At 41.2% G+C, this 144179-nt stretch overlaps 2 protein-coding genes across 10 annotated transcripts; one reads left to right on the top strand and one right to left on the bottom strand.

The window, feature by feature from the left end:
- Positions 1 to 45489: 45489 nt before the first annotated feature.
- Positions 45490 to 107943, bottom strand: MOSPD2 (motile sperm domain containing 2). Of its 4 annotated transcripts, none has more exons than XM_073355640.1 (15): positions 107851 to 107931; positions 107482 to 107545; positions 90740 to 90895; positions 89554 to 89640; positions 87389 to 87543; positions 81956 to 82016; positions 79410 to 79448; positions 77114 to 77238; positions 73862 to 74032; positions 61269 to 61381; positions 59657 to 59753; positions 58409 to 58505; positions 51499 to 51628; positions 48470 to 48572; positions 45490 to 47867 (listed from the first exon to the last, which is right to left on the bottom strand). In XM_073355640.1, exons 1-15 carry the CDS (start codon positions 107857 to 107859, stop codon positions 47721 to 47723), a joined length of 1554 nt encoding a protein of 517 aa, XP_073211741.1. In that variant the 5' UTR covers positions 107860 to 107931; the 3' UTR covers positions 45490 to 47720. The 4 variants fall into 4 exon arrangements, with proteins under 4 accessions (XP_073211741.1, XP_073211750.1, XP_073211752.1 ...); XM_073355649.1 differs by having other exon boundaries at positions 107482 to 107542; positions 107851 to 107918; XM_073355651.1 differs by lacking the exon at positions 107851 to 107931 and adding an exon at positions 107263 to 107288 and having other exon boundaries at positions 107482 to 107524.
- Positions 107944 to 108110: 167 nt separating this feature from the next.
- On the top strand, positions 108111 to 136133 carry FANCB (FA complementation group B). Of its 6 annotated transcripts, none has more exons than XM_073355578.1 (9): positions 108111 to 108197; positions 115306 to 116336; positions 117531 to 117683; positions 118227 to 118319; positions 124909 to 125037; positions 125697 to 125863; positions 128761 to 129212; positions 131667 to 131904; positions 135567 to 136133. In XM_073355578.1, the coding sequence occupies exons 2-9, from the start codon at positions 115413 to 115415 to the stop codon at positions 135979 to 135981; spliced, it is 2571 nt and encodes an 856-aa protein (XP_073211679.1). In that variant the 5' UTR covers positions 108111 to 108197; positions 115306 to 115412; the 3' UTR covers positions 135982 to 136133. The 6 variants fall into 6 exon arrangements, with proteins under 6 accessions (XP_073211679.1, XP_073211728.1, XP_073211689.1 ...); XM_073355627.1 differs by lacking the exon at positions 108111 to 108197 and adding an exon at positions 108224 to 108563; XM_073355588.1 differs by lacking the exon at positions 108111 to 108197 and adding an exon at positions 108570 to 109091.
- Positions 136134 to 144179: the final 8046 nt, after the last annotated feature.

Here is a 144179-nt window from a genome sequence, read left to right as displayed (position 1 = left end):
CCTTTTTTCTGGAGGTTTCTGAGATTTCCTGTAGACAGGAGACAACTGGCAGACTTTAGAAATGAGAACACTGGTTACCCCACCAGCTTAGTGAATGCTGAACAAAGTCATCTCAGAGTAATCTCATGGAATGTCTGAGCTCCGGAACAAAACTAAGTAAAGCCGCTAAAATCCCTCGATCTCACCACTTGTAAAAAAGGGTTGGAAAACCTCTAACGGCCTTAGAAGAATCTTTGAATGGGGATTTCTACAAGCAGAATAATTAGCTGTTCTGGCTGAAAAGGGCATTGTTGAGAAGCTTACCAAAGAAAAAGAAAACATCCTCCTGGTCACATTAAGGAACTCCCACAAAAACAGATAAGCCACATACTGAGAATATGAACCAAACAAACAGTGCATCGTACATCTGCAGCTATGTACCACTACAGTTATTTCTTAACATCCCACACATAAAATAATGTCGATAAGAGGAAATGGATCAAATCCTTTTCCTAATGGTTCAGTCTGTCTACGATTTAAAAGAACTACACTGAAGCTAAATCTAGCATTTGTGTTCTCACCTGAAAAGGGAACACAGATGCCGGTGTTAGATAAATCTCCTCTGGGTAAGAGCTTGTGAATGTAAGAAGATTTGGGGTGTTTCCATACTGTATCTAAGGCACATATAGTCAGCTAACTGTTGATTTGACTTCCTCATTAGACTGCCTTTTTGGCAGAATGATTTTAAAACATGGAAGAACTGTAGAGAAATTTCAGGTTTCAGAGTAGCAGCCGTGTTAGTCGCAAAAAGAAAAGGAGGACTTATGGCACCTTAGAGACTAACCAATTTATTTGCATCCGATGAAGTGAGCTGTAGCTCACGAAAGCTTATGCTCAAATAAATTGGTTAGTCTCTAAAGTGCCACAAGTCCTCCTGTTCTTTTTGTAGAGAAATTGAAGAAGTAAGAATTGAGAACTATTTTCTCTCTCTCTCTCTCTCTCTCTTCAGTACAGTTTTCCATGGAAGGTGCTGGGATTCTAGAATGTCACTTATTCTCTTTCCACTGGTGAATGTGGAAAGGATGGGTTATAACTGATCATTGAAGAATGGAACAAGGACATGTCAGAGCTATTATCCTCTTTGGGACTACTATTGTGCCTCAGTTTCCCTCTGACTGGCTGGGGAGATTTTGGTCTATTTGGTGCTTTAATCCTCTGGATTAAAGCACTAAAGTCCTTCCCTTTTGGGGAAAAATAGAGGTCCAAATGAAAAACAGAAATCCAAATGAAACAGCTTTTTAGCTACCAATGGCCAATTCACCAGGCTGACAATTCTTTTCTCCTTGGCTCAGGGATTTCCATACTACCTCCATAAATGGCATCATAGGGGAGCCCCAACCCTACAACCCTAAATCGGGGCAGCAGTATGCCCAAAATTGCCATGTTCTTCTGTTTTCCAGGGCCACTTTGCACTTTGGGTATCGCTATGTCAGAATTCTCCTCAGCCACTTCATACATACTTCTTCCAAGCCCTTGCCCTTTTCCCTCTCTGCAGGGGAACCACCTCCAGAATCCTTACATGGTCAGCTGCTGTCCAACCTGAACCACACTACTCCTAGCCTTCTCCAGGATTCTCTAAAGCCCCTCTCCAAACTCCCTTTGGTGTCCTCTTCCCTGAGCCACTATAAAGACAGGTTTCAGAGAAGCAGCCATGTTAGTCTGTATTCGCAAAAAGAAAAGGAGTACTAGTGGCACCTTAGAGACTAACCAATTTATCTGAGCATAAGCTTTCGTGAGCTACAGCTCACTTTATTGGTTGCATTCAGTGGAAAATACAGTGGGGAGATTTATATACACAGAGAACATGAAACAATGGGTGTTACCATACACACTGTAACGAGAGTGATCACTTAATGTGAGCTATTACCAGCAGGAGAGCGGGGGGGGGACCTTTTGGAGTGATAATCAAGGTGGGCCATTTCCAGCAGTTGACAAGAACATCTGAGGAACACTGGGGGTGGGGGGAGGAATAAACATGGGGAAATAGTTTTACTTTGTGTAATGACCCATCCACTCCCAGTCTCTATTCAAGCCTAAGTTAATTGTATCCAGTTTGCAAATTAATTCCAATTCAGCAGTCTCTCATTGGAGTGTGTTTTTGACGTTTTTTTGTTGAAGAATTGCAACTTTTAGGTCTGTAATTGAGTGACCAGAGAGATTGAAGTGTTCTCCAACTGGTTTTTGAATGTTACAATTCTTGACATCTGATTTGTGTCCCTTTATTCTTTTACGAAGAGACTGTCCAGTTTGACCAAAGACAATCTTCAGTCCATTCAACTCCCCCCCGCATTTCTTTCTCTCAGCTGAGTCATAGGACACCTTAAATAATCTTGCTGTCACATGACCTTGTACCTCCTACTCTCCTCATTAGAAGAAAACCCAGGCAAGGGTCATAGATGTTATTTGAACCACTTAGAGGCCTAGTTCTTCCTATGACACTTGCACAGTACATTAGTTCAGCTATTCTCAGGGGACAGTAATTAAACATTCTTCACTGATTTTACAGACAATATTTGCTAGAATCTTTATTAATAATGTCTCATGGGAGCCAAGGACAGACAGGAATTCTTGGGTGGCAAAATTCCTTCAAAACATTCAGGGCCAAATACTCTACCAGTGTAAGAGCATTGATTTAGTGGAGTTACATCAGGAGAGAATTTGCCCCAGTATGTGCATGTGAAATTTCAAGCTGAAGTTGTGGCTCCCTCCTATTGTCTTTGGAAGTCCCATGTTTCCAGTACTTTGGAAGAAAACGCTGCAGAAACATGTCAGCAGCAGAGTTCACAGTTGGGTCAACAACTTTACTATGTCCAGCACACTGAAGGTCAGGGAAACAAAGAGCAAAGACATGGGTGGTAAAAGAAGCAGGCAGAAAAGGTTAGAGTGGTAAAAATAGGTAAAGTGAGTTGGGCATGAACCTTGTTATGCTCCAAGAATGGATAGTTAAAATAAGCCTGCATAGGTGCTGGAAGTAGGGGTGCTGAGGGTACTGCTGCACCCCCTGGCTTGAGGTGGGTTCCATTATATACAGGGTTTACAGTTTGGTTCAATGGCTCTCAGCACCCCCACTATACTATAAATTTGTTTACCACCCCTGAAGCCATGGAGCTGCTCCACTGTAACAGGGAGCAAAACTGCAGAATAGTAGTAAAATTCCACTGGAATCAGAGGTAGAAAAAGTATCCAAGAGGCTGTTTCGAGCATTGAGGTAGTTTGCTAGATTAAGCAAAATATGTAAACAAAAAAAAAGCAGGTTTCTGCACTTCTTGTATTAAGAAACTAAAGTTTTAAGATCACTAGAAAAGAATCGGGAGCGGGAATTTTTGAAAATAGTTCTAATGTCTGTTGCAATTTGCCAAGGTTTATGGAAAGACAATGCTGAGCTATTTTAGCATGCTAAAGTATTACCTGGGGAGGTTTGCTCACAAATGCTGAGACAGTGTAGTCAGAACATTCCAGAAGTTCAAATTTCAACCACAACTGCCATTTAACTGCGTTGCGCATCCTATGGTCAATCTTTTATGGTATGAATTAATAACAAATTGCATAATTCAATACACACATAATATCATTGCTCTTTTTGATCCAAGCTGCTAGTCAAAGTTCAGGGCCCTCAGGAGGTTTCAGCTGGTAGTAGAAATTGATGGAGTCTGGTATTTACTTTGATGCATTTTTGTTTATTTACACGGGATGTAAAAAGTTCTCCTCCAAATGCAGAAGGAGCCAAGAACAAAAGGAGCAGTTTCTTAGCTTAAAGCCCCAAGCCTCTTTAGCCAAGAGACCAAATAGTGCTCTCTCTAGCGTTTTCCAGGGTCACAATATGTTCACAGGCTACTGCTTGTCTTATTTGCTTTTTTCTTCTGCCTCTCTCTGTTCTTGCCTTTTTCAGTCTTTTCTGCCTTCTCACCCACCCACCCACACAGCTATCCAAAACAGTATTCAGCAAAAAGCTCCTAGGTGAGTTCACACACTCCTTTTTGTCTTAGGTGGAGACTTATGTTTACAGTTACGTTAGTTGAACAGTGAGTTCATACTTATCAGTCTCAATGGGGTTTTAACGCAGTCCATAACAAAGTTTCACCTAGCTCTTAACAACATAACACAATAATATAATAATATATACTAATAATAACAGGAACTGAATATATTAGGTATCTGTAACAAGACTTAATTAATGGAATAGAAGAAAAGGAAGACTATTTACCCTGTAATAACTGGAGTTCCATGAGATGTGTGGGCCCTATGGGTACTCACTGTGGCTACACGTGTGCTCCCAACTGAGGCTATAAGGGCTGGTGTGGACCAACCACCTCTCCCATTCCTGGTCTACTGCAAATAGAAGAGGATCTGTGAACCTGGAGAACTTCAGTTAGTATAAGGTAAGTAACCTTCCTTTCTTCTTCAAGTGCTGGTCCCTATGGGAATTCTCTGTGGGTGACTCCCAAGCAGTGTCTATTGAGGGTAAGGGTGCGAGGAAGTTCTTTGCACCATTATTCACAGTATCACTGAACCAAAGGAAGAATCCTGAGCCAAAGTTTGAACCAGGGCATAATGCCCAGTAAACCTATGACCGGAGCGCCAGGTTGCTGCTCTACAGATCTCCAAGAGTGGAATTCCTTGCAGCAAAGCTACCGAAGCAGCTTGTGTTCTGGTTGAATGAGCCCTGACAGAGGAGGATGCAGCCGGAAATCAATCTGGAGAGTCTTTGGGAAGAAATTGCTTCCCCTTTCATCCTCTCAATGGTGGAGACAAATAACCTCAGAGAGATGCCAAAAGAGCTTCGTCCTGTTCAAGTTGAAGCTTAAAGCTCTGCGTATGCTCAGGGAGTGGAGTTTCTTGTCCTCACTAGTGTTGTGAGGTTTTGGGTAGAATACAGGTAGCTGGACCATTTGGTTCAAGTGAATATCAGAAGAAACCATGCGGATAAACTTGGGGTGTAACCTCAGGGAGACTTTGTCTCTGTAAAAGATCATATAAGGTGGGTGCACCATGAGGGCCCTGAGCTCACCCACTCTCCTGGCTGAGGTAATAGCAGTGAGGAAGGCTATGTTCACTGAGAAGGCCATGGGCTCAAAAGGTGGGAGATAAATGATGCTGCTGACATCACAGAGAGAATGTCTTCAATTTGTCTGCATAGCACCTCCTTGTAGAAGGCTTCCTGCTATCGAGAAGAGTGGATTGGACCTCCTCCAACCTGGAATTGGGGTCTGCATTCCTGTGGTAGTTTTTTAGAGAACGCTGACAGCTTGTTGTAATTAAGTAAGTCAGATATTGGCCTGAATGCCTGGTAGTTCGCAATACGGAATCGTAGACTGGCTGATGAAAAATACTTTCTGCAAAAGAAATCAAGTCTCTTGGTGTCCTTGTCTGAGGGAGTGGACCTAGGATGGTGCAGCCTGATTTGCTTTGTGACCACATGGATAACAAGGGATTTCAGGTTAGGGTGGGATGACAAATTTTCTGCCTCTTTGGAGGGCACAAAGTATTTCTCCTTAGCCCGCTTTCAGGACCAGGCACAGATGGTTGTTGTGTGCCAAATAGCTTGGTAGGTTCCAGTATGGCCTCAGGGATAGGGAGTGGCACTTTGGAAGGAGTGTAGAGTGGAGAATGTCCAGCAGTTTATGGGTGGGATCCTGAACCTCTTCCAATTTGTTAACTCCTGCATTGCCAGTGCAGGGTTGATATACCCCATCACAGGGCAGCTGAGATTCCTGTCTTGGAGGTGATCTGAGCTGAAGCAGTGTCCAAGGTCCTTGTAATCAGGGGCTTGAAACTATGGATTCCAAGGGCCCCAGCATGGCCAGAAGTTGGGATCATAAGGGTGAGGAGGCAGGCCTCATGGGGGTACCAGACATCCCTAGCCCAATAGTACAGGTCATGGAGATGCAGAAGCCTCCAGAAGGCTCTGAAAGCCTTGTCTAGGCTGAAGTCTTGTGCCTGGACTATTGGGGGAACCATCAGTACCACCTCTCGTATGTCTGAGAAATAGGAGCTCTCCAATTATATAGGCAGAGCCGACAGTGCAGTCTGTCATAAGGCAACATGGCTGGAGGCATACACTGGCAAAAAGTGCCCCCGTACTGTTGGAACATCCACTGCACAGCTACTACATGGGACCAGTGAATGGCACGTTGATGGAGTAGTGATATCTCTCAATAGAACTGGGTCTGACAGGCTCAGCAACAATCGCAAGGCCCTTGATAAGGGTGTACTGAGGCCCAGCAGGAACAAAGCTTGCAGAAGTCTCATGTATTGGCTGGGCCGCCAGTGTGAGCTCGGGCACAGCAGTCTTGGTGCCGTGCAATACTGTGCAGAAGGTGAATGCTCCTTCTTATCCTTGCACAGTGCAAGAGTTGGTCCATCCTGCCTCCTTCATAGATGGTTTAAGAGCACTGAAAACTTCCGTGCTGTTGGTGCCAGCCCATGAGCCCTGGACAGAAACAATTGCTCTCATGTGGGCATGGAGTCTCACCAATGGGAGAAGCGAGGCAATCCCCTTTTTAGCAGGCTTATTTGGTGATTTTTGTCTCTCTCTTTTTATGAGGGTGTTTCTCCTTACCTTCCTCATGTCTCCATTTAGAGGAGTCCTTGGGTTTTCTGGAGGATTCCAAGCTGGAAAGCGGCAGCACTGGTGAGATACTACCCAAAGTTTCAGATCAACAAGATAGAGGGGTTGGGTCCTGGGTCAGACAGAGGTCTCATAAAGAGCTCTAGGAGATGCTTACTGAGTCTGAAGTCCCAAGACTGCGTAGTGGAGGGCAGGGGAGAAAAGAGTGGCAGATGTCACACTTTGAGGGAATGTGTAATTCCTCAAGGCAATACAGGCAACTCTCATGTGGGTCACTCACTGGGAAGATTCAAGGGCAGGCCAGCCAGGACTTGAAGCTTGGAATCCTGGGCATACTAAATGCTCTGAAGATGAGGGAGCAAAAGAAATTGTGGGGGAAGCCCCTGATCTCCAAGCCATCTAATACTTAACTAAGCAAACTATCTAATATAAAACAGTGTAAAATTTTTGACAGAGCTGATGCTGGAAAGGAACACTAGAAGGCTATGAATACAGAAGGGTTCCATCCCAGACTGTGAACAGTAGAAAGGAACTGGAGAAGTGGTCATTTCTTGCCACCCCTTATACCTTCAGTTTGGATCATGAGACAACAGCAAGCATACAAGAAACAATTTTTTTATTTGCTTATACATGGCATGAATAAATACAGATTTACAGATCCTCGCGTGCAAATTTATTGTCTTATATGATGGGGATAAATTATGCATGTAAATTGTGCATCCAAGTCATGAAATGGGCTACAAATGCAATCAAAAATAAGGTATTCAAAAGTTTAACAAATGGAGTTGGGCCCCAAAGACACTTCTCGCCTGGGTGCCATTTGGTCTAGGGCCAGCCCTGCCTAACCAGAGTTGCGTTCAGAGGAAAAGGAGTAGCTCTCAGTCCCCGGAACACTTCACTGCAGCTGCTCCTTCTTTGACTGTAGTCCTGATACAAAGACGTTACAGTAAGAAAACTGCAGGGAGCTGGTGATTTGCTTTCTCCCCTTCTCACCATACTTCCGTGCAGGCTTGATGCTCTTACGAGATTCTTTGAAAAGACTGAAGACATAAAGGACCTGATCTTAAGCCCTCTTAAGTCAATGAAAAGACTGCCATTGGCTTCAGTGGGTTTAGGAACCGGCCCATAATGTTCAGGGAGTGGGGTGGAGTGAAGCTTCTTCATGTTTGAAAGAAAAAAGGAGGCAGTTAGCTGTAAAAGATTACATTTTCATTTCATTGGCACTTCACATTGCACAGCACCTCTCAGAGAGAGAGAGAGAGAAAGAGAGAGAGAGCGAGCCAACCATGAGCCTGAATTCTCAGTGACAGAGGGATTATAGAACAGCACTGTTTAATAAGCAGGCAAAGCCTCTTTAATTCCTTCTGTAAAGGGACTTTTAATACCTTTCTCATGGTACATCTTGATAACAAGAATACATGAGGGCTTCAGTAGAGACAGAATGTACAGAGCATCTTCTGTTTTCCAAAGTTGCTGCTGAAAGATTGCATCAGAAATCATTAAAGCTCAGGCTCCTGAGTTTGATGAAGTAGGGTAGCATCCTGAGAAATAATTTACTTGCGTAAACTTTTGTTATCAGGAACATGGAGAAGTTCAAAGACTGCATAGACTTTGTTCAAAATGTTACCAGTGTTCAGTTACTCTAAATCAGAATGCCCAGATTGCTTGGGAATTAGGTGCTTACATTCCATGGACAATATTTGCAAAACTGGCTCCGGGGTTTGGGTGCCCAATTTGAGACATCTTAGCCCTGATTTTCAGAAGTGCTGAGCACCTTTTGCTATAATAGAAAGGAAGGCTGGTTCAATGGTTAAGGCTCTGGCCTGAGATCAGGGTTCAAATCTGTTCTACCAGCCTTCCTGTGTGACCTGGGACAAGTCAATTAGTCTCTGTGTGCTTCCTCTTGTAAAAGAGATAATAGCACTTCCCTAGCTCACAGGACAGTTGTGAGGATAAACACATCAGAAACCATGAGGTGCTCAGTTATGATGGGAAAAGGTTCCATACAGACCGTCTTAGACAGATAAAATCAAAGTCAATGGACACTGCAGGTTCTCAGCCCCTCTGAAAATCACAGCCAAAGTATCTAAAGGCTGGCACTAAAAAACAAAACAAAAACAAAACAAAACCACACAAAACCCCCCCAACCAAACAAACATACAAATAACAATCACTAAGATCAGTGGGCCCTTTTTCAAGCTAGGGTGTCAACAGCTTAAAACTGTTACACCCAGGGCTTGTCAACATTAAAAATACTTGCACCAGTGTAAACTTGCACTACTGTTGATTCAGGGTATGTCTGCACTGCAATCGGAGGTGTGACTGCAACTCTTGTAGGCATCCCATACAGCTAGCACAGCTAAAGATAGCAGTGAAGGCACGGTGCAGGTTTCAGCACAGACTGCCCAAGCCCCCCATGACCCCTAAGTATGTACTTACATTACTAGTCTAAACCATGGTCCATGCTGCTGCATCTTCACTGATATTTTTAGCTAGCTAGCTTAAAGTTTGGGCAGGTATGCCCACCGAAGCTGCAATCACACCTCTGACTGCAGGGTTGACATACCCTTCGTTATGTTGGTTCAAGCAGCTCATGTAGACAGGCTACATTGGACACTGGGACAAATTTTGTTTTTGTAGACAAAGGCCCATTCAGTCACTCTGCTAAAAGAGAAAGCACCTGAGATGGCATCTGGTGCCTTAGGAAGGACCAGACTGGACTTACGAGATGTTAAAGTAACTGTGCACTATATACTTCTGGGGAAAAGAAACACTGTTGAAGCTTTTATGGAGAAGCAGAGTCCTGTTTTGAGTGAATGAAGCACTCCACAATGAATTTCCACTACATGCATCTGAAGAAGGGGGTATTCACCCACGAAAGCGTATGCTCCAATACGTGTGTTAGTCTATAAGGTGCCACAGGACTCTTTGCCACTTTCACAGTGAATTGGAAATTGGTGTTCAGTTTTAATTTTGAATTCTGATAAAATTCTGAATGAGTCCACCCAATGTTTCAGTTCAAAACTAGGAATTGCCATTGTGTATACACTTTACCCAGCACTTGGATTTCTTAATAGGATGTATCATACTTTGGGAGCTTTGGGGGGCATGCTTTTTGCCAGACAGGGAAATAAAATTTGCATTGAAAAATGATATCCTGGAAAAAAAGCTAAAAAGCACAACGTTATAAATGTTACTGAAATCCAAACAAACTTTTGCTTTATTCAGATTTCCCATGTCACTGGTCACTAATTAGATACTGTGGCTAAGTAATGTAGGGTAAAAAAGTCCTAAGTAACACAGGCCCCAAAGTCACACCCTACTTTGAATGGATCTAAAGGGCTTGCTTTTTTACTCTAATTACTTAGCCAGTTTTGAACGTTTTACTCTTCCCATCACACACTGCACAGTCCCACGCTGGCAAGGATTAGAGAATCTCTTAATTTCACTAAGAATGCCTTAACCACAATGAAGAAGTTTTAAAACACAGACCAGTCATTGAAATATCTGGGAAACCAAAAGAATGACTGGAAATTAAAAATAATTAATATATACATTTGGAAGATAATGAGAATGGTTCTGATCTGTATTGCTTTAAGAGTGTGGTGTTATACTTGGATCTGGTCTCACAGTATCCATAAATCACAGTATTGGGCAAATTCTGGTGTGAAGGGGGCAACTGGAATTTGTGTGCCAGTTCTATTGCTTGTGAACATATTCAGTCTGCAGAACCAGTCAGTAACGCCAAGTGAAAAGATGACAATCTGTAGATTAGTCACAATGCATCCATTGTTAAATCCGATTTGAATTTAGAAAGTGGTAATATGGGTCACCTGGGTATTTTCTGGTGCCAGATTCTTGGGCAGGGACCATGCCTCTACAGTAGCTAGCACAAATGAGCTTTGATCCTGACTGGGGCCCCTAGGTGCTACCAGAATACTAATTAAAAATAATAACAGCAGCAACACAGCTTGCTAAGTGACTCACTGACTTCTCACCTAAATACTCAACTCTGAGCCTGTTATTCAGCATAGGGAAGTAGCTCAGGCCACAGCACTAATGGGTTGAATAAGCATATGCCGTACGATTTCACATAAATGTATTCAGTTACATCATCAGACCACGAGCCAAAGCTTCTTGAATGCAGTGAAATCAAATAAAATGTTATGTAAAATGCACAGTTTCCCCCATTTTATGGTCACGTCTCCATACAGTACACCGTGAATCATCTCAACCAATGTGACAATATGGAGATGCCCTAGTGTTTCTGATGTATAATTGTGCAGGTTTTCCAAACAATGCAATTCCCTGCACTCTCACTGGATGGACTGTAATTTGTTTTTAGACTCAGAGACTCCCTTCCAATTCAGATGTTTGACATGAGGTAAAACTAAAATATAGTGCAGTTATTTTGGGGAGAAAAGCTGACCTAAAGGTAAAACAGTGGGAAGGAATGGGAGGAAGTGGACTTGCCATTGATGGGACAAGCAAAATAGTCTATCTTTAAAAAAAGGTTCTCTTCCAGTAGTTTGGAGCCCATTCAGGTTGCTGGATTTTTGTTTGTTTTGTTTCATCGTAGTTGTTTCATTTTTGATTTTTAGGGGTTTCCCTCATTTACAAGTTGAATACATAATTAAAGCCACTTTCCGTGCAATAACAACCTGAGGGTGCTTCTTGCTAACTCAGTAAAAATCATCTGCACTGCTGTTAAAAACTTGGATCTCAGAGTTTATTCATTAGCAGACAGTGCGCTCAGGTTATCACAGCGATACATGTTTACATGGTACCCTTCATACAGAGTAGAACCTCAGGTCCAATCATAGAATCTCAGGGTTGGAAGGGACCTCAGGAGGTCATCTAGTCCAACCCCCTGCTCAAAGAAGGGCCAATCCCCAATCCCCAACTAATCCTGCTGCAGTTCTGACTGAGACCAAATTCAATGGGAGTTTTGCCTGGGTGAGGGCTACAGCACCAGACTCAAAGTGATTTGTACTTAATCACTTTGAAAACTATAGCAAACAGGAAGGATTTAAGGCAGAAAGTCCCTGGGGATAGATTTATATCAACCTTTCACTCAGAAGTCTGCAAGCACCCAGCAACACACCAGAAATGGATAGGGCTGGTGGGGGAGGGGTGTTCATCGACCATCCAAAGGGCTGATTCAGTACATACCTAGTGTTACCTCCCTGGAGAGGCTTTTTGGGGGCTGCCCAAAAAAGTTTTAAGCAAAACTTAAAACTGCCACTCCTCAGAAGCAAGCTCCCCATAAGGGTTGCTGTTAATAATGCAAGGAGGTGCAAACTGCATTTGCAGACACCAGTAAGAGAGAGTCTTGTCTATGGAAAAAAACTACCAGATATATATGTACATACCGGATATTAATATCATTGCCTCTTTGTCAAGCAGTAACAGATGTTCGGGGCCTCGCACATCAGCTTCCCATAGTAGGAAAAATCTGTGTCATGGAGTCTGGGTATGTTTTTAGTATAACTTTGTTTATTTACACATATACACGAGTCCTGGAACAGAGGTGGACAAACAGCATATAGGCAATAGCCTCTGCTGGAAATTGTTTTTTGCTTTAATCTCTCTAGCTAGAGGGAGTTTCTGAGTCAGAAATGCTTACTGGGAATCCAGTATTAGTATTTTGGCAGCAATCTCCCTTGGTACTTGCCACAGCTCCACAGTAGATACTGCATGTCAAAACTAACAATGCAAGCATGTCTTAAAGACTGAACAGGGCTCAGACTAACAAAAAGAACTTGTTTGGCAATTTATAACAGCGTCACCTGTTGACTCCTGCCATAACAGTATTAACTATACAAGAAAACGTGTGTGTGTGTGTGTGTGTGTGTGTGTGTGTATTAATCCATGTATTTGTGGAGGATAACATTAACAGGGAAAGACAAAGAGGGCTGAGACTGAAAATCAGGATAATCAAGAGCAGGGACAGGAGGTGCAGTCTTAAAGTGACATGAACTTGGAGAGTCCAGAAAAATGGACGGATAAAATAAAAAGCTCTTTAATGAAATTCAGCTCACAGCTTGCCTGTGTTCTTCAGTCTTTTGAAATGAGACCAACGAACAATAGAGGCTTTTGTATCCTGCCAAGTGGAACAACAGTTAAGGGGCAAATGGAGAGATGCTGCAGATGTGCCATCAATGGCCAAGTGGTACAGACACTGGTACTAAGCATAGTGCTTACTATAAGGAGCAGTCCTATTGAAATAATTGTTTACAGGACTGGGTCTAGCATGTCTACAAACATCCACCCACACTCCTCAATTGAGGGTTTTTCTGCTATGTGGCAATCACTTCTTGCTCGCCTCAGAACAATGAATTGTTTCAGTGAGGATTTGTCAGCAGTTCACATACAATGCCAGTGTTAAATAATCGTGTTCTTAATAGATCAGAAATTAATTTAGGATATGTACACATAAAAAAGCATAGCATTGCCTTTGGTAAAAGTCCACCATCCAACGAAGGAGAATTTTTACAGTACTTTGATATCAATCCCCATCAACTACAGCAAGTTATTTTACTAAAAATTCAGATAACTTTATTAATTCTCCACATTTTTATTTACGCTGGATAAATAAATTTCTGCTGTACTGGAGTTCAAGTTCATATCATTCCATACTTTATAATACTGTGCAAAGATACAGTGGCATGACCAACAGCAGTACAATTGAAGCGGATGATTTGTTTTCATTCAATTGAAAGGTGTATATGTGGTGGGTCGGGGAAGGTTTCTGAAGCAAAGTATCTTGCCTAGTCTGTATTTTCTTAAACTGTTCCTCTTAGGTGTTTTAAATTTCTGTGCCTTCTACCATCTTCTAAAATAAGATTCTAGTCTCATACATTTCTCTTACAAAGACAAATTTCCCCTTTTTCTAAATATATTCCAAGGCCACCAGGTGCGTTGCCTGCACAGTGCTGGTCTTCATGGATGTTTAAGATCCAGTACCTGGACCTATACTTGTGTGTGTTTGTCTTGTGGGGGAAGAGGGTGACAGTAACACTTGGGCACTTATTTCAAGAAGGGCTGAAAACATCTCTCAGGAAAGAAGAATTGTCTTATAGTTGAGGGTAAGTTTTGGTTTGAAAACCAACTATGGATAAATAGCACCTTCTTACCCAAAGGATCCACTCCTTGGAGCAGATTCTGTGCTGTGCTTCTTGAAAGGGGCAGCATGGAGGGTCCAGGCCAGGAGAATAGAGGTGGGGGGCTCTTTGTCATGTCTGCATCTCATAGACTCCGTGCTGCTATCTGTGTAAGGTATTTGTAGGGCCCCTCTGCTGTAGAATCGGAGCAGCTCTCTCTCTTTAATGTACCTCACCGCTGCGAGGTAGCAGTGCTATAATCCCCATTTTACAGATGGGGAACTCAGGCTCAGGAAGGTGCCTGTGTCTCACAATCATCCAATCTCTTGTGGATTTAAATACCTTGGTCTAATTTTGGTTGTTGGGTTTAGTGTGCAGGTTCTAGGTGGTGTTGGCAGCCTGTGATATACAGGAGTCAGACTAGCCTTAAACTCTATGACTCCATGGCTTGCCCAAGCTCACACAGGACATCTGTGGTGGAACAATGACATATCCACAGGTCTCCCAAGTCTTAGGCTAGTGGCCTAACCATGGGACCACCTTCTCTCCCTCCTGCAGGGCCAAGTTCCTGAACCCGGTACAGCTCCCAGCATTAGTAAGAGTAGTCCTGGGGCAAACCCACTGCAGACCACAGTATCTGTAAGATTATCCGAAGTAAAGCACTGTACAAGAGCAGAGCATTATTGTGTTAACTATAAAAAACCACAGCCTAAATCCTTTCTCTGTGGAAAATTGCCTTTACACCAGATTTACCATTTTCTTGAAATCAAGAATATTTTGGCTTGATCGTCTATTACCACAGCAGAACTTTTCCAACACAATTTGCTCTATCAGTTTTTCATACAGTAGCTTCCAAAGCTTGCTACATGGTTTAAGAGAAATTTGAAATGGAAGCCCCTATCATAGATGATGGCCTAGTTCATCACCAGACCAGAGTAGGTGTATTTTACTCTGTGGAAATCACTGGATATTTCGTGCCATGACTGGAATGCCTTTTGAAACAATAAATTATGGGACAAATTCCATGATAGAGGAATATTAGAACCACAAGCTCAAACCAGATAGTTAATATGTTACTAAATGAAAATTACTATGCCTCTGTCTTGAAAGCGAAACGACATATTTCAGAATGTATGACTATTAGCAACTAAAATGGCTTCACATGTAGCGGAAGATAATTCTTATCAACAGCCTGCTCTCATTCACCATAATGTCTCATCAAATGAAAAAGGTGCTTTTTATTTATGAGATCATGTTGCATTTCACATGACATCACTGCTTCTTTAAGGGAAAATAAAAAGTTCACATAGTGGGTTGGGGGACAGGCCAGGGACCTTCCCCTGTGGTGGGACCCACAGTCCAAGTCAACTCCTCCTGTATCCAATAAAGAGTTGGGGGGGAAGGGAGGAACCCGGGCCCCCCCTCTACTCCGGGTTCCAGCCCAGGGCCCTGTGGATCACAGCTGTCTATAGTGTTTTGTGTAACACCTGTGTGACAGCTACAACTCCCTAGGCTACTTCTCCATGGCCCCTTCCCAACACCTTCTGTATCCTCACCACAGGACCTTCCTCCTGATGCCAGATAGCATTTGTACTCCTCAGTCCTCCAGCAGCACACCCTCTCACTCTCAGCTACTTGCACGCACCTCACTAACTGGAGTGAGAGCCTTTTTAAAACCAGGTGTCCTAATTAGCCTTAATTAATTCTAGCAGCTTCCCAATTGGCTCCAGGTATCCTAATTAGCCTGCCTGCCTTAATTAGTTCTAGAAAGTTCCTGAGTGTTCTGAAATAGTCCCTGTTATTTTACCCAGGGAAGAGGGACCTGCTTAACCTGGAACTAATGTATCTACCTTCGATCACTCTTTTGTAGCCATCTGGCCCGACCCTGTCACATACCACATTATTATGGAGCAGCAGCATCCGCTTCATTGTTAGGGTTGACATTAGCTTACCATTGTAAGCCTGATTTTAATCCTGTCTTATTTTCCCCGAAAAAAGATTGATCCCCCTGGAATTTTGTATGTCACATATCATCCATGCCTTGAGATTTGGTGAAGGCCAGAAAAAGATACGGTGCCTTGAAGCACCTTTTGAGTATGTGGTGGTGTTAATTAATATATGAGGGGTCCTTTTTAAAGATATACAGAACATCATTTAAAATATAAATAACATATCTTTACAGGTATAGCTGACGTGCTGTTGAATCTAGGCTTTGCTACAATATCTTCTGGCCTGCTGCAGAGGTGGGGAGAAGGGAATGGACAGAGGGGTAGAATACTGGAATAAAGTGCACAGGGGCAGGCGTCTAAGTAGGAGCAAGGAGACAGGGAAATAGGAGGGCCTGGAGAAGGGGAAAGAAAAGGACTAGTACTTACTGCTATGAGTAGCTCCACTGAACTTATAGTAATAGTTCCTACCTGACTGAGTAAGCACTAGACCCATTCATAAGTGTGTGCAGAGCCAGGGCCTATGTTTGTAAAGCATCAAGTAAATATACAGTGATATAGAAATGATTTTTAAATCCTGATTAATACACTGTGGGAGGAGGGAAGGGAGCACGCGAGTGGATGTGCCACACCCACATGTCGAGTTGGAAAAACGAAAAACTATTGTTAAAATAAAAGGTTGGGAGAATCACTCTTCCCCTGCCCCTCCCATCCAGTTCAAACACAGCTGTGTTCACCACCCTCCCACTTATTAAAGTGTTTTGTCATATCAGTCCCCTGCTCCCAACTTATAAGGAAAAGTTACAGTGGCCCAGGGAGTGCAAGAGGTAAAGGGCCCTGCTCTTCTGTAATATCAGCCATTAGATTACAACATTGCCTCCTGCCACAGTGTCATGATAGCTCTGAGATGTTGCATCGTAGCACTGGTCTACTAGCATGTTACTGGGTGATGAAGCAATGTGAGCATGTGATGATAATGCTGTGACAGTGCACCCCATATTCTTCACTGCGATAGTATGAGGTTATGATTATGACATAGTTATGATGCATTTTATGTAAGATAAGTCTTGTGAGGGGTCATTGGAAAAGTTATGATATGCTGAATATTATTATCCTATTTGTATGCATGTATCATTTTTTTATCTGAAGTTATAAATACTGACTATGTATCTGTATTTCAAATGTAGTTACACCTGGGTAACGCCCACTAGACAAGATGCTTTCTGTCTAGATAGCTGGGTGGGGAAGAGCCTATTCAAGGCAATGAACCATTAGAAAAAAAACAATAGGCCTTAGGAGAAGCTTATCTCCCACCTGGCGAGCCTTCCTGAGAATGCTACAGCCGGCCTCCGAGTAATGGCTGCTCTGACTCTACAAAGACATGTGATTTGACCGCATGTCTCTGGACTCCATCTTGGGATGTCAGTGATTTTCCACAGACCATCTGGGAACCAAGCTTTGAAACAAAGAGTTTCAAAGCTTGGTTCCCATATGCAAAAGCTATATAAGCTGTGGAGTGACATAATCTTGGGTTCTTCACTCCCCACACTACTCCTGGAAACACCTGAAAACAAATACCGAACTGGGGGAAGTGCTGGACCCAGACTAAAGGGATTTTTAGCCTGTGAATGAAACACCTGGGGATTCCAAGCTGTAAAGCAAGTGCAGTTTGCCCCTTAAGAATCTTCAGCTTGCTTGTATTATCTCTTAGGGCAGTGGTGGGCAACCTGCTGCCCATCAGGGTAATCCACTGGTGGGCCGCAAAACAGTTTGTTTACACTGACCTTTTACAATGACTGTTCGCAGGCACGGCCACCCGCAACTCCCAGTCACAAATGCAATGTGTCACAATGACGGAATGTTATCCTATCCTGAGGCAATCTAGCTGCAGTCTAGAGCACAGTAAACCGATGTGAATTCTCTCTTCCTTTTCCCTGTCTGAGACCCTGTCAACTTTTCCCTAAGCTTCTGGCTTATAGCTACTTTATATTGAATCTCTGCTTGTCTACATTATACCCTCTTGTAATATTCTCACCTTATGAAACTGCTTCCATTTATTGCTCAAAATGTATAGGGTAAAGTGTATTTTCTATGGCAAACCAAAGTTGGTAAAATATATTATCAAGGATACTGTTCAAACTGCTACTTCAGCTGATTCCTTAAAGCTTTCTCAAAATCACAAGGCCTCTAATTAAATGGTTTTATTCACCCCTTGTGGAGTATATGTAATTTCCATTAGCCTTAATTGGAATCATGCTTGTGCTTCAAAGGGCAAATAACCCATAGTTCACAAGGTGAGCACTTTCTTTGCAAGGTTAGCGCATAATTGTGTCTTCTAAAATCTTCCTGAAAACTGAATAGTTTTCCCCTGAGTTCCTGGAAACTGTATAGCAACCATGTATCCAGAGTGAGCTGGTGCTGCAAAGTACCTGAATATTGCAAAATAACTCATGTAGAAAGTTCTGTAAAAGTCTTTGGTGAGTAAAATATGTCATATAACATTAAAGGGTTTGTTTAATTGTGTATAATTACTTTCAGATTATCTCCAGTAGGCATTATATTGGGCAAATGTCTTTCTCCACAGGCTCTGGGAAGAGTGATATTTGAAAGTCTTTCCATCCGTTTGCATCCAAAAATGAGCTCATTTCAAGCTCTCAGTTATCATGTGAGACCTGAGCCCTGTCATGCTACATTTCAGAATTTTTTCAGCACCACAGCAGTGATTCATTTGACTAGAGGCAAATGATAAAAAGTTACTATATTATATGCATTCCATCAAGCTGGCCCATGTGCTATTTTGTTTCCTTTTGACTCATTTAAATATGGGGTCTGAGGAGGGGACATGCTTCTGAAAATTACTGCTGCCATCTGTCACTTCCTCATGAACAAGAAGAAAGTGTATGGCTAAACCACACAGCTGTCCAACCTTCTCCCAGCTTCATTCTGAACCCTAAGTTTATTATTTTGTTTTCATGTACAAGTAAATCTACCTGGCCCAGATGATTAATAGACTGAGAGCTGTTTGGCACACCATGAGCTTGCATACAAAATTCTCTTCACTTGTTTCTTTTAAAGAAAAATGCAGCAGTTTTAAATCCAGTGGTTAGGGGGCTAGCCTTTGACTCAGGAAACCCAAGTTCAATTCCTGTTCTGCCACAGACTTGTGTGACCTTGCACAAGTCACTTAGGGTTTGTCTAGACAGCAAAGCAATGTGCACTATGGGAATGTGATTTCTAAAGCACACCAGTGTCTTGCCCACTAACTGGCCCGTGTAGACCCAGCTGTCACACCCTAAACGTTCCCTGGAGTGCTTTAATATAGGACAGTTTGCAGTACTACATTAATGTGCCCTAGGGAACTGCTAGTGTGCGCTAGCAGGGTCTACACGGGCCACTTAGTCCGCAAATATTGGTGCACCATAGAAATCACACACCCATAGTGCGTCTTGCCATGCCGTTTAGACAGCCCTCTGTCTCTCTGGCACAGACCCTCCAAAATATGCAGGCTCCTAACTTCCACTGATTGATTTCAACGAAAGTTAGGACCTAAATACCTTTGAGGATCTGTACCTCAGCTCCCCCTCATACTTCCCTACCTCACTGAGTGTTGTGATGGTTAATAGATCAAAAGATTGTGAGGCACTCAGATTCTGTGGTGATAGCGACCATATAAGTACCACAGATAGAGAGAGGAGTTTAGATAGAGCTGTGTGGGGATTCTGGCTGCCACCCCAGACTAAACAACTGGGACATCTGAGGTGATCCTGAGCCCATAAAATTGGCTGGCTGTCAGTGTGTACTGAACACCCTTATAGATTTCCCAGGACAGCTACCTCAAAAAAGGGAGGATCCTGGGAAAACCTGGACAGGAGACAACCTTAGATTGGAAACCTGCATGAATGTCTGCCAGTCCCACATTGGCTCTGGCTAGTACTGTCATTTTCATGTACAGTAAAGATAATTCTTAAAGACACTTGTATACTGGCTCCTTGTTAAAATAAAGCTGATGCAAGTGCATTATTTAGATTTGATTTAGTGCTTCACATTCAGAAGAGACTGCACAAACATGAACAAGTCCCATAACATCTATATATCTCTTGCATCCTCACATTGACTCTTCAAAATGAAACTGAGTTTATTCACTAATTTTCAGTCCCTCGGCTTCTCTTCCACCAGAAGTCCTCCCTTCGTGAACAAAATGAGATGTGCCCCCATTCACAAGCCTTTCTATTCCTTCCCCAAATCCCTTCAGAGAATGGCAGATGCACCCCTCCAAAATGGAGTTTCATGTTCTGGACTCACCTCACAGGACCACCAGCACTGCTTCCAATATGCAGACCCACTTTCTGCTCTGTGCTGGTTCTTTCAAGTTAATAGCTGTGGCTGTGCACCACCTCCCCATTACTGGTTCCTATCTCGAGATGTCAGGAACCTGTGGCAGGCGGAAGTAGGTCATGTAAGGAACATAAGGTAAGAGGAGCAGGGGGAGACACAGCCAGATAAGAGTCACTCAGACCATGAATCCACACCCAGTTCTACCTTTGAATGGTCATGACCTCCCATTCTGGAGCAATCACCTGGGGAATAAGCTAGTTTCTTAAGTGTTACTTTGTGTTGTCTTGGTTTTAGATTGAAAAGTTGCAGTCTGCCGTAAGTACACATGTCCTTGATTTCCCTTGAAGCAACTTATTCAGCCTCCAGTCTCTTTTTCTTTTCCTTCCAAAGTCTCCTCTCAGTAAGCCTCTCAGCAAATAATTCATGTGCCTTTTTGATTACAAGAAGAAAAGGAGTACTTGTGGCACCTTAGAGACTAACCAATTTATTTGAGCATAAGCTTTCGTGAGCTACAGCTCACTTCATCGGATGCATACCGTGGAAACTGCAGCAGACTTTATATATACATAGAGAATATGAAACAATACCTCCTCCCACCCCACTGTCCTGCTGGTAATAGCTTATCTAAAGTGATCATCAGGTGGGCCATTTCCAGCACAAATCCAGGTTTTCTCACCCTCCACCCCCCCACACAAATTCACTCTCCTGCTGGTGATAGCCCATCCAAAGTGACAACTCTTTACACAATGTGCATGACAATCAATGTGCACAGACACACCCCTGGAACCCCGACCTGGGATATTCTATCTACTACCCAAGATCCATAAACCTGGAAATCCTGGGCGCCCCATCATCTCAGGCATTGGCACCCTGACAGCAGGATTGTCTGGCTATGTAGACTCCCTCCTCAGGCCCTACGCTACCAGCACTCCCAGCTACCTTCGAGACACCACTGACTTCCTGAGGAAACTTCAATCCATTGGTGATCTTCCTGATAACACCATCCTGGCCACTATGGATGTAGAAGCCCTCTACACCAACATTCCACACAAAGATGGACTACAAGCCGTCAAGAACACTATCCCCGATAATGTCACGGCTAACCTGGTGGCTGAACTTTGTGACTTTGTCCTTACCCATAACTATTTCACATTTGGGGACAATGTATACCTTCAGATCAGCGGCACTGCTATGGGTACCCGCATGGCCCCACAGTATGCCAACATTTTTATGGCTGATTTAGAACAACGCTTCCTCAGCTCTCGTCCCCTAAAGCCCCTACTCTACTTGCGCTATATTGATGACATCTTCATCATCTGGACCCATGGAAAAGAAGCCGTTGAGGAATTCCACCATGATTTCAACAATTTCCATCCCACCACCAACCTCAGCCTGGTCCAGTCCACACAAGAGATCCACTTCCTGGACACTACAGTGCTAATAAACAATGGTCACATAAACACCACCCTATACCGGAAACCTACTGACCGCTATTCCTACCTGCATGCCTCCAGCTTTCACCCTGACCACACCACACGATCCATCATCTACAGCCAAGCTCTGCGATACAACCGCATTTGCTCCAAACCCTCAGACAGAGACAAACACCTACAAGATCTCTGTCAAGCTTTCTTACAACTACAATACCCACCTGCAGAAGCAAAGAAACAGATTGATAGAGCCAGAAGAGTTCCCAGAAGTTACCTACTACAGGACAGGCCTAACAAAGAAAATAACAGAACGCCACTAGCCGTCACCTTCAGCCCCCAACTAAAACCTCTCCAACGCATTATTAAGGATCTACAACCTATCCTAAAGGATGACCCAGCACTCTCACAAATCTTGGGAGACAGGCCAGTCCTTGCCTACAGACAGCCCCGCAACCTGAAGCAAATACTCACCAACAACCACATACCACACAACAGAACCACTAACCCAGGAACTTATCCTTGCAACAAAGCCCGTTGCCAACTGTGCCCACATATCTATTCAGGGGACACCATCACAGGGCCTAATAACATCAGCCACACTATCAGAGGCTCGTTCACCTGCACATCCACCAATGCGATATATGCCATCATGTGCCAGCAATGCCCCTCTGCCATGTACATTGGTCAAACTGGACAGTCTCTACGTAAAAGAATAAATGGACACAAAACAGATTTCAAGAATTATAACATTCATAAACCAGTCGGAGAACACTTCAATCTCTCTGGTCACGCAATCACAGACATGAAGGTCGCTATCTTAAAACAAAAAAACTTCAAATCCAGACTCCAGCGAGAAACTGCTGAATTGGAATTCATTTGCAAATTGGATACTATTAATTTAGGCTTAAATAGAGACTGGGAGTGGCTAAGTCATTATGCAAGGTAGCCTGTGTCCTCTTGTTTTTTCCTACCCCCCGCCAGATGTTCTGGTTTAACTTGGATTTAAACTTGGAGAGTGGTCAGTTTGGATGAGCTATTACCAGCAGGAGAGTAAATTTGTGTGTGTATGGGGGTGGGGGGGATGTGAGAAAACCTGGATTTGTGCAGGAAATAGCCCAACTTGATTGTCATGCACATTGTGTAAAGAGTTGTCACTTTGGATGGGCTATCACCAGCAGGAGAGTGAATTTGTGTGGGGGGTGGAGGGTGAGAAAACCTGGATTTGTGCTGGAAATGGCCCACCTGATGATCACTTTAGATAAGCTATTACCAGCAGGACAGTGGGGTGGGAGGAGGTATTGTTTCATATTCTCTATGTATATATAAAGTCTGCTGCAGTTTCCACGGTATGCATCCGATGAAGTGAGCTGTAGCTCACGAAAGCTTATGCTCAAATAAATTGGTTAGTCTCTAAGGTGCCACAAGTACTCCTTTTCTTTTTGCGAATACAGACTAACACGGCTGTTACTCTGAAACCTTTGATTGCAAGGTAATAATATACACACACGGCCTCTCTTTATAGAGTGCTTTGTGTCTTCTACCCCTTGCACAATGTGTGTAAGCCTCCATACCAATTTGCATTCAAATCGCTCTTATTTAACACATTATTAGTTGCCTTGTCCAACTCCACTGGTTCTTGGACCTCGATTCCTGCAGTCTCAGCATTTCTCAAGCTAAAAGTCACTCTCTTTAGGCCTTTGACCTCCTTTTCTCTCCACTGGAATTTTTAGTTTTCTCTCTGTCCTGGCCACACCACATGTTTCTAGGCTGGCTTCTAAGGCCTGAAAATCTTGGAAATGATAGCTTTATACATCACTATGGATAGTGGAGAGTGGTGCTCAGAATAGTGTGTCGCCCATCCCAATTTACTCAGTCTGGCTCTAGCAAAATGTACACTGTGCCCCCTACAGAACTGAGTTAACATCCTCGGAAGACCAGAAAAGGAAACATCCAACTCTCAGGCTGGATACCAGAGGACTCTAGATTTGTATTTAATGGAAATCCACAACACAGAGGTGCAATTTATAGCTTGCTCTAAAGGTATCCAGGCTTAGCCCCAGCTTTATGCTGAGTAGGAACAAATACCAAAGATGAAGGACCTGACATTGAGGCCATTCTTCTCCCAGTTCCTGTGAGCCTCACACCTTCAGGCAGACAGCTAATGTGTTCCTGGCCAACACAAAGTAGCAGGGTATGGAGGAGAGGTTGTTTTTAGATAACCAGGACTTACACCCTTCAGGCCTTCACCTTCATAGATAGTAACCAACATCTTGAACTGACAGCCCTAAGCAGAATGTAGCACATGAGAGCAATATGCTTTCCCTGAGCAGTTCTACTCAGAGAATGAGCATCTGCAGTCTGCACTTTAAGTTTCCCAAGAGCTACTGAAGGTTAGTCCCAAGTAGAGCATGCTACTGAGTTTAATTCAGTTAAGAAAGTATGATACTCTTTGACCCCCTTTCATGTGTACACTAAGGTATCACAATCTCTCTCCTCTTTAGTAAACTTCAGGAAACACTTCTATGTTCAGAACCTATGAATTGCATTTGGAAAGGCTTTATGGGTGTATAGAGTTCAGAAAACAAGGATTTCAACCCAAATGATAAAAGCCAGTTGTGTTTCATGACTAAATCACAAACAGGAGCTAATGCTATTGAGTACAGATGCCTGGAAAATCAAATATTGAACAATGAATCCTGTGAGAAAGAGAGAAAACAGGATGATTTCACATAACTGCAAAAAAAAAATGTGGAAGTCCCCTTACATGTCACAATATGCTGTCTCACACCCTGCAGTCCATCCTTTTCTCATTCCCTCCTTCCAGCCTTCTTGTTCCATTCAGCACTGTACCCTTAGAACAGACTCTCAATCAGTGCAGAGACATTTTTGACCACCTTAGGGCTGGCTGAAAAATGAAAATGTGTGTGTGAATATTTGACAAAGAAATGCCCCAAATCATCAGATAAATTATTCAAAATGAACAATTTAACCAGTCACTTGGGTGTGTTGGGGGGTGGTGGTGGGGGAATAAAAAAGGCCATTTTCTAACGTATCTCCATTTTGCATGAAGACTTTTACTTCTGAGGATCTGAAACTGTGTTACATCCTTTACATTGTTTGGGCTTGGGGTAAAATTTTCAGAAGCCACCCAAGTGACTTAAATCCCTTTTTCAAAAATGACTTAGACACTTAGAAGCCTAAGTTTCACTGAAAGCCAATGGGACTTAGGCTTCTAAGTGTCTAAGTCATTTTTGAAAATGGGACTTTGAATGGGGGGGGGGCAAGACATCAGTCATTCCCCATCCACCTGAACCTAAGTCATTTGGGTGCTTTTGAAAACGTTACCCATGGACTACACACATTCACAAGGAAGTAAGAGGGAATAAGACACTACACCCTTGCATGCCTGTGCAATCTACCCCAACCTTGTGTCTAAGCATGCAGGAGTAAATGGGCGTTATGTGTCTTTTTTCTCCTGGAGCAGGTGGGTAGGAATACCTGGTGTCTTGGTTTCATCCACCCAATACACTAGCTGAACTGCCATGGGAGCGTTGTAATTTGCTGCTGGTATAGGCTAGAAGTACTCGAAGTGGGTCAGCACTCTGATCACTGTAACCTCAATTAGTTCCCCCAGTGGTGGCTGATGGCACAATTAGCTAATCAAAAGGAGAGGTTGGGGGATCATAGAATCATAGAATATCAGGGTTGGAAGGGACCCCAGAAGGTCATCTAGTCCAACCCCCTGCTCAAAGCAGGACCAATTCCCAGTTAAATCATCCCAGCCAGGGCTTTGTCAAGCCTGACCTTAAAAACCTCTAAGGAAGGAGATTCTACCACCTCCCTAGGTAACGCATTCCAGTGTTTCACCACCCTCTTAGTGAAAAAGTTTTTCCTAATATCCAATCTAAACCTCCCCCACTGCAACTTGAGACCATTACTCCTCGTTCTGTCATCTGCTACCATTGAGAACAGTCTAGAGCCATCCTCTTTGGAACCCCCTTTCAGGTAGTTGAAAGCAGCTATCAAATCCCCCCTCATTCTTCTCTTCTGCAGGCTAAACAATCCCAGCTCCCTCAGCCTCTCCTCATAACTCATGTGTTCCAGTCCCCTAATCATTTTTGTTGCCCTTCGCTGGACTCTCTCCAATTTATCCACATCCTTCTTGAAGTGTGGGGCCCAAAACTGGACACAGTACTCCAGATGAGGCCTCACCAATGTCGAATAGAGGGGAACGATCACGTCCCTCGATCTGCTCGCTATGCCCCTACTTATACATCCCAAAATGCCATTGGCCTTCTTGGCAACAAGGGCACACTGCTGACTCATATCCAGCTTCTCGTCCACTGTCACCCCTAGGTCCTTTTCTGCAGAACTGCTGCCTAGCCATTCGGTCCCTAGTCTGTAGCTGTGCATTGGGTTCTTCTGTCCTAAGTGCAGGACCCTGCACTTATCCTTATTGAACCTCATCAGATTCCTTTTGGCCCAATCTTCCAATTGGTCTAGGTCCTTCTGTATCCTATCCCTCCCCTCCAGCGTATCTACCACTCCTCCCAGTTTAGTATCATCCGCAAATTTGCTGAGAGTGCAATCCACACCATCCTCCAGATCATTTATGAAGATATTGAATAAAACCGGCCCCAGGACCGACCCCTGGGGCACTCCACTTGATACCGGCTGCCAACTAGACATGGAGCCATTGATCACTACCCGTTGAGCCCGACAATTTAGCCAGCTTTCTACCCACCTTATGGTGCATTCATCCAGCCCATACTTCCTTAACTTGCTGACAAGAATACTATGGGAGACCGTGTCAAAAGCTTTGCTAAAGTCAAGAAACAATACATCCACTGCTTTCCCTTCATCCACAGAACCAGTAATCTCATCATAAAAGGCGATTAGATTAGTCAGGCATGACCTTCCCTTGGTGAATCCATGCTGGCTGTTCCTGATCACTTTCCTCTCATGCAAGTGCTTCAGGATTGATTCTTTGAGGACCTGCTCCATGATTTTTCCAGGGACTGAGGTGAGGCTGACTGGCCTGTAGTTCCCAGGATCTTCCTTCTTCCCTTTTTTAAAGATTGGCACTACATTAGCCTTTTTCCAGTCATCCGGGACTTCCCCGGTTCGCCACGAGTTTTCAAAGATAATGGCCAGTGGCTCTGCAATCACAGCCGCCAATTCCTTCAGCACTCTTGGATGCAACTCGTCCGGCCCCATGGACTTGTGCACGTCCAGCTTTTCTAAATAGTCCCTAACCGCCTCTATCTCCACAGAGGGCTGGCCATCTCTTCCGCATTTTGTGATGCCCAGCGCAGCAGTCTGGGAGCTGACCTTGTTAGTGAAAACAGAGGCAAAAAAAGCATTGAGTACATTAGCTTTTTCCACATCCTCTGTCACTAGGTTGCCTCCCTCATTCAGTAAGGGGCCCACACATTCCTTGGCTTTCTTCTTGTTGCCAACATACCTGAAGAAACCCTTCTTGTTACTCTTGACATCTCTGGCTAGCTGCAGCTCCAGGTGCGATTTGGCCCTCCTGATAACATTCCTACATGCCCGAGCAATATTTTTATACTCTTCCCTGGTCATATGTCCAACCTTCCACTTCTTGTAAGCTTCTTTTTTATGTTTAAGATCCGCTAGGATTTCACCATTAAGCCAAGTTGGTCGCCTGCCATATTTACTATTCTTTCGACTCATCGGGATGGTTTGTCCCTGTAACCTCAACAGGGATTCCTTGAAATACAGCCAGCTCTCCTGGACTCCTTTCCCCTTCAAGTTAGTCCCCCAGGGGATCCTGGCCATCCGTTCCCTGAGGGAGTCGAAGTCTGCTTTCCTGAAGTCCAGGGTCCGTATCCTGCTGCTTACCTTTGTTCCCTGCGTCAGGATCCTGAACTCAACCAACTCATGGTCACTGCCTCCCAGATTCCCATCCACTTTTGCTTCCCCCACTAATTCTACCCGGTTTGTGAGCAGCAGGTCAAGAAAAGCACCCCCCCTAGTTGGCTCCTCTAGCACTTGCGCCAGGAAATTGTCCCCTACGCTTTCCAAAAACTTCCTGGATTGTCTATGCACCGCTGTATTGCTCTCCCAGCAGATATCAGGAAAATTAAAATCACCCATGAGAATCAGGGCATGCGATCTAGTAGCTTCCGTGAGCTGCCGGAAGAAAGCCTCATCCACCTCATCCCCCTGGTCCGGTGGTCTATAGCAGACTCCCACCACTACATCACTCTTGTTGCACACACTTCTAAACTTAATCCAGAGACACTCAGGTTTTTCTGCAGTTTCGTACCGGAGCTCTGAGCAGTCATACTGCTCCCTTACATACAGTGCTACTCCCCCACCTTTTCTGCCCTGCCTGTCCTTCCTGAACAGTTTATAACCATCCATGACAGTACTCCAGTCATATGAGTTATCCCACCAAGTCTCTGTTATTCCGATCACGTCATAGTTCCTTGACATCACCAGGACCTCCAGTTCTCCCTGCTTGTTTCCAAGGCTTTGTGCATTTGTATATAAGCACTTGAGATAACCTGTTGATCGCCCCTCATTGCCAGTATGAGGCAGGAGCCCTCCCCTCACAGACATTCCTGCCTGTGCTTCCTCCCGGTATCCCGCTTTCCCACTTACCTCAGGGCTTTGGTCTCCTTCCCCCGGTGAACCTAGTTTAAAGCCCTCCTCACTAGGTTAGCCAGCCTGCTGGCAAAGATGCTCTTCCCTCTCTTCGTAAGATGGAGCCCGTCTCTACCCAGCACTCCTCCTTCATGGAACACCATCCCATGGTCAAAGAAACCAAAGCCTTCTCTCCGACACCATCTGCGTAGCCATTCGTTGACTTCCACGATTCGACGCTCCCTACCTAGGCCTTTTCCTTCCACGGGGAGGATGGACGAGAACACCACTTGCGCCTCCAACTCCTTTATTCTTCTTCCTAGAGCCACATAGTCCGCAGTGATCCGCTCAAGGTCATTCTTGGCAGTATCATTGGTGCCCACGTGGAGAAGCAGGAAGGGGTAGCGATCCGAGGGCTTGATGAGTCTCGGCAGTCTCTCCGTCACATCACGAATCTTAGCCCCTGGCAAGCAGCAGACTTCTCGGTTTTCCCGGTCAGGGCGGCAGATAGATGACTCAGTCCCCCGGAGGAGAGAGTCCCCGACCACCACCACCCGCCTTCTCCTCTTGGGGGTGGTGGTCGTGGAACCCCCAACCTCAGGACAGCGCATCTCATGCCTTCCAACCAGCAGAGTCTCCTTCTGCTTTCTCGCCCCAGACATATCATCTGGTCCACTCTCCGCAACAATACCTGTGGAGAGAACATGAAAGCGGTTAGTTACCTGTGTCTGTGTTACTGGAACCCGGACATTCCGCTTACCTCTTCTGGAGGTCACATGTTGCCAAGCTTCTTCACTAGCCTCTTGGCTCCTCTGTGCAACCTGCTCTATATCTGTAGAGCTTTGTGCCCCTAGAAGCCTATCCTGAGTTTCGTCCAGGAAATCCTCAGTTTCCCGTATGCAACGCAGGGTTGTTATCTGTTGCTCCAGACCTTCAATCTTCTCTTCCAATATGGAGACCAGCTTGCACTTTGTACAGACAAAGTCGCTTCTGTCCTGTGGAAGAAAGACAAACATGGCACATCCAGTGCAGGTCACAACAGCTGAACCCCCCCCTTCCATATCACCTTCCTACTATGAGCTTCCTCAGAGCAGTTTGCAAGACGTAAGCCTCACTGGGTTCCCTCCAGGCGAACTCCCAGGCAAACTCCTGCTGTGTGCTGCTCTGCTGTCCCCGCTGCTCAGCTGGTTCTCCGCCGCTCAGCTGGTTCGCGAAGCTCTGGCTATTTTTAAACAGCCAGGCTTCCCTGTCGCAAACAAACAGACACCCTACTGCCCGCCCCCTGCAGGCTAGCAGCCAATCAGACACTCACTCAGGCTCTCACACTGCCCCCCCAGCAAACACACGCTCGGATGTAAGGAACTAATTAACCCTCAGTTGGCTAACCTGATAAAAGCCAGGAAGGAAGTGTTATGGAGGGGAGGGGAAGGGAAAGGAAGCTGAGATGGAAAGAGCTCCAGAGAGAGAGAGATCTCATTTCCTCTTGGGCCTTAGTAAAGAGGGCTGGAAGATATATGCATTTAAAACCGTGATGTTACATTGTACTGGTGTTGGTGGAAGGGTTTATAATAAAATACAGATTGCGCATTCATCTCCCAAATCCAATAAACATCTGGCACAAGGAGAAAGCAAGGAGGGTATCTCTGCTTGCGGGGGCTACTCCTGGGATGATCCAATTTAAACACCACCACCCCTAGCCCAGGGCTGTGCCTAAAATCACAATCTAGCCCATAGTAGATCTAGCGCAGCTTTGCCATCTATACTGTGGACATACAAGCACGGACCTTTATACCTGCACAGCATCTCAGGAATGAAGATCCATATTTACAGATCCCCTTTGCAGAATCAGGTCCTTAGATCTGTAAAGTCTTCAAGGCAGGTACCACACCTTTTTCCATGCTGTGAACATTACTGAGCACCACTGGCATGCTATCAGAAAAATAACAGATGTACATAAGTTCAAAGCAGATTTGTGAGAATAAGAATTTATATGGTCAATGGTTTTTGTGTATATGAATGTGCACAAAGAAACATTATGGCATGGGAATTACAGATATGCACAGATGCCAGAGGGTTAAGCATCAATCTGTATGTGCTAGTTGTACTAGATTAATGAGACATCTGTGGTGTTTCTACAGATTTGCTTTTCCTTTTAGCAATTTACCAATTGTGCCATGCTAGAAAATGAAAGAAAAACTTAAATTCTGATTGTGTTTCTTTTTCACACTACTTCTGTCGTCTGTATTTATTTAAATCACGTTCCCCATTTCTGACGTTTTCCCTGAGGCTTGGGGAACAAGTGTTCAGAGCTGGCTCCAAGCTGTCAGAAATGAAACTGCTTGGAAGTGATTGTAGTGGAGCTGGGGGCTGAGGAAACTCATGGAGGTTATTTAAAAAAAGGAACACCACACACGATTTGTTAGCATGCCTCATCATTTAACTATAAATTCTTAATTCAGCTTTCTTCATGAAAGGATGGAGGATCTGGTTGTTGTGGGACTGGACTGAGACAGATGGGATCGGGACTCTGTTCCTGGCTCTGCTAGACTTCCGGTGTGACACTGGAAGTCCCTTGGGGCCTGAACCAAAGCCCCCAAAATGCCATTGTCTGTCCTGCAACCACGCCGTCCCCTGGCCCCAGGCCCTATGGAGCTCTATCCCTGCAGAGCTAGAGGAGAAACTGCTGTCATCCCTGACAGTGGGGAGAATGATGCTGTGCAGGATGAGCTCTCCATGCTCCCGCTCAAGGAAACTCGCTCAGTGCCCACCCAAGATAAGGAAATGGCCGGAACCTTAGTCCTTGGCTTCTCATGCAGAAGCTGCTGAATCACATGGCTACCTTGTGGTACACAAAAGGACTAGGGAGAGTCAACTAAATGTAACCGAGGATTTAAATGGAGAATTCCAAAGGTAAGTACACTAACCTACTGAACTACCTACCCTTTCTAGCAAGACTTAGACACAATCTCCAGGATTCCAGCAAGGAGAAAACAATACCTATATACCAAACTATATAAATAGTGAGTGTTTACATATACACACGCAGACCCACTTGTATGGTCAGCACAGATTCTTCTGAGCAAGACTCAGTTAGAGCTCAGAGAAAAGAGGCATTCTGAATCATAACGTTTTTGAAAGACAGCTCAGGAATATCATTGTTCCTTATCGAGTGCTGTCACAAAGTGGGAATTTTCTTTAATATTTTTATGAAGCCTATGCGTGCCTCAGGGTCCCTCTGTATTTTGCATTGCTATCCAGTGAGGGGGGGGGGAAAGGTGAAGTCTGCTCTTTGGGCACTGCAGGAGACATGGTGTGTGTGTGTCACCTCGCTGTCTAGGTGGAATGACTGGGCTGCTAGAGAACTGGTTCAAATGGATCCAAATCAGAGGGTCCAGAGAGAACGGAGCAACGGAAACCTCAGTGATCGAACAATCAATACTTAACGGTGGGAAGCTCCAGCAGGCAGGGTGTGTGAACTCAGCATGGCTCAGCTTGAAAACAAAGGACTAAGAGGTGACAGCAAGGGGATAAGACTGGGCTTTTGGGAAGAGGCTGGATATTTCTCACCTGAGACTCAGGCGACGTCTACATGACAGAATTATGTCAACCTAACATACATCGGCATACAGCCACCGCAGTTATAAAATTGCTTGTGTGCGTGCACACTTGGCTCTTTGTGTCGGCAGTGTGCGTCCTCATGAGGAGTGCTTGTATCAATTGTATTGTCAGTGGGGGGCACTGTGGGACTGCTCCTGAAAGCCATTTGTCAAGGTTCCTTCCCCACTCTGAACTCTAGGGTACAGCTGTGGGGACCTGCATGAAAACCCCCCTAAGCTTATTTTAACCAGCTTAGGTTAAAACTTCCCCAAGGTACAAAATATTTTACCTTTTGCCCCTGGACTTTATTGCTGCCACCACCAAGCGTCTAACAAATATATAACTGGGAAAGAGCCCGCTTGGAAACATCTTTCCTCCCAAACCCTACACCCCCTTTCCTGGGGAAGGCTTGATAAAAATCCTCATCAATTTGCATAGGTGAACACAGACCCAAACCCTTGGATCTTAAGAACAATGAAAAATCAATCAAGTTCTTAAAAGAAGAATTTTAATTGAAGAACAAGTAAAAGAATCACCTCTGTAAAATCAGGATGGTAAATACCTTACAGGGTAATTAGATTCAAAACATAGAGAATCCCTCTAGGCAAAACCTTAAGTTACAAAAGGACACAAAAACAGGAATATACATTCCATTCTGCACAGCTTATTTTATCAGCCATTTAAACAAAACAGAATCTAACGCATATCTAACTAGATTGCTTACTGACTTTTTACAGGAGTTCTGACCTGCATTCCTGCTCTAGTCCCAGCAGAAGCATCACACAGACAGAGAGAGCCTTTGTTTCTCCCCCCTCCTCCAGCTTTGAAAGTATCTTGTCTCCTCATTGGTCATTTTGGTCAGGTGCCAGCGAGGTTATCCTAGCTTCTTAACCCTTTACAGGTGAAACGGTTTTTCCTCTGGCCAGGAGGGATTTAAAGGTGTTTACCCTTCCCTTTAGATTTATGACACCATTAATGGTTGACGTCAGCAATGCAGTGTCTACACCAACCCTGTGTCAACCTCATTCCATGAACTGGGACTGTATGCCGCTTGGGAAGGTGGTGTTACTACATTGACGTAGAGAGGCACTTCCATTGGCAGGAGCCAAATTTAGGTGAAGACACTTCCACAGCTAGGTTGATGAAAGGCAGTTTACATTGACCTAACTCTAGTGTAGATCAGGCCTGAAAAAGGGATAGAGAGTCAGAGCCTGAAATAGAGTCCATGGCAGCTTGGCTGCCTGATGGCACAGGCTTGGCCAGTATGGACTCTGTATTAACCTTTATTTCCCTATGCTAACCTATGGACTTCCTGATGCTGTGTTCCAGTTGGCTAATAAACCCTACTCTGTTTTGAAAAGGCTGCTTGGTTGTCACTGCAAAGACTTGCTGAGGTGCAGACAGTGTACAAGCCTCTGAGCAGAGTCTATTTCAACAGAACTCGCCGGGCAGAGTTCACAGGGTGAAGTAGGTGTGCTGGCGCCCAGCCTGAGGTATTGAGGCCACATGGCCTACCTTAAAGGAAGAGTGGGACCCTTTGGAGGTCTGCCACACTGAAGGAGTTCTTCCAAGGGCCTGTTTAAAAACTGGGGCATAGCACAGATCCTGTGGATCCATGACAATTGTATCATGCCAAGGCTCAGTGATACCCCAGGGGCCAAAGAAAGAAGAATGAAATACATAATTTTTTTTTGACAATGTGATTCTGGCAGACCAGGTGCCAGCTCATGTCAAGGCCCCTAGGCCTCACTGAACACTGACAAATGCATAGCTGGAAACGAGTCTGGCTCACTTATGGGTTATTATAGTTAAAATCAATATTAGAGTTATAAGAATGTGTTTAGACTTTATGGAATGCTTGTAGGAGGAGGCATGTATTAATCCTACCTATAATATCTGTATCCCATATTACAAGTTTAATGTTTAAATGTTTGCTCTGTAAATACAAACATGTTTGCTAAGACTGTAAAGCCCCCCACAACCCCAAAGTCAGGGGAGCATTACCATATGCGAAATACCACTTCATCAGAAGAGGTGTTACCTCCTGCCGATCGGGAAGAACTATTGGATCCAAATGGGCCATCCAAAGTCTTTGTTGATTGCTTCCCCCACAGCCCTGAAGAGGGTATGTGCTAAGGCCCTCGTCCCACCTCAGCTTGAAGGCTGGGGGGAAGGGAATGAAAATGCCTGTTAAAAGAGAACTGATTATTTGTATGCTTCTTGGGCTCTGAGGGGAGAGGATTTCTAAGCATAAGCAAGGACTCCCCAACCGGTTAGCTTGGGTTAGCCTTAAAAGACAGAAAGTTTTCTTATTATAGATGTTTCTATTACCATTTGGAATTCACAGCTAACTCATTTGTGTGTGTATATGTTACCTACTTTAACCTTGTAAAGAACCTCATTTATTTTTCCTAGTTTCTAAATACTTGTTAGTTTACTATAGGATTGGCTACAAGCATTGTTGTTGGTGTGAGATCTGAGGTGCAAGTTGACCTGGGGTAAGCGATTGGTCCTTTGGGACTGGGAGTAATCTGAATATTTTGTTTCAGAGTAACAGCCGTGTTAGTCTGTATTCGCAAAAAGAAAAGGAGTACTTGTGGCACCTTAGAGACTAACCAATTTATTTGAGCATAAGCTTTCGTGAGCTACAGCTCACTTCATCAGATGCATACCGTGGAAACTGCAGCAGACTTCCACGGTAAGCATCCGATGAAGTGAGCTGTAGCTCACGAAAGCTTATGCTCAAATAAATTGGTTAGTCTCTAAGGTGCCACAAGTACTCCTTGAATATTTTGCTGTGTAGTGTCCATCTATTGCAGAGTCCAGCGTGTCTGGGGGGCAAGATAGACTGAAGTGTCCAAGGGGACTGTCTGTGACTCCATGTTAAAGCTGTAGTGCCTGAGGAGTTTACACTTGTTACTGGATTGGTGAAAAGTAGGTACAGAACCCACACACAGTTTGGGGTTTGTACCCTGCTTCTTAACAGTCTGCCCTGAAGTTGGTACTCTCACTTGTGAGCCACTCCAGAGAGCATGACAGACAATATACATTTTTGACTGGAGGCAGAACCTCTGTGTAATACTCTGTTAGTAAAACAAAAACAAAGCAGGGGTTGACTGTAAAATTAGGAATAAAAGTTTTATTGCTGACTAAAGAACACGATACGGGCAGAAGCAATATCCAAGTATTTGCAGAGGCATTCCATTTTGTATAAACGTGACAAGTCCCAACACAATGTTAAGGTTGCACAGCTGAAGTGACTGGACGTAGAACAATCATCATAAACAAATCAAGAGACGCTGAGTGGTAGAGAAAACAGAACAGACTGCACCTCAGGCAGCTGCTGCTGTATTTTGTAACCTTCTAGAGCACCAGATATTATGGTGATGGGGATTTGATAGTGCTCTCTCTCCTGAGTAAAAGTTTGGGCAACCTTAGTAAACTTTCACAATACCAAAATGGATTGCTCATCCCACTCCACTAAAGAAACCCACATTACAAACCGTAGTAAAATACCCACTAGCAGCATACAGTAATAACCAGGCAGCTTCAACCCCCGCTCCCCTCCCCAGACGCTTGGAGGAAATAGAAGGGCGTTCCAGCATTCCAAGGAGGTTATAACATTCAGTCTGTTTCAGGGCAGAGGGTTGGTGAAATAAAAAATGAAGGAACCTCATGGACAATGTCTCACCAGCAGTTTCCTCTTGTTTATTCAACTAGAGGGCTCCTGCTCAAGCACCTCCACTGAACTCAACAGTAGTTGAATGGTACTGTCAGGAGGGAGTTAAAATTCAGCCATCAAAAAAAGACAAACTGCTAAAAAGCAAGGACATAGTTTCTGTCAATACCTAATAACTTAGCTCAGCTTATATGGTCAATGCTCGCCCAGTAACTCAGCTCTTAGAACAATGCTAACCCTCCCTTCACAGCCCACCAAATATCTATAAGCAGTCATCCCTACCCCCCACCCCGCCTCTTTCCCCAACAAAGTAGCCATAAATACTTAATGCAATAAAATAATTGCTATACATATGTACTGTTTTTATTTTTAATCTTTGTTTTGAGTTCTTTCTTGATTTGTAACAATGTCTGTCTCTATATGTATTAAATAAATGCAAATGAATTGATGAACATGTATATAACTGGCCACTATGGCACCATATTTTCAAAGCTGCTTATCGGTCTTCCCAATACCATAAGGAAACCCCTTCAGTGTCTGTGCTTGCCTAATTCTTAAAAAAACAAAACAAAACACTTTTTGCCTAACACAGAACACAAAGGTGATCTCCCAAATAAATAGGCTCCAAATCATTTAGGGCTTTCTAGTTTATAACCAGCACTTTGAATTCCACTTGGAAACTTGCCAGCCAATGCAAATATCTGAGTACAGGTTTAAGACAGTGGTTACCAAATATTTTACTAATGCACCCTACCAACTGTAAGTTGTCTTCTTCGGGGTCCCACCACTATATATCACACACTCTGTGTTTGTATGGTATATAACGACTTTTTAAAATCCTGTAACTGTGCAACAATATTAGTTTTGTATTAACTCCAGCCCCTTTCTCCTCCCTTCCTAGCCTCACCTGCTTCCACCACCCCTCTGCTTCACTCCTTCCAACTCTGCCCCCTCCTGCATCCCCAGCTGGCCCCTCTCCATGACTGGGCTGTGATTGCTACCAGGCTGCTGACTGTCCACTCATTGGCTTCTGAGCCTTCCTCTGCGCTGCTGCTGCCCAGATCTCACTCCACATCCTGCTACCCCCGTGGAAGTGAGAGCTCAGGGGGAGCATTCTGAGTGCATATGCAGAGCGGGGAGTGACTCCAAGGCAGAGAGAGAGCGAGCACTGACAAGATGCTTGAGTTTGCAAAACACAAAAATATCCTGATCAAAAAGAACATAAGAACTGCCACCTTGGGTCAGACAAATGGGTCCATCTAGCTCAGTATCCCGTCTCCAACACTGGCCTATATCAGAGCTTCTCGGGGAGTGTTCAGAACAGAGCAGTGGGAGTGAACCACCCTTGTTTTTCCCTCCCTGCTACTAGCAGTCAGAGATTTAGTGTCACCCCAAACAAGCTGTTGCATCCTGACCATCTTGGCTAATAGCCATTGATGGACCTACCCTCCATGAACTTATCTACTTTTTTGAAATCAGTTATACTTTTGGCAATCACAACATCCCATGGCAATGAGTTCCACTGGGTAATTGTGTATGGTATGAAAAAGTACTTCCTCTTTATTTTTTTCTTAAACCTGCTGCCTATTAACTTCATTGGATGACCCGAGTTTTTTGTATTGCAGGAAAGGGTAAACAACACTTCTCTCTTCACTTTCTCCACACCATTCCTGATTATATAGAACTCTATCACATTCCCCTTTTAGTCATGTCTTTTCTAAACTGAACAGCACTAATCTTTTTAGTCTCACCTCTTATGGAAGCCGTTCCATACCCTTGATCATCTGTTGCCCTTCTCAGAACCTTTTCCACTTCCACTATGTCCTTTCTGAGATGAGGCAACCAGAACTGGACACAGTATTTAAGGTGTGGGTGCACCACAGATTTATAAGGTGACATTGTGATATTTCAGTTTTATTATCTATCCCTTTCTTAATAGTTCCTAACATTCTGTTAGCCTTTTTGACTGCTGCTGGGCACTGAGATGAAGTTTTCAGAGAATTATCCATGGTGACTCCAAAATCTCTTTCTTGAGTGGTGACAGCTGATTTAGAACCTCTCATTATATATGTATAATTGGGATTATTTTTTCCAATATGCTTTACTTTGCATTTATTGTTGAATTGCAGCTGCTATTTTGTTGCCCAGTCACCCAGTTTTGTGAGATTCCACCCTTTAATTTTTTGCTGCCAGCTTTGGACTTCATTATCTTAAATAATTTTGTATCATCTACAAACTTTGCCACATCATTGTTCACTCCCTTTTCCAGATCATTAAAGAATCTGTTGAACAGAACAAGTCCTAGTACAGATCCTTGGGGACCTTGCTGTTTACTTCCCTCCATTGTCAGAGAGGTAAATCTGCCATAAAACACAAGTAAACAACAGATATTTGATTATGCAGTTGGAAATTTATTGGAATATAATATACTAAAAATAAGATGGTCTGTGAAAAAGAGGAAATAATGAAACTGTAAACAGGTTGGTAAGAATGCCAACTTGTAAGCCAATTGCTGAACTAGACAATAGTGCAAACTAATGAGCACTAGCTGCAGTCTCACAGACTGTGGTAATTTATCTGTTATGCGCTAATTGTCTAATAAACTCAACCAAGCTGACTGATCTGAGGTATCTCTAATTATTGAGAAAATTCAAACCTTACAAGAATTGATAACACTCCAGAGCCGGATCCTGCCTTGCACAACTCTGATAGCAAAAAGCTACTCTAAAACTACCTTAATGCTTCCATTTTAGAATTCACCCAATTTAGGGGAATCCCCCTGGTGGCACATGGACATCATGACAACTCATATGGCACATCCAACCAGCCACCAACAGCAGCAGTCAGACAGGCTAACAATAGGTATGACTTGGTCATGACAAACCATTTGAAAGCTTTTATCAAAGTATAATCAGCGGGCTCCAACTGCTGCTCAACCTGGTCATACAAGTTGGGTAGGTTCTTGTGTCACAGTAGAATTGGGCTTTGAGGAGAGATTGGCAGGAGAGAGCAGGAATCATTGGCAGAGTGGAGTGGGTTGATGTAATCAGAGAACAGAGTAAGAGGAAAGAGGGAGGGGAGGGCATGGGTTAGGATGAGCCTTGACTACGGCAGACTTGTTAATCATCTCCAGTTCCAGACACGAGGGCAGAACCCATGGGGTGGGGGACGTTACAAACAGTACCCAGTGGTGAATTAGCCACTGTGCCAATGGGTCCCAGCCCAGGGGGCCTCAGCCAATTGGGGCACCCTCGTGCCCCAACCCCACTCTTTGGCAGGAGCACTGGGCAGGCAGGCGGAATGGGGCAAGCCCCTGCGCCCTGCTCTCCAGCAGGAACACTGCGGAGGGGCGGGGGAGACTGCAGGTGGAAGGCATGGTGAGGGGCCGCCACTTTCTCTGGGCCCAGGTCCCACAAACCCCTAATCTTCCTCTGACAGTACCTTTCAAGAAAGCCTGGTTATGGAAGATTATAGCTCAATGGGGACAGGAGGGACATCCTATTCTGCTGCTCTCTTCCACTGCAAGAAAAGACGTCTTCATGGTAGGAGTCTCAATTTTTGCCCCTTTTAACACATTCTTCAGCACAAATGCAACTTGTCTCACACTTCATTTATTCAGCCAGAACAATTCTACCTATCATTCATGACTAAAACAGGTCTCTTGATCAGAAGGCATCAACCGGTCTGTGCAATGAAATCACGTGAAATCACGGTCCTTCAGCTAGTAAAAAGAGAATGGAAGAACTCTTAGTTTATATCTTGAATTCCTGCACAATTACCACTGAAGAGGTCTGTGCTCCAATACATCATTAGGTTGTGTGACAGACCCAGACCAGTGGGGTACAGGAGTCTGGTAGAAGGCAAATATACTGGCCACTGGATGAATAGTTTTCTGTTCCCTGAGTGACCAGAGCAGGGGCTGTGCTAGAGCAATCAGGAACCTGCTAGAACCAATTAAGACAGGCAAGCTAATTAAGACACCTGGAGCCAATTAAGAACTTACCAGAATCAATTATGGCAGGCAGGCTAATCAGAACACCTGGTTTAAAACGGGCCTCCCATCAGTTAGTGGAGGGCATGAAGGAGTGAGAAGGCGTGCGGCTGGAGGACTGAAGAGTACAAGCGTGATCAGGCTTTAGGAGGAAGATCCTGTGGTGAGGATAAAGAAGGTGCTGGGGGGAGGCCATGGGGAAGTAGCCCAGGGAATTTTAGCTGTCACACAGATGATACAGTTGTTACTACATAATGTACTGGTTTGTGTGCACATGTACAATTCTGCCCTCAACTAGCTGGCCCATAGAGTATGAGGGGCTTGTTACTTTTGTAAAAATAAGGGAGCTCTCCTTTAGTTCAAGTGTGAGTGTTTACAGCTCAGGAAGTGGGGTTCTAATCCTAGCTCCCCAAGTGTCAACAGATATGATTCATCTAGTAACGGCTGCATTTTGCAACACATGAATCGATTGCATTGGTTGTGATGAGGAAAACATAAGGAAAAACACAGACCCACTTTTCTACATATTGCTATTAATACCAATTCATGGATTTATGTCCCCTAAAATGTTTTTTGGCTCAGAACTTTAGATATGCGTATGGCCTCAGAAGGAAATGCTGAAAATGATCCTTCCACCATGTGCTACTTTAAATTAAGCCACTCATTTCAAATCACCTAGCCTGATCATTGTGTGCTATAGGACTCTACTCAGCTTCAGAAGTAGGACCTTCTTCAAAATGAACAGTTAAAAATAAACTGTGCTTTCCTGGGTAAATCAATCACAAGAGCCTAAAACTATTGATAATACTAATTTGTACATAGTCTTTAGCTGAAACACATATAAAGTTAGTTTAACATGCTGTTTTAGGATTAAACATGCTTGAAGAGGTTACTCACCTTGCACTGAATAACTGAGGTTGTTCGAGATGTGTCCCCTGTTGGGTGCTCCACTTCAAGTGCACATGTGCTTCTAGGACCCTTGATCAGAGATTTTCATCTAGCCGAGCCCATTCGGCACATGCATATGACCTATGCGTCTTTGTGCCAGACGCCAAGGCTTTATAGGGCTGTGCGGGTGAACTACTCTCGGTTTCTTCTCTACCCAAACATCTCCTAAGGAACAGTCCAAAGCAGAGGAGAAGGGGGGTGGAATGGAGCGCCCATACAGACACACACCTTGAAGAACCACAGTTATTGCACAAGGGGAGTAACTTCTTCTTCTTCAAGTAGTGTCCCTATCGGTGCTCCATTTCAGGTGACTTCCAAGCAGTATCCCTAGGAGGGGGGAGATTTGGAATGGAGTCCAGAACTGAAGATAATACTGCAGAACCAAGTGCTGCATCAGATCTGATGTCATAGGTATAAGGGCATAATCTTTCATAAATGCATGTACTGAAGCCCATCTCAGTATCTCAAAAATTAGTACATTCTTCAGTAATGGCATAGATGTTGCCTGAGATCTGGTTGAATGTGCTATCACATTAAGTGGGGGTTAGTACCTGCAGACTCGTAACAAACAGAAAATACAAACAGCTATTCATTTGGATAGTCTCTGAATAGAGAGAGAGAGAATCCCCTGGATCTATCCATAAAGAAGATGAAAAGCCTAGGTGACCTTCAAAATTGCTTAGCCAAAATAGAAGGCCAAAGCTCTTCTAACATCCAAGATATGGAAATAGGATTCCCTCTGACAACTATGACGTTTTGGAAAAAGCACTAGTAGGTGGATGGACTGATTAAAGTGGCAATCCAGTGGAACATTTTGTAGGAATTTAGGCTGTGGGTGTAAAAACTTATCTTTGAAGAACACTGTAAAAGCGGGGGGATCCACCAGTAAGGACCTGATTTTCCCAACCCTACGGACCAACATGATGGCAACTAAGAAGGCAATCTTCATAGATAAATGGAGCAGGGAGCAATTTGCCATTGGTTCGAATGGAGGTCTCATAAGATGATTGAGAACCTGGTTGAGGTCCCAGGTTGGGGTTGGCTATATAATGTGGGGGGTACAGATAGCCCAACCTTTAATGAATCTAGAAATGCTGGGTGAGCAAAATATGGAATATCCCTCCACTGTGGGATGAAAGGCTGATCTAGCAGCCAAATGTACGTAGGTCGAGCTGATGGATAATCCCAATTTCTTCAGATCCAACAGGTAATCCAGGCTAAGTGGGAATGGAACTGAATAGGCCAATAGGAGCAACGACCACAACAAGAAGAGTATTTTTCATTTTTGAAGGTAAATAGTACAGGTTGATGTCTGTGTGCTGTTTAGTAGCACTTCTTGTACTTCCACAGAGCAGGAAGCCTCTAACCCCAGAACCGTTGAGGAACCATGCTCTGAGATGCAGAACTACTCAGCTGGGATAAAGAACACAACCCACATTCTGAGATAGGTGATGAGGAATGGCTGGAAGCTTAAAATGGCAGTTAGAGAGGTGAAGCGAGTACCACACCTGTCTTGGAGAGGTAGGCACTATAAGGGTGACTCTGGCTCTCATGTCTGATTTTGTTTATGACCCACAGAATTAGGGGTGTAGGGGGGAAAAATAAAACAAACCCTTCCTTCCAACACAGAAGGAAGGTGACTCAAGAAGTGGTGAGGAGAAAAGAGGGCAGTTCTTGTTTTCTGAGGAAGCAAAAAAGGTCAACCTGTGGCAGTTCCTATCTTTGGAATATGCTGTGGAGAATCTGAGTTCCCAACTCCTATTCGTAGTACTGTGCGAAGTGTCTGCTGAGGGCATTGGCTGTGGCGTTCCAAATGCCTGTGAGGTAGACATTTTGGACAGGCCTGTCTATTTTAGACATGCATTTTGGACAGGCCTGAAATAGATTGATATGTAGACTGGTTTCCTGGGTTGTCCACCTGCTCTGAGTTGCGATGGCATTGAGATGGGCTCCCCAGCCTAACAGGGATGCATCGGTTGTTAAAGTCTCTGATGGGTCAGGCACCAGAAAGGGATGCCCACACAAACACTGATTTGCCCCAGCTTAGGGAGTTTTTTTTTTAAAACTTGCAGGGGAACCATCACAGCCTGTCCAGGGTATTCCTGACTGGGGAGCAGGTTGATCAGAGCCAACACTGGAAGCATCAAAAATGCAGCCTTGTGTGATCCATCACAACGGTGCAAGGTGCCATGTGTCCTAAAAAGCCCAAACAAAGGCAGCGTCTGGCTGTCAATGAGTCCAAATATGCCCGTATAAACTGCATCCTTTGTACAGGTGTCAATGTGGATTTTTTTACATTCAGCTCCTGGACCAGAGCCAGGGCCATGTGGGATGATAACACTACTTTTGTAGGAGAGACCCTTGAGGAGCCAGTTGTTGAGGTACAGAAAGATGAGGATCACTTCCTGCTGAAGGTAAGCTGCCATTACTGCCAAGACCTTTGAGAACACCCTTGGGGATGACGACAGGCCAAAGGGAAGCACCCGGTATTGGAAATGATCCTGGCCTAATGTGAAGCGTAGGTATTTCCTGTGTGATGTGTGTATTGATATATGAAAATAGGCATCTTGTAGGTAAAGGTCCGAAAACTAATCTCCTTCCTCCAGTAAGGGACGTATTGTTGCCAGAGTCATCATCCTAGACTTTTGAGGCTTCATGTCCTTGTTTAAGAATCTTAGATCTAAGATGTCTTCCATCCTCTGTCCTCCTTTGACACTAGGAAACAGTTTGAGTAAAACCTCTTGCACCCATGTGAGGGGAAGGGACTGCTTCTATTGCTCCTAGCTGGAGGAGAGTCCACCTGTTGTCTTAATATAAGCCTGTGAAAAGGGTCCCTGAAGGGGGACAGGGAATGGAGGTGGACAGGAGGGAGCAGTGTAAAATGTATAGTCTGACATTATGACCTCCATGACCCACTTGTTGGTAGTGATCTGTTTCCAAGATTGCTGGAAACAGAAAGGGTGGTCCCCAAAGAGGGAGCTGGGTCAATGGGTGCAACTATAACTCCAGAGGTATGGGAGGATTCAAACTCTTGACCAACCCAACAAAACTGTTTGGATGATGCCTGGGTGGCTGAGCAGCTCTTTTTCTCTGGAATCTGTCTCTTTCTGGGGGGGTTCAGAGGATCTATGGAATCCAGAAAACTGAGCAGAACGTGACCTCTGGGCAGTCTGACACGTATTAAAACTTTTCTTATTTGTAGGTGTATATATGCCCAGGAATTGTAAGGTAGCTCTCGAGTCCTTCAGTATGTGCAGGGACACATTCATGGTTTCCAAGAAGAGTTTGACTGCCAAAGGGAGGTCCCCCCTCAGTGTTCTGTGCCTCTTCTGGAAACCCTGAGAACTGGCGTGATGATGCCCCAAGCCTAACTATCGTTGTGGAGATGGATCTGGCACCAGTGTCTGCAGCATCTAAGGATGCTTGAAGAGCAGTTCTGGCTATTAATTGGCCCTCAGAGACCACAGACGGGGAACTGCTCCCTGTGTTCTTGTGGCAATTGTTCAATAAACGTCACGGACCTTTTAAATTGGTGAAGTTGTATTTAGCCATGATTGCCTGCTAATTAGCAATCAAAAATTGCGGGGTTGCTGATGAATAGGACTTTTGCCCACAGGAGATCCAGCCTTTTCTAGTCCTTATTGTAAGGGGTAAACCTAGAAGAATTCTGTCTATCCCATTCACTTACTGCATGTACTACCAATGAGTTAGGTAGGAAATAGGAAAACAAAAAGTCAATCTTTAGGGGGAACATTGTACTTTTTATTTCCCCTTTTACAAGGGGGGGCAGGGCGCGGAACAGTGGCAGGTGTTTGCCACACCATTTTAGCCTCATTGATGGGTAGCACCGCTTTGGAGAGTATTGCTGACTGCAAGATATCCAGCACTTTGTATTGTGGAACCTTGACCTTTTTGAAGGGATCTGAAGAGTGGCAGCTATCCTCCTAATGAGATCTTGAAATTGTCTGAAGTTGTCAGCAATGGAAGATGATGGACGCATAACCACCTCATCCGCCAACAAAGACGACTTGGAGTTTTGAGGGTGGTTTCCTCATCTGCTGAGTCTCCTGCTCCTCAACTGTCTCCTGTGAGAAGGCTGGTTGGCAAGGTGAAGGTTGCATAACCCTGGTCTCCCTATAAGACACTACCAGCGGTTTGGTACATTGCTGTCAATTTACAGCAAGTAGAGGTGGAAGGGATCTGTCTGGGGCCAGATGTACGGTGTGTGGGGGAGGGGAAGAGGGTCTCCTGACCTGGTTCTGGTCACAGGGAGTGTTTCATCGCAAACAGTCTTTAATTGATCTCCCTGTTCTTCCTTCCCCTAGAATTGAGGGCCAAGCAGAAGTTGCACTTCTGGGAGATGTGGGACTCCTCCAAGCAATGGACATGCTTAGAGTGGCTGTTGCTTACAGGAATAGCCTCTTGGCAGGAGAGGCAGCATTTGAAGCCAGGTATGCTCTGCCAGGAAATAGAGAGTCTCCCAGAGGGAAAAGGGAAAGGAGAACAAACAAACCAATCCCTCAACACGTATAAAACTAATTAACTATAACTACACAAACTACCAACAACTACTAGACTATGTATGTATCTTAACACTAGGGAAAAATTAGAAAGGCTGAGGCATGCTCAAGGCAGACACGCCAAGTCTCCATCTTAGGTTAAGGCCGTTGCGATGGAACTGAAGGCAGATCACCTGCGCACCCCTGTATAGCCTCGGAATCTGGCACTAGGATACACAGGGCACATGCATGGGCCAAACAGACACGTCTAGCTGAAAGTTTCCAATCAAAGCTCAAGAGGCGCATGTGTGCCTAAAGTGGATCACCCATAGGGACACTACTCAAAGAAGAATTGTATGTTGTGTAATCATCGAAATGCAGGACACTAAGGGACCTTCAGAGGTCATCAAGTCCTTGTACTGAGGAAGTACCAAATAAACCTAGCCCCAAAAGTGAAGTTATTCTGTGGTTCATTATGCTCTTTGGATTACATTTATATCTTCATATGCTGTATGGTACTGAAATTCTAGTTAGGTTTAACAAGATTGTGTATGTGCGCACGTGTGTATGGACACTGCAAACACACACACACTATCTTGGTAAACCAAGTACCTTGAGGCCAATACTAGGTTGGTGTCCCATTGTGCTAGGAACTGTACCCTAAAAGGACAAACCCCTACCGCAAAACCCACAGATTTTTAACTCTTACAATAAATGTTTTAAGACTGAACAGTAAATGCTACATTTTTCCTTATATTTCACAAGTGCATTTATTCCTCTAAAACATATTAAAATAGAAAACATGTTCATCTGATCAATTATACAAAGTAAATACTAAGATAGTATTAAAAATACTGAAAATATATGAAAGCACCAGAACATTAGAATATTTATATTGGCAAAGATTCTAAGAATATATTCCTTGCAATTTTACAATAAAGTGCTACTATATCCAGTCAAAATTAGTGATAAGCATTTTATAAACAGAGTTAGTAAATCTTGTTTCTAATTTACAAAATTACTGTATGTTACCAGAACTCTAGATTATTTTTCCAGAGGATGTTCCATTAAATGCTTTGTTGATGGTGAAATGTTTGGAATATGAAGTATAGGAAAATAATGTAAACAATATGGCTAATGGTAACCTATGTTTGAATGTATTCAATATTGTAGAAAATAAAAGAACAGCAGAAAGCAAGATGAAGACACCCAGAATAATGAAAAATGAAGAGAACATTGTGATAAAACATGAAGTATGAGTTCATACAGGATAGCTCACCAAGTACGAAGATATTTCTAAAGAAACTTTCCATTTATATAGTACATTTTCAGTAACCTTATTGGATTGATATTCTGCTTCATCAGAATTAGTCTATTAGTTCACTACCTACAATTTTGTAGAATAAAATACTGATCAGTTTTTCTTTTACTTTGTCAATGATGCCACACCTATAATCATTAAAGAGACACTGACATGAGAGAGACAGACACCCAAAGTTTGTCCTGTTTTTTCCCCTTAAATATGTTTTTTGGGGGAACAGTACCTTAAAATATACCATGAACTCTGCAATTATCTTTTCTAATAGATTTAAAAAAATCAAAGCCATCAGCCCAGCACTAATCAAGAGACTTATCCGGACAAGGCAATATGTGGAGAAAACAAGAACCAGATTTCAGTTTTAAGTTTCAAGCATTTATTATAAAGGCTTAGTTTAAAAAAAAAAAAGGATTTAAAAATTTATGAAAGATACCATGTCTCCTTTTAGGCTTTTAATTTTTAGATAATTTCAATATAAATATTTACAGAAATGAGTACAAAGAATCTTTGCTAGAATAAATTCTCACTCATTTTATAGATCATTCCTAAAATGCTTTCAAAGAAACAGATACTGTATTTTTCATAGTCTAATATATCCAGTCTTTTCCTGACCTGGCTTGTTTCTTCCAAATATTCATGCATGATTGAAGTATATTGCACATCTCTCAGAAATGTTTCCTACATTGATTTTTTTTCTTTTTTTAGCTTTTATTTGAATCATGCAGTTGACTATTGCTGACCTACTTAACAGCATGTTGCTTGGGAGTTTGAATAAAGAGTTCCTTCTACAACAACATGAAATTAATAAACATTAAAGTAGGGAAATTTAACAGAACAAAATATCTATAATTAATTAGGACAGTGTCTCAACAAAAGTAGTTTTATCAAATGTCTTTGGAATTATGGCAGGCATTTTTTTCTGGGGAATATGGCTAAAAAATGATGCACGATGTATACTGTCTGGCATGAAATATTGATACAATAATTTTACATTCAGAAAAAAAAAACAAATAAAGAATTAACCATGATAAGGATGCTGTTCTTGAATTTCAAAAAGCATGACCATCTAATTACTGTGTACTATAGGTTCATATGTCCCTATTTTCATATACACTATGTACATTCACACATATCATGTAAGAAAAATCTAACCTGTACTATGTAACTATTTTAATTCTGTAAAAAAATAAAGAGGTTTTTTTAAATACATTTAAGCAGCCTGCCTGCACCTTTCAGTACATCCTGTATGCATGAGAATGAAACAAAACTAAAAAGGTGACATTTAAAAGTACTTCAACCAAAATGAGAAAAATAATATATTCTATGCAGTTTTAAGTTATGTTACATTTAGTCATCTTTTCTGTTTGGTAATATTCAATAACATGTCCAGTGAACATAGCTCCTAGCTCTTCGAATATCCTCTTCTTTCTGTACTGTAAGTGTCAAGACAGTTTCAGTAAATTTCTGCGCTCTTGTTGGTCTTTTGTTTCTTCTTTTAACAGCAAATAGTATTACTCAATGTTGTACTTTAGTCGCAAGAGAGCACAGACCTCTCTCGTTTTTGGTAGTTTCAGGGTTTAATGGAGCAGCATTGGATTCTCTCTCTTTTCAACCCGATTAACACAGGCAGCACATGTAGTACAAAGCATTGTTGTTTAGCATCTCGGAGTGTACAACAGGTAGAAGCAAAAGGCAGCAATAGCAACTAAGAACAATGCTAATACAACTATTAGCTGCTGGAACCAGACACAGCGATCAATCTGCTCTTGAAGTCTCTTATTAACCTGTAATAATTGAGTTAGCTGGAAAAAAAATAGGTTATATGATATTAAATAGCTTTTTACTGAATGAAGTCTCCTATCTCTAGTGATTTTAGCTGTAGGTAACTCTGAGACGCAGTTACAATACTGAATTATCCAATAGTATATTTTATAAGATACACACAAAAAATCTTCAAGAATTCCTCTATCACAGTGTGCTCCCATAATTTGGATCACATCTGTATAATATATTACTTCAGAGATATAAACAATTCTATTTTGATCTATCTGTAGATAGACAATGTATGTACATATATAAAAAATGACCATTTTCTACTAATCGATAGATAGGAACACTTATATGTGTTACATACCTCAAGTAGTAGAATTACTAAAAGGAATGAGAGTAGTGTGATGGAAGTGGAAAATGTAGTAGAGTTCATTATCTCAAGAATCATTAAAATAATTACGTCACTGTATTTGGTTTACAGTTACTTTGTAGCATTCAATTCCTCCATTGAAAATATTTTCAGTTTTGAACTTGTTTTGTACTGTTTCAATAAATCTTCTACTGCCATTTATAGTGGTAAGCTATTAATCTATAATTCTGTTAAATGACCATTTCTATGAAATAACACTCTTACCTGTAAATGTAAATCTTCATTCGTTTTTGTAGGGATATTAAATGAATTCTCTTTTAATGTCAGAGTAGAAGGCTTGCTACTTTCTACAACATGACATCTTAACCTGTGAAAATTTAAATGCAGTTTATCAATAATATTATGAAGTTTGTTTTAACTAAAACAAAAACATTTAAAGGACAAAAATTCTAAAACACACTTTTCATAAACATATTACAGTTCAATTATTTTACCATTGAATAGTTCAATACAACATTGTTATCAAAGATATGATTCTGACCCCCAATGAAGTAGACAGGAGATGGATCATGCCCAAAATACCATGGTTACATTGTGACAGCTTTTGAAGCATGAAGGCAGAACAGGAACAGAATAATCCCTTACAACAGCAATTCTCAACCTATTTACCATTGTTGGCCACATTTGCAGCTCTTTATGCGTTATCTGGCCGCATCCACACAATATATGTTACAGGAATGGCCCTGAGGATGTCACATAGACTGCAACTGTATGCTCATTGGGCTGCAAGTGGCCCACAGGCTGCAGGTTGAGAACCACTGCCTCAGAATATATCACTTACCTTTATGCTTTTAACCATTCTGTTACATATACTATATAGATGTTTATAATCCAAGATTCAGTACTAAAGAAATGTTTAATTTATGTTAAGTATAAAATATTTAGAGAAAGCAGAAACAGAATTTCAAAGCATGCCTAAATATACATAGTTATCAGCTTCAAGACATGGTTTACAATAACAAGAAGATTAGAAAAGTTACTTAAGAAATAACCATTGCATGCATTTGATGTCACACATGATACTGAAAATTAAAGCATTTTATAAAACACGCAAGAACCATTTTGGAAACACTTAAGACCATTTAGAGAGGAGATGGATGCATTTATTTGCCTGGGGAGAGGAGGGGGGGGGGAGAATCAAGCTTATCAAGAGAAGAAAAGGAGTACTTGTGGCACCTTAGAGACTAACAAATTTATTTGAGCATAAGCTCACTTCATCAGATGCATTCAGTAGCTCACGAAAGCTTATGCTCAAATAAATTTGTTAGTCTCTAAGGTGCCACAAGTACTCCTTTTCTTTTTGAAAATACAGACTAACACAGCTGCTATTCTGAAACTTATCAAGAGACTTTCTTTCAGTCTTCTTATGTGAGAAGAATGGAAATACTAAAACTTTTGAGAGAAGAATAAAGCAGAATAAAAAGGACAGAATGCTTTGGAATAACTTGATTTTGAAAAAACAAAATGCTAACTGGCTTCCTCTGGGAGAGGACTTAACAAGATGGAGCTATTAATCTGCGGCTATAAATATTCAAACAACAATGCATGACTTTAGGTGGGCAATAATGACATGCTCTACTCCACTTGAAATAGGTTTCCTTGAAAACGAAAAGGTCAGCACCATATAAATCTACATGCCACATTCCACATTACTGGATCAAGCACATTTCAGAACATCTTGCTTCCTGGTGCCTTCATTTGTATTGGTTTATTAGTCAAGTATCCCTTGAAGGCTGTTGTGGCAGCTTTAATATAGTCAAGCAATTTCTCACTATTGCTCAATGGCCTACCCTAACAAAATACCAGTGTTTAAGCAAGAAAGCACTTACTTACATTTTACAAACTCAGTGTGCAAATGCACACAGTTTACCTTTCAGTATGTGTAAACAAAAATGATCTAAAAATTGTGTCATGTTTTCCTATACAGAACTTTATTATTTTCTTTGGGGATTTTGGAAGAATCTACCCTTACAAGATTTGTATTTTGAAAAAAAGAAGCTAAAATGTGAGAAATAATCACACAATTCCTTGAAAAGTGACAATGCTTTTATACTTTCCAGAAAGAATGAGTTTACTAAATGACAGAGCAATAGTAAATGTACCTAATGGTTGCATTTATGAACTGCCTAATTATTATAAGATAGTCTCTTATGAGCATCTATGTATCATTTTGAATTACATAGTTAGGTTCAACATTTACATCTCAAACATATACGAGCTGGAAAAACAGATTTAATTAAACAAAAAAGCAATTTAGTAAAACATGAACTTCAATAAAGAGGCGGGAACACATAATGGAGAGTTATTAGGTTGTAATGCCCTAACAAACTTGCCAGTTTTATTAAAGCCAAGTGCTTCCGTCCTCCAGACTTTACTTTAATTGCTGTTAACTTTTTCCAACATTCATACTGTAGGATGAAATTTTCCAGCCCCGTTTTCTACTAGAGAATGAATGTTTTGAGATATTCTTTTTAGTGTACTGGTGAAAACGGATTTGGATTTAGCTACATTCTGAAAGTTCTAAGTGAAAATGTATGTTACATTATGCAGAACATACTTTTCCAAGTATGTGTAGAAGAGCAGTTGTTAGTAAGGGTAATTAAGGTGTGCATGAAATAAAGTGGAGTTCTGGAGAAGCTTTGCATCATGGATTAATGTATACACTAATACACTAGTACACTATACACTAGTAAAGCAGGTCTGGAGGCTCTGCAGGAGACATTTCTACTAGTGCATGTCTGATGGGGGAAAAGAGCATTCTAACATTGACTAAAAAATATTTCTATATTACCTAATTCTTCTTTCTAACTATTTGCTGTTTAGAAAACACCTAAGAAATTGTACAACCTCCTCCCCGCGCTTAAAAAAACCCACTATCAAGAGAATATTGAACTGAAGTTCTAATGTAAAAAGTGATTATATAAAAATAGCACTTTCTTACTCAGCATATCTACTCTATGTAGTAACATCTGTTAACTGTTACAAAAGTATTTTTTCCTATTGCTGCTTACTCATGTTAACACTTAACAGTGTGAGAGTTCAGTTCTATTACAGCTTATGCATCAATAACAAAGTCCCAATCAGTTTTACCTGTAGAACCCACTGCACGCAATGGGGATGAACAGGGGTCACCAAGAGCATAATTCAGCTTATAGAATCTTTAATACTGATGATGATGCACAAATAAATACAAAACCCACATAAGAAAGCCTTTAAGCCAACTATATGCTTACCTATGTTCCATCACTTTGTTTCTAGGGACTTCTTTCCAAAACTGAGCTAATTCTGGCACACCTGCTCCAGAAAACTGGTCCATTTCTGCTGCCATTATCAGGAAACGGTCCTGCAGGGAAGCGGCAAAACCTACCCTCAACCAAAAAATCCAAAACAATAAATTTAGCAGAGGTTGTATATATACACACTAAACATCACTTTTACCTCTCTAGGAAGGAAATTAAAAAGTAATTTTAGTTACTAAGGAAAATGTGAACTGTGCAGTTCAAGTAAATTTAACAGAACAGCACAAATACTAGAAAGAGGAGGTTACTTACCTGTAACTGGAAGTTCTTTGAGATGTGTGGTGCCTGTGTGTATGCCACACGTGAGCGTTCACGCGCGCCATGCACCTCAGTCCAGAAGTGTTTCTTAGCAGTGTCCATTGACCTGCACGTGCACAGGGAGTCTCCTCATGGCTCCCACAAGGAGGGTATAAGATGTAGTGCAGGTCGACGCCATTCCAGTTTCCCCTCTTATCATTACAAAATCCAGTTCGAAGCAGAGGGGATGGAGGGTGGGTAGTGGACTACAGAGAGGACCAAACATCTCGAAGAACCTCCAGTTACAGAAAAGTAACCTTTTCTTCGTTGAGTGATGGTCCTTATGTGTATTCCACATGTGGGCATCTTGTGAGCAATGATTAGCACAAAGGTGGGTGTGAGGATACTAATGGCACTGCGGTCTGTAGTATGGCATTGCTCATGGCTGTGTCTGTTGCGGCCACTTGTATTATGGCGTAGTGTGCCGTGAAAGTGTGGACACCACGCTGCAGCTCGACAGATGTCTTGCCAGAACAGATCCGCCAGTGAGGCTGAGGAGGCGACCTGTGCCCGTGTAGAAAGAACCATGACTCTGCCTGGCAGTGTTAGCTGGAGCGTTTGTAGCATTTGAGGATGCGCTCCAAGACCCATTTGGAGATGGGCTGGGATGAGAGGGCTTGTCCCTTTGATCTTTTGGCAATGGCCACCAGTAGTTTAAGTGATTTTTGAAATGGTCCAGTCCTGTGGAGGAAGGACACTAGTGTGCATCAGACATCGAGGGAGTGCAGGGCCCTGTCAGCGGGGAGGCGTGTGGCTTCGGGCAGAATACTGGGAAGTGGATGGACTGATGGAGGTGGAACTCAGATACCACTTTTGGAAGGAATTTGGGGTGGAGCTGTAAGAACATCCTGTCCTTGTGGAATATTGCGGGGGGGTCTGCTATCATGGCTGCAAGCTCACTGACTTGTCTGGTCAGGGTTATGGCTACCAACAATGCCACTTTCATTGAGAAGTGGGAGAAAGAGTATGTGGCCATTGGTTCAAAGGGTGGTCTCGTGAGGGCGAAGAGAACAAGATTTAGGTCCCATGATGGTGTGAGCTTCAGCACTAGTGGAAAGGTGCTAAATAATCCTTTCATAAAGTGGACAGTGATACGGTGCATAAACCCAGAGGAATGGGTGGTGTTGCACATACTGGTGAGTGTTCGAGATGTTTGGGTGCCCAGGTGACCATCCATACCATTGGGTCCCGTTGGTGCCTGGCCTTACTCTGCCTCTGCAGTATCTTGGGTACTGGTCCAGCTAGATCTACATGTGACATCTCTCCCGACTCGGGTCGAGGAGGAAACGCTGAGCTTGAGAGCAATTCTTTGCAGAGACCTGGCTTTTGTGCCTGTGAGAGTTTTTTGCTCTCGTATCAGGACTTGTCCCTAGCCTATGGTACCGCCAGCTCTGAGGCAAGCACTGTGCTTGGAGGGGGCACTCACTTCTGGTGGTGGCCGCTATACGGGGGTTGGGGGGGTCTCCTGGGCCAGGATCCGAGTGAGCCTGGGGACGCATGGCCTCCCCCATAAGATATTTGCGGAGGCGGAGTTCATGGGCTTCCCTGGTCCTGGGAGGGAAGGACTTACAGCTGGTTCAGCGTGCCACAGTGTGTGCCTCATCCAGGCAGTAGAGGCATGGCTTTGCTTGACACTCACATAGATAAAGCGTGGGTAGAAGACACAGTTTTTGAAGATCCTGGGCATAGTCCCTGAGGTGGGGTGGAGGGGGATGCGGTTCCCGAACAGGGAAGAGAACTACTATATTAACTACACTACATAAGACTGGCCATACTGGGTCAGATCAAAGGTACATCTAGCCCAGTACCCTGTCTTCTGACAGTGGCCAATGCCAGGTGCCCCAGAGGGAATCAACAGATCAGGTAATCATCAAGTGATCCAACCCCTGTCGCCCATTCCCAGCTTCTGGCAAACAGCGGCTAGGGACACCATCCCTGCCGATAGCCATTGATGGACCTATCCTCCATGAATTTATCTAGGTTTTTTTTTTTTTTTTAACCCTGTTATAGTCTTGGCTTTCACAACATCCTCTGGCAAAGAGTTCCATGGGCTGACTGTAAGTTGTGTGAAAAAATACTTCCTTTTGTTTGTTTTAAATCTGCTGCCTATGAATTTCATTTGGTGACCCCTAGTTCTTGTGTTATGAGCGGGAGTAAATAACACTTCTTATTTACTTTCTCCACACCAGTCATGATTTTACAGACTTCTATCATATCCCTCCTTTGTCATCTCTTTTCAAAGCTGAAAATTCCCAGTCTTATTAATGTCTCCTCATATAGAAATCATTCCACATCCCTAATAATTTTTTTTGCCCTTTTCTGAACCTTTTCTAATTCCAATATCTCTTTTTTGAGATGGGGCGACCACATCTGCACACAGTATTCAAGATGTGGGCGTACCATGGATTTATAGAGGCAATATGATATTTTCTGTCCTATTATCTATCCCTTTCTTAATGATTCCCAACATTCTGTTCGCTTTTTTGACTGTGACTGCACACTGAGTGGATGTTTTCAGAGAACTATCCACAATATCTCCAAGATCTCTTTCTTGAGTGGTAACAGCTAATTTAGACCCCATCATTTTATATGTATACTTGGGATTATGCTTTCCAATGTGCTTTACTTTGCATTTATCAACACTGAATTTCATCTGCCATTTTGTTGCCCAGTCACCCAGGTTTGAGAGACCTTTTAGTAGCTCTTCGCAGTCTCCTTGGGACTTAACTATCTTGAATAGTTTTGCATCATCTGCAAATTTTGCCACCTCATTGTTTACCCCTTTTTCCAGATCATTTATGAATATGTTGAACAGTACAGACCCCTACGGGGACACCACTGTTTACCTTTCTCCATTCTGAAAACTGACCATTTATTCCTACCCTTTTTTCCTATCTTTTAACCAGTTACCAATCCATGAGAGGACCTTCCCTCTTATCCCATGACAGCTTATTTTGCTTAAGAGCCTTTGGTGAGGGACCTTGTCCAAGGCTTTCTGAAAATCTAAGTACACTATATACACTGGATCCCCCTTATCCACATGCTTGTTGAACCCCTTAAAGAATTCTAGTAGATTGTTGCAGGATGATTTCCCTTTACAAAAACCATGTTGACTCTTCCCCAACAAATTATGTTCATCTAGATGTCTGACAGTTTTTTTCTTTACTATAGTGTCAACCAGTTTGCCCGGTACTGAAGTCAGGATTATCAGCTTGTAATTGCTGGGATCACCTCTGGAACCCTTTTTAAAAATTGGCGTCACAGTAGCTAACCTCCAGTCATTTGGTACAGAAGCTGATTTACACGATAGGTTACAAACTACACTTAGTAGTTCTGCAATTTCATATTTGAGTTTCTTCAGAAGTCTTGGGTGAATACCATCTGGTCCTGGTGACTTACTGTTTAGTTTACCAATTTGTTCCAAAACCTCCTCTAATGACACCTCAATCTGAGACAGTTCCTCAAATTTTTCCACCTAAAAAGAGTATCTCAGGTTTGGGAATCTACCTCACATCCTCAGCCGTGAAGACCAATGCAAAGAATTTATTTAGTTTCTCAGCGATGGCCTTATCGTCCTTGAGTGCTCCTTTAATATCTTGATCGTTCAGTGGCCCCACTAATTGTTTAGCAGGCTTTCTGCTTCTGATGTACTTAAAAAAAATTTTTTGCTATCACTTTTTGAGTCTTTAGGTAGCTGTTCTTCAAATTCTTTTTTGGCCTTCCTAATTATATTTTTACACTTCATTTGCTAGAGTTTATGCTCCTTTCTATTTTCCGCACTAAGATTTAACTTCTACTTTTTAAAGGCTGCCTTTTTGCCTCTGACTGCTTCTTTTACTTTGTTGTTTAGCCATGGTGGCACTTTTTTGGTTCTCTTACTATGTTTTTTAATTTGGGGGTACACATTTAAGTTGAGCCTCTATTATGATGTCTTTAAAAAGTTTCCATGTAGCTTGCAGGGATTTCACTTTTGGCACCGTACCTTTTAATTTCTGTTTTACTAACTTGCTCATTTTTGTGTAGTCCCCCTTTCTAAGATTAAATGCTACAGTGTTGGGCTGCTGTGGTATTTTCCCCGCCACAGGGATGTTAAATTTAATTATATTACGGGCACTATTACCAAACGGTCCAGCTCTTGGACCAGATCCTGTGCGCCACTTAGGACTACATCAAGAACTGCCTTGCCTCTTGTGGGTTCCAGGACTAGCTGCTCCAAGAAGCAGTTATTTAAGGTGTGAAGAAAATTTTATTTTTGCATCCCATCTTGAGGTGACATGTACCCAGACAATATGGGGATAGTTGAAATTCCCCATTATTATTGAGTTTGGTTTTTTTTAATTTTTATAGCCTTTCTAATCTCCCTGAGCATTTCACAGTCACTATTACCATCCTGGTCAGGTGGTCAGTAATAGGCCCCTACTGCTATATTCTTATTATTAGAGCATGGAATTGCTATCCATAGCGATTCTATGGTACAGTTTGATTCATTTAAGATTTTTACTTCATTTGGTTCTTTCACATATAGTACCACTCCCCTACCAGCCTGACCTGTTCTGTCCTTCTGATATATTTTGTACCCTAGTATTACTGTGTCCCATTAATTATCCTCATTCCACCAAGTTACTGTGATGCCTATTATATCAGTATCCTCATTTAATATAAGGCATTCTAGGTCATCCATCTTATTATTTAGACTTCTAGCATTTGTATAAAAGCACTTTAAAAACTTGTCACTTTTTAGCTGTCTGACATTACATGATGTAATTGAATGGGACTCTTTTTCATATGACTGTTTCTCATCAGATCCTACCCATATTTTATCATCTTCAATTCTCTCCTCCTTACTAGGAGGTAGAGAATCTCCATTAATAGATCCTCCCCTAAGGGATGTCTCCTGAGTAGTCCTACCTAGGGTTAAGGGTTGATGGGTGGTAAAGGGCTTGGGGATCAAAGCCTCATTAAGAAGCTGTCAGCCTTGCCTAGTACTATAAGTTAACTTATCTACTTATACTAACAAAATTAATTTACATACTATATACAAAGTAAAATCACTCTCTTAGCAGCATGAAGGAACAGGGCTTCCGACTGAGGCCATGCAGCGGTAAGAGGGAACTGGAGTGGTATCGACCCACACTACCTCTTATACCCTCACCTGGGAGCCATGAGGAGATTCACTATGCACTTGTAGGTCAACGGACACTGCTAAGAAACACTTCCAGACTCAGGAGCATGGCATGAATGTGCACCCACATGTGGAATACACACAGGGACTATCACGTGAAGAAGATAGGTATACTGCAACTACAATAGGTATCAAAAACTTGTGAAGTCACACAGGAATAAAGGAGAAAACATATTAAACCGTAGGAATTAAAATTTTCCAAATGGAGACTATTTAGCTAAACTGCAACATGAAAACCTATGCTAATGAACAATTCAAAACATATTTGTTGCTGTTGTTTCACAAAATGGACTTGCTGAATTTGGTAAGGTTTGTAAAAAAGCGGCTGGATATCAATAGAAGCATAAGACAACAAACTAACAACACTTTTAGTGGATTTATGGTACAATTTGACATAATTACCCTTAGCAAAATTATTTCACCATGTGGACCCTTTGAGATTAAAAAGAAAATTAAACATAATGATGCATTTTTAATTAGGAATGTTTTAAATGAGAACTCATTTGGAGACATATCTGGCAATGTCTTATGGAAATATAAAGAATGAATTTAGTATTCACTCATGCTAAACATTCCTCTCTAAAATTTGTTAAAAGATTCCATATTATTTAATTATAAAAGAGCTAACAAAGCAGAAAGATGCAACTGCTCTTTGTAGAAATGTATACCCAAAGCTACTTACAGTTTACTTCCATAACACAAAATTTGAATTTTTTCTTTTCCATCAAATATCAGTTGGCAGTACAATTTCAGTATAATTACAAATCACATGGATGAAATATTAACATTGTTATCTGTACTGAATGAAATAAATTGTGTGTGTTTGTTCAACTTCTCCAGAAGCCAACCTCATTTTCATTGTTTCACACTCAAAAACCTGGCACTTTGGTAAAAAGACAGAACTACTGTTAATCGCATTAGTGATCAACAGAACACTTCTCTACTGGATGAAGAAAATAATTCAAACCAAATCTCCTCAATATACATCTCTAAATATGATGCTTATTTTAAATCCTTCACGAGGGACTACTGCAACAGATTGAAACAGCCTTCAGCCATTCTTGCAGATAACCTGACTTGGGCCCACCCAATTTTAGCAGCAAAAAGCTTGCATAATGAAGCAGTGTCAACTGTGATACTACAGCAATACCAAGGGGAAAGAAATGCAGTTTGGGTGTCTTGTTATGTTAAGTAAATCTCCATAGCTAGTCCACTGCTCTTCTAGCAGCTCCCAAAGCTCACGGTGCCAGGAGGTGTGGCCCACAACGAAGTATAGATAGAGGCCAACTCAAAGAAGAGCTGTTAATTATGCATGTACCGCCTGTAGACTTGTTTGAAAATTGTGTTCTATGAGTTTTTACTTACCACCATGGAGGGATACTACTATGTCTACTGATGTACCAGGTTCACAGCTACTATTACTTGGTTTAACTCTATACTTGTCAGGAGCAGTTGTTCTCACCTAAAAATAAAAACAAGCAAGTATATGTCAGAGTTTAAACACATTCTGCCTACCAGCTCTGTTACTGCTAAATTTACAAAAAAGAAGCGACGAGACAGAGTTTGGTGTTCCTGAAATGTTAACAGCCCTCTATTCTTGCCAAAAGATGGAGTAACGAAGACAATAGACTTAAAAAACAAAAACACACCCAACACCCTTTTCCTGTTTGGGTGGAAACATTAGCTTCTAAGTCTACTATTTCTTCCTCTATCAGTTTTGTCCTTCCCTATTTGGTAAAGACTGATTTCTTCTCTCTCTTGTTTTTCATAAATAAAACTAAAACAACAAAAATACTGAACGTAATACTTGTGAAAGTTGCTAGTTTGACAACTTTGAATCCTGAATCATGTATATATGCAGACAACATATACAAAGTGGTGGTAAACCAAGTCTATGCATACTTAAATTCATTTAATTTCCTGCATTCCTAAAAATATGGCTACTGAGTTGAACATGAAACAGAGACTGCACTTATTCCTCTGAAGGTGATCTACTGAGGAATGGATTTTTCAGCAGCTTCGACACAGTTGATCACAAAGTGCTGATGACTTGTTCATGGAACAAACAATAAAAAGCGATCATGTACATAGTGGTTCCCCCTTCGTTCTTTTTAGGGAGGATCCAGAAAATCAGGAGGTAAAATATTTAATCATTCCTAAATCCTCTTTCATATGGGGTTCTTTTATGGATTTATGCTGTTGACCATCGTGTTTGGTGTTGGTTTCATATGTGACAAATGCAGGCAAAGGTTTGTTTTAATTTCTATAATCTGCTCCCAGACATAACACTGGATGAAACATAAAATATTACATGACCGACAAAACCTTCAATAAAATAGTCCATTTTTTCCTCTGAATACTAAAATGGAAAAGAAAGAGACCATGGGGGGGGGAGAGGAGGGAAAGAAGATCTAGCAATGGCTGGACACCCCAATATGTGTAAGTATACCACCCTTTCATTATTTTTTACTGTTAATTATCTCATTTGACCTTTATTCCATGAAAAATTTGGGACTTTACACAAAATCTGCCACAACAAATTTATATTTCTAAACAAATGAAAAGCATGTGGACAGTAAAACAAAACAACATCTGGACACAAATAATATTTACCTTAAAGGCCACTACATTTTTAGTCACATTTGTCAGAACAATCAAGCATTTTTTTTCTCCAATTTCTTTGGATCCAAAAAATAGTTCTTCTGCCGGACTAATTGACAATAAAATAAGAATAATGTTTATACAAATTTTCATTGAGCAAAATCCACTATTTTTAAACACAAATAATATCTCTCAATCATTTACCGTAACAAAAATCTGAGTTTATAGCAACAGAAAAACAAAGTGCTTTCTATCCACCAGTTACAGTCACTGTAAATTAAGTTCTCCACAGGCAAGCTGCCACAATATTCTGCAGCATATTTAGATTAGCTAGAATCCAAAGCTGGTAACAGTAAAAAGCGTACGTGCTTTCTGTGTGCGCGCGCACTAGGAACTAAAGGTTTGTCTCTCCCCCTCCCCTAAGATTAGTCACTTAACTCTTGATTTTAGTTTTCATAGAATATCAGGGTTGGAAGGGACCTCAGGAGGTCATCTAGTCCAACCCCCTGCTCAAAGCGGGTGCAATCCCTAACTAAATCATCCCAGCCAGGGCTTTGTCAAGCCTGACCTTAAAAACCCCAAAGGAAGGAGATTCCACCACCTCCCTAGGTAACACAATCCAGTGCTTCGCCACCCTCCTAGTGAAAAAGTTTTTCCTAATATCCAACCTAAACCTCCCCCACTGCAACTTGCGACCATTACTCCTTGTTCTGTCATCTGCTACCACTGAGAACAGTCTAGATCTATCCTCTTTGGAACCCCCTTTCAGGTAGTTGAAAGCAGCTATCAAATCCCCCCTCATTCTTCTTCTCTGCAGACTAAATAATTCCAGTTCCCTAAACCTCTCCTCATAAGTCATGTGCTCCAGCGCCCTAATCATTTTTGTTGCCCTCCGCTGGACAATTTCCAATTTTTCCACATCCTTCTTGTGGTGTGGGGCCCAAAACTGGACACAGTACTCCAGATGAGGCCTCACCAGTGCTGAACAGAGGAGAACGATCACATCCCTCGATCTACTGGCAATCCTTCTACTTATACAGCCCAAAATGCCATTAGCCTTCTTGGCAACAAGGGCACACTGTTGACTCATATCCAGCTTCTCGTCCACTGTAACTCCTAGGTCCTTTTCTGCAGAACTGCTGCCTAGCCACTCGGTCCCTAGTCTGTAGCAGTGCATGGGATTCTTCCTTCCCAAGTGCAGGAGTCTGCACTTGTCCTTGGTGAACCTCATCAGATTTCTTTTGGCCCAATCCCCTAATTTGTCTAGGTCCCTCTGTATCCTATCCCTACCCTCCAGCGTATCTATCACTCCTCCTAGTTTAGTGTCATCTACAAACTTGCTGAGGGTGCAATCCACGCCATCCTCCATATCATTAATGAAGATATTGAACAAAACCGGCCCCAGGATTGACCCTTGGGGCACTCTGCTTGATACTGGCTGCCACTAGACATGGAGTCATTGATCATTACCTGTTGAGCCTGACGATCTAGCCAGCTTTCTATCCACCTTAGAGTCCATTCGTCCAGCCCCATACTTCTTGTGGCTTTAAACTGATCAAATTAATTTTAAGTGAACAATACACAATGCAACAAAGCAAACAAAATTATTATTGCACACTATTACCTTATATGTAATAATGGTCCTTTAAAAACAGTTAATGCTTTCTTTGCATTTTTTGTTTTGGAATCTGTTTTGTCATTCTCTTCTGGTTTGGAAATTTGTTCTACAGAACACACCTGAGTAAAAATAAATCAGAATGATAAAGGAATAAAAAATATGAGTCATACATATTACAATCATGTAGATATTTCTGCAGCACATGTAATGGCAAGATGCTCATTCCACCAAATTTACACGTTATAGACCCTGTTAATCTTTGAGTTCCTTGTAATTTCAATGAATGAATGAACAATGTATGATGGCTTTGAAATACACGCACACAATCAGGCTTCTAACAAATTATTTTTAGATATACACACACACACACATTATACATATGTATGTATGTACGTACGTACGTACGTACGTGCGCACACACACACAGACAAGTTAAAAGCTTGATGCCTCATAGCTTGGAGATTTCTTTAAAACTCTGGACATAGAGCTACCGTAAGTTGTTCTAATTTACAAACCACTGGCCTCATCCCTCCAATGCAGAGCAAAACATTCAAACAAATATCCCAATATAACCATGATTAAATATGATGTAGGATAGATAAAATAAACTATGATATTGTATTTAATTACATTTCATGGACTTTGCTAAACTCATCTTTGTGCCTTAGTGTTCAAGATATAAAGCAATCATGGGAATTTAAAAAAAATGTGATTTGATTAATAAAACTGATGGAAGCCTAATGCTGATGATGTGGAACACTGTAGGCACTGCCCTACAAGTAATATACATGATGCTTCAAAAGGGGTAATTTACCAAAGCTGAGGGAAATTATGAGCCAAACTGATCTGGATGAAAAGAAAAGTCAGAAGACGACAAACTCTTTATATAAAACAAGATGTTTTTAAAGTATATTAAAAGTGAAAGAAATGCTAGCGACTATGGGGCTGAAAGGGTGTAAGCACCAAGTAATTTGATCTTAAAATTACTAAAAGAAACACAAACCAAATTATCAAAATTGAGACCTGGGACAAACAAGAATTAAATAGATGGAATTACTACCTAAGTGTTTCTCATGCAATTTGTTCAGAAAAAAAAATTCAAAAGATTAACAGCAATTATTAATCATTTCATTATACTAAACTCAGAGGGTAGTCCCACTATTTACCACCAAGACTTCTCTTTCAAGCACTAGGGAATGCCATGGAAATCAATAACTAAACTTGATTTTGAAATAAAGAAAAATGTTTAAGAATTACGATGACAAAAAGAAAACAAAAAAAAAAATCAATCAAGAATGAATATGCAAATAAGTTACAACACATAAAAACACATACAGAGGGACCTAGACAAATTGGAGGATTGGGCCAAAAGAAATCTGATGAGGTTCAATAAGGATAAGTGCAGGGTCCTGCACTTAGGACGGAAGAACCCAATGCACAGCTACAGACTAGGGACCGAATGGCTAGGCAGCAGTTCTGCGGAAAAGGACCTAGGGGTGACAGTGGACGAGAAGCTGGATATGAGTCAGCAGTGTGCCCTTGTTGCCAAGAAGGCTAATGGCATTTTGGGATGTATAAGTAGGGGCATAGCGAGCAGATCGAGGGATGTGATCGTTCCCCTCTATTCGACATTGGTGAGGCCTCATCTGGAGTACTGTGTCCAGTTTTGGGCCCCACACTACAAGAAGGATGTGGATAAATTGGAGAGAGTCCAGGGAAGGGCAACAAAAATGATTAGGGGTCTGGAACGCATGACTTATGAGGAGAGGCTGAGGGAACTGGGATTGTTTAGTCTGCAGAAGAGAAGAATGAGGGGGGATTCGATAGCTGCTTTCAACTACCTGAGAGGTGGTTCCAGAGAGGATGGTTCTAGACTATTCTCAGTGGTGGAAGAGGACAGGACAAGGAGTAATGGTCTCAAGTTGCAGTGGGGGAGGTTTAGGTTGGATATTAGGAAAAACTTTTTCACTAGGAGGGTGGTGAAACACTGGAATGCGTTACCTAGGGAGGTGCTGGAATCTCCTTCCTTAGAAGTTTTTAAGGTCAGGCTTGACAAAGCCCTGGCTGGGATGATTTAATTGGAGATTGGTCCTGCTTTGAGCAGGGGGTTGGACTAGATGACCTCCTGAGGTCCCTTCCAACCCTGATATTCTATGATTCTATGAAAAGAAAAGTAAATAAATGAGTGATACAAGGTATTCATGCTTGAAAAGCAACTTTCAGTCTGACATTCTAAAATGAAAGAAAATCAAAATAAAATTCAATTAACTATGTGAAAGGACTAGTATCACAGAAGCGAGTATAAGATTCAAACACCCATGAGAATCAACACTATTCAAATTGATTACTTCTTAGAACACTAAACATATCAAATGGGTGTGTTTCCCATTGAGAGAGACTAACGGTTAAGAAACAGCAACAATTCAATAAACATACTTAAGAACACAGTACCTGAAAACCAAATATAAATTTAATTAAAGTAAACTAGGTTACAAACCTATGATTCAACTTAATATCAAGAGTCTCAAACTAAATAAAAAATGATAAAATGGGATAATACACTTGAAAGTACTCCCAACTTAAACAAGGCTAGTTAAACAACTAGTGATTCTTAATTGTGTTTTAAGAAACCACAATTCTAGGACTAATCACAGAATTTAACAAGTTAAATACAAGGTCATGTGACAATTACAATTACATATTGTTTATATACATATGCCTAGCTGAAGATTACAACAATATGAAAGAAGCTGAGGTTCCAATAACTTCATACATATAATACAATTGTTTCAACAGCACGAAGTCGATACTTTTAGTTCTGGGTTGTGACATTAATAGGCAAATGTTTAATTTGGTGACGCGGCTAAAACAGTTCATTTAGGAAGAGTGTAAGGTGAAAGCTGAAATTAGCAAACCAAAATTTGGTAAGCTTGAGTTAGGTGCAATGAGGTGCTTTTGTCATTCAGTTTATTTGCATGAGGGATTCTCTATATGAAGGTATGTTTGGTCACAGACAAAACACACACAAAAAGTGTAAGCATGGACAAAATATGATAATTTGGGAATCACCCCAATGTTTGGCTTCTGTTTGATATTATGGATTATGAAATGTTATTAAAAATTGCTACATCATGAATGCTTCACTTTATGAGGATCCACCATTACTTACAGAACATGCACCAGGTGCACTACCGAGGACAAAAGGAAGGTATTTGAGGCTAATGATGGGGCAAAGGTTATGCATAAGAGAAACTGCATCTCCAGGGAAAAGCTACTTCCTCCTCCATTTTAGGGGAGGGTTGTGGCGGTGGTGGTGTTTTTTTAAACAGTGGGAAACTACCAGGAGACAGAACAAAGAAAGCAGCTGAGTAGGAGGGGTTTAAATAAGAAAACACAAAAGAACAGAAGTCAGATTGCAAGAGGAAGCACTGGGTAGGAGGAGACAGCAAAGTCACAGAAAACGGGGAAGGACTCTCTGAGGGAGAAGCCACCCAACATATGACCGCCTGCATGAAGCGGTGAAACTGCCTGCTTTACTGGACAGAGACAGCCCCAAGGAACTCTGACACAAGCCCAAAGAATGCTCTGGAATGGTGAGGAAATTGAGGAAGGGAAAGACATGTACAGTGTTTCTTTTTGTAGACCTGTACTCTTGCCCTTTATATGATTAAGAGCAGTTGCGTTAGGCGATGGGTGTGACTACAAGCTGGGGTGTGACTCACAGTGCACGTCCACAGACTTATGCTAGATCTCATTAAGCTAGTGCAAGTACAAATAGTAGTGTAGCCACAATAGCATGGACAGTGACAGCAGCAAAACAGCTTAGCCATGCCAAGTATGTACCCGCTGGCTTCAAGTGGGTTTTCACTCAGCCCAGCTAAGCTGTACCTCCACTGCCCATGCTACCGCGGCTATGCTACTATCTATACTCATGCTAGCTCATGAGCACTAGTGTGAGTATGCATGCACAAGCTGAGAACCACAGGCTTAGCTTGTAGTGTAAATGTAGCCTTAGGTACTAGGCAAAGTGCCAGTGTGTGCTGAATGCTTTACAACTACTGTGTTGCCTCTTAAAAGAGTTAAACTAAACCGGAAGCTTCACACCTTTGGGGTGGAGTTTTGGGAGAGGGTGTACTTAAATATGGGGGAGTCTGAAGGGTCAGTGACTTACCCAGGGGATGTAGGCAGCTGGGCAGTGGGTTCCAGACGGAAGGTCCGTGGTCTGAGAGCGTGCCTAGGGACCCCAAGATTGGGGCAGTGGCTGGACTCCACTCAGGCTCTAGAAGATTAAACACCAGGGAATCCAGGGACAGAGACGCTTAAACTCCCTTCACAGTAGTCTGGTGGGTGGCCAGCAAGGGGGCGGGGGGGGGGGCCTGACCGGATCTATGGTAGAATGGTGGCAGTGCTTGGGATTAGTGTAGTAGTACAAGAAGTTTTTAAAAACAAACACTTTTGCAAGGGACTTCACTTCTGCTGTTAGCCTGAAAGCCAGGAGCAGATCTTTCAATTGCCTTGGGTAAAAATAGCTGCCAAATATGAATTAGGAACAGCTCAGGAAAGAGCAGATTCTGAGCCTGTGTGCACAGTGAAGTCTGGCTTCTGCTGATCAGAAAAATTGGGAGTTGGTGGCCGCATTGCACAATATATTATGGGATGGATGGGGCACCTGCTCCAAACCAGGGGCAAGACTAGATCCATTTTTTCCCCCCTACAGGGCAGGCGGGTGATCAAAGAGATTGTGCCATGGACAGTTCCCAAGATGGTCGATAAGACATAATGGTGATGACGAGAAGCCCAGAGCTGTAGAGGCTGGAGTGAAGACCGCTTGTGAAGGAGAGACAGATGGCGTTGATGGCACTGCTTCACTCCTGTGCCTGGAGGCAGGATGGGACACTCACTCCAAACCAGGGTCCCTTCTCCTACAGGGCATGCAGGTGACCAAGCATATGGTGCCACAGATGCTCCAGCAGACATAGTGGCAAGGGGGATAGGTCCAGAGCTATGGAGGCTGGAGTGGAAAAGGCTGCTTGTGAAGGAGAGAGAGATGGTGCTGTAGGCCTGGCATCAGAGCGAGCAGACAGAGCAAGAGGGACAGAAGCTTGTTGACCAGGATAAATGCCACCAGTTCAAAATAGGAGAAGATAGTCAAGTCACATTCATGGGACCTAGGAGGAGGAACATGAGGGCATACCTAAACAGGTGTTAGCAGGCAAATATATGTGGGTATGGCGAACCCCTGTTGATCCCTTTCCTGGCATAATGAGGGAGAAGATTTATACGATGTAGATAGGAACTGACCTATAAAGTTCTCATGTAAATGGTGTGATCAGTGGAATTGTTTAATAAATGTATGAAGTTTGAATTAATAGTAACAGTAGACACTGTCTAAAAATGGGGCCTTAGAACATACCTAGAATACTTGAGTATCCCTACTCTGTTTTATTTATTTATTTATTAAAACAAGGGAGAAATATGACAATTTGTCTGTAGAACCTATCATCATGTCAACCAGGAGTTATTATAAAATGTTCCTCTTTAAAACTGCTCTACTACAAATGCCTCTCTGTATGTGGCTCCACCATTGCTGGCAGGACATGCATCCAATGAAGTGGGCTGTAGCTCACAAAAGCTTATGCTCAAATAAATTGGTTAGTCTCTAAGGTGCCACAAGTCCTCCTTTTCTTTTTGCGAATACAGACTAACACGGCTGCTACTCTGAAACCAGTAACACTGCAGCCTGAGGACAAAAGGAAAGCACTTCAGGTGCAAAAGATTATGCGAAAAAGAGTAATGACATTCCAAAAAGAAAGCAGCCAGGTGACCAAGAAGGGTTTAAATAAGGAAACACACAACCAAGGAAGCCAGATAGGAAGAGGAAGCACTGGATGGGAGAAAAAGTTACAGATGATGAAGAAGGAGACTCCATTAGGGAGAAGCCCCCACAACACCTACGAGCCTGCATGAGGCAGGGAAAGCCTCTCTCTTTCCTGGAAAGAGTTGGCCCCAAGGACGTCACAGGTACTCTGACCCCATCCAAAGAAGGCTCTGGAGTGGTGAGGAAACTGAGCAGGGAAAAGTGTGTACAGTCTATTGTTTTGCGGATCTGTACTCTCGTGTGCTTTATATAATTAAGCAAAAGAGCAGTTGTGTTAGACTCTGGGCAAAGTGTCAGTGTGTGTTGAATGCTTTACAACTACCATGTTGCTTCCAGAGAGAAACTGTAAGTCAGAAGCTTCAGACCTCTAGGGTGGAGTTCTTGGAGAAGGTGTGTTTATGAATGGGACTGTCTGATGGTTCAGCAATGTGCTCAAAGAGGCTAGGCACCTTAACAGTGGGTGTCAGCATTCAGAAGATGCCAGATAGAAGGTCTGTGCCTCAGTGTGCCTACAGACTCTGAGACTGGCTTAAGCCTCCAGAAGGGAATATAAACACCCAGAGATCCAGGACACAGAGGTTTGGATTCCCTTGACAGCAGTCCAGTGGGCAGCCAGCAAGGGGGCACTTGATGAGATTTGTGACTCAAAGTTGATATGCAGAAAAGTAAAGTAATAACACCACAATGCTCTTTGTATTTGACATAAACGAAGGCAAACCAGTAATAAAGTTACCACACAAAAATGGAAATGAGGTGAGTATGGAGCATGAAGTATTCACACATGCTATTAACTCTTTAGTGAGAAATACACAACATAATCAAGATCAGTATACAAAAGTATTCTAGATTTTATAAACACACAAATTACGTTTGAAGTGAGGTTAGAAGAGCGCTCTTGTGAACACACACACACACACACACTTTAATGGTCACAGAAGGGAGAGATCGGAGGATTTCTTCAACGAGCAAGTAATCATACACATTTGCAGATGCATCAAGCTGCCAGGAGTGAGTGACAGATACAGTAGAGAAACAAACAAACAGTGATTTGAGTATATTAATTAGCTTTTAGTGGTGCTTAAATTTAGGGATTAAAATTTTAACTGGAAAAAAGTTAACCAAACACGCTCACAAAGATATGACACCGTATAGTTTCAGATTTTAGGCAGCATGCAGCAAGACAATTCTGAGTTCAAGATTAATTCTTTAAGCAACAAAATAACTTTAGTAAGCTCGGTGACTATTAGATCAGCCTGAACATATAAAAAAGCACTATAATTGTAGGAGGATATTATATTGCAAACTAGATGAAAAACAGACAACTGAATCAAACACTATAGCAATTTAATTACAAGGTGTTAGGTTTAATTCCTGTAACAGTCCAGTTATGGCTCTTCGAGGATTTCAAATGTTAAGGCTACTTCAGTGCTCTCTTTTCTTTCCTGTTCCGAGTGTAATCTTGCTTGATATCTATTTGGAATCCGGTATTTCAGTAGCATCCATGGAAGTTAAGTTTATTAAATTTGGTATATTTCAATATATAAATCCCATCAGCACAGAGGTCTGGATTTAAAGAAACAAAGGTCTGAACTTCAGAAGAGTTCAGTATTCTAGAAAGGCAATACCTTTGTTCTCCAAGGCCAAATTCTGACTTCCTTCGAAGTATCTTCCTATGGCATCTCAGAGATAAATATTAATTTTCAAATCATACTCTGCCATCTGTTATCAGAGGAGTATTCTGGTGTGGTGATGATCTTTTCTTGGCATATTTGCTCTTTAGGAAAGCTCTCTTTCCCAAAACTGCTTATTGTTATGACCTTGGACGTTAAGGTCCAAGACCCAAGTTCTTGTTCATAAAGGATTCTGGTTAAAGAAAATCACTCTCTCTCTTGGGAGAGTGGAATCAAACATTGAGCATTTCTCACGGGAAGCAGGACTCAAGTGAGTGTGTTTGGGACTTTTGGACCTTTGGATGAAGACTCACCCTCGGGATTGCTTAGATAAAAGACAAAACTCCTCAACTGTATTTAGCATCTCTTTTCATACATTAATTCCATTCAGCTGTAATGGTGGGCTAGCCCAGCTCTAAAAGGAATTAGTTTATTGACACTACCACCTTCCATCACATCGCAAAATTTGGGGATATACCCATCTCGGGTTGCAGATGATAAATGTATCAATTAGACATATCAAAGCATCATTGCACGTTTCCTACCCATCCAGTAGGTGGCATCCAAGCTTTAGAAAAGTTAATCTTTCCAAGTGCTACACAGTAGAACCTCAGAGTTACAAACACCAGAGTTACAAACTGATCAGTCAAGCACACACCTCATTTCGAACCGGAAGTATACAATCAGACAGCAGCGGACCCCTCCCATCCCCTCCGCCCCCCAAAGCACAAATACAGTACAGAACTGTGTTAAATGTAAACTACTAAAAAAATAAGGGGGGGGGGGGCGGGAGTCTAAAAAAAGATTTGACACGCTAAGGAAACTTTTGTGCTTATTTCATTTAAATTAAGATAGTTAAAAGCAGCATTTTTCTTATGTGTAGTAAAGTTTAAAAGCTGTACTAAGTCAATGTTCAGTTGTAAACTTCTGAAAGAACCACCATAACATTTTGTTCAGAGTTATGAACAACCTCCATTCCCAAGGTGTTGATAACTCTGAGGTTGTACTATAGTTCTTTTCCTGGAGTTTAATTTCTTATTTGGAATTATTAATTAAAAATATAATACTAACAGAATTGCTTGAGAAGCCTTTTAGCTTTATTCTCTGTTGCTAACTCTTCTTGAAACATTTAATCAGATAAAATTTTCCTATATTTTGTTGTAACTTGGTGACTATATTCTTGAAGTTTTCCTTCACTTTCAAGTTTTAAAGATTATTCTTTCTTCTTTCACTTAGCTGTAATTTGGGAAGAGTTTATCCCATCTTTCAAGTGTAGGAAAGAATTCTCAATTTGATTCTAATTTTAAACAACTTCCAAGTTCATTATAAAATAACCTAATTTCAAACTATTAAAATATTCTAGCTATTCTAGGCACTGTCCTTGATAACATTAGTAAAATAAACAAGAAATCTATTTCTAAAACTAATAATATTGTCTAATATTAAATTCCCAACTTCTATTCTCAAACTTCGCACAATATTCCAAGTGCTGAAATGTTTATTCACACACTTACAATCACTTATGCTAATAACTTGAGTATAATCCAAAAGGGATAAGAATATTTACTTACAAATATAATGCTTATAACAAACTTAATTCTATACAAGTTGGTTTTATTACAAGAAAGGAATTCAAGTTTATCACCTTAAAACTTAACATAAAGGGAATAGATTATTTGGTTTCAGTAGTTCCTTGTTCTCAGGATAGCTAACACATTTGGGTAGGATTCTAATCTCAAAATCTGAGACTCTTTGGTGGAAAACGTTGATATTAAAAACATGTAAGGAAGTAAAGAAGAAAGTATTTAATTTACAAAGATGGCCCCCAGGATGTCTGGTTGGTTCACACATAAGGAATTTTTCCAAAAATAAATTTGGAAGGTTTGTTTACCTTCAGATATCCTACAGTTTATAGTCTTATCCTTCCTTGGTAGCATCATGTTATTGCTTCTTCATAGCTAATAGGAGCAGTATTTACCTCAGTATGGAGCTTAAATTACAGCCTTTTTGAGAACTTGTATGCAACTTTGTAGGAGATGGATTAATTTATTTATTTTAGGATTAAACCTAAATGTCTGTTGACCCTACATCTTACTTTCCAATTTGGTTAACATATTAGTTCATCATCATAGATTATCCAAAGGGTCAGTAAAAATTTAAGAAAAAAAAAGGGGAAGGGAGTAAGGAGGAGTGAATTAACTTTTCTTTAGACAATGGAATGCTGAGGGTGTTAAATGAGGACCACCTGTTGTCCTTACCTTCAAAAACAAACATATGGTTGTAAGGAACTGAAAAAAGACTCAGTTACATGACAAAGGAAGAAGATAATATACCAAGTCTAACATCCACGATTCATTTGCAGGTAACTGTGGCCTGAAACTCAGGACAGGCCTCTGGTTTGGTTCAATGCAAGATTCAAAAGTTAGCTATTCCCTTATACCATTATGTTATAACTTCTAAGTTAAAGAATATCAAAATTGCATATTCTGGGGTCAAACTGACTCTTTTGGTATAGGTCCCTTACTAGACAGAGATAGCAAAACTGTTAATGATGCACAGAAGACAGACGTGTTCAAAATAAATGTCTGTTTATTTGGAAAGAAACAGGATGATGTACTCCCATCATATAAGGATGATTAAGTAATTTCCAGTGCATTAGTAACTAAAGAGGATGTTGACAATCTACCAAGGATAAACATCTTAAAATCAGCAGGCCTAAATAACTTGCTCTGAAGAGTTCTAAAAGAGTTGGCTGAGACTATCTCTGGCCTGTTGATATCCATTTTCTATTAAATTTTGGAATACTGTGGATATTCTGGAAGAGTGGTGAATCTGGTGCCAATATTCAAACAAGGTCAGCAGAATGACCCAGGTAACTATCAGCTGGTTAGATTGACAAATCCTTAGTAAAATAATAGAAAAGCTGATACAATATTGAATTGATAAAGGATATGAATAGGATTAATGCCAGTCAACAGGATTTTATGGAAAACAGGTCCTGGCAAACAAATCAGATTCCATTCTTTGAGATTACAAGCCTGGTTGGTAAAGGTAAGTGCATAGATGTAATATACATAGACTTTTGCAAGACATTTGATTTAGTACCATACACCATTCTAACTAAAATATGAGCATTATAAAAGATCAGTAGAGTACATATTAAATGATTAAAATCTGGCTGTGGAAGTAGTGGTGTGTTTCTAGTAGGGTTCTACAAAGACTAGTGCTAGGTCTGATGCTAATCAATATTTTCACTAATGGTATGGAAGTAAACAGAAAGTCACTGCTGATAAAATATGCAGATGACAAAGATTGGTGGAGTGGTAAATAATAAGGAGAAGGTAGTCAGACAATCAACCAACCTGTCTCAACTGGTAGACTCGACCCATTCGAACAAAATGCATTTTAACACATCTAGGAATAAAGAATACAGGACATACCTACAGAATGGGGGACTGTGTCCTGGAAAGCAGTGACTCTGCAAAAAACGGTTTATGGGTCACAGTGGACAAGCAACTAAACGTGAGCTCCCAGTGCGTTGGCGAAATGGGCTAATGTGATCCTTGGATACATAAACAATGGAACAGTGAGCAGGAGTAGGGAAGTAGTTTTACCTCTGCATACTGCATTTCTGAGACCGATACTTGAATACTGCATATAGTTCGTGTCCATGTTTTAAAGAGGATGTTGAAAAATTAGAGAGTGGGCAGAAAAGAGCCACAAAAATGATTGGAAGGCTGGAGAAAATGACAAAGTAAGAGGCTTAAAGAGTGCAGCCTAACTTATCAAGAAGACAGAGATGACTTGCTTACAATGGGGACAAAATTTCAGGTATTAAAGGACTATGTAATCTAGTAGAGAAAGGCATAACAAGAATCAATGGCTGAAAGCTGACGCCAGACAAATTCAAATTAGAAATTATGCACATATTTTTTAACATGAGGGTAATTGACCACTGGAACACAATCTACCAGGGAAAGCAGTGGATTCTTCACCTCTCGCCATCTTCAAATCAAGACTGGAAGCCTTTCTGGAAGATATGTTTTAAGCCAAACACAAGTTACTGGGCTCAACACAGGGATAACTGGACTAAATTTAAGGGCCTGTGATAGAGAGGACGCCAGAGTAGATGATCTAATGGTTCCTTCAGGCCTTAAATTCTATGAATCTACTTTATTTATTTGGCTGGCCAAGTTTTAAAAATACCTTAATTAAAATAGAAATTGCTCCATACAGTTCAAAACATGACAAAATATTAAAATACTAATTCAAACTGAAAATTTGTGTACTATAAAATTAATATTAAATATGCATGATACAAGAAATTATTAAATTCATATTCTGATTCAGAAGTTATGGCAATAACAGTGAATTAGAGATTCTGGACTACATTAGCTATTTTTCAAGAACAATACCAATGGACAAAGTTTACATTTCCCAGAGGCTACCACTATGTATTCCTTGGCTCCCGATACTGGAATGAATTCGGCACATGTGTAAGGTTACAGGCACGTAGATCAGATTGCAGAATTCAGGGCTTTACTTTGTTTTGTGACCATATAAAGATTAACTGGAATTGTGTAACTAATAAGATAAATAAAAACCTAATACTGCGCTAGACACTAGCTCTCCATAGCATGTTTTCAGTTGTATATTTAGTATTCCCTCTCCTCAGGAGCTGATTAAAACATCTATTGAGAAAACTAGATATATGGTATTAAAAATCAATCCAATGGTTGCCCTGAGGGAAGTATAAAAATGGACTATAACTCTAGAGAAACCTAACTTTTTAGGGAGAAGTTAAATTTTTTTTTAAATTTTCATATTGTACATTTAACTGAGCAATACCAGAATAACACACATACTAGATTTGTGTGTGTACTGTAATCCATCCATGACAGTGAAGCTAGTCTTTAGGGTTTTACTAGTTTTTCACTGTAAGTGGCAAAGACATCCAACTACAACAGACTGTAAAAATCTGCCATAAAAAATAAACCATGTCCATCTTTTCATATTTTCATTCCTTCTTAGCCTATAGAGTTAATGGATACCTTTTTCACATTGAGAATTTGCTCTTCAATGGATTCTCCAGCCTCCTTGCTGTCTGCTTCCATCTCCTCTTTACTTTCAGTTTCATCTTCAGTAGTAACAGGTCCATTTTCACATAATGGAGTTTGAAAATCATCATCAACCAAGGGAGGGTAACTGTACTTGAAAGTATCCTAAAATACAAGAGTATTTAATTCATGTGTGTATCAAAAGGAAGGAAAAGTGATTTCACTAGCATAATTAAAATACAGATCTTATCAGGGTTTTTTAGTCCTTTTACACCTCGTACATATTTCATTTATACATTTTAAGTTCCATTTGACCCATGGGCAAAAAGTTGATGTTGGGTTTTGTCCTCTATAATAATAAAAATATGATAATCCTCTAACACAGCCACTAATTTATAGTTAGTGGCAATGTTTACATATTCCCAAAGAGACTGCAGAATTTGTTCAGAGTTGAAATTTGGTACTGAAAAATCTTAGGAGGGTTGTGGGGCAGAATTAAACCAAATTTTGTTTTTACATTACAAAAAGGCAAACTTAAAACAAAATAAGAAAAAAAAGTGGATCTTCAGATTTTTTTGTACTTCTGTAACTTTATAACAGGTTTGGTTTTAAAGAAAATCATGCAGACAGTTAGTCCATGATTTGGATCTCTAAAAACTAAAACAGACAGCCTATTTATTAATGTTTAAAGAACTAGCATTATACATTAGTTCATATCACACACATGATACATCGACTATAGTTAAGGCTAAGATTTTGTCATGGTTATTTTTAGTAAAAGTCAGGGACGGGACAGGTCACGGGCAACAAACAAAAATTCATGGAAGTCATGACCTGTCTGTGTCTTCTGCTGCAGCAGCTCCATGGTTTCCCCTGCCACTGTGGTGGCTGAGAGCTGTGGGGTTCCCACTCTGCCTGCAGCAGCTGGAAGCTGCAGCCCGCCCCCACCCCACCCTCAGTGGCTGGGAGCTGCAGGGTGACCATATTTCCCGAAGAAAAAACAGGGCACCCCCAGCGCTCGCCCTAGGCGTCACCCTCTCCCCACGCAATGCTGTTGCCCATTGCTGGAACTTTGAGGAGGGCCCCCTCAGGAGTCTGTCACCTGTCGCTGGAACCTTGCAGGGCCCTCCCCTCCCCCCCATCGCTGCTGTGGCCTGTCACTGGAACCCTGCCAGGGCCCCACTGGCTGCCAGCTCCAGAGTACTGCAGCCCATGGGGCTGAAGCAGAGAATGTCACCGATGTCTCTGGAAGTCACAGATTCTGTGACTTCCATGACCTCCGTGACATAAACGTAGCCTTAATTATGGTGGATTATTTTTAAAAAGGAAAAAAGGGAAAGTGTACTAATCTAAACACCATGTTCAAAACACCTAGGCCATGTCTATATTGAGGAAATGTATTAAGAAGTTCATACTGGTTCAAATTGTGGTAAAACCAGGGTCAGTCATGGGACTTTGCCTGCATTGCACTGCCAACCAATTTTACCACTGGTTGAACTGATTTTTTGGGTCAATTTCCTCAGTGCATAGATTCCTGTGAACCACAGGTTCAAGAGCCACCAGAAGGTACTTAAAGACAAGCTGCTCAAAAAAGTTTCAGAGGTTCCTCTTGCTCTGCTTCAAAGACTTGGAAAAGATGGAAACAAATAGCTTCCAAACAGGTCACAGTAGCCAATACCAATGAAAGAGAAAGTTTTTGGGACACGAGGACTAATTAATTACTTGATTTTAAATGTTCAAATTTTGTTATGCCTTGATCTTTACAGAGAACTAGTACGTAGGGTGGTTCTGAACAAAAATGATATAAAGTTATAGGATTTCCTCACTAACTGCTTACCACTGTTTTGTTTTGTGACTGACACGTATTTTGTTTATGATTTAACAATATTTTTTAAAAGACACTGCAATCAAGATTTCAATTAAATAAGGTCCCAAGCTTTTTAATAATGAAGACTTCAAAATGTAAATAAAATGCTATGGCTCATCATTATGATTTCCCCACCCCTGTTGATGCTGACCACTAGAATTCCTATGTAGCAGCACGCCTTTTTACCCACATATGCCAGGGGAAAGAGATATGGGAAGCAGATGACAGCAGAATCATCACTCTCTAGATACTGTCAGTTTCCGCATCTCCCTCAGCATACAGAAAACACTCAACCACCCCTCTTCAATCCCTGGGTTGCTACTGCTTCTCGCTCCTTGGGAAATGATGCCTTCAGATGTTTCTTGCAGGTACTGAGAAGAGGATCCAGAGAGACATCCTGCCCAAACAGGAGTTTAGGAAAGTGGGTCCCTCATGCCTCCATATCCCTGAGTCCAAGGAACAGAACCCCTATCTTGTCTCAAGAGGGTCCCTCAGATAGCATTCTGCTATGTTTTTCTTTAATGATGGTGTATTAATATTCAATATGCACTGCAGCGGGGAAAGCAGATTGTCATTGCCTATCTCCATCTCTTCTGCAGAGAGAAGAGGTGATGCCATCTCCCCCTATGGCAGTGGTATTACTTTTACCCTGCTTGGGTTTTAAAAAAAAAATTATTATTAAAGGAAAGTTACAAAGTTTGAGGAAAAAGGATAGGAAATCACAGAATTACTTGCTTTTATTAGCTTGGTGACAAATTTATGCCCCTTACACAAGTTGGTTATCCTGCATCAGCATTTAGAATGCACTATATTGTGTATGAATAAGGCTGACAATAACGCAGTACTGGAGTGCAGCATAACCAGTTGGGCTTTACTTTCCTTTTAAAGAAGTTGCCAAGTACGCCAGGGTTTTAGGACACTTGAGATGATGGGCAACAGAAGGAGCTAGAGAGGGTGGAAGCCCAGAGAAAGGATTGGAGGGTCTTCGTTCAATCATGGCTTTGGAGGGAGGTGAGAAACAGCAGTTGTGTACACTCAAAACCCTCTTTTTCCTATTCACACTATTAAAATTCCCAAAATGAAGTCACCAAATTAGGGTTGCAGAATTACTTCCTACCTTACAAAAAGAGCTATGAAAACGCTTTTTTAAAACTAACATACCAAAACTTTGAAAATCATCAGCTGAGATTTTTAAAAGAACTTAAATCATTAACAGTTAATTTGTAAGTTTATTAATATCAAGTGGACACTGTCAGACACTTATCTGAAAAATGCTAGCTGGCTCTACTACAGTGAGTGATCATGCAATTTATATCCACACAAAAACTGCATGAAGATATTAATAATTACAAGGTATTTTAAAATTTCAATATACTTACAATTCCACCCATGTAGGCAGGCAGATACTCTACACTGATGTATTCCTGCACTTCATTCTTGTTTGTAAACTTCAACATACTTATCGCATCTGGACCAAGCCAACCCTTCACAATTTTAAAAGCAGCTAGACAAAAAATAATAATACATAAGCTGCCTGAAACAAATACTGCAGTTTTATCTGCCATTGATAGCATGTAAATAAATGCTCATAAAATGTTAGGCTAAGCACTGAATTCAGTGAAATAGCTAGATGTCCATCTAGGGTTTCTTTACCCGCTATAAAATGTCCCACTAGGCAAAGAGCACATGCACATACCAGGATTTTGTGGTATAAAAAAAAACTATTGGCATGAATTTACAAAGAGTGCTTTGGTGTACTACCTGTGAATGGCAAAATCATAACCAAGTAATACAGGTCATCATAAATGTGTGCCGATAAAATCTTTATAATGTATCATATATTATGTACAAGACACATTTTCTGTAGGTTTGATTTGTGTTAAGTTTTCTTCATTGGTACAATTTGCCTCCCTCTGCATTAGTACTTGAGACCAATTACACAAGCTTCAGGGGAAGAAAAGTAAGTAAGTAAATAAATATCAGGTGCCTCTTGCTTTTGCAGAGAGGGATTATTTACAAGTGGTAGCTCGTCTTCTGAATGTATTTTCTCTACAAAGCCACACAGCAAGAGTTCTGCACTCGGTCACTTGGTCATGGAATGTTTTTGAGTAGTTGTTGACTGTTAGGTAGTGCCCTTGACAACAATCCATAGAACAAGAATATTAATATCCTGTGTGCCTGCCCCCCAACCCCACTTCCCAAAGCAGTACCCCTCTACACCCAGAAACCTCATTTGGATGTGTGCTCCAAAACTGAAGAGGTGGCTCAGTGAAGGCAATGTATTTGGGCAACAAAAGTTATTGTTGGTACATAGTCCGCTTGCGATATTCTTTTCCAAGTGCCCCACTACAGGAGACTAGCTCCTTGGATAGTAACTGAAGTACTGCCCACCCAAAATAAGCATCTAATCTTGTCAGGGGCATAGTGACTTGTGAAGGGGTGTATTGAACTTCATTCAGCAGCTCTACCCTAGATAAGGGCCAGGACCTCTGCTTGTGAAAGGGATCTCTGAAAAGGAAAGGAGGAATGGGACTTGGCATGGTTTCCTACTGGAAAAAGCAGCACAATTAAAAGTTGTCCGGGACATATGCTACACACAGGGTTTGGGGGCAAGAAACGGACAAAAACCCGTTTTTGCAAAGGTGGCTGAAGTAGGGGAAGAAACGAGGCTTCTTGAGAATTTCTGCAAGACTTTGGGTCTCTGATGGTAACTTGCTCGCGAGGATTGCTGGAAATGTCCTCTATGAACCTAAAGCAAGCTGGCTCAAATTCCATGACCCAGACATTAACGTGATTACTTACATCCTTCCCAAGACCTCCTCAGACTATGAACTGAAGCAGTGACAAGTCAAAGACAAAATATTTAGCCCTCTTGAATCGCAGACCAGTAATTTATTTTGGAGAGGAAAGGGAAGGTGGAGGGTGAAGTGGGTAAGGAGAAATTTTGGGTGGGAGAAAAGTTAGGAGAATGAAGCATTTCTCTGGTAGGTTTGTTCTTTTAAATGGTAGCGGTTTGAACCTGCTTAATGTAAAACTAAAGTAGTCTTAATAGAGATGCACATACAGCAAAAAATTTTATAGCTATGCACGCACATGCAATATAGAGGAATAAAACTTGTCTAACAAGTGTTTTGACTAGGTTGATTACTGGAGTACACGTATCAGCATAGATATATATGGCAATTATAAACGTCATGCATAGGCCCTAGCCTGCATAATGTACTGTTTGGATTTGGCCACAGGAGAAAAATATTTACGAAGCCTAGCAAGTCTGGACCTGGAGAGGATTAGGTTTCAGGGAACCAGAAAAATGGAGGCTTCAAGAAATAATCTACATATCGAGGGCTTCCAAGATATGCAAGTGACGAGGGGGATGCAGGTCTTGATCGGCACTTTGAAGACTTTAATTTTTGAGTCACAGTACACTGTGCCAGGAAGCTGCACATTAGAGCATTCAATGACCTAATAATTGACAAATGTAAAGTACCGTGTGCTTAACTAAAAGAAAAATTTGGCCTATGCATTAGTTATATATTTCTATGTATACACACAATAACATTTTATAAAGCCTAAGAAAATGAGTTTATGTTTGAATTAATATCATATCAGAACAGGATTTTTTAAACTTATTACAGAAAATTACAAGTATTTTTAGTTTAGTTTACTTTAACTTACCATTCATTATCCATGGCATTTCAAAGATCACTATCTTTGCTGCAAAGACAATAGGAAGAAGAGATAATTGAAAAGAAAGATATTATTTCTATATTAATAACAAAAAGGGGAGAAAGTGTTACTATTAGAGGATTATTAAAAGCAGAACACTCCGTTTCCATGGTTACTTTCTTTAGGAAAAAATTAGCTTTCCTCCATCTGTATACAAAACTATCCCTATGGTAAGATGAACAGAAGTATTAGGAAGCCCACTGGAAAGCATAGCATGTATTGTTTTATGGGATAATTTTGCCTTTTTTGTATACCAGGAGTCAGAATGGTTACCCACATCCTGAATTCAGGGAATTCATTTAAATTACTGTATTAAATGCCAGATGAAAGATGCAAATAATATGCATCTTTATTCTAATGAATAATTTCATTGTGTGAAATACTAACAATTAGCAACTATAACAGAATTATACCTTCTATTTTAAGAAGCAAAATGGCACTCAACTAAACTTTAAAATGTTTACAGCTACATTTTCACTTGAAAAAAAATTAAATGAATTCAGAAGTCATGGAAGAGAAAAATGGCAATACTGACTGAAGCTTTGTATCTATTAATAATGAAGGTTAAAATGGACAATGTGCAAGTTTTTCCCCATACAGCCCCACCAATATGCCTCAACTCTGTCATGGAGGGATCATCTCTGAGACAATAGGAAAGAGTCCATTTCCACTCAATCTTTAGCCTCTTGGCTGCTACAGAGTGCCAACTGGTATAGCAGTATCTTCCAACTTTTGAAACTGAAACTGAAGAGGAAAGGGACAGAGATGGACAAAGAAAGAACGGGAAACAAGACAGAAAAACAACACAACTATAATATTGACTCTGAAAAAGAATTGGGAGTCATGGTGGATAATCAGCTAAACATGAGCTCCCAGTGCAACGCTGTCGCCGAGGGGGCTAATGGGATCCTTGGACGCATAAACAAGAATATCAAGTTGGAGCAGAGAGGCTATTTTACCGCTGAATTTGGCACAGGTGCGACCACTGCTGGAACACGGTGCTCAGTTCTGGGGTCCGCAGTTCAAGAAGGATGTTAAAAAATTGAGAGGGTCCAGAAAGATTAAAGGATTAGAAAACCTGCCTTATGATAGACTCAGGGAGCTAAATCTATTTACCTGTTTAACAAAGAAAAGGTTATGAGGTGACTGAATCACATTCTGTAAATTCCTACATGGGGAAACAAATATTTAATAATGCACACTTCAGTCTAGCAGAGAAAGATATAATGAGATACAATGGCTGGAAGTTGAAGCTAGCCAAGTTCAGACTGGAAATAAGGTGTAAATTTTTAAAAGTGAGGGTAATTAACCATTGGAACAATTTACTAATGATTGTGGTGGATTCTCCCATCACCTAAATTCCCTGTAAGCTGTGTGGCCACGCAGCAGCCTGTTAAGCGTCGCACAGGGAATCTGCCCAGCCAGGACCTGCCATGGCCTGGGGAGGGGCACCACAGCCCCAGCCCCAACCCAGCCATGGGGGGCACCTATCCCACAGCCCAAGCCCTGGAACTGCCACAGCAGGGAGAGGAGCCTCTCTCCCCATAGCCCAGGTGCTGCTGTGGGGGAGAGACTTAGGGGGAATACTTTCTCCTCGTAGTAGCCCCAGGACAGCCTGCACCCCAAACCCCTCATCCCCGACCTCTCCCCAGAGACTGCACCCCCAGTCGGAGCCCTCACACCCCTGCACTCCAACCCTCTGCCCCAGCTCTGAGCCCCCTCCCACACCCCGAACTCCTTGGCCCCACCCCACCGCATGAATTTTGTTATGTGCACCAATATGAAGGTGATGCATCACACATCACCTCCATATTGGTGCACATAATATGAATTCCGCACATGTGGGAAAAGTTAGAGGGAACACTGCCCATCACTGATAATTTTTAAACCAAGATTGGATGTTCTTCCAAGACATATGCTCTAGGAATTATTTGGGAGACATTGTATCATGTGTGATATACAGAAGGTAAAACTATATGATCACAATAGTCCCTTCTGGCCTTGGAATCTATGAATATTAACTCAATGCTTATAAAAATTCTAAAACTGGAACAACTGGGTGAATATGTACCTCCAAAAATACTTGTTTTAGACTCTTTACTTTTAATACAAATCCATACGTTACATATGAATTTCAAACCAAAATTAAGTTAATAAATGTGTGTTGTAGCTCTGCTAACCAGTCTGAGGGTGTGATAGGGGAATGCTGCACATAAATTCACTTTTCTAAAAGACATTACTACTGAACTTATTTATATGCTGAACTACCCAGCCCTCATGGCACCTTGTTTCTGGGGCACGTCAAACACATTTCTGGACTTTATTTTGGTTTTACCTTTGCAGTTCACACATGCAAAAAGTAATATTTACACATCTCTTAAAAAAAGAACCTCTCTCCTCATAGTTATGAATATTTACATAATAAAAATAACATTGTATAACACAAAGTCTATAAAATTGTATCCCCCTTAGAAAGGATAATATACATGACTTACAGAGGTAATTCGGATAATAAACTTTAAAACAGTTGATGATGAACCGAATGAAGTCCAAGTCCTAAAATAAAGGCAAAATTAATAATAATAATAAATGTAGTACAAATTATAATTCAAAAACCTAATTAGATAAAAACTATGAATTTTGTAATAAAGATTTTACGAGATAAGTTCACAGTTAAAGTAAAACATAATAAAATGCACAGGCTATATATAGGATATTACTTTTCAAATACTGCCCCAACTTCCAATGCAATGCTACTCATTCAGGAGATGATTCTGCAAAGATTTATACACATGTTTAACTCTGTAAACTGAAAGCTGTTCTAGTGACTTCACTAAGACTACTCACAGTGCATAAAGTTAAGCACATGTACTGTATTAAGTCTTTGAAGAACTGGGGTCTCAGGAAAGGGTCAGGAGATTTTCCTAAGAGCTACAGCCTAACAGAAGAAACAAACCTCTGTCTCTAAATGGCAGCATTAGGCCTTTCTTACATAGTACAAGCACAGACTTGCACTGAAGACAGACAGGCAAGTTACATAAGTTCTGTACGTTGGAGGTAAAACCTCTAGGGATAAGAATATTTTGCCTTTTATCAGGGATTTTTAGTTCTGTTTGTCTTGATTTCTAATGAAATCATAGTTCACTAATATTTTGAGACAAAAATTAACATTTAAAATTCTATGAACAATCATAGTGCCTGTACAGGATTTATATGTTTTTCAGCTACCCACTTCACAAATCTACATCACTTATGTTCATAACATTTGCTGCACATCTAAAGTACAGGGTATTTCAACATCTGTTAGACCCAATGCAGCTAGATGTAGCGAAAGAGGGTTCGGGTGATAAATCCTCCTGTCCTGTTGCAGAAGTATGCCTGGCATCACTGGCATAAATACGTAGATCACCTTGGAGAGTTGATGAAGGTCTGTATATATTATTGTTGTGTCACACATGAAGGAGCAATTGAGGCCCAGTCACATCTTATTTTTGTAAAACCCTCTTTATAAAAGTGTAAAAGAGGAGAAAACACATAACAGGCCCACTCACCAATTCAGAAGGAACACATCCGACACTGGGAGATTGTTTCTCCCCTCTTTCAAGTGGAAAAGGGGGCACTTCGTGTTCTGCCTGGTGGCAAAGATCTATATCCAGAAACCTCAGAAAGACTGAATACATCCTAAATTACTGAGTCCTTTAGAGACCATTAATGCACCTGCATCAGATCTCTGCTGAGTTGGCCAGCTTTGTCATTTCCTTGCCAGCTAAGAGCAAGGCAATTGGGTAGATGTTGAAGTGGATACACCAGTCCCATAACTTGATCATCTCCTTGGCTAGTTGAAACAAGTGAGTTCCTCCCTGCTTCTTCAGTTAATATATTGCTCTCTTGTTGCCCATGATGACTTGTATTGCTTTGTTCTGGATGTGAGGTAGTAATGATTTGAAAGCTAAACAGATAGTTTGCAATTACTGTACCCTCATATGTAATATCTTTTCTTGGTAACGCCAATGGTCCCGAACAACGAGATAGTCAAGTTGCGCCCCCTCATCAGTCTTTGAAGCTTCCAAAGTGATTTTCAATTAAGGAGTATATCCCTTATAAGGCTCTCCTTTGATGAGGCTTTAAGAAACCAATTGTCAAACCATGGGGAGACAAAAATACTCTATTGTCTCAAGACGAGCTCCTACTACAAAGAGGAACTTTGTAAAATCCCTCTGAGTGGTAGAAAGGCCACAAGTTAAGACCTTGTACTGAAAATAGTCACGATCAACAGTAAAGCAGAGATATTTGCAGTGATTTGGCCTTCTAGAAATATGTATCCTTTAAATTGAGAGCTACAAACCAATCTAGGGCTGAAAGGAAAGGATAACATGAGGCTACAGTCAACATACAGAACCAGAACTTCCTGATGTAAGTGCTGAGCTTCCTCACATGTAATATCAGATGAACATCCATCCTTCTTTGGTATTAGTGAAAAACCTTGAGTAAAATCCCTGATTTCTGAACTCCCTTGGAACCTCCTCTATTACTCCTGCTTGAATCAGAGACCGGATTTTTGATCTTAGCACACTGTTGAGGGAGAAACCCCTGAATATTGAAAAAGGGGCAGGGGAGAAGAAAGGAGGAGATCTTGTAAGCAGAATAGGTTTCAAACTTGGGCAGAACACTTTTTTATTACCCTCAAAATATATTTGTCCAAACTGATGAAACGGTATGAATCAAGGAATTAAGAAAGCCAGTTTTCCAAAGGATAGGGAGGTGAGTATATTATCAATCGGTTTGCAGCTTTTGATCCTCCTATCAAACTTCAGGCTTGACATTCAACAGACGTAGGCGAAGGAAGCTTTGTGATCGCATGAGTGATCTCTCTGGGCTTAAGAGGACAAGGGGAGGATGGTGAATAAAGCTTTCTATTGTACCTGAACACAGGCCATAGAATTCTTCCTCCAAAACTGAAAAAGACACATTGATCTTGGCTGTAATTTTTAATCTTTCCTATTATTAAACAGTCCATCTCCTTCAAAACAGATGCACTATTTTAGATTGTCTCTGGCGAGAGAGTGGAAGATCATAACCATGTGACTGCTATCGCAATCGATCTTACAACCAAAGTCAAAAACATCAAAGGATACAGTGCGTTATACTACCGTCCATCCATCTGTATTAATGCAATTACTATATTTTTCTGGTCTTCAGAAAGTGTCTTTACAAACATCAACATTTTGTCCCATAAGTGCGTCGCTGCCTGGTAGCTACTCTCAAACAAAGGATGAAGAAAGGACAAATCATTTTCCTCCCCACTGAGTTCAAATTCCTGCCTTCCTTGTCAGAGGCTGTAGAATGCAAATGTCCACCTCTTGACTTGTTGGTCACTGCAACTGCTACCAATGAATTATGAGGAGGAAGAGTATGCAAGCACGATAATCTTTCGTATGGAATTTGATATAGCTTATCAGCATTTTTGAGAGCAGTTGACAAAAGGCATGATTAGACCAGATAGATTCTTCTGGTTGCCAGAGACCATCTAAAATCAGCACAGAGACTTTACTCAAAGTTAGAGCTGAGAATATCAAAGACTCGGTAAGAAGTCTCCTCTAAGATAGTGACAAGAGTTTTAACATAGGCACCATTCTATTTAGGAAAAGCTGCAAGATCTACCAACATTCTCATCAAAAGAAGAATTAATCAAATTCTGGGTCTAGCTGCTGATATTCCATTTGTACCACAGGCAGCTTCCTCTTCAGATAAAAATCCAGCCCTATAGCAGGAGAGTCTTCTGTATAGACTGAAGGAAGAGGGTGACTCATAGGAGCCTTCCTATGGGGGCGGGGGGGGGAATAGTGGTTTGAGCATTGGCCTGCTAAACCCAGGGTTGCGAGTTCAATCCTTGAGGGAGCCATTTAGGAATCTGGGGCAAAAATTGGGGATTGGTCCTGCTTTGAGCAGGGGGTTGGACTAGATGATTTCCTGAGGTCCCTTCCAACCCGGACATTCTATGATTCCCTTCTCCATGTGCACTTGCATCACAAGCGTGACAAAAGACCCACACAAACTGACAACAATGATTCCAAAAGCTTCAACAGATCTGATGGAACCCTCTGAAGCAAGGAATGGGCAAAAATTCTCCTGAGTGCTTTTACTCGTTACATATGGATACATTAGATTTGATCCTGCTCCAAGAGATGAAGAATCTCCAGCTTTGTCACACGCAATGGAGCCGGGGTATTCAGAGCTGATGCGGTCACATGGTTTGGCTCTTATGAACAAGGCCACCACCAGTGGAGGTAGTAAGTATCTAGATGTTGGATCTGCTGATTTTGGTATCAACAACATGATCGCTTTGGATCGGGAGCTTGGCGTCTTATGCTGAACTGTTTTCTGCTTAGATCTGGAAGTATCTAGAGTTGACACTGGCCTCCTGTTCTTAGTCTCAGGCCCTTCAGAAGAGTCAGAACAGACAGGATTTGCATCCAGAGCTGCTTGTAATAAGAAGACTTGTAGCCTATTCTGACATTTCTTTCTTGCTCATAGGGTAAAAGTGCTGCAGTTCACACATCTTAAAAAGAGAGAAGCTCACCCAGGCATGCTAGGCATTGAGTGCAAGCATCTGATGCCACAAATACCACTGGAAATGATGTGCATATTTTAAAATGTGATCTTTTCAGATTTGGATCTGCATGCAACCAGTAGTTGGAATAGAAGATCTAAGTATAAAACAAAATTTATCCTAGACTAACAATCTAAACCTATCTTATAATTGATCCTAACCATACCTAATAGTAAAACTATCCCTAAAGGCACTAAATCTTTTTTAGTGGAAGGGAACTGTACCAGTTCACAACTGTCTGCTGCTGTGGTTTGAAGAAACTGAGGTAGCAAGGAGAGACACGCCCCCTCGAAACGTTCAGGACTGCTCAGGGGAAGGGCAGGAGGAACACTTGAACCCTCTCATGCGTACTGCTACGAGAAGGTTCCAACATCTAGGCTGTCCCGGCTGTCACACCCCATGTGTGGGAATATGCAGAGGACACTCAGAAAGAAATATCATTTATAACTAGTCATTGTAGCTTTGCAAACTGAAATCCTGAAGAAGTTGGAAATATGCATTATCGGAGAACAACCTTTTAAAATGAAAAAAAACTTCTAATGAAATTCACGATTTTCATCTTGAAAGAGAGAGTTATTTAAGTATAATACAAAAGACATTTTGACTTAAAGCTTTAGATCATGGCCATAAACAAATTACAAAACACCCAGCATCTACACTTTGTCACATTTGTATTCCTACATTACAAATAGAGGCTCAACATTAAGTGGGCCAAGGCGCGGGCTGAGGGATGTGCTGGCTGCTACTTCCCGCAGCCCCCATTGGCCTGGAACGGCAAACCGCCGCCAGTGGGAGCTGGGATTGGCTGAACCTGCGGATACTGCAGGTAAACAAACCATCCTGTCCCACCAGCAGATTTCTCTGATGGGCCACATGCAAAGGTTGCCAATCCCTGAACTAGAGGCAGGCTGTATGGGTCAAATTCACAACTGCTGTAAGTGGGTGCCATTCCATTGCAGGAAACAAAAATACTAACAACCTAACATACTAATTTGGCATTTTTGGATGCAGTGGCAGATATTGGGTCAGGATATAGTAGGGTAGACAGTTGCTGTTAAATGTGACTGTGGTAACCCTCTCTCCTCCCATTAAATGAAGTAACCTTTGCCTCAGTTCAAAAGGGGAAGAGAAAATACAGAACAAAAAGCCTGGCTGCGTAAAAGCCACCTGCCATGACTGTTTGGGAGAAGGGGGCAGTTATGAGATCAAGATTCTAGGACCTTTGCTGTATAATTTGGGTATAATGTGCTGCACAGGAACTGAGTGCCTTGATTAAGCTATACACAGTCTAAACAGAAACCATAATTAAAATGCTTACTATGTGACTGACTCCAGTTTCAGCCATATCAAACACCACTGTTAAAGGCTTCCCATGCTCTCTTCTGGCATAATGCTCTAACCAAAAGGCTACAAACTTCTTTTTTTCAAACTGCAGTTTAGGCTCTTTCGTATGAAACTTCACCCTGAACCAGACTACAAAGAAAACATATATGTATATAAAAAAATTTCAACAAGTTATCAGAATACCAGAACCATATTAGTGGTAAGTGTTAAGTGACCTCTTACAAAATCCACCAACTCCTCTAACATATGGAAATAATATACAATAAGAATCTGAAAAATTAAACTATACATCGCTAATATTAATTGCTATTTAGTGCTTGTATTTATTGCTATATATGTACATAGTTATAGGGTACCCTCTAGGTAGCAAAAAGGTGCACCAAATCCAGTGTAATGGCTTTATTTAGTTGTGAATCAATATGTTATAATAAACCAATAAGAAGCATCTTTCTTTAGAAAAGAACTGAAGTACAAATGGAAAAGTTGATTAAAATGGAGGATTTAAATTGAGGCTTTCCACTTGGCGATTTAAGTTGCTGATTTAAACTCCCTTGATTTAAATCAATCCACCTCAGACCACTTACTAAGAACTAGTGTCTATATTTGATTTGGGGAAAAATAAAGCTTAAGTAATTACAAAACACTTTCTGAGTGTGCTCATTGGACATCTTTTTTTTGGGGAGGGAATGGGGAGTGCTGTGGGAGGCAAAGAGTAATAAAAAGCCCACTTCCATATGACAATATTGAACTCTCTCACTGTCTGTTGTCATTAGATAACTCTGGCAGGAACAGAAAGATGAAGTAGATTTTTAGAATTACATTTACAAAGATACACACGCTTCTGAAATAAACTGACACTACAAAAGGTTCCCAACACACATGGGAGAGAGGAGACAACAGAGGCTCATCTGCTATTTTCAATCAGGTCTCACTGCATTTTTCTGCTATATTCTACATTTTGAAAATTCTATTTTCATTTAAATGAAGTCTGTCTTTTTCCACTGCAAAGATGCAGGCATCCTCCTAACCTAAATAAACAGAAAACTGTTCCCAAACATACAATAATAGGAGCAAAAAAAGGGACCTCATACATACCCATTGAAAAAAGTCAGATTACAAAGGTGAACTGGGATCATTGAAGTGCTAATATTATTAAGCATGAACAATTATTTTCCCATCCCCGCCTGCCTCACTCCCTATTTTATTATTTTAAAACAAGTTGAGGAGGTGCGTTTCATACCTCTTCAAGTGCTGCTACCTTCAATGAGATTGGTGAGGGGGAGGCAAGAGGAGGTGGGCAAATCTGAGCCCTGAGTGGATACTACACTATTTTGAGCATTCTTGGGCCTGCATGCAGCTGGTAACCAAAGGATCTGCATATGACAGAGCCTAGAGAACTGTCTGTCAAAGGTAACCTGGAAAGATGGTCAGGAGAACTGGAGGATTAACAGGGAAAACTAATTACACCATTGCATCTGCAATGCCAGTGCTTGTTGCCTATACTGTTACTGCATAGGGGCAGTACACAGCAATGGAGGAACAAGGCTTTTCTCAGAACAAGTTCAATTCGAACAGTGATGTGAAAACTTGTGACCAGTTCAAATATGTGTAAGCATGGTGTGTTACAGCGGTACCAAATGATTGCAATGACAATACACTGTCCTGTAGACTCATGATGGCTATATATTCGCAGCAAAAGAGATAAAACCATTGCATTTTAATGGAACATTTTAAAACTGCATTACAAAACTTTACCTCCTGTCCCAGTTTATGAAGGAAAACTGAACGTAACCTTAACAATGGGATCATGAACGCTACAGTGAGAAAGCTGAATTTCAAGCTACAAAATATGAATACTAAAAATTTTTCCTCTCTAGTAAAAGACTTGCGAGTATGGCTAAAGGTCTTAATAATACATGATGAAAAATGCAATGTAACCATTAGCCCATGATCTATTTATCAGATATTCATTGAAAATTCACTTGATCTCCTCATGTATTTCCACAAAGGTAATTCCTGATAAGTAATTGCTTCCAGCATTTTAGCAGTCTCCAATATGAACATGTATAATTATATATATATATATATATTTTAAAAGACTAATAGATAACTGAAAATATAAGAGTGCATGTAACTTACATAACTTGTAGCCCTCTTTATCATATCCATGCAGGTAAAGAGCACCATTTTCAAACAACCATTTTGGAAGGGCAGATTCAGACAAATCTGTAAAGCAAACAGAAGGATTATTTTAGCAAACTGATATCAGGCATCCTTATTTTTGATGTTTAAAAAAGTCACTACAAAATACCATTTAATCTTAAAACAGAGTAAGAAACTTGATGATTTTGAATATGTTTATGTGTGAGATAAATGAATTGTAAAATAGAGGGATAAACCTATTTGTAAACTAATATTTTTTTCCTTTTTTGTTTTAAACTAAGATAGAAAAAGGTTAGCATCTATGTGGGAAGAGAGGGGAAAACAAAGTAGATTTAGATGGCTAGAGGAAAAAAGACCTACAAATATTTTGTTAGCATTGGCCTCCCTCCTCCATTCCCGCTCTGTTACACCCACTTGTTGCAACTTTTCTTAATTTAGACTGTATGCTATTTGGGGCAGGCGCTGTCTGTGTGTGTGTTTATGCAGCATGAAACACAATGGGACTAGGGAGACAAGACAGCAAGTGTGAAAAATCAGGACAAGGGGTGGGGGGTAATAGGTGCCTATATAAGAAAGAGCCCCAAAAATCGGGACTGTCCCTATAAAATTGGGACATATGATCACCCTAAATGGGACCCTGTTTTGATCGGAGCCTCTGGACACTACAGTAATAACTGCAATGATCACATTTCACAGGTTTAATTAGTTTTATTAATCTGGAAAGATTCTGCTTTCCTCTCAGTAGTAGAGGAGATAATGAATTGTTAGCTTATGACCCCTGCAGGATAGGTGTTTTCCCAGGTATGGACCACCTCCTCCTGAATAATTTTCAGACCGGAGGAGGGGAACTTTTATTCCCATAGAGGTTTGCACCAGAGGAATGCATAAAGAACTGAAGTCCAGCAAACTCCCCAACCCCTTCAAATTCCAAATGATCTTTGGCCCACTAGGCTACTGAATAGCTCCACTGCTCACAACCCAGCCAGAGCCATACCAAATTATAAAACACAACCAGTGATTGATATGGCAACTTGACAAAGAAGAATTTATATAGCCATTTGCATTGGTACTTAATGAAACTGTATATAGGGCCTTAGGAATAGTTCAGTAAGAAACTGATATACATCACCAACGTATTAATTAGTAGTAAATGACATCTTACCATTGACGATGTATTCTTTCCTCCACTGAAAGCTTTCATCAATCATCTTCAATGTATCATCCACAACATCATGACGCCAAATTAAATAATTTTCAACCCAATTATCATCTTGCCGCAATCTTTCCACATCTCTGGAATCATATTTATCTGATTTATCTAATTTAAAAAATGGAAATTTTTACTGTTGTAAATGTAAGAAATATTACAAAATTGAAACTAGGCAAGTTTCAGGGTAGCAGTTCTTTGGGAATAGAAAAGATCTCAAAGATTTCAACACATTTAAGCAAGCATGGAATAATATAAGCTATTGAAAATGTTTATCAATTACATTAAAAAGTGGAATTTATTAAGAAACTGACAATATTTCTTGGGGTTGGAAAGATATGCATTATGTATGATTTTTATTTAAAGAAAAATACAATAATTTTTGTCAATTTTAGTATCTGCATGACAAACAATTTTCTTCCTATCTTTTTCCTCAAATACACAGACAGACAGACAGGTTTCTAACAGAATTAATAATTTTATTAAGATGTTGTTGAAGTAAAAAAACAGTACAGAGTTTAAGCATAGAAATTTCTGGTTATCAGGGAATAAGGTACAGATTATTAAGGGGTACAAAATTCGGTTTAGGAACGGGTGGCGTAAGGAATATATAATCTGCAATCTCCCCGATTGTACTTTGACCCATTAAACTTTTACCTCCAGACACTGAGATATGGGGGTATGTTGTTCATATAATGGCTATGTTCAGGTGTGGAGTATAATGAGTGGATACGACGATGAGGATGGATTTACCCTCATTTGGTGGGATTTAATGTTCAGTGAGTTTATGGTTCCAGTTCATATGGTCCAATGGAAAATGTCTCTCAGTCCCTTTCCCATAGTTGATGCACGATGTCGTACCAGCTCACACCTCCTGGTACTGTCGGTGGCTGATGATGTGTTTGATGTAGATGTCCCTGGAGCATTGGATGGTGTCCGAGAGCATGAGTCACCGCATGAGCCATGCGTAGCGTCGACCGATCCCACAGGTCTGCAGCACACGCACGTTGCAGGGGTCCTAAGCGCCCAAGGCTCCGACGATCAGGGCATCCATCTGCACCTCGTAGCCCTTCACTCTCAGGGTGTCAGCCAGGGGAACGTATTTTTCCAGCTTACGAGCTCAGGCTTTGCAGAAGGCCAGGGTCCTGTTCTCAAAGGAGACCATGACGTCGACGAAAATGATCTTTTTCTGGGCCTCATTGGTGACTACCACGTCAGGTCGCAACTGGCTGTCAGTACCGGGGATGGCGCAGTTCGCGGCGACCTCCCCCAGGTGCGGTGCGATGGCTTTCACCAGGCGGTTCTGGATGGCGTTGTTGTGGTGCAGCTGCCAGGCTCTGGAGTGGGGCTTGCAGCTGCACAGGACGTGGAGCAGGGTCTCATTGGAGTAGCCACACTTCCTGCAACGCTTGTCTCGGTTCCCGTGGCGGATGGCTCCGTCAAGTGGGACGCAGTTGAGCCGGGCACGGTGGACGAACCGCCAGTTGGTGAAACGGGTGAAGCCGCCCCCGGCGAGGAAGTGGTTGCTGGCGTCCCACTTGCTGGTCAATTCGAAGGCTTTACCCTGGTCCGGTTTATGCTTCAGGGTTTCCATGTACAGTGAGTGGATGGCTGCCTTCAGGGTCCCCTCCAGCATACCCCTGGTGCTCGGGGTGATAATGGTGTTGTCGTCGGACCTGATCTGCGGCACCAGGACTCCCAGCTCCTAGCGCTCCTCGCACCACTCCCAGCAGCAGCCGATGCACTTTTCCAGGCAACACATGGCATTGCGAGTGCGGGACCACAGTGAAGCGATGTTGAGCCCGTCCCGTCCAAATTCGCCATCCAGGGAACTGCTCAGGAAGGTGGCGGTGTCTTGGTTGGAGGGAGCTCTGCCAATCCGCTTCTTTGTTGTGTCATGAAGGGCGTTTGCTGCGATGTTCCTTACCATGGTATTGGGACATGTCAGCAGGCATAAGGCGTGGGTGATCACCACGAGGTCACACAGGTCACCCATGCTGGGGACATTGGCACCGCCATGCCTGTGGGCGATGTAGACCAGCTCATTGCTGGCTCTCTGGGGAAGGAACAGCCAGTTCTTCACCAGCTGCCAGACGATCTTGTCTGCCTTATTGAGGGGTACCTTCACCATGGCGGATCCCCTTAGGACGAATGAGATGCAGGGGATCAGGAAGGTGTTCAGGGCGTTTATCTTCTGCCACGGTGCTAGCAGGGAGGCGTCGATCTTGGCGGCATCCTGCAAGATCTCCTGGATGATGTCCTCGGGTGTCTGCCGGACACGGAAATCCACCAGCGTGCTGGTACGCCTGCCCTTCTGCCAGGGGGATGACAGGCTCACCCTGGATCTGGAACCCTGTCATCTGCACCGAGCCCCTTTTGCTGCCGTCATTGTGGAGAATTGCGCACTTCTTTGCATTGAAGCAGAGCCCCATCCTATCGGCAGCTCGACTGGCGACATCTAGCATACGTTGGAGGTTCTCTGGGTCATCCGCGGTCAGAACCAGGTCATCCGCGTAAGCCAGGACGCTCACCCTCTCACTGTGGAGGTTGAAGCCATCTGTGCCATTGGAGATCCCTCGTGGCAACGGCTCCATGGTGAGGTTAAAGATGATGGGGCTGAGGGGACAGCCCTGCTTAACTCTGCTCCGGATCTCAGCGGTCTCCCCTTCGACCGAGCAAATGGTGGTGCTGCATCCCTCGTACACCTCTCGGATCACACAAAGTTCTCTGGCATCCCAAACTCCTGGAGCATGGCAAAGATGTGGTGGTGGGGTATGGACCCAAAGGCATTAGCCAGGTCAAGCCACACTACCATGCACTGCCTCCGCACCCTTAATCTAGAACAGGAATCGGCAACCTTTGGCACGCAGCCCACCAGGGAAATTCGCTGGCAGGCCAGGAGTTTGTTTACCTGCAGCGTCCACAGGTTCGGGTGTTTGCAGCTCCCACTGGCCACAGTTCACAGTTCCATACCAATGGGGGCTGCGGGAAGCGGCGTGGGCTGAGGGATGTGCTGGCCGCCGTTTGCCACAGCCCCCATTGGCCTGGGCTACCATTCCCAGCTGTGCTCTATGCCATCATATTAAACAAAATTAAGTGTTACATCTCAAAACACATTTCACAGTGCCTATTGGTTATACATTGATATTATTTTCCCATTATATCTAATTTTTGGTTTAGATTACAAAAAACAGCACAAGCCTTCCTACACGAGAAACCACAAACTGGTAGACATTTTATTGGAATTATTTTAAGGTCAAATGGGAACTGGAGGGTTCCATACCTATGAAAATCAGGTTATTGATTTAGGTGCCTAATTATGGGTTTTGTTGCTTAACTTTAGATAACTACCTTTGAAAATGACATGGGGGTATTGTTATTGACTTCTTCGGATGAGAAGGTTCAGTTTTTAGATCAATGCTGACTTCCATAAAAATGGTATAAAATGAAAGTAGTAAAGAAAATGTACTTTGTAACATTGAATTGCACCTCACAACAAAAAGTTAAAAAAATTACAACAGTGGCTGACAATAAGGTTAAAGCACATTATCTGGATACTTTCCCATACCCTTCAAATTTTTTTGTCTTTATAGATTGCTAGTTGTTTGGATGTAGTGACTGTGTCTAATTATTTTTATTATATATATGAGCATGCACGCACCCTGGTTAGTCTCAGACTCTCCATAATAATACATATATATACCACCCACGTACATATATATATATATATATATATATATATATATATATATATACACACACATACACACACACACACACACACCCCATAATAATACATATATATACACACATGCAAGCGCACAGTGATACAGTGCTTAGAATAAGGGCATGTGACAAAAATAGAGAAAATATATTTCTGCAGGTTTTGAAAGATTTCTGAGCATCCCTCTTTACTGTGTACTGAAAAACTTTTTAATTTCTCTTTGCTGCTTATAGATTTTATATTGATTTCTTATGTGGTTTTGCTCTCTGAAACTACTGCTATATATGATTATACCTAAAAACAAGTTTTTCCTTTCTCAAATACTTTTGTTAAACCTCAATTATTGGAAGAGGGAAAAACTGCTCGCTATTTCCGCAGCAAGCAACTGAAACAGCCTACCATTGAGATCACTGAAGGTAAAAAAAAGAGAAAACATATATTGGAAAATAGTAGAACTTATTAGATGATCCAGGATGGTTTCTGTTACTACATAGACTCCACATATGGATTTGAAGACCGAACACACCATGTTTAATTTTTGCTAAATTGAGAGTTCAAAATTATGATATTTTACCATTGTGCTGGCTGATATCTTTATAAGTAGATATTGATGAGTATATATAAATGCATATAAAATATATCTATTACACACACACAAAAATCAGAAACACTACGTCAAAAGAACTTTATTAAGATTGCAAAATCAAGCACTCAAAAGTTAGGAAATGCCAGAATTAAGGCTGCCTGTGCAACCTTAATTTGGCTCCATTGTCTGTATCCATTATGATAGAGCCTTTAATTATACAATCATATATTATTTTTATAATAGGAAGTGCTGTGCAACCTTAACAGTAGGCAGTTCCACCAGTAATGATGTAGTGTGGCATAAAGGTTCTATTTGCACATATTTCCATTTAACTCAGTGATTACTTTGTGTACATACCCTAAAATAGAATTTGGCCCTAAGCCTATTAGAAAGGTATCTAATCAATAAAAATTAGGAATACTAGAGTGAGGGATGAAATGGAGGTAACAAGTACACAACAAAAGATGATTTGTTGAACCCTGAAGTTATCTGCAAAATTATGAAACAAATAAATTGATTAATATTTGCTGAATGTCTCAAGTAGCCATTAATCTATGTCCACTCTGCTAATGCATAACTAATGTTGTGGAATGGACAAAAAATAGAAAAAAAGAGAAGGGTTAACATGGTTTTTTAGCATGGTTATTTGTACAACTCACACATGCACTAAGTTCCTCTAAATTTTTGCTGAAGTGATAAGGAGAGATTCTCAGTCTTGTGACATTTACTTTTTATTTAAGATCAAGTACACTACTGTTAATGTGAAGGTACTCCTTTTAACTAAAATTTTCTACAGTTTAACCATCGAGAATTACCATAAATTACACACTTGTAAAATATTCTTGCTAGACAAGCTATGTACCCTAGTTATATTACGGCTTGGAAGAATTCAGTATTTGTTTTTGGTATTTTGATGGATCATATAAACTTTTTATTTATTTTAATTTTCAAATAGTTTTGAAAATATGCGGCTTTGTTTACTTTATTTTTATCTACTTGAATTTTCAGAGTTGCAGGAAATCAAGGCGGGGGAGGGGTCAGAAAATAATTCTTTAATGACATCCAGTCCCTGCAGGTGCAAGATGCACAGAAAGCGGAGATCTTGGCAGAGCAGAGCAGAGACACCTCACCCCCACCACCCCAGGACTAAAAGGAGGGCAAACCACAGCTGCAGAGGAGGCCACCCTGTTGCAAAATGACTCCCACATTCCCAACCATGAGTGAGTGAGCGAGCAGGACTGGGACACTGGGTACTACGGGGGTTCCCCACAGTATTCCTGCAGGCACAAAGTAAGATGGGAGAAGACTGCGATCCTGGTGGGACAACGCCAGGATCACCAGCCCCTGGCTGGGGGAAGACCACACTGCTGTCTTTGGCCCTGGGGCTGTGCAGGGAGCCCCCTGCAGCCCCACTATCAATACCTACTCACTCACTCACCAGCCAGAGATGGGGGACATCCCCAAGCAGGAGCCATTTAGCAACAGGATCACCTCCCCCACAGCCAGGGGCCCATCTTCCTCCTCAAGATCCTGGCCATGGGCTCCTCTTCTTCCTTCTCCTCACAGTCCTAGCCCAGGTCTCTGCTCTGCCTCACCAGGACCAGGACTTTCCCCACATCTTGGGCCTGCAGAGATTGGGATCCCTGAAGGCGCTAGGTGCATCGGAGGCTGTGCTGGCCAACAGCTAACGATGGGTATCTGTGTCAGATGAAAACAAGATTTACTGACCAACAATTTAAATTGAATCCTGACAAGGTCCAACTAGCCCAGTATCCTGTCTTCCGACAGTGGCCACTGCATGTGGCCCAGAAGGACTGAACTGAAGAGGTAGTCATCAAGTGATGGCATACAGAGGTTAGGGACGCTATTTCTCCCCATCCTGGCTAATAACCATTGATGGACCTATCCTCCATGAATTTATCTAGTTCTTTTTTGAACCCTGTTATGGTCTTGGCCTTCACAACATCCTCTGGCAAGGAGTTCCACAGGTTAAACTGTGTGTTGTGTGAAGAAATACTTCCTTTTATTTGTTTTAAACCTGCTGCCCATTCATTTTATTTGGTGACCCCCTAGTTCTTGTGTTATGAGAAGAAGTAAGCAACAGTTCCTTATCTACTTTCTCTACAACAGTCATTATTTTATAGACCTCAATCATATCTCCCCTTAGCCATCTCTTTTCCAAGCTGAAAACTCCCAGTCTTATTAATATCTCCTCATATGGAAGCCATTCCATACCCCTTATTTTTGTTACCCTTTTATGAACCTTTTCCAATTCCAATATATATATATTTTGAGATGGGGTGACCATATCGGCACACAGTAATCAAGATGTGGGCGTACCATGGATTTATATAGAGGCAACATGATATTTTCTGTCCTATTATATATCCCTTTCTGAATTATTCCCAGCATTCTGTTCGCTTTTTTGACTGCCACTGCACGCTGAGTGGATGTTTTCAGAGAACTATCCACAATGACTCCAAGATCTCGATCTTGAGTGGTAACAGCAAATTTAGACCACATCATTTTATATGTATAGTTGGGATTATGCTTTCCAATGTGCATTACTTTGCATTTATCAACATTAAATTTCACCTGCCATTTTGTTGCCCAGTCACCCAGTTCTGAGAGATCTTTTTGTAGCTCTTCACAGTCTGCCAGGGTCTTAACTATCTTTAGTAATTTTGTATCATTTGCAAGTTTTGTCACCTCACTGTTTACCCCTTTTTCCAGATCATTTATGAATATGTTGAATAGGACTGGTCCTAGAACAGACCCGGGGGGGGGGGGGGGAGGGAGGAAGAAGGGGGGGGAACGACACACCACTATTTACCTCTCTCCATTCTGAAAACTGACCATTTATACCTACCTGTTGTTTCCTATCTGTTAACCAGTTGCCAATCCATGACAGCACCTTCCCTCTTATCCCATGGCAGCTTACTTTGTGTAAGAGCCTTTGGTGAGGGACCTTGTCAAAGGTTTTCTGAAAATCTAAATACGCTATACCCATTGGATCCCCTTAGTCCACATGCTTGTTGACTCCCTCAAAGAATTCTGGTAGATTGGTGAGGCATGATTTCCCTTTACTAAAACCATGTTGACGCTTCCTCAACATCTATATGTCTGACAATATTCTTTATTATAGTTTCATCCAGTTTGCCAGGAGATTCTGCAGGAGAAAGTCTTTCTCCAGCAGAACCTCTAAACTCTTCATATTCCCAGTGCCAGCAACAGCCTATAAAACCTTAATCAATAAATTAAATGTTCACTTAATTAATTAGTCATTACTATCAGAGATGATGACTTCGAAAAAGTGAAAAGGGAGACCGGTTACTTACCCGTAACTGCAGTTCAGAGATTTTTGCTGCAGTGACCTTTACAAAGATGATGGGTCTGAAGAAGATCAGATTAAATGAAGACTAAACACCACTCCACCAAACAAAAGTCTAAATCTATTATATACCATATTAATGCATGGATAGTATTCCAAATATCAGCCCTGAAAATATCCACTACAGGGACATTTCTGAGGCAAGTTGTGAAGATTGTTCTGGCTCTATACGAATGCACCCTAAGGTGCTCAGGAACTATGATGATCTCCAAAGCAAAATGTGTTTTCATGTAAAATATTAATTTACCAAGACAGTCCAAGCAGATAAGAATCCAAGCTTTGGTCTTCCCCAGAAGTTGCAGTCTAGAGGACTACTGTTTTTTCAGATTAAATATGCAGAGAGCACTTAGCTTTTAATTATGCACTTTAGAGACTCCCAACACATTAGGGAAGAAAGTGGCAAACTGAGTCTGATTTAGATTGAAGTTAAGACACTACATTAGTTAAAAACTCTGGTAAAGTTTCAAATTATGGGTGCCTGACGTTTAGCTCTTAGACACATATTTCATCCAGGAACTCTGATTGACTTTTAGTGGGAGATGCTAGTTCTCAGCATCATGAAAACTCTTTTTGGGAGTTAGGAGACAGTCTAATACATTGGGAAAGGTAGCAGATGCTAGGTCAATCAGCTTGCGGTCTGCCCAGAGAAAATCTCCAGATTTTGCCGGCCTAGCAGATGGAGTACAATTACCAGTAACTACTTCTAAGAAACATTAAAACTTCTCTCTTTCTCTGTTAAGGTTATGAAATTCAGAAAGCTAACTGTGGGGACTTTTTGCATAGGTGTAAAATACTTCCCTTTTGTATGGAAGAGGCACTGAAAGCTCCAGCGTTAGACTGAGGATGTTTATAAATACTGACAGCCCCAAACTGGGGCTAACAGCTGCACCTTTGCTTCCGTCTTTCTGGTTTTCCGGATAAACCTTGAAAGCAATTATATCAAAAGGTAGGCATACAAGATCCGTACATGCCATCTTTGAAACAAGGTCATTGACAAGACAACAGAACTTATACATCCTTGAGGTACAGAGCCAGAACCAATTCCGAGGACTTAAGAAATGAGATCTGATGTTACAATTCTTAACTCCAACTTTCAAATGACTTTGTTCAATCTTCACAGACCTAGAGTGGGCCAAAGTTCTCACTATCCCCTTCATTCTTTTGGAGATTTGACAAGAAGAGTAAAATACCTTTTCCCCCGATAAATCCTAAGAGGCACAGCAGCTACATGGAATGGATCTAGATGGAATTACTGCTTTCTGTAACCTCCAAATCCACTTTTTCAAAATAATTATAGTCCACGCCATTGGGAGAGACAAACAGTTCCCAAAAGGGATTAAGTCCAAAAGGTTTGAGCTGAGATTTTGAAACCTAGCCTGACAAGTGTGGCTTTGCTGAAGACTCAGGACACGATATTACAGTTGCAGGTTTTTATTTCTGAAACCTGATTTCCTGTTCCTGAAAGAATAGTCGTTGAATAATTTCCAAGAGCCCTTTCTGTAGTCGTCTGCAGGTTGAAAAGATTGACCTTGACTTTGATACAATGAGGGTTTCTGTTTTTTGTTAAATAACGGATACAGATCCAATGAATGAAGAATGGATTTTGAATCCTCCAGGGTTTCTTCTAGGTTTCACTGGCTTTCTTGCTTTAAGTTCTGCCTTGTATGGGAATAGATCTACTTTTGTTCACACACTTTGGGGGAATTAGAGCATATCTTTTCTAACTGCATTTGCTACAAAATGTGCTATTTTACCCAAAGCACCAGAAGCAACGTTTGGCCATATTCTGTGCCTCTGTACGATGGTTTTTTCTTCCTTTAGGTCTAACAGGTGAGCCAAGGTCATACAACTTGTAATAAAGAATATAAACCGTACTTATGAGATAGGGGACTCTAAAGAGAACTTAGAAATCATGGTTGACAACCAGATGAACGTGAGCTGCCAGTAGGAAGCTGTAGCAAAAAGAGCTAATGCAACCCTTAGATGTATAAACAAGTAAATATTGAGTAAGAAAAGGAGGCTGTATTACCTTTAACTACAGTACCAATGAATCTGCTACTGGAATATTGTGTCTAGTTCCAGTGTCCATACTTTAAGAAGGATGTTGAAAAATTGTAGAGAGTTTAGAGAAGAAGCAGCACAAAAATGGTTTAAGGCCTGGAAAACAGACCATACAGTGAGAGACTTGAGAAGCTCAATCTATTTAGGTTATCAGAGGAAAGGTTAAGTGGTGATTTGATCACAGGCTGTAAGTATCTGCAATGGGAGAAGACAACAGAAGATAGAAGGTTTTTTTAATCTAGCAGATAAAGTCATAGAACTGACTAGAATAGTATATCTTTCTTAGGCCTTGTCTACACTACAAAGTTTTGCTGGCAAAAGTTATGCCGCTTTAATCAAAACCACTGTTGCATAGCCACACTAGCTCCTTGTGTCGGCAGAGTGCATCCACACTAACAGTTCTTGCATTGACACAGAGCAGTGCATGGCAGTAGCTATGCCACTGTGCAACTGGCTGCAGGGTGCTTTGGGTGCCTGCCTGGCTGTGGTTCTGTGAAACCCCCAGAGTTCTCCCACAGCCTCCTCAGCTGCAGGGAGTAGCATCCTGAGCAGCTCTGTGAGCTCTCCCTGTTGAGGAACATCAAAGCAGCACAGCAGTCCCTCCCCATCCCCCCACTCCCAGTCAGTGTTCCTAGTGCAGGGCAGAACAGGAGCATTTCTGTTTAATGATTTGCTCTTTGTTCCCAAATGGAGCAGCACACTCAGCTATTGGATACTTCCTGTAGCTTTGAAAGGGGAGGAGCAGATGCCTGTAGGGCAGCAGAGATCAAAACAGTGAGCAGAGTGGTCAGGCAGGCATTGTGGGATACTGGTGGAAGCCAGTTATGTCGAAAAAAATGAACAGCAGCTATGCCGCTCATTGAGACTGTTTTGTTTTGTCAGCAAAACAGCAGTTTTGCCACCAAAACCAGCTTTGTAGCGTATACACCTCCCCTATTTTGTCAGCAAAATGCAGCTTTTGATGACAAAACTTCGCAGTGTAGACAAGGTCTTATTCTTTCATTATCTGCACTGATACAAATGTAAATATATCATTTCTCAGCTGTCAGAGTCTGGAGTCAGAGCCAGAGCCTGGAAAAACATGTTTTTCAGAACCTAAACAGACATGAACAGGCAAGCAACACATTTACCTTTAAGAAGTGTTGTGCTGTTTTTTTAAAAAACTAGTCACAGCACAAGCCTCTGTGAGCCCTTCCCATATATGTAAATCATGGTTCTCTCAGCACACAGAATTCAAAACATGGAGGGTCTGATCCTACTCATATTAAAGACAACTACAGATTTGTCCTTGCCTTAAATGAGGACAGGAACAAAACTTACATTTGAAATGAGTTCTGTGTACCAAGAGAACTACATACGGGAAAAATCTAAGAAACTGTTTACAAAATTGTATTTGAAAATGCACTGATGCCTAAGGAAAAACATGAATTGATAATTCAAATATTATTACATATATTTAATATGTTTTCTTCAATTCCCTTCCCTTATTTATTACTAGAGACTTTGCATGGGGAATGATTAAGCTACTATTAAAACAATTAGTAGTATTCTTTCAGGATCACACTACTTACATTGAGGAAAGGAACACTGCAACAGTAGCAACACAAGGCCATAAGCCCAGTTGTGGAAATTTCCTAAGCAGTGAAAAGTATTAGCAAAGAAAAAGAAGGAAAAAGTAAGACTGATTGACAGATGCTGCTATTACCAGTCACTACCGGCAAATAATCTTGTTTTCATTGTTTCTGTCTCACCACCCCAACCACTTATGTTAACGGCTCTTTCCAAAAAAGATCCCCCCCCCCCCCCGCATGGACCAGCCTGCACTGCCAAAATCTTGCATATCAGTACTGCTCAGCTAGCAGCCACTAATCCTTCAAGCTGAGCAAAATGAACTTTTAAAAGCATATTTCCAATATTCAGATACAGAGCATTTTGATACTAGAAAATATGATTTTTGTTCATAGGCACAGGCTGTTTCCTTTAACTCAAACAATGAAGACAGAAAATACATTTTTAAAAATATATCAATGAAAAACTCAGAAACTCAGAAACTAAGAAAAACTCAGATCATAGTGAACATGAAAACATATGTTTTCCAGATCAGATACCTCAGGTTTGCCTAATCTTCCTTCCAAATTGCTTCAAGGGACATGGACAAAGAGGCACTCTCATGCAAGTACCCTCATGTAAGTTTTTGGGAAATTAGACTGTGAAATTATCCTATATTTATATGATGCCTTAAGTTTTGTATTGTTTCTCAAACTATAGCTGGTTATTAAACAGCTGGTTACTTTAACCACATAGATGAACCAGCCTTATAAAAACTTCTCAAATGGTGAATTTGATTCCTAAGTCCTACACTGCAAATTATCAACACAGCAGTATACTCTCTCTGATTATTCTTTAGATTTAAGATGGTTCAAAAACTATGCAATGAAGGGCTAGTCTACACTAGAAGTATTACATGGGCGTGGCTTCACCGATGCAGCTGTGCATGGTAGCACGTCTGGTGACAACACTCTATGCCAATGGGCGAGCGCTCTCCCATCAGCATAATGAATCCACCTCCACAAGAAGCAGTAGCTGTGTCGGTGGGAACTATACCACCAACATAGCACTGCCCACATCGGCATTTAGGTCGATGTCACTTGTGTCACTCAGGGGGGTGGCCTTTTTCACACCCGAGAGCCATGTAAGTTATACCAAAGTAAGTGGTAGTATAGACCTGGCCTTAGTCTTTGTAGTTAGATGTACCAGTTAAAACAGGTTACATTTCATATTCAAATTTCTTTAAAGGTAAGCAGACAAGGAATATATATTTTTAATTTACTCTTTTTTTTATGGAATGTGAAAAAAGCTTGAATGGCAGCCAATAGGCTTAAGAGTTTTCACTAAACGAATATTTCAAAGGCTCTCCAACTTTTCATATCAACAAAAAAACAACACTACAACAATATAACATCACATTACAACATTAGTAAACGTGATCGTGACACTGACACCTCAGTTTTAGTATGCTTTCTCTGCTGAGGCAACCCAGAGATCATGAATTCTGCATTATGGTATGGTACCTTTCTGTTATGGGGCAAAAAACTCTCCCCAGTATAATCACAGACACTGACTTCCTTGCGTAATTAAATAAAGAGGCAAAACAGTGGAAGCAGCAGTTCTCTCATACTCAAATATAATACTACAAGCAAGTTTAGTGGACTCTCTGAACACAGCAGCAGCCCACATCTCTCAAGCTATCTCCTTCAGTGCTGGGGCCCAAATTTAAGACAGGTTAACAGAACTGGATATCAAGCAGTGTTTTCTTCCTTTACAACAGAGCAGTCCATTTTTGTTTCAGGTGTTCAAAGGTGTATCTGACTCAGAGTTCCTCACATTTTCTCAGATAAGGAGAAGAGGAAAATTAAGTATAACATGTACTATGTTCTTAACAGCTTGTCTGGTTCTGCTGATTGTTCCCCACTGAAGCCAAAATTCTCATTTTTTCGCATTGCAATTGATTACTGTATGAAGGATCATGATGCCACAAACAAAGAACTACAACCTCAAGGCAAGTTAACTGAAGAAATCATAATCCTACTTTCATGAAAAAAATAGAACTAAAGAAAAAAAAATCTCTGGAACATGATCAGAAAAAGCATTTATGGAAAAGATATTTCTATAGCAATTCCAAGAAGTTTTAACAACTGTTTGTATTCCAGTAGCAATGGTATAAGCTTCTTCTTTAAGGGTTTTAGTCAGCCCAACACAGCTTTTGTGGCTAATAGCCAATGGAAATTCCACAGACTTATCTAGCTATGATCAGGGAGGCTGCTCACTATTCCAAGAAGATACTACTTCTCAACAGAGATTGTATAAGAACCAAGCAGCATTAGATAACCACCCAAGACCATCATTACATGGCTATGGTCTCATGATAAAAATCACACTGATAAAGAGTAATCCTCCTTCCCTGATACTAATATGGGGGAAGGAATTGTTTCCGGTCTGAAAAGGACCATATTCAAGAGGCTTTATAATCCAAAAATGAACCCCAATGTCTCACAGTTCTGTTATGGAATTGTCAAGGTCATCTTTACTTATGTAGAGATTTCATATGGTACAGTAAGTTCTCTGCTCCACGGTATATATTTTAATAATTCTATCAGCACTCAAGCAGTAATATAATTTCTCTTTGACCAGAGAAAGGCAAAGACATTTCTGAATACGAGATGAGTGGGACAAAAACTTTGTGTTTGGTTTTGTTTTTTAAACAAATTCACAAAACTTGTAGCTAAGGAAGGTTGACTATGCACAGGTGCCTAGTTAAAACAGTTGTGCGGAGAAAAATATACTGAAGGTACATATACAGAGGTTTTACCAAATAAAATATAATCTATTAATGAGAGCTGTTGGCTGAAAAGATAACATTAGAAATTCAGAAGTTCTGCTCTTTAATCAGGAATATTTTCATGACAAAGTTCAATTTTTCATTACAAGAACTGTAGCTGCTTGGGCTGTTAAAAAAGTGGCAATTTATTTCCTTTTTATAGTGGGAAAAGTATATCCACCCTCCAGTCCCCCTGAACGCAAAACTCACTGAGCTCAGTGACAGCACCCTCTCTCCCACCTTCCCAAACTAGTAAAGAAAAATTCACCTTCAGGCAAAGCCTAAAATATTGCAGCCCCAAAAGATGAAAGTTACAATCTTTCATAATTACTGAAAATAGGGAGTTTGAATGCTGGCCATTATACAAACTTAACCATAGCTGTCCCTGTCTGTTCTACTGTAACAAAAAAAAAAATCAAGATTAATGTGCCCCAAATTTAAATTTGAGTCCAATTATGCAGCATTCAAGGTTTTTGTTTTGTTTTTTTAAAACAGAACAGCACAGAAATCACAATAAGCGCTCACTATCAAGTCACAAGAATTCTTATTATAGCCCAAACCCCACAAACACTTATTCACATTTAACTTCAATAGGACTACTCATGGGTGTAAAGTTAAAGCACGTGTGCATTTGCAGGTTTGAGGCCTATATTAAGAGTCCAGGGTGTACAACTAACACAATTAATTCCACATATACACGGAAGAGATACTGGAATCACTTGTAGGTAGTTCTCTGAAAACTTCAGCTCAATGTGCAACAGCAGTCAAAAAGGCCAACAGAATGTTAGAAACTATTAGTGAAGGGATAGTAAAGAACACTGAAAATAGCATAATGCCCCTATATAAATCCATGGTGTACCGACACCTTGAATACTTCTGGCTGCCCTATCTCAGGAAGTATAGAACGTAACCGGAACAGGTTCCAAGAAGGGCAACAAAGATGAAGGGTATGGAACAGATTCCATAAAAGGCAAGACTAAAAAGATTAGCACTGTTCACCTTAGAGAAAACACAACTAAAAAGGATATGATAAAATGTCTACAAAATCAGGAATGGTGTAGAAAAAGTGAACAGAGAAATATTATTTACTCTTTCCCACAAAATTTCACTGGGTGGCAGCTGGTTTTTGTTAACAGGCATCAGGTTTAATACAAACAAGAGGAAGTACTTTTTTGCAAAATTAACTTCTAGAACTCAGTGCTATGGAATGTTGTGATGGTCAAAAGTATAACTAGGTTAAAAAAAAAAAAAACTAAATAAGTTCATGGAGGATAGATTCACCAGTGGCTACTAGCTATGATGGCTGGGAATGCAACCCCAAGCTCGGGACAACCTAAACCTCTACCAGAAGCCAGGGGGGAGTGGGAAGGGGAAAACAGGTGGATCATTTCAACTGCCCTATTCTGTACACACCCCCTGTAGCTCTGGTTCTAGCCATTGTTGGAGACAGGATACTGGACTAAACAGACCACTGGTCTGACACAGTATCATAGTTCTTATGCTGCTGGGTTCTTATATTCATGATTTACATTACAATTCCTAAGAAGAAAGGGGAGAGATATTATCTACACTGAATGCCCCAAATCACGTTTGAGATCATGTTAAAGCAGTGGTTCTCAACCCACAGGCTGCTTGTGGCCCAATCAGCACACAGCTGAGATCCATGTGGCATCCTCAGGGACATACAGGTAGCATATATATGGTGTGAATGTGCCGGCCCACGTAACACATAGAGAGCTGCATACGAAGCCCACAATGGTAAATCGGTTGAGAAGCACTGTGTTAGAGTACGTTTACACTGGCTGTGTTAGAAAACAACTAAAAAGTTTTCTAATACCACAATGCTAAATACTAAATGAAGTTGTTTGACGTTGTGTTAATTAAGGTGCTGTCACCCTATGTATTTTCCCAGCGTAGACATGGGGAAATCAACACAGACAAAGAGACCTCTTTTAGGTCATCTATTGTCTCTGGTCTTATACTAACAGTGCAAGCTCTTTGGGGCAGGGACTGTCTTTTTATACAGTGCATAGGACAATGGGGTCTTGGTTCATGACTAGGGCTTTTAGGTCCTAGTGTAATATAAATAATAATAATAATAATAATAATAGGAATCAAAGTGAATCAGCACTATGTCCATTTTATCCTTGGCCTCCTCTCTAACACTGCCAACTAGAAGCGAACTAATTACAGTGATGATTTATGATGCAGTCACCTGAGTAGTAGAAAATGGAACAAACAGGAGCAACTCATTTCACAGAAACTACCAAGTGTGTACAGCATGGATACGTGTTAGACCCCATGATCTAGAAATGAAGGGCTCTGCATGTCAACTCACCTGAAAAAGGGCAAGACATCAATTCACTTGGGTGCATGGGGAAAAGAGAATGGCAAAATGACACAAGAATTACAAAATAACTAAGGGTTGAGCAAACCGTGTGATGTGCAATCTGTGCGAAGAAACACTTGTCCTAACATTCCCCCAGCATTGCAGCTGGGGATGGACAGCACAGGAAACCCTAAAACGGATGGACATCCCCACCACCGTGGTACCAACCTTGCAGATATTCAGTCTCAAAGCGCCGTCTGGTTTCGCTAATTAAGGCAGCCTTGTCCTGCTGCTGAGACACAAGAGGATAAACCCTGTATGAGACACCCCCTCCCCCGCACCCCTTTCCCAGGTATCCCCCTCTCCGCCAGTGCCCCCCGCCCCACTCCTTTGTGTCCTCCAACCCACATGCCCTCCAATGGTCCCCCTCCCCCGCCACTGTCCCCGACCCCCCCAGTCGTCCCCCCCCGCAAGTTTGGACCCCCTCGTTCCCCCCTCCCCGGGCTCCGCAGCAGGGGGGAGGGGCAGAGACGCGGCTCTCGGGGGGGGGTGCGTGGGAGAAATCACCGACCGCCTCGCTCTCGCGCAACTACTCACGCCGGCCATGGTCCCGCTGAGGCTCTGCGGACCCTGCACCAGCAGGTGACAAGGCAGCAGGGCGGGGCGGGGGCGGAGGAGAAGCGCGTGACGGGAGGGAGGGGGGGGGGGGGGCTAGGGAGCGCCAACTGACGCCGCGCGCTTCCCGGAACTGCCCCCAACAAGTCAATCAGCCCGCCGCCGTCCGCCCCAATGACGCCCGCCCGGGAGCGAGCCCCGCCCCGCGCCTCCCAAAGCCCCGCCCCGCGCCCGCCCGTCATGTCTTGCCTCTCTCCTCCTCTCCAGCCTTGCCGGGAGAGTTTCCTCTCCCACAATGCTTTGCGGGGCGGTGTCCGCGCGCGGGACAGGTAAGGTCGCGTGGGGCGGGGGGCCCCGAGCGCTGCCCCCCACCCCTTCTCCGGCCTGGCGCGCGGTCTGCGGCCCTTTGCCCTTGAGCGCGGCGGGGCCGGGGCCGGGGCGCGGTTAGCGAAGCTGCGGGGACGGGAGGTTCGTGCCTGTGTAACGGGCCCCGGCGCCGCTGCCTGGGAACGGGCACCGCGCGCGCGCGCCGCGGCCGCCCCCGCCCCTGCAGCACCATCCGCGCGCCGCCCGGCGGGGCTTGCCCGTAACGGCCCCCGCCCCGGGGGCACGCACTGGGCCGCCCCCCTGGGGCAGATGGCTGGTGCCCCGACCTGGGCGTGCGGGATTGGCGATGTCAAGAGCGCTGACTTCAGGTGTGGGCTGCGCCGCCTTGAGGGGGACCCCCCGAAGTGGACAGCGACCCCTGAGGGTTGGGCTGAGGTTTACTTTTAGCGTTTAATTAATACGGATCTCAGGGAACGACTTCACGAAAGTGCTTCGGGAGGGGGCAGATTGGGGAAGGTGGCTGCCCACGCTTCTCTAGCTCGGGAGTCGGGCTCTCCTGGCTTATAAGCGTTTACCTAGTTCAGGGGTTCTCAGACTGGGGGTCGGGACCCCTCAAGGGGTCGCCGGGTTATTACATGGGGCGGGGGGGGGGGTCACGAGCTGTCAGCCTCCACCCCAACCCGGCTCTGGCTCCAGCATTTATAATGGTGTTAAATATGTAAAAGAGTGTTTTTAATTTATAAGGGGCCTCGCACTCAGAGGCTTACTATGTGAATGGGGCCACCAGTAAAAAAGTTTGAGAACCACTGATCTAGTTGATAGCTGAACTATCAGACTGAATAGAGACTCTAGGTATTCCGCCCACATTCAGAGTTGTAAACTATACACATCACCTGGTAAGTCACTTGCAACTTGCATTTCTCTCCACATTGATGGTGCCAGTGGCAACCACTCAATTGGTAATTCCTGTATGCAGGCTGCAGCTATATTTCATTAGGTTCAGCTTGGTGAATTGAAGACTGGTTTGGTATGCAGAGAGCTACTTTTCAATATAAAGTGTACAAGTTAGTAAAGTTTTTCTCTTTTGTGAATTAGACATCCTTAATACGTGTTTCAGAGTAACAGCCGTGTTAGTCTGTATTTGCAAAAAGAAAAGGAGTACTTGTGGCACCTTAGAGACTAACCCATTTATTTGAGCATAAGCTTTCGTGAGCGATGAAGTGAGCTGTAGCTCACAAAAGCTTATGCTCAAATAAATTGATTAGTCTCTAAGGTGCCACAAGTACTCCTTTTCTTTTTGTTAATACATGTAGTTATAAGTAGCTTATTGATATCTTACATCTTGATCAAAAAGTATGAGTGAATAGGAGAGCTGTTGGAATTCATGACAAAACAATGCCATAAATGGAAAACCTTGGACTATCTCCAGATTTTGGTGCTAGAACAATTCCTATCTGCTCAATGAATCTCTGCTACTGTAAAAAGCACTTTACTAAACAGAGCAGAAGAATGTAACTAGTATTGTAGCTTTAATGCAAATATGCTGTAATATGCGGCAGCGAATTTTGCATGTAGTTTAGAACACTCATTTTTTGTAAGTAGGGTAATGGGGGGATTCCTCACTGGATGGCTAGAACAATAGTTCTTTTCCTTTTGGATCATTCCTAGATAGGAATTTTATCAGAGGTGTGAACTTGCTTTTTAAATGAAAATACTATTTCTGCAAAGTGTGTTACTTGGAAAAACCTATTTTGACACAACCTTAAGGCTTATCTTGCACCTTGCTCTGCACAGAAAGGTACCATTTCAACACATGGGTCCCCCCATGTGAATTAGTTCCAAGTTCTGGGTCTTTAGATGCACTGAATTTGAAAAATAGGAAATGGCACACACACATAATACAGTGATGAGGATGTTATAAGAATCTATATAAATTAGGAACCTCACTTTTGCAGACTATTTATAAATCTTGGGTATTTAAATAGTTTCCATTACTATTATATTTGACTGTCACAATCATTAATGTATTTATCTTCACAACACTGATGTGAAGTAGGGAATTACTACTGTTCCTGTTTTACTATTCCAGATGGGGAACTGGTTTACTGAGTGGTTAAATGACTTGCTCGTTCCTGTGGTAACGTTAACTTGTGTTCATTGGATGGGTATAACAAGTTACTAGTACGTGTACTAATGCAGAGTAGCAAATTACTTGTAACGTGGTCTTTTATAAATTGAATGTGGTCACTTTTGTTTTTGTGGGACTGTTAATGAAAAAAAATATATCCGGGAAAACTTCGAACTACATTTTTACTATAAATGTTTTACAACAAATTTCAATCCATTTCTTTATCTATTAACTTTCTTTTTATTATTATTATTACTATTTATTTTATTGTGCAGTTTGTGAAAGGTAACTTGTAGCCATGTTGTATTTCCAGGGTGGATTTAATTTAAACCAAATTGATTTAAATAATGATTTAAATCACTAGTCAGGAAGCCTCTATTTAATCATGGATTTCTACATAAAAGTGCATTCTTGTTGGTTGTTATAACCTTAATACGTAATCTTCACAACTGAGAGATAGATGTAGGTTTCATTTTTAGAAGGTAACCACTATACATTTTTAAAGTGATTTCTTTTGAAAACAGCTATATCAGAAAATGAATTATTGGTTATTTCATTTACCAAAGGTAATTGAAGCAGATAGTTCACCTCCCAGTGACTTCATAAATATCTCCAATTAAACAGGTTAATCATTAATATTTGGAGGCTTTTCTTGTCATGCTGTATTAGGAGGAGAAAATCACCAGACAGACATTTTAAATTGTTTTATTTAACTAAAACAACAGCGTTATGTATTCTGGTTTTTTTTCCTTCATCAGCAAACATATATAATATTTTAACAAAACAAGCATATGAATTTTTGAATTGAGTTAAACGTTCAAGTTTTTTAAAATCAGGTTTGTTTTTGTTAAAATTGTTTTTACTAAAATAGTTAGTTGATTTTTTTTTTTTTTAATATTTATGTCAGCCAGGTCAACATGAAAAATTTAAAATACCTGTATTGGCTTCTTCAGTTAACTCAGTCGTCTTCACCTTCATTTTCCTGTTTGTTCATAATCTGGAAGAGAAAAACAAGCTTTCCTGCTTTTTCAGGTCCCAAACAATTTCTCAATTTGGAATGAATTAGTCCAAAGGAAGAAAATATTCTTTCTACGCCGGCAGAAGAAGCTACTGCTGTTAAAAGTGAGATTATCACTTCAACAGTCTCTGAATCCAAGTGCTTAAATGACTTCCACCAGTTCACTGGTGTGACTTTCTTTAAAATACCATCAGCAAGCATATGTTTCTTGAATGGTTCACCCTTAGCTCTGAAGTTTGTTATAGTTGGCATTATGGAGGGATGATTGCTGGATGTCCACATCATAGCCAACTCCTCTTCTTCAGCTGTGAAGGTTTGACCCTGGTACTGAGTCCTGAGAATATTTGCAAGAAAATAAGCTGGAGATAGTGCTTGTATCATTCATTTTTTTTTAATGCTTGTAATTTAACTCTCTCATTGCATATTTCTCTTTAAGATCTCACTTAGTTCTTTCCAAATTTCAACAGTGTCCGCCATAAAACAGCTATTTCCCTGCATTTTATTCTAGGCTACAGAAATAGACTTCAGGGTACTTAGCATGTGTTCACATTTTTCTTAAACCCAATGTTGAGAACTTTGGCTGTGACAGTGATATCTATTTTTTCACGATTTTTTTCATAAACTGTCATCAGATTAGGTCAGTTCTTGATATAGTGCTCAAAACCGTCCACTACTGAGTTCCATCGCATGTCTTGTGGGAGAGTTAGCTTGCTTCCTCCCACTTTTTTCGGAGCAGCTGCTGCAAAGTGGCTGTTATGGAAGTATTTTGCAATATCAACAACGTTAGCCTTTATTTCTGGAACACTGAAGTCTTTGGCTAGGAGCTGCATCAAATGAGCACTGCAGCTGTATGTTATTACCTTGGGACTCTCCTCTAAATTTCTTCTCATCTTGGATACGTTTGCAGCATTGTCTGTGACCAAGTTGCGTACTAGACTTTTGAATTTTTTTTCACAGTTTGTTATAGCTTTTACTACTACTACTTGTAAATATTCTGCTGTGTGCATTTCTTGATGTATCAATTGTTTCTGTAAGGAAGACATTCCCTTCTTCTGTTGTCACACAAGCACATACAACAGGATCATTGCGGACATAGCTCAGTGGTTTGAGCATTGGCCTGCTAAACCCAGGGTTGTGAATTCTACCCTTGAGGGGGCCATTTAGGGATCTGGGACAAAAATTGGGGATTGATCCTGCTTTGAGCAGGGGGTGGACTAGATAACCTCCTGAGGTCCCTTCCAACCCTGATATTCTATGATTCAATTCTATGATTCACAAACTGGGTCTCTTTTACGGCCTGCTACCGTTATAGGTTTTCTCTTCTAGTGAGAGAATGGTATGGTAGATCTCAAATCAATGAAGGCTGCACTCAGAAAGACCTCAAGACTTCTGGAATATGCTGCTCAAACAGTTTCACTTTTGTTTCTACTGCCTATCCCTCCCTTCTCACATTTATCTCCAGACTTCTCCTTGTCCAGATCTGTTCCACCCCCAACAATCTTCTGTTCATTGAACTTTTTGAAACTTTGCACTTTTAGAGAGAGGTAAGGGATTGACTCTGTGTACACAAATTTGTAGAGGGACAGTGGGGTTGAGGTCTATTTCTCACCTCTATTTTATTTATTTATTTATTTTTATTTTGTTTTAAAATATTTTTGTTGTTAACAAGCATGTTATCTCTGGAGACACAAATCCACAGTTTGAGAACTGCAAAACTAAGCATCTCTGATGTTATCTTATAGACTGAGCACAGAGTCCCATTGGGTAGATGTAAAGATTAATCTAAATCTATCCAGAAGCCCCTGGACCCCATAAAATTGGGTCCCTAATCCATGAACTATTGGAACTCATTTACAAAACTTTTCTTAAACATTACATGAATATATTGTCTCATACTATAGAATTAGAATTTATAATCCCTATCCCATGATGAGATACATTATAGCTCAAAGATATCTTAATTAAAACTATCTTTAGATAGGTTTTTTCCTCAAAAAGCATTTTATCAAAAAATCAATTAATTTTTTAAAATTTTTTAAATCATTGATTTTTTTTATCCACTCTGTGTATTTCTAATCTCATCTAGAAAAAAGAAATAGGTGGAGAAGTGAGGACAGGAGTGGAATCGTTCTCCCTTCTTTCGGTGTACACCTGGAGAAAGTTTGCACATATATGCAACTGTCTACTTAAAAGCTCCTAACTGTCTCAAACTGTTGATCAGTTTTCCTTAAACCTGGTTTGCTTTTTAAGCTTCAATAAAACTAATATGCCAAGTATGAAGTGTCTTGGTTTGGGTGTGTTTGTTATCCAAGAACAAAACTTCTAAATGGAACTTATGGGGAAAATGTATTGTTTTTTTTCTCAGAAAGGCTTAACTAACTTGGACCAGATTGGGATGAAAAAAATAACTTTCAAACCGCATCAGTTGAAATGAGAAATATTACATGAAAAGCAATTTTGTTCAACAATAAGGCTTAATGTGAAAGTAATTCAGTATTATTTAAATTGTTGCTACATATTTGAAAATATATATTTCACACAATGTGTAGTATTGATTTTTTTAAATGTAGCTAAGAATTAAATTTACTTTCCCAACATCTGCTTGTTTCCTTGCTAAAAATAAACTAGATATAAATCAAGCTGTTTTCAGTTGCTGTTGATTTATGGGACCAGCTAATGGAAATTAACCTTTGTTCTTCTCAGGAGCTTGCTGAGAATATGTAGTTGGGATATAAATTGTGACCTGTCACTTGGCTTAGGTTGCCTCCATTCTTTACATTTTGTCTATAAAAGGTTTTCCAGGCAACCATGATAGTTGTATTCTTATAAAGTCTTGTAAAAAGACCTTTTTGTGTAACTGTGCTCAAGAATAAATTCTTTAAATGTAAATAGAATTATGCCTGAGTAAATAGTTTGGGAGTTCTTGGAGTTGCAATTTCCTGTTAGAGCAGAGATGGGCATACTATGACCCGCGGGCCACATCCAGCCCGCAGGACTGTCCTGCCCGGCCCCTGAGCTCTCGGCTGGGGACACTAGCCCTTGGCCCCTCCCCTGCTGTCCCTCCTCTCCTGCCGCCACGCTGCCAGCGCTCTGGCTTGCCGTTCCTGCCAGGCAGTGCAGCAGCGTGGCTGATTCCACCAGGCGGCAAGCTCCTGCCGGGCAGCGCAGTGGCATGGCTGGCTCCAGCATGGTAAGGGAGCTGGGGGGGAGGGGAGGAGGGGAAGGGTTGGATAAGGGGCAAGGGATCCCGGGGATGCGGTCAGGGGGTGGTTGGATGGGGCAGAGGTTCTGGGGACAGGGAACAGGGGTGGTTGGATAATCGTGGGAGTCTCGGGGGTGGGGGGTGTGAATAGGGGGTTGGGCAGTCAGGACAGGGAGCAGGGGGGGTTGGATGGGGCTGGGGTCCCGGGGGGGGCGGTCAGGGGGCAGGAAGTGTGAGGGTGCAGGTAGAGGGCGGGGGCCAGGCTATTCGGGGAGGCACAGCTTTCCCTGCCCAGCCCTCCATACATTTTTGCAATCCCGATGTGGCCCTCGGGGCAAAATGTTTGCCCACCCCTGCCTAAGAGCAACCTTCTTGAATTTTCATGATTCCATATGTGTGAAATAACTTAATATAATTTTGTTATCAAATAGCTTAAATGAAATAAATTATTTTATGTTGTAGAATTGTTGGAAACCAGTATATTAATACTTTTGGTAAACAACAATGTCAAAAACTAACTAAAAGATATTTTGTCATATTAAGAGTAAAAATATTAGATCTCTACCACAAATTGTTACTGATTGTCTATATTTGATTTAAAAGTTTTTAAGTTTGATTCCAGTCCTGCATTGCTAACTGTGGCAAACATCACACTAACTTCAGAACTTTATAGTAGGGACCATATGATTGGCTTGTAACTGCAATCCTCATGAATTATATTCAATTAATCTGAAAAGCTTTTATTTCTTTTTACTTTTGTAGATTGAAAAAGATCAGTTGGATTACAAATTTCGTTCAACAGAAAAATTGTCCTAATGAAAAATGAAGAGACATCCAGAATTCATGTAGTGGAATAACCATAAAGGGAAATGCTATCAGATGAACAAGAAAAAATCTTATCTTACAATGGAGAAGTCCTCATTTTTCAGCTGTCAAAAGCAAAATGTGCGGCTGAAAAAACAAGAGGATTACATGTCAACAGAATGGCATACGACAGTGGCACTAAGCTGTTTGTTCAAAAATCCTCAGGACTGTTTAGCATGCATGGTGGGAGCTTGAATATTGAAATTGTTTGTTGCAGCTGTACAGCAGACTTCAGAACAGGAATTAATCTCCCCTGTATTTTGATGAGAGAGAAAAAAAATAATAGTGTTTTCAAATACTTTTTATTGTTGCTTCACAGCTCCAACAAATTTGAACAGTGCTTAAATTTTAAATTGGACTATGAATTGAAAGATGATATAAGGTTGCTTAATGGTCCAACAGTATTATGGAGACATGCTAAAAAACTAGTTTATATCTCTACCAAAACCTACACAGTGCTAAGTGCTTCTGTTCCATTTTCTTCCATTGAATGGGCGGATGAGATTGAGAATGAAGGCATTGTAGTATTAGGGACAAGAACTGCTTGTTTGCCACAAGAAAAAGATGGGCAAACACTTTCGAAATCAGATGGAGCCATCTGGGGCAGTGAGTTTGTTGTATATGCAATTGAAAATCACAAAATATTAACTGGCACCTGTTTTCTGCCTCATGCCTATAGCAGCGTGATATCTTGTGTGCATGTCCACAGGACTGCAATATCAAGAAGCCAATTCAGAACATCAGCTGCTGCCATCACCCACAAAAAACAGTTGATTTGGTTCCAAGATGGTCTTCCTAAAGATATCTGCCAGCTTCCATATGAGGAGCCCTGTTCAATACAAGTAGCGACAACAAGCAGAAATGGCATGCTGTATGTTGTGTCATTTGCTTCCGGAAATGTCTGTGCTGTGCAGAAAGATAGCTTTCAGGTATTATGGTCTTATATAGCTAGAAACAATGGAAGTTTTTAAGGGTTTTATTTCCTCTCCCCATCCACATTTGTAAGTCAGGTTCCCACAAGAGAGAGCTTAGTGTAAACCTCTGCTCCTCCTTATGTTGCTTCCATTAAAATGACCTACGTACAGTAGGGTACATCTTTCCTAGTATTGCTCTGTGATTTTTCTAAAAAAACCAGTAAATGATTCAGTTGCTTAATTAAAAAAAATGAGACTTGGCCAGTGTCTCTCTTCCTATTTCAAAAGTTGTTTAGAATAAAAATTGCCCTTATAATAAGTCTGTGTTATGAATGTTTTTACATAATCCATTTTAGAGAACTGAACTGAATAGATATTGACTCCAAATTTAAATTTGCTGCTTGGATTTTACTAACTTTCCCTAACATTTTAGCAACAAAGAAATGCAGCAAGTGAAGCCCATGGACATTTTTTGGCTTTAGTTTTGCTACATTCATGAGGCAGTGTGAATGATTAGTGTTTTGATATTCTGACGAAGCTGTGTTTAATTTTGCTTTATTTGGAAATTCGTAGTTTGCCTTCAAAGCACAAAATACGCTTTTTGTTCAGTTCTTCACATTTAATGAACCTAATTGACATAAACATTTAATTTGATATTTTTGTTTGTAATTTGAGCTTTGAGAGGGAATATGGCAGGCTCTAAATGCCTGAAGTTACCATCTCCTTAACTGCTCTGTGAATAAGCTAGCTTTCCATACATGGTGCAGAATTTAGCTCTACAACTATCTTAATATTGGTGGGAATCACATGACTAAATCACGGGTCTCAATAAATTCTGAAAATCCTTATTGTAAATTGTATTTAAGAATGAACACTCAAAAGCTGCAGTATTTGAAAGACGTTATTTGGAAAAGTGGACTTTTCTTTGAAAGAAGTTATATGCACTTTACAGATGGGGAAAATTGAGACACCGAAGATAACTAATTTTTCCAGGGTGATAGAGCTAGAAACAGAATTTGAGACTTTAGCTCACAGTACCGTGGTCCAACCCCTTGACTAAAGTACCTGCTTGTGCAAATATAGTAATTGCTCACTTATGTGCTTTTTTAAAAAGTGGATAATTGTAGGCAAACTGCAACAAAATTGAATCTCAAATACAGATGTCTTTGAAAAAGGTGTATACATTTTTAATATTGCATTTTACTGCAGGTTGCTTCCAGATGGCAAGAAGTGAAGTCTGTTCTGGTAGATGACTTTATTGGCACTGGGACTGAACAAATTGTATTACTTTTTAAGGACGAATCTAATACAGATAGTTTAAGTACATTCATTATAACAGATTTTGGAGAGGTCAGCTATGCAGTAAGTTCAGTTTACCTTTTCTTACCCATTCAATACATGCTAATGAAATTTCATTAACAGAAGCTCAAGATATGAATAGAAATATTTGTGCAAAGTAAAGCTGTACATATGCTATCAAATCCCCTTAAATTTGAATACAATGCCTTATGATTTTAATAGTGAGGTTATAACAAACAAGAATCAATTGAAATAACTGTCTGACTTGACGTGACAGTCAATAACAGAAGATCTTTGGGGAAATTAAAATAATGCTGCTGAAGAGGTTTCATGTTGATACTTATAGCAACACTTGCTACATTGTTTATTTTCTGATTAACCAAAGACACTTAAGAGCCTAGCACTTGTTAATTAACTTCTCATAAATTGGTGTTTGCAATATTTACCATTAACTTCTACTTTTATTTGGTAGATAAAAAAACTGTTTTGATTGCACATTATGATCCTTGTGGCTTTATAATTTCTCATAATAGGTTCTTCTATAATTGTATGTCAGTAAGCTGCATCTTGCTTTCAGCTGATAGACTAATGTTTTCTTTTCTTTAGAGCAACATCAATTGTACAGAGGATTTTCCTCCTACGGAAGAACTACAAGAGAATGGTTTTCTTACCATCCAAGCTCTCGAAGCAAGGTTACAGGTTTGCATTCTGTAGTGCTCTCTGTATTTCCTAATACGTAAATTGCTGAGTTTTTTTTTTTTTTTTTTTTTAAATTAGAAAGAAAGGAGCATAAACTCTGGCATGTCAAGGGTAAAAGTGTAATTAGGCAGGCCAAAAAAGAATTTGGAGAGTAAATAGCAAAACACACACACACCAACAACAAATGTAAGTGCATCAGAAGCAGCAACCTGCCAAACAATCAATTGGGTCACTAGACAATCAAGGTATTAATTGAGTACTCAAGGAAGACAAGACCATTGTGGAGAAGCTAAATGAATTTTTTACATCCATATTCACTGCAGAGGATGTGAAGGAGATTCCCATACTCGAGCCATTCTTTTTATGTGACAAACCTAAGGAACCATCCCAGACTAGAGGCAGTCAATAGAGGTGGTTTTGGAACAAACTGATAAATGGTAATAAGTCACCAGTATTAGATAGTATTCACCCAAAAATTCCAAAGGAACTCAACTATGAAATTGCAAAACTACTAAACTGTGGTATGTAATCAATTGCTTAACTCAGCCTCTGTCTCAGATGACTGGTGGATAACTAAAGTAATACCATTTTTTTAAAAAAGGGTTCCAGAGCCGATCCTGGCAATTACACACTGGCAAGCCTAACTTCAGTGCCAAGTAAATTAGTTGAAATTATAGTAAAGAATAGAATGATCAGACACACAGATGAACGCAATATGTTGGGGAAGAGTCAACATGTCTTTTGTAAACAGAAATCATGCCTTATCAATCTATTAGAATTCTTTGAGGGTGTCGTCAAGCCTGTGGACAAGAATGATCTGGTTGATATAGTGTACTTAGTCTTTCAGAAAGCCTTTCACAAGGTCCCTCACCAAAAGCTCGTAAGCAAAATAGGCAGTCATGGGATAAGAGGGAAGGTGCTCTTATGGATCAGTAACTGGTTAAAAGATAGGAAGCAAAGGGTAGGGATAAATGGTCAGTGCTCACAATGGAGAGAGATAAATAGTGAAGTCCCCCAAGAATCTGTATGTGGACTGTGCTATTTAACATATTCTAAATGAGCTGGAAAAAAGGGTGGACAGTGAGGTGGCAAAATTTTGCAGACGATACAAAATTACTCGAGATAGTTAAGTCCAAAGCTGACTGTGAAGAGTTACAAAGGGATCGCACAAGACTGGGTGACAAAATTGCCAATGAAATTCAGTGTTGATAGTTGAAAACCATACAGATTGATAAGATCTAAATTAGTCTTTACCACTCACAGAAGAGATCTTGGAGTCATCGTGGATAGGTCTCTGAAATCATCTGCTCAATGTGCAGCAGCAATCAAAAAATCTAACAGTTTTAGGAACCACTAGGAAAGGAGTAGATATCATAACGCCACTTTATAGATCCAGGGTGTGCCCACATCTTGTATGCTGCATGCAGTTCTGCTCATCCCATCTCAAAAAAGATGTTTTAGAATTGGAAAAAATACAGAGAAGGGCAACAAAAATGATTAGGGGTATGGCACAGTTTCTGTATGAGGAGAGATTAAAAAGATTAGGACCATTCAGTTTAGAAAAGAGATGACTAAGGGGGGATATGATATAGGTCTATAAAATCATGAATGCTGTGGAGAAAGTGAATAAGGAAGTGTTATTTACCCCTTCTCATAACACAAGAACTAGGGGTCACCCAATGGAATTAATAGACAGCAGATTTAAAACAAACAAAGGGAAGTACTTCCTCACACAACACCCAGTCAACATACCCATTGCCAAGGGATGTTGTAAAGGCCAAAAGTATAACTGGGCTCAAAAAAGAATGAGATAAGTTCATGTAGAGTAGGTTCATCAATGGCTATTAGCCAAGCTGGTCAAGGATGCAACCCCAAGCTCTGGGTATGCCAAAGTCTCTGACTGCAAGAAGTTGGGATTAGATGACCGGGGATGAATCGCTCAATAGTTGCCCTGTTTTGTTGATTCCCTCTGAAGCATTTGGCATTAGCCACTGTCAGAAGACAAGATACTGGGGTAGATGGACTGTTGGTCTGACCCCCGGTATGACCATTCTTATGTTATATATCTGATGTAGAACATAAGATAAATTTATGCCAAAAAAGCAGAAAATAATTTCTGCTGTTAATTGTATCATATAGTATGGCTCAGGGAGAAATAAATATTAAGTATTCTGTTTTTTGCATCAGTGGTGGTCCATATTTCATTACTCTGTTAGCCAAGTAATCTTCATAGTCTTTCCTCACATACCTTACTACAGTTTGGATGTGTGCACCTGAGAGCAGAATTTGAACCTACCAAATTGCAAATGTTCTTGCATCAGAAACAAAACCAGTAGTGTGGAAATATATAAAATTTCTATGCACTGGGGGAAAAAAATCAAATATTTTCGAGAATTAACTTGTTTCCAACTTAAATCCAGAAAATAAAGGGATTTGGGGGTAATGTTGAAACTATTCTATCAAAATACCTGAGACTATCACAATGGCCATTATATACACACTGTGTTTAAATACCAACTTAATATTTGAATGGTTACTCTTATTGCTTGAGATTCTCTTCTGGCAGGACAGTCGTAGACTCTCTAAACAGTGATGGTTTGCCTTGAGAGAAAGGAAGTAACAGTAGTCTCTTGGGTTTTGCACATGCCTAGCAGTCAAGTGATTTGGGTCCTCATTCTGTTTTTCATTCTGACTTGGTCTGTGACTGTGGATGAGACACTTAACCTCTTGGTGGTATATTTTCACATGTCAGTAGCTGATTTGTGGGGGTAGGCTTGCAAAACAATTAAGCAAAAGTAAAATGCCTAAACAGAATAGACTAAGAAAAATAAAGCAAGCATGGGGGGTAATCTTTGCATTAGCCTCGAAAGTAGCCTGGACACTTGAAGCTTTATAGCTCAGTACCTTCCTGTCTGGCCACTGAAGTTTTATAGGTGCCTCCTTCCTGTCTCTCCCACTTTCTCGAAGGCAATAATTTTCTTTGCTTTGGGCCTTACGGACCCATTGACTGTCTCCCATGTAAGATTCTGTATACTGAAAACTTTCTTTTGAGTGCTTTTTGATCTTCATAGACCTGCAATCTAGATAGAGAACCCTGGGATTGTAAAATTTCCATCCTCCTGCTGATTATTATTTCATGTAACTTAATTGGCAACTTTATCTCTTACTCAAGTGTAGATTTCATTGACAATCATGAAATGCATCATTTTTGCCAGAAAAGTCCCAGGGCTTCATTTATGCTAGAGGGAAATGACCTATGTGAAACGCGCAAGACTAATTCCTATTCAAATAATTGCTCTCTACTTTCAAATTCTGTGCATCTTAATTTCTTAGATTAGTATTATTGGCCAGCTTTAGAAATCCTATTCTCAACTTAATGGCATTTCACTGTTTGGCTGTAACGTGGTAACTTTTGAATGCCACATTGATTAATACCAAAATTTCAGGGAATTTTTAGGCCTCAAGGGTCAGAACCCTATTACTTTTGGGGGGGGGGCGGAAATCAGAAAACTCTAAGGGGGGAAATGGAGGACACCTGGAACCCTTGGAATATGTTTAGCAGAGCCATAGCATCAAGCACCTCTGCAATTGTCTATAGATCAAATTACATTAAAAGCTTTATCTGGCATGTTAGGGATATGGGGGTGGGGAGCATGCCGGTTAGTAAAAATTCCAGTTAGTTATACTTACCAATAGAATACCAATTTTCAAATGATTAGAATACAATAAAATGAATAAAGTATAAAATAGTATACAGGTACTTACCAATCCAGTGGTATTACTGCACTGCAAAGTAGTTGGTTTCTTGAAGCACTTGGGTGAATACAGGTAGTTTTCTATACAGTAGGTTATCTTATGACACTACATATCACTATGGACAGTGCATGGCGTACATCTGAATCACTAAAATTACACTGAACACTATGGGCTTGGCTACACTTGCAAGTTAGCGCACTAAATCAGCCCTGGATGCCCCGACTCCTGAGATGTCCACACTGGCAAGACACGTAGAGCACCTGGACTCTGCAGCTGGAACGCTCCTGGTAATCCACCTCCACGAGAAGCATAGAGCTTGCTGCGCCCTGGCTCAAATGCCAGGATGTCAGTGTGGGCGACATGTTGCATTATTGCACTGTGATTGACCGCCGGAAACGTCCCATAATCCCCTGAAGTCAAGTGGCCACTTTTGTCATTGTTTTGAACTCGGCTGCGGGCATGCGGATATCCCCTTTCAAAGCTCCGCTTCTGACAGCCAGCGTGCTTATCTGCTCTGGGACAAAGCAAACCATTACTGTGGAATGCTGCTGCTGTGAGTGTGTCTGAGAGAGAGAGGTGGGGGAGAGGGGAGTCTGCAGCTGTCTGAACTTACAAGACAGCATGCTGACACACTCTGCCCCCCAAAACACACTCTCTCTCCCCCCACATACGCGCAACACACTCCCTGTCACACTCCACCCCCGCCCCCATTTGAAAAACACGCTGCAGCCACTTGCACACTGGGATAGCTACCGCAATGCACTGCTCTTTGTGGCATTGCAGGAGCTGCTTATGTGCCCAGGCCAGTGCGCTTGCAGCTGACAGTGTAAACACACGGCAGTGTTTTCCCTGCTGCGGTATCTGAAGGCTGGTTTAACTCCCAGCGCTCTACATCTGCAAGTGTAGCCAAGCTCTAAAACTATACTGAACATAATTTAATCTTTCTTTGATGATTCAGAAGGCTCTTCAGGATCTTGCAGTGTGTCAGGGTCATCATTATCAACATCAATTATCATTGTAGGAGATTGGGCTGAATTTGTAATGACCCTATGACACATCCTGGAAGCTGCTTTTTTGAATAAATCCCTGATATCAGCTTGCTTACTTGTCTTCTGCCTCTTTTGCATAAAAGTAGAGTGCAGAATGTGCAATTGCATAACCTCCTGGGCAGTATACTCGTCCCAGTTACTAGACTGAAGATTTGTTTATTGGGAGATATCGGAAATGCCAGTTAATAGAGCTTTCTGGTTGATAAAGTGCCAGATAACACAGCTTTTACTGTAGTTGGTTGATAGCACCAATTAGTAACTTTCCATCAAGCATATCCCTATCTCGCCTCTTCCCATTGTCCCAAAACAGTTTAACATGTTGATATCCTAAATGACATATCTCCCAGATAGAAAGAAGAGAAATAATGGTGGGTGAAAAGAGGTGCTAACAGAGACTTTGGCAAGAGGGAAAAATGCGGGGTGGACTCTGGTATGGAGTGGAAGGGGAAAATGGAGGGAGACTGGGGAATGCAGATGAACACAGCACGTAGAATGGGGGAGTCAGAGAGAGTCTTTGGGGGAATGAGAAATGGACACCTGGAGCCCTGGGCATGAGGATGGTGAAGGGTTTGCAGTGAGTTCCTGAAATAGAAACAAATGTGAGGGTTCTAAATGGGGAGCTTAGGAGCAAGAGCGGGGCAGTGTGCATGAAGTTCATGCTGCAGAAACAACTAAAGGAATGAATCCCAACTTTTATATCTTTCAACCTTTCCCTTTTGAAAAGATAGCTTTGTGTCCTGAATCTTTTCTAAAATTCTCTTGATGCTCTTCTAGAAAGTAGGACAGAGGTGGAGACGCAGCAAAGAGTTTACTAAACAAATACTTGAATACTGCTGCTTTGTCATGAAGCAGAACACATTCCAGACTTCTGCACCAAGATTTCTGGAGAAAAAGCATAGAAGATGCAAATTAGGGTTCAATAATTTATCATGCTTACAGTTTAAATTAGATTACCAGAGGGTTACTCACTTTATTGCTTCTTCAAGGTGAGCTCATTGCACACACCATGCATTCCTCCATTGACTCTCCCACCTCTGTGTGCTCCATGACCCTTCATTCATCCTCCATACCATTCTTATTCATTTTATTCCTGGCCGGGAGATAAGTGCATTCAGGGTGTCATCAAACTCTAATGGGACGATGGGCAGAGCTGAGATTATGCCAGTAGGCTGAATGGCTGCCATCAAATGGTTTTTGTTTGTTTGGTTTTGGTTTTTTTGGGCCTATAGACGATTAAAGAGGTGATTGAAGCAGCTAAGTCTACTAACTAGATGCAAAGGGCTTGATGGGTCCTTTGCTTCCCCTCCCACCCCCCCTTCTGGTTTTCATCAAAATAATAGATGTATGCCAATTTCTGCCTAGAACATTCCAGGCAATTTTGAGATTGATCAGATGGGGCATTCAGAAGTTAAGTGTAAGGTCTTTGTTTGGCCAATAATCCCAACCAACGTAGGCAAAAAGAACTTTCTATTTAGATAGGAAAAGTAAAGCAGGAAGAGATGACTAAATATTTGTGTGGATCTATGATTTCTTTGAGGATCCAGAAGACTATCTTAAAGCCAAGATTTTTTTTTTAAGTGTCTAAAGTTAAGCACCCAAGTTTGTTTTGTCAGCAAGTGGCCTGATTTTCAAAATATGAATTTCAGTGCCTAACTTCAGGCACCCTGAAGTTAAAATTTTGACTTAAATGTCTAGAGTGGAGTATAAAGCTGAAAGGCCCTAAGGCACTTCCATTCATACTTTGGTGACTTAAGTCTAATCACCATCCTTTTTATACCCCACAGGCTGGTTGCAGTTCTGTTCGGGAACTTCAACAACATTTACGGCTCAAGGAGAAGGTTCTTTTTGAATCTTGCTGCGCATTAATAGATCTTGTCCAAGAGCGAGAGCATATCCTACCAACTGCAGAAGAGGTAAAATGATTGTGAGGTCATGGTTTCTATATTTTTTGTCAAAATGAAATATGATCTATTTTAACTGGAGATGGATATATAGTAGGAAACTGACTTTTCAGTTGTGGGTTGAAAAGGCGACACACTTAAGGAAACTGACTCTTAGTATATTTCCCTAGATGTGTGGCATATTCAATTAACCTACATTGGAGCATCTGTATTTTAGGGCATCTCAAGACTCACCTTTGTCAATGTCTAGCTAATTAATAGTTTTAGGAACCAAAAGCTATAAAGATACTAAGATGCAATCATGCAAGACAACTTTGGATCACATACCCAACTGGCTTGAACAGGGTTATGTGGCAGTACAGCGTTGTTGTAATATATAATCAGTTTCACAATGGAAGGATGAATTTTGAGTTTCTTAATGCATATGAGGAGTTCATTGCAAAGCACAGTTAGATAAACACATCTTACATTTATTGTAGAGGATAGAATTAGTTTCTATAGATTTCCATTCATACTTCAAGTGTAACACATTCCAGGTAAATTTCTGTTTTGTCCTCATGATCAGCTGAATACTTTTTGGTAATCAGTAAAGTAAAAACACTTAAGTACTTCAGTAAAAGAATTATACTATATGCACTTCAGTTATTTAAACAGATATATTTTTCTGTAAGGAAGGTCTTGTTTCACTCTGGGATGATGAAGAAGATTTTCTGTATCCTCTTGATAAAAAGATGACATTGACATCTGAGGTCCCAGAACACCTCATAGAGAAATTATGGCAACGTGTGGTGGATGACAGTTTGGTAATTGGAGTAAAAATAACAGAATCACCTAACTTGTAAGTAAATACATTCTAATAACTTAGTCTATAAGTTGGATCCTGCAGTTACAAAGTTGAAGGTGACTACAAAGTTAAAAATTTGACTTGTAACTTTTGGCTCTGTGCTTTAGAAATCTATATTTTATGTTATAAACCAGGGGTGGCCAAACTTACTTACCCTCCGGGCCGCATATGACAAAATTTCAGAAAATCAAGATCCAGGTCACGCCTGCTGGGGCTCAGGGCTTCAGCCCGGTGGCGTGGGAGGGTCTCAGAACTTCAGCCATACAGGAGGTGCCTGCCGGGGCTCAGGGTTCAGCCCTGCGGGGAGGGTGATCTCAGGGGTTCAGCTGTGCAGGAGACATTTGCCCAGGCTCAGGAATTCAGCCCCAATCCTGCTGAAGCTCCGAGCCCTGGCAAGCATGCCCCGTGGGGCTGAAGCCTTGAGACCCCCTCCCCATTGGGCAGAAGCCAAAGGTGATACATTGGGGGGGGGGACATGTACCTGTCCCCTGATTTTTGCTTGAGTTTGCTGGCCCCGCTCAGTCACATGGTGCCACCAGACCCACTCGGTGCACTGCAGTTGCTGGAGCTGTCAAGCTGGGAACTATAGACATAAGGAGAGGCAGTGGCAAATAGCTGGGAGCTGCAGGGAGAGCCACTGCTTTTGCTGCTGCCTCTCCCTGCAGAGCTAACATCTTGAAGCTGCAGGGAGGGGCCACTGAGGGTAAGCGGGGAGACGTGTCTGGGAGGTGTGACTCAAGCTGTTGGGAGGAGCACGGGACGAACCTTTAAATTGTGCCCCCCTGCCCCCAGCGGGCACCAGTTGTCTCTGGCAGAACCTCTAGTCCCACCACCCTGCTGCAAGGCAGAAGCCCTGAGTTCCCCGCAGTCTGGTAGATGGAGAATGGGAGCGGGGGAGGGGACGTGGGGGGCTCCACAAGATGCACTTTAACTGTAAAAGAGCCATGGTTTAGCAACCCCTGTTATAAACTTAAAGAAATTTTAAACTACATAGGAAGCAAGAAAACTGAACGTAATACACTACCTATGTGCAATGTGGCTACATCAGTGCTAAAAGTTCCTTAACTTTTGCATTTCTGGGTTTATTTTTCACTGTATCCTTTCTGCTGCCTTAGCATAATTCCTTCAATAAATCTAAAAATGTTTGTTTCTGTTTCCATTCTTGGCAAGAGTCCATGTCATTTTAAGAGAAAAGTACCATAGAAAACATCGCAGACTTTCTGTTGACCATAACATTTGTAACATCTGGCCACATGATGTGCATCCAGCTACTCTAGTGTTAGTCTTCTGAATTGAATTTTGTTACAGTTTGGTGTTCGATGTGAAGCCAAATAAAAATTTGGCAATCCCACATGATTTAAATCAAGTGTAAATAAATTTGTAGCATTTCCTGTATGTATAAAAAATTAAATAAAACTAACTTTCTTTAAAATGACTTGTTTGTTCTGTTATATATCTTGATTTTCATAGTTAGTTGAACATTTTCCATCCCTAGAGAGTGTTCACTAATTCACTTATGTCCTAGAAAAATATAATTAGCAAGTATTTAATTTGAAAAGTGCGTTTAAACTTGACACAGGAACATATTGCTTGTTAGAGGCAGAGCTCTCACCTTTTGACCTATGTATATTCCTATAAGCAAAGTAGTAGATGTTGGAAAAGTTAGTCTTTTGGAGGGTGCCACTGAAAATCTGTCCGATGACTGTGAGTGAACTGACCTGCTAAGCCTTTTAGACACTGTGCCTGAGCTATACATGTGGTCTCTCTCAACTGCCAGATTGCTATAGTTTTATAAAAAAAAACTTGACTTCATCTTCATTTCTAAGAGCCACTGGGGGAAAAGGTTGTCTTCGCTTTTAAGTTTTAATTTTTAGCTCTGAAGGTAGTAATTTTGTATTTAACATAGTAATTGTTTTTAATGGGACCATGGAATATTTAACTAGCAATGCCTGTGCCTAAAAACGTTTCCCCTTCCTTTTGAGCGAAATTGCAATGTTGTATTGTAGCATAAGATGTTACTTCACTGCAAAGAAAACTGTGAAACATGAGTCTTTTAAACCTGACTCATAGCTTGAAGCTTAGTTGACTGACAAAATGAAATTAACAAAAACATTGTTTCAAGTCCTTTTAGGGCACTTGTGAGAGAACAGTACATAGTAATATTAAAGTGAATAGAGCATTTCACAAATTTCACACAGCACTGTATTGTATCTGTTAAGTTAAATAGTGTAATAATTTAGAATCTTACTTTGAAATTCAAATGCTATTTGAACAAAACTCCATAGAGGTTTCTAAAATTAAGTCTGAAGTAGCAGAAGGGCCCTATCCTTCACTTGAAGAATTAACATCACATTTCAAACAGATTTTTAAAGATGGCAGGAATGTTGCTGTTCTGTATTTTAGGTATCCTTGTACTGCATTATAAGTAAATATACCTTTTTAAAACAAAATTTAAAAATAAACTTTAATCGTTTATCTACACAAACTTGTGACTGGGATTTTCAGTGACATCTAAGGGAATTAAGCACATAGATCCTATTAACTTCCAATGGGAATTGGACACCTAGCAGGTAGGCTTCTCTGAAAATCCCAGCCTGTGTTTTCGAAACCTCACACCATGCATACTGACTAGGGTAAAGTATATATTAAAATATACTTTCAAAGTGCTTACCTGACACCTTTGCACTATCATATGAATTAGTCTGAAAATATGTTAAAGATTTTTTGATCAATTCATCTGTTCTTTGGTAATGCGGCTGACAGCATAAAATCTTGAATCTCCAAGACGTTAAAGCACTAAATGTCAGTACACCTCTTTGCAAATCTTTGATTATATTTGTCTGACTGTAAAATGTGAACTTGAAGTACAGTAATCTTTATGGGTTTTACAGGTCACTGCATGATGTCAGCTTATCCCTGGTAATGGATCATGACTTCACTTCAGTTTCTCCAGTTATTGAGTGTCAGAGTAAAATAGTTAAACTGAATAAGACTTTCTCAGCAATGTCTATCTCCTCATGCCAAATGGAACCACAGCCAAAAAGGATAAAATTAGACTTCCATAGCAAGAATGATCTGAAAAAAGAGTACCTTGGAAGACCTTCTAAAATTCCGTCAGATGGAGCAAAGACATTTGTTGCTGTTACCCGCCTTTCACCACTGCTGGCATTCCGTGATATATGTTGTATGATACTGCTGCATGCTAAGACGAGAAAATATCAAAATGGCAACCTGCCAGAAAGCAAAAAGCTGACTTTACTATGTGGGAAAATTTCATTATGTTTGGAAGATATTTCAAGTGGAAAATATTCAGTAAACTTGCTAAGAAATAATAATCATACAGGTAAATATGTTATGCATTGATTTGTTCACATTAGTCAGAAGAGCTGGTTAATTTAATTTCCTCATCTTTGTTTTAAGCCATAATCTCATTTTTTCATATTGTAATTATTTTTACCAAAATATGTATAATTTCATTACAAAGTAATGGTCTGTCATGAATTAGAAACTGACTGAGACAGAAAACATTAGGAAAAATGTGTTCTCAATGTGGAAAAATTTTAAGTAAGTTGCTCCCAGGTTCTGTACTTAGGTTTAGTGCTTAAATATATTCATTGATCTTAAAAAGGGGGAGAGCAGTGCACAATTTGGAGGTAACATAAAATGTAGATTTTTTATTTAAAAAAGACAGAGGAACTTCAGAAGGACCTAATAAAACTTAAGTCAATTGGCATTGTGATGGCGGATGATGAATGGAAGGTAATGCATCCTGGAAAGAATAATTTGAACTTCATATAACTAGAGCTGGTTGAGGGATTTCTGATTTGAGAAATTTTGACACTTTGAAATTTGGTTGCGTTCCATATTGGAACACAACCAATTTTTTCAAAACTTCTTGTGTCCTGAAAATTCTGAAAAAATGTCATTTCAGAAATGCTGACACATGGTATTTCCAAAATAAAATATGCTCTCCTGTCCAACTGCTGACCTGTGAAATGGAGATTGTTGTCATTTTCACTCAGCAGCTGCCTGGGCTCCCAGACCTGCTCATGGTGTACAGTGCTGGGGCAGCCCTGCCATGGAAAGTGCCCCAAAGCTGCAAACCCTGGGAGCTCATTCCAGGCTCTCAGCTCCATGGCGGAGAATGTTGGAAGTCCTGAGAGCCCTGGCTTCAGCCAAGATTCTCCAGTCTGCCAGCTTCCCTTCCATGGCGCCAGGAGCAAAGCCTCAATTAATCCCTCCACAGCAGGGAGCCTGGATACCCTGAGAGTCCCCAGGGCTTTCCGGGTACCAGCAGGAATCCTGGGAACCCTGACAGTGGGGCTGCTCTGGAGCCACGGATCCTGGGATTCATGACCTGTATGGCACAGCTCCCCAGCAGCTGACCAGGTGAGCAGACAGGGAACCAGGCAACTGTCTGTGATTTGGCCAAATGCTCATCAAAAGTTTGTTGAACCTGACTCACTTTCACAAGAAACTTCAGGTTTGGCAAACCAGTGTATACAGTTTTGTCTGCAATTTTCTTACCAGCTCTGCATAAACTTTGCTGGGATCAAAATAACTATAATCCTCTTTTCTGTTTAATGCACATTGGTGATCAAAAAGCAAACAATGTGTAGGATATCCATTTTACATATAATGGTGTTATCCCATTATAAATCAATGGCCTTCTCCCTGAATACTGAATTCAGTTCTGGTCATCTTCTTGCAAAAAAAGATGTAGCAGAAATAGAAGATGCCCACAGACAAGTAACATCTCTAGAGGCATGGAAAAACTTCTACATGTGTAGAAATTGAAAAGGCAGAGATTTTTTTCATTTAGAGAAATTAAATAAGGGGAAGGGGTAGGATAGAGGTATACAAAGAGAGAATAATATAGAGAAGGTAAATTGGGAGTTCCAGTTTATTCTTGTTTAATAGAGAAACAAGGGACACCAAATTTAAAACTCATTCTTCAAGAGAAACTGACAAGCAAGCTTATTTGGCAAATCTTAGAGCTTGATCTGAGGAGGAAAGGGGGAGAAAAATGTCTTTAAAGATACAGTCTCTACTGTTTATCTCCTCTAAGTATGACATATTAAATTTTCATATAAACAATTATATAATAATAATTTTCCTGGGATAACTAGCTAAACATTTTGAGATTACCTCATACCGATGACAAAATGCAGCCATACATAAACCCTTTTCATTTAAAAAAAAAATTCTCATTTGGTCTGATTTTAGAATGAGACCTCCCTCTCTCAATCAGCTGCAGGGAATCTGAAATGCTCTGTCATCTCTGTGGGCAAAGCCAGGGAAGAGGAGACTATTTTGGAGATACTGTATCAATGGCCAAGGTCCACCAATCATACTAATATCACAGTAGGCTATTGATAATTCTCTTGGTAAACCAATGTTTTTCCCTACAACTCTCTAATATCCAGGAGGCCCTTTGTCAGCTGACCTAGATGCTTGCTAAGAACCCAGTAAGAAGGTGGTGGGAAGGGAATTCCCTGGGAAGGGCTGGATGCTTTGGTAGACTTGTGAGGTGAAACAGAATCCAAGGGTGACAGTTGTGATGTAAGATCAAGCAAGAGGGACATACCAATGCTAGGTAAGCAAGGTAGATATCATCTGTGACTATGGAAACATTGAAACTTCCCAGTTCCAGCTTCCTTGAAATAGCAGTAAAAAGGAGGTACTGAAATTAAGGATGAAATCTGAAAGAAAAACACATTTTGATCAGTATTTGTTAACTAGTAAAATATTTAAATACTTAGATTTAATACCCTTTCATATTTTTTTTCTCTTACAGGCACCATGGAAGATATATTTGCTATTCTTGCAGTCTCTCTCAAATTCTCCTTTCAGATAGTCTCATCTGACTGCACACTGACTCCGGTGAACATGTGGCTACTATCACAAATGGAGTGTATGCCAATCAAAGAATGCCCTGAAAATATGTTTTGTCATAAATTGGGAAGTCTGCATGGCACTGTCTTTAACTGGAATCTAAAAACTCCATTTGAAGGAACTTTAACATTGTTTTGCAGGTAATGGTAATTAGAAAGCTTAGGGAATACCAAGTTCTATGTGATGGGTTCCCCCTGAGGTGCCACCTGGAGCCCCACTGAGCCCCCTGATCCACCAGCCAGGGCTCCCTCTCACACTGTACTGCTGTGACAAACTTCAAAGCCCTCCAGCCTGCACTTTCACCAGCATTCATACAGGTAGCTGCAGTTATATGCGGGCTCTCTAACCACCAGATTCCCAGCCTGGGACTCCAAAGTAGTACTGTGCTGCCCTGGTCAAATCTGGCCAGTATATGGGTTTAATACCCGGTCCACCTCTCCCTCAGTGTGACGAGAACAATGCACACTTGTGGTAGCCAAGCGAGAGATTTTTTTCTCCAAGTGCTCCAGTCGGAGCTCACTGATTTTAGATGAAAACAAAACAAGTTACTAAATTACAAAAAATAGATTTTAAGTGATTTATAAGGGATAGGAAACAGATCAAAGCAGATTACCTAGCAAAGAAACAAAAAATGCAAACTAAGCTTAATATACTAGATAGGCTATGAATTAGCAGATTCTCACCCTAAAAGAATGATACAAGCAGGCTGCAGATTCTTAAGGGGTAACTGCACTTGCTTCACAGCTTGGAATCTCCTGGTATTTCATTCACAGGCTAGAAATTGCTTTAGCCTGGGTCCAGCACTTCCCCCAGTTCAGTCTTTGATCCTCGGATGTTTCCAGGAGTAGTCTTTTGTGGGGAGTGAAGAAAACCAGATGATTTCACTCCCTGCCTTATATAGCTTTTGCATATGGTGGGAACCCTTTGTTCCAAAGTTTGGTTCCCAACCCAGTCTGTGGAAAGATACTGACATCCCAAGACTGGTCACATGTCCTTGTAGTGTCATAGCAGGCATCACTCATAGGCTGAGTAATGTTCTCAAGACGGCTCACCAGGTGGGAGATAAGCTTCTCCTAAGGCCTTTTGTTTTCCCTAATGGCTCATTGCTCTGAATACACCCTTCCCAACCAGCTATCTAGACTGAAAGCATCTTGTCTAATGGGCGTTACCCTGGTGTAGTTACGTTTGAAATACAGATACCTAGTATTTATAACTTCAGATACAAAAGTGATACATGAATACAGACAGTGATACATATGATTTTAAGAAATCATATTCAGCAAATCATAACTTTTCCAATGTCACCTCACATAGCTTATTTTGCATAAAATACATCAGAATTATGCTATGATCAGATAATATTACTATGAAGAATATGGGGTGCAGTGTCACATCCTCCATAACTTGAGTTTGAGGCAGCATATTATTTTTTCATTATAATTATTTTGCCATAGTGTAATAAGTATAGCAGTGACAGCCATTTAGGACTGTTTTTAAATTACCATCCTATGCCTATTAGTAGATCTGATTGAATTGCCTTTTGCAATCATTTGTGCTCTGCACAGACACTTGGGCATAAAATCAAAGTATATACAGGACTAATGCTATTTAATATGTCAAAATACACAGTTCCATGAATTTGCAATAATGTATGTTCAGCAACTTTAAGGGTTGTCTTTGCTTACTACCCTTGGAAAATAATGCATGTCTCTGAGTCAGATTTCTGGCTATATTCCCTTGGCACTAAGAATTGGAATCTCACTACTAACCACAGATCTTCAGTAAATGAATGAAGCTTAGCAGTTTGCAAGCTTTCCTGTGAAGCTTCTTATATGCAAACTTCATGAGGCAGTTTGGAGAGTGCAAATATCTGCAACTCTCGTGAGTTCCCTACTTTTTTCAGTTTATGGCCATTCCGTTTGAATTGCAAGATTATGTCAATTTAGGAAAATCCTGAATTTCTCTAAAAGGTAATATAACTTTTATTTAAATAAAACTAAATTTGCCCTTTAACACTGTGATTAAAAATAAGAAATCTACAAATGGTGATCTGATCATTAACCATTTTTTCACTTAACATCTCATAGTGAATTTTAATTCAATATTCTGTATGCAGTGCTGATTAATTCCTGTCCTCAAAATCTAATAAATGATAGTATAAATCTTTGTCTGAATAGTCACGATTGCACCTTCATTATTTTTTTCAGTGTGGATCAGCTGAACTAGCATGTATCCACGTTTAGATCTTACCTGTTTCAGAAATGGGTAGGCCACAGAACTTCTTCCATCAGGCCAAGTACTATGTTAATAATAGCAATATTATTTGGCTTGGTAGCCTACGCAGTATGCTAAATACTTCTCAAACATGAAATATGGTACATTCCCTACCCTGAACAATTCAGTCTAAAAGACAGAGTAAAGAGAAGGTATTACTGGTGTGCCTTTATAGTAGGCTCAGTTTTTACTCAAAGTAGGGATTAGCCTCATTGTTTCATATGAAGAATACAGTGTATCATCACCAAATTTAAAGGACATTATTTGAGTAAAGATTGAATCATCTGAGGAACTCTGAATACATCTGCTAATGAAAACTGATTCAATATCAGTCTTTTTAAGAAACTGTGTGTCTTACCATTGTTTTTATCCCTTTTGCTAATAAACCACTGGCTAGTTATCTTTCAAACTTCCCGTGTAATTAATTCATTGAAAACTAGTGCCAAATATACATTTTGAGGAATTCAGGTTATATCGCTAATCAAAGTTATTAACTTCAGTGTATCTAAGTTTTGCCCTTATACTTATAATTAACTCTCATTCTAATAGTTGTCATTTCATATAATTTGAGACTGAAGCCACAGGCCATCTTTGGAGAAGATGGACACTATTTCACTAAAGCCTTATCGTGAAAATAAAGCTTTCTCCATCTTCCCTTGTCTTCAAATGGACTGAAATCAGAATGCCTTGAAGAAAAATGGCAGGCCCTATAGTCTGTGGTTTAAAAAAATGTACAGGAAACTGAAGACAGCCTAGGCTGTAAACTCCAGTTCAGTTAGGGATAGTATCCAATATACTGAGTGCTTTCAAGTCTCTGGTTAAGCTCTTTGGCTTCAAAGACTCCTCTCTTCTGAGGATCTGGGGCTGGCCCAGCACAGCAGATGTAGCGTTTGACAGGCCATTCTGTCTTCCCTGAGTCTCCCATGGCCCATAATACTACAGCCGCATGCCATAATGGAAGTTATGGGAAAAGCATCCCTGCCCACTGCTATACCCTCCTTCTCTTGTATTGAAAAACCCCATGAAATCATAAACTAAAAACACTTTTCTAAAGGAATTAAGGCTGGTTAAGTGCAACATAGCCATTCCCTCTGTAAACCCTTAAAAACAAGAAAATGCCAAGTTATGGGACAACTCTTTACTATACTTTAATGTTCACACAACACATTGTAACTTCCTTCTGGCTCAGCATGTAAGGAAACACACTAACTCAACACATTAATCTCCTTCACCCCCTTAATTACAGTCCAATACTTGTCCCAGAAACAGATGCCACACAGCACTCTTAACTGTGAGTATATATCTCAGCGCTGATGTTGCGCAAGTCTACTTAGTATTAATTCTTTGGCTATACAGTAGTTGGCATAAAGAGAAGATTTTGCTTGCCATTCTACCTGCAGGAAATAGAACTTAAAAGATTTATACAATAAGATGTATAGGTAATTTCCCCAGTCAGTTTAAAGTAGCTTCATTGTACAGTTCCACTAACGAATTTTGAAAGAATTGTATCCTTTGTTTCATTTTACAGAAATCAAACTGTCTTGTTCCAGTGCCTTCATAGCCTCATTGGAGTTCTCCCACCAACCTGCAAAGTAAAACCACTGAGGTTAGAAAGCAAGGACATCCTTACTGACCAGTTTGCACGAGCTTTGGAAAAGGAAATGGTCACCCTTCGGAGTTCTTTCTCCTCTGCAGTAAGTGAAGTTGAAAACAACTTGAGCTGTGAGGCAGGCAAGGAAATGAGCAGGGTTACAGTGTCGTCTTTGTCTGACAAAAAGGAAGCAGTGCGACAGTTCAGAGAGAAGCTTCAAAACGAACAGAAGCAACGTGCATTGGGTATGAACCGAACAGTAAGCGGTGCCCTTTACAGACAAATTACTTGGAAAATTGCTGAGGCTCAGTTGTGTTCTGATATGATTGCGTGGAGACTGAACGTTTCCTAATGATTCCTCTCTACATTTATTTTGAATACAGTTTTATTTAAATGACTCTCTAAAGCATTATTTATATTTTGTTTTTACTTTCTGTATGTAACTCCTTTTTAGAAGATGGAGAATAAAACTTTTTTCTACCAGTGTTCTCACTACTGTTTGATACATATATTTTCATTTTTTGAAAGTACTTAGAATTAACATAACTTTTCACTTTGTAAATCATAAATTGCTGTAAATAAATACCTGTATTTTGGCTGATGAAGCATAGCCAGTTTGACACTAAGTGAACATTAAAGATGGACCTCTAGGACAGCTAGACAGCAAGTACTTTTACAGTTTTAAATAAAGCCTGTAAGAAGATGCCTGTTGTAGACATTGACAATACTTAGATTTGTATTGATTTAAAACTGAATCTTAAGGTTGGCATTTACAAGAATCTAAAGGAGTTAAGTACCCAATTTCCATTGAATTTCAATAGGGCTTGGGCATCTAATTCCCTTAAACTTGTAAAATAAATTGTATACATTTCCTCTTCGGAGAAGTGAATCAAAAGTGGTATCCGTAATTTCAGGTGACCACACTCTACTAAAATAAGCCATCTCAATTTGAGTCTCCTTAAATGGATGCAATCTGGTGAGGAATTGGTATCATAGAATCATAGACTATCAGGAAGTCTATGGGACCTCAGGAAGGGACCTCAGGAGGTCATGTAGTCCAACTCCCTGCTCAAAGCAGGACCAATCCCCAACTAAATCATCCCAGCCAGGGCTTTGTCAAGCCTGACCTTAAAAACTTCTAAGGAAGGAGATTCCACCACCTCCCTAGGTAACGCATTCCAGTGTTTCACCACCCTCCTAGTGAAAAAGTTTTTCCTAATATCCAACCTAAACCTCCCCCACTGCAACTTGAGACCATTATTCCTTGTTCTGTCATCAGCTACCACTGAGAGCAGTCTATATCCATCCTCTTTGGAACCCCCTTTCAGGTAGTTGAAAGCAGCTATCAAATCCCCCCTCATTCTTCTCGTCCGCAGACTAAACAATCCCAGTTCCCTCAGCCTCTCCTCATAACTCATGTGTTCCAGTCCCCTAATCATTTTTGTTGTCCTCTGCTGGACTCTTTCCAATTTTTCCACATCCTTCTTGTAGTGTGGGGGCCAAAACTGGACACAGTACTCCAGATGAGGCCTCACCAGTGTCGAATAGAGGGGAATGATCACGTCCCTCGATCTGCTGGTAATGCCCCTAATTATACATCCCAAAATGCCACTGGCCTTCTTGGCAACAAGGGCACACTGTTGACTCATATCCAGCTTCTTGTCCACTGTAACCCCTAGGTCCTTTTCTGCAGAAGTGCTGCTTAGCCATTCGGTCCCTAGTCTGTAGCGGTGCATTGGGTTCTTCCGTCCTAAGTGCAGGACTCTGCACTTGTCCTTGTTGAACCTCAGCAGCTTTCTTTTGGCCCAATCCTCTAATTTGTTTAGGTCCCTCTATATCCTATACCTACCTTCCAGCGTATCTACCACTCCTCCCAGTTTAGTGTCATCTGCAAACTTGCTGAGGGTGCAATCCACACCATCCTCCAGATCATTTATGAAGATTTTGAACAAAACCGGCCCGAGGACTGACCTTTGGGGCACTCCACTTGATACCGGCTGCCAACTAGAAAGTTGGAGCCATTGATCACTACCCATTGAGCCAGATAATCTAGCCAACTTTCTATCCACCTTATAGTCCATTCATCTAGCCCATACTACTTTAACTTGCTGGCAAGAATACTGTAGGAGACTGTGTCAAAAGCTTTGCTAAAGTCAAGGTCGCTCTGTTCCATTTCCTTAAGGTAGGAGATGTACTTCTACATTTATAATATTGGCTCCCAGATATTACTGGGGTGATATATTTGAGATGCAAAAAGTAAGGAACATCACAACCAAATCTAGAGCACATTTGAACATTAGTGGCTGACTATAAATGCAAAATTAGGTTTTTATCAAATAAAAAAGCTGATATGGGAAAACTAATCAGATTACAGAACGTGTCAAACAAACTTGCCGGGTTTTGGTTACATTAATAGGGAAAAGGAAACAAGAAATCAGACTGTCAACTGAGGCAAAATGCAATTATGATACTAAGTATTTGTTAGATTTTACTTATAGAGTGAATCTAAGTTGTCTGGGCTAAAGCTTATTCTTTATAAGGAAGGACTGTGGAACTACAGTAATGGATACACAGCATGCATGCTCTCACAGTATTTAGATTGTAAGCACCTTCAGGAGGGAATCTTGTCTTGTCTGTCTAAAGTGAATGGTATAAGAAATAACAACCAAAACTATACCGGTATGCCCGATATTTAACACTTACCTATAAAATAAGATTCCAGGATTGTCACCTGTCTGCGTGTCACTCTGAAGCCTAGAATGTCTGAATCAGCACAAAGTGATGGAAACAGCTACAAGCTGAACTTTTTGTTCAGGATATGACCAGGTTGAATCATCACGGGGTTTTGTGGTCTGTTGCTGTTGAATTTTAAGTTCGCAGCCATTTTGACTTTACAAATTATGCTTGTGTGACAGAAGGCATGTATCTATGCCATGCCAAGAAACCTAGACTATTGTGCTATCAGAGGTAACTCCTCTAATCACCCAACATTGCTCTTCAGACAGTTTGCGTGCAACAATTTCATTGGTTGCAAGAGGGAGACTCTACAGATGGCCCAACAGTCCATACCTGTGACAGCATGGGTTTTCCGCTACTAGTATATAATACATTATTTAACAGTTTAAACCAGGGTAAAATTTCTTTGAAAAGATGATGTTGGTGTATGTTGTCCATAACCTGCCTGATGGGAACTTCTGGGTATTCTTTGGCACGTTTAAGTTCTCGTGCTGTGGCTATATAACTAAATGGAGGATCTATATTTAATATAGAAAGCCTTGGTAAAGGCATTGATTTTAAAGTTCTTGCGATGAATTGCATGCTCAGATTCAGCCTGCCTATCCACAATTTGGGTATGGCAGGTTTTTGTTCACGTATGATGCTCTGAACTGAGTACACTAGGGCCAAAGCTGATGTTCATAGAACTGGGACAGTTGATCCCCATCTTGTTCCCTCTAACTTCTGGATAATGTTGATGCTATCTTTACTATCTGGTTTCTAAAATGAGTGATTTAGTAACTGGACCAGAAAGGTGCTAAGGTTTCTACTTCATGTTTATAATAAGAAAAAGATCAGGAGGAGTCCATGCCATCTTAAATTTCAGGAGGCTGACTGTGTCAATGAAGATGAGTCAGGATGAAAACTAACTTCCACTCTCACTACAGTCTCTACAGTGCAGACCTGGCAGGCGCTTATCTGCATATTCCAGACAAATCCTGTCACTGATTACAATTTCCAAATAAGTTATTATTAATACAATTGCCCTTTGGTAGGAGATGTACTTCTACATTTATAATATGTATATATTATAATACAATATCTGTTGTCCACTACAGAGTGTTTGTGAAGATCTTGATAGTGGTGATAACCAGATGAAGAATCTACAGTCTCCTCTAAATGCATTCTAAGATGACCTATTCATCAGGGCACGTGATGCTCTGACCACTAGATCAGGCCTGGGAAACAGGAACTCAGGAGTTCCGATGCCTGTGGCTTACTGCATGATTCTGGGCAAATCACCTAACCTATTTCCTCATCAGTAAGATGGGAATGAAACCTATCAATTTGATAGCAATGTGAGGATTAATGTTTGTACAGTATTTTGAAGATGCAAAGCCCTGTAAGTGCTCAGTAGAAATTACTTATGCTGAGTTTAAAAAAAGAAAGAAAATCCTCTTAGCGGTACAAAAAAAATTATGCATGAATCTTTCCAGAAGCCAGACAGCACAGTTTTCTGAATGGATAAGTCTAATAATGTAAATTTATATAAACAGTTCAGATTAAATAAATTTCCCAAGGGCCAGGTTTTGCCATCCTTACTCTCAGTTGCATAGATCCTTACTGAGTAAATAATAATATTGCAACTGGGGTAACGGTGGAGTAAAATGTTATTCAACATAAGAGTGGAAGACTGTACCCCATAATGAGCTATCTGTATCATTCTGAGTGGTAAATGTTAGTGCCTTCCACCCACCGCTACCCTAATTCTTTATCCAGGCTTGTAATTTTTCTCCATTAAATTAATTTCCTTTATTACTGAAACTCAATATCTTAGATGATATGTTGTCATTTGTTTCAGCAAAATAAATGTAAGTTTATTTGTATTAAGATAGTGCCTGGGGACCAAGACTTCATTGTGCGAGGGTGTGTACAAGCACAAAAGGAGGACAGTCTGTGTAGAAAAATGCCTACAAGCATCTAAGGAAGAAAAACAGCTTGCAATTGGCTTATAATTTACATACTAATTGCATGTGGGTACTAATACATACCTAAATAGAGAAAAATCCTGTTTTATGCCAATAATGGGGGTTTTCCATTTCACATAATTTTTTTTTGGACTTGAAATGTTGTATAGCTTGTTTTTATAAATAAGAAAATCTTCATGCACTTTTAGTAACGATATAGTGATTAATATTTATTTGAAATTTTCAACAGATGTTTTACCCCCCAAATTGTAGTAAAACATTATTTTCTCCAGCTATTTTGTGGGTCAGCTATCTCTTGAGTTTTGAGTTTGCTTTATATTTATCTCTAGCTTATGTGGATACTAGAACCTTGACTCTAATCACTAAAAATCCATAAGAACAATAAGGTTAAAGATTAGGAAAGAAAAATATTATGTTAATTAGCTGTATCAAGATTACTTTAGAAATCACTTACCAGTCTGAACAGACCTGTGGCTTCTGCGCACTCTCTGCTGGTCAATATCTGTCATCATCCCTAACTTCATATCCATGAGGTGTTTAAAAAAATGAACAGTCTAGACATCGCAAGTCAGTTTTGCAGAAGTTAGTTTTCTTTGATGCTGTTCATTAGGATGGCTAACTCCCTATTCAGTAAAAATATCTGCCAAAATAAATCTGCTGGACATTTACACCCCAACACTTCGGCACCGTAGGAGATCATTTGATTTCATTGATGTAATTATTGGATTTTGAATTTGGCCAGAGCACCAGAGTTAACTTTTTTCACCTAAAGTACACAGACTCTTAAATGACCACGATTGTACTGGACATTAGTTGGGCATCTTATTTAAAAGAGTAGAGCCCCTCACATCATTCTTGCTGAGATCAGAAATTCACTAAAAGAGTAGGATGCCATACAGGAAGTTCCCAAAGAGTTTTGGAGAAAAGAATTTTGTTCCAGGTATTTCCTGGTTCAAAGAAAGATGGAGCTTTCCAACCCATTCTAGACCTTCAGATGTTCAACTCTGATCAGGAAGTTCAAATTCCACATGCTTACTCTATGGCAGTAATAGAAATACTGCAGGAGAGCTCATCTCTCACAGTGTTCTTCCTCAAACTAATGGATCTTATGGTTTCAGCAACATACATAACTGTGTATGCACATCTAAATATGAACCTTCTACAGCACTAACAAGCACACTACATTCCAGATACAGAGAGCATATTTATGTATTTGACACTATCCAAGAATGTGTTCCTATCCATCATGCTGTAAATTCAACAATGCAATACCATCTAAGGAGTTGCATTCAACTGCCCAATTCAGCTAGCCAGTCACTTCTGACTTCTCCGATCTGGTTGGGGAGCTAATTGCAAGAATTTGACAATTCACTGGCACTGGGGTTTCCAGGAGAAAATACTCCACATCAGCATTCTAAAGTTGAAAGCCCAATTTGTTGCTCTTAAGTCTTTTCCTCGTCACTTACATGGGAAAGTCATTCAAGTAGTTCCCGAGAACGCTACAATGATATTTTGGGAACAAGCAATGGGGAGCACATTCCAGCCTTTTCAAAAAAACTATCACTCTTCTGGAGCTGTGCATAGTGCACCATATTTCTCCTATAGCTCTCTCCTTTGTGGAGGAGTATTGCTTGCCAAACTCCCAAGAGCCAGCATGTGCAGAGACCACTTAAAGGAGAAATAAAGGTTACGGTCCTGTAACATTTCTTCAACATAGACTTCACACACACTTCCTGCCTACCTGGGAACTACAGGCCAGTCAGCCTCACCTCAGTCCCTGGAAAAATCATGGAGCAGGTCCTCAAATAATCAATCCTGAAGCACTTGCATGAGAGGAAAGTGATCAGGAACAGCCAGCATGGATTCACCAAGGGAAGGTCATGCCTGACTAATCTAATCGCCTTTTATGATGAGATTACTGGTTCTGTGGATGAAGGGAAAGCAGTGGATGTATTGTTTCTTGACTTTAGCAAAGCTTTTGACACGGTCTCCCACAGTATTCTTGTCAGCAAGTTAAGGAAGTATGGGCTGGATGAATGCACTATAAGGTGGGTAGAAAGCTGGCTAGATTGTCGGGCTCAACGGGTAGTGATCAATGGCTCCATGTCTAGTTGGCAGCTGGTATCAAGTGGAGTGCCCCAAGGGTCGGTCCTGGGGCCGGTTTTGTTCAATATCTTCATAAATGATCTGGAGGATGGTATGGATTGCACTCTCAGCAAATTTGCGGATGATACTAAACTGGGAGGAGTGGTAGATACGCTGGAGGGGAGGGATAGGATACAGAAGGACCTAGACAAATTGGAGGATTGGGCCAAAAGAAATCTGAGGAGGTTCAACAAGGATAAGTGCAGGGTCCTGCACTTAGGACGGAAGAACCCAATGCACAGCTACAGACTAGGGACCGAATGGCTAGGCAGCAGTTCTGCAGAAAAGGACCTAGGGGTGACAGTGGACGAGAAGCTGGATATGAGTCAGCAGTGTGCCCTTGTTGCCAAGAAGGCCAATGGCATTTTGGGATGTATAAGTAGGGGCATAGCGAGCAGATCGAGGGACGTGATCGTTCCCCTCTATTCGACATTGGTGAGGCCTCATCTGGAGTACTGTGTCCAGTTTTGGGCCCCACACTACAAGAAGGATGTGGATAAATTGGAGAGAGTCCAGCGAAGGGCAACAAAAATGATTAGGGGACTGGAACACATGAGTTATGAGGAGAGGCTGAGGGAGCTGGGATTGTTTAGCCTGCAGAAGAGAAGAATGAGGGAGGATTTGATAGCTGCTTTCAACTACCTGAAAGGGGGTTCCAAAGAGGATGGCTCTAGACTGTTCTCAATGGTAGCAGATGACAGAACGAGGAGTAATGGTCTCAAGTTGCAGTGGGGGAGGTTTAGGTTGGATATTAGGAAAAACTTTTTCACTAGGAGGGTGGTGAAACACTGGAATGCGTTACCTAGGGAGGTGGTAGAATCTCCTTCCTTAGAGGTTTTTAAGGTCAGGCTTGACAAAGCCCTGGCTGGGATGATTTAACTGGGAATTGGTCCTGCTTCGAGCAGGGGGTTGGACTAGATGACCTTCTGGGGTCCCTTCCAACCCTGATATTCTATGATTCTATACCTTCCCTTCTTCCTCAGAGTATTTGTTACAGCTTTGGATCTGAGGAGATGGTGAAAGAAACTGAAGCAGTTGGTGTGCCATTCCCCCTTTCATAGTATTGCCCTTTGAATGTTCGTAGCTGCAAGAGGGCTCCAATAGCCACTGATGATAGAAGATTCCACCAGTCCAGACTGTACCGTCAGTGCATCCCAAAAGTGTGAATGTGTGGAGAACATCTCAAAGAACTCCACTTACAGCTGAGTAACCTTCATTTTTTTTAAGTGTTTTATAAAGTGTGTATGTTTTTTAGTGCTGCTGTATATAAAATTACACACACACACACACTGTATATACAGCAGCACTAAAAACAGGACCAATCCCGAACTAAATCATCCCAGCCAGGGCTTTGTCAAGCCTGACCTTATAAACCTCAAAGGAAGGAGATTCCACCACCTCCTTAGGTAACCCATTCCAGTGCTTCATCAGTGCTTCATCACCCTCATAGTGAAAAAGTTTTTCCTAATATCCAACCTAAACCTCCCCCACTACAACTTGAGACCATTACTCCTCCTTCTGTCAACTGCTACCACTGAGTCCCTACATTGGTGGCTCAACCCTCAGATGTTATGCAAAGGTGTCTCCTTCAACAGTCCACCACCCTCGTTGTCCCTAGTAATGAACACATCAGATCTGGGTTGCGGGGCACATCTGAGAGATCTCTGAACACAGGGCCTGTGGTCGCAGGATGAGCTCTCCC

Source organism: Lepidochelys kempii, chromosome 1 (assembly GCF_965140265.1).
Source record: "Lepidochelys kempii isolate rLepKem1 chromosome 1, rLepKem1.hap2, whole genome shotgun sequence".
In the NCBI taxonomy this organism is placed as follows: domain Eukaryota; kingdom Metazoa; phylum Chordata; order Testudines; family Cheloniidae; genus Lepidochelys; species Lepidochelys kempii.
The sequence above is the reverse complement of the archived record's forward strand: the minus strand, read 5'-3'. Positions and strand labels throughout refer to the sequence as shown.

What these genes read in the sequence shown, in the direction of transcription:
- MOSPD2 (XM_073355640.1), bottom strand. An exon ending in TGAGACTGAATATCTGCAAG is followed by an intron (nt 90,896 to 107,481) that starts GTTGGTACCACG and finishes TTTTTAAATTAG; the next exon opens with ATAAATCAGATAAATATGAT. An exon ending in ATGAAGATTTACATTTACAG is followed by an intron (nt 47,868 to 48,469) that starts GTAAGAGTGTTA and finishes TTTTTTTTCCAG; the next exon opens with CTAACTCAATTATTACAGGT.
- FANCB (XM_073355578.1), top strand. Translation starts at nt 115,413, where the DNA reads ATGCTATCAGATGAACAAGAAAAAATCTTATCTTACAATGGAGAAGTC. An exon ending in TCCTACCAACTGCAGAAGAG is followed by an intron (nt 125,038 to 125,696) that starts GTAAAATGATTG and finishes TTTTTCTGTAAG; the next exon opens with GAAGGTCTTGTTTCACTCTG. An exon ending in AAGAAATAATAATCATACAG is followed by an intron (nt 129,213 to 131,666) that starts GTAAATATGTTA and finishes TTTCTCTTACAG; the next exon opens with GCACCATGGAAGATATATTT.